This window comes from Oncorhynchus clarkii, chromosome 2 (genome assembly GCF_045791955.1).
Source record: "Oncorhynchus clarkii lewisi isolate Uvic-CL-2024 chromosome 2, UVic_Ocla_1.0, whole genome shotgun sequence".
Classification (NCBI taxonomy): Eukaryota; Metazoa; Chordata; class Actinopteri; order Salmoniformes; family Salmonidae; genus Oncorhynchus; species Oncorhynchus clarkii.
In genome coordinates this window covers 22,946,195-23,079,055 of record NC_092148.1, presented here as the reverse complement: position 1 = coordinate 23,079,055, position 132,861 = coordinate 22,946,195, and the positions used below count along the sequence as shown (strand labels likewise).

Sequence of the window (132,861 nt, the reverse complement as noted above, 5' to 3'; positions counted from 1 at the left end):
GGGAGACTCTGGCGGCTCAGGACAGACGGGAGACTCTGGCGGCACTGGACAGGCGGGAGACTCTGGCGGCTCAGGACAGATGGGAGACTCTGGCGGCTCAGGACAGACGGGAGACTCTGGCGGCACTGGACAGGCGGGAGACTCTGGCGGCGCAGGACAGGCGGGAGCACCTGTAGGGAGAAAACGGAGAGACAGCCTGGTGCTCCTGGCTGCCACCGGAGGGCTGGTGCGTGGAGGTGGCACTGGGTAGACCGGACCGTGCAGGCGCACTGGAGCTCTTGAGCACCGAGCCTGCCCAACCTTACCTGGTTGAATGCTCCCCGTAGCCAGGCCAGTGCGGCGAGGTGGAATAGCCCGCACTGGGCTGTGCTGGCGAACCGGGGACCCCATGCGTAATGCTGGTGCCATGTACGCCGGCCCGAGGAGACGCACTGGAGACCAGATGCGTAGAGCCAGCTTCATGGCACCTGGCTCGATGCCCACTCTAGCCCGGCCGATACGAGGAGCTGGAATGTACCGCACCGGGCTATGCACACGCACTGGGGAAACTGTGCGCTCCACCGCATAACACGGTGCCTGCCCGGTCCCTCTCTCTCTCCGGTAAGCACGGGAAGTTCTCCTACCTGGCTTGTGCCCCCCCACACTCCCCGTGTGCCCCCCGTGTGCCCGCCTCTCGGGCTTCCAGCCGCACTGCCGTGCTGCCTCCTCATACCAGCGCCTCTCTTCCTTCGCTGCCTCCAGCTCTGCTTTGGGGCGGCAATATTCCCCTGGCTGTGCCCAGGGTCCTTTGCCGTCCAGAATCTCCTCCCATGTCCAGGAGTCCTGTGTTCCTTGCCGCTGCTGCTGCCCTTTACCACGCTGCTTGGTCCTTTGTTGGTGGGTGTTTCTGTAACGGCATTCCTCCTCCTCTTCTGGATCGGAGGACCAATGCACAGCGTGGTAAGTGTCCATAAAGTTTTATTTTAAGATATAAACTGAACACTATGAAAATACAAAACAATAAACGTGAACATGAACTAAACCAAAACAGTACCGTGTGGCAACAAACACACACACGGAAAACAAACACCCACAACTCAAAAGTGAAACCCATGCTACCTAAGTATGATTCTCAAACAGAGACAACTTAACGACACCTGCTTCTGATTGAGAACCATACTAGGCTGAACTCAAAACCACAACATAGAAAAACACACATAGACTGCCCACCCCATCTCACACCCTGACCATACTAAATAAAGACAAAACAAAGGAATTAAACGTCAGAACGTGACAGGTCTAGAGTTTTTTTCCCCCTTTGGTTGCACATGTAACATGCTGTTAGATATGAGGTAAAACTGATTTAAGTTTCCCTGCATTAAAGTCCCCGGCCACTAGGAGTGCCGCCTCTGGATGAGCATCTTTCTGTTTGCTTATGGCCATATACAGCTTATTGACTACAATCTTAGTGCCAGCATCGGTTTGTGGTGGTAAATAGTGTGGTCTACAGCTTATCATGAGATCCTCTATCTCAGGCAAGAAAAACCTTGAGACTTCCTTAGATTTTGTGCACCAGCTGTTGTTTACAAACATACATAGACCGCCACCCCTTGTCTTACCAGAGGTGGCTGCTCTATCCTGCCGAAAAATAGTAAAACTCGCAAGGTGTATGTTATTCATGTCGTCTTTCAGCCATGACATGATATTACAGTTTTTAATGTCCCGTTGGTAGGATATACGTGCTCATAGTTCGTATATTGTATTATCCAATGATTGTCCATTGGCTAATGGTAAAGGCACTCGCAGTCGGATCCTTACAAGGCACCCAGACCTACGTCCCAATATCTCTGTCTCTTTCTTCTGCGAATAACGGGGATGAGGGCCTTGTCGTGTGTCTGGAGTAAATCCTTAGTGTCCTACTTGTTAAAGAGAAAGTCTTCTTCCAGTACGGGGTGAGTAATCGCTGTCCTGATATCTAGAAGCTCTTTTCCATCATAAGAGACAGTGACAGAAACATTATGTACAAAATAAGTTACAAATAACATGAAAAAACAAATACAATAGCACAATTGGTTAGGGGACTGTAAAACGGCAGCCATCTCCTCTGGCACTATTATCAAACACCTCACTTGTCTATTGAGGTATTCTTTCAATCCTTAGTGGTGATGGTGAATGTGCCGTGTTAAGAACGTGTTGCCCATATGAGACAGACGCTAGAGCCCCAGTTTCATGGCACGAACTGTGTGTTATATAACTCATGACTAGTACATTTGGGACTTAAATATGGCATATAGATTGAGTGTCTCAGTTTCACTGCTTGGGGTCATGATCCTGCCCCAAAAAGTAGTTCAGTAATTACAACACAACATTGGTACAGAATGATAGTGACAAATAAAGTATTCCGCTCATAACTTTTGAATGATATGTATGGTTATTGAATCTCCTCAGCATGCAGTTCTTGCTTGCTTGAATAGAGTGAGATTATCCTTGTCAAGAAATAAAACAAAGTAACAAGTAACAACATTGTAAATGTGTAGACTGAGCACATCTTGCATTTTGTCTATCCTGACCTTGCAGGTCTGCCATTTCTTCTGGTCTTAGCACTCACAATTCAGTGTTTATTCCAGACTTCAAGGCTTCTCTGATGTCCTCAGTGTGTGCATGTTTTGTGTGTGTCATTCCTGATATCCTGTTTTGACTAAGATTGTATTATTCAAAATCAGTTAGTTTCTTGAAATGTGTTGTAATTTCAGGGGGGGGGGGGGTTGGTTATAAACTTTGTCTCATAAAATGTTCTAAAATGAGTATACAGCAGAGAGGGTCACTGCCATCTGTCACTGTCAAATGTGTACAGCATGCAGCAGTGTGAAGAGTAGCCAGGATGTAGAGAATGTAGGGAATAAACCCTCACCCAAACAAAAATAAACACACACATCCCAATGACTGTACTAACAAACACTATGGCACATCCAATGGCATTAGAGGTCAACTTGTGAAGAATCTTGACTGTGAGTGGTTGTAATATTCCTGAAAACATGAGATGAGTGCATGTTCAGTTCATGGGTGAAAATGAAAAGTGGGCCAACTTGAAGACAGGAGGGGGGAGGGGGGGTATCCCCAGTTGAGTAACTTTGTATCATTTATCATTATTGCTGCATTGTAGTTATTGTTTTACTGAACTCAGTATTATGACATGTTTCAGTGCTGTTCACAAATATCACCTAGGTCATTCTGAGGAACCACCAATCATCATACACAGTTCCCACCTCTTTGACCTCTCTGAATGGGCCCCTTGTCCACCTTGCTCTTTGATTTCTCCCTCTCCATTCCTGTCTATCATGCTCTATTTGAAAGAAATTGCATGTTTTCACACCCTTTTATATGGTGACCAACTGTGATTACCATTATGTGAAATCAATTAGCAATAACGAGTAGTCATTATGTATGGTGTATCATGTATCATACATATCATTTAGATGTTTATACATTACAAACACACATTTTATTTCTGTAGTTCTCAAAATCCATAAATAGTAGACAAACTAGTTTAAAGTCTATAGGTTTACCAAACGGTTAAGTGATTAGCTATTAAACACAGTTGGATTAAGTGATGGTCAAATGTATTTAAACAAATGAGAAGAGAATCATATGAGAAGTATTGTGAGCATTACATTGTGAAAGGCAATTACCTTATATGAAAGGTATTTTGGCATAGATGAAACACTGAATCCGGTTTGGTGAAAAAGTTACTGTGTGATTTTGTGTGTTGTACATAGTCAATTGATGTGCTTAAAGTTGAGAAAAAATCAGTCCTCTAGCACACGTCATCATCATCATCCCACACTGAATTAATTTAAATTAGACATCCATCAATCATAGACTACGTGTGACTGGAACTAATGGCCAATAGGGTAGTGAGGACGGCTCATGATCACAGAAAGGTGATATCACGGGTGAGGGGGAAATAGAGTGTGCTTGAAAAGAGTGGGGAGGAGCATTGTACGAAGGCAAAGGCCAGGTCAAAGCAAAAATCAACCCAGCTCTCTCAAAGGGACACTGAATAAAATGGTTGGCCTTTGAAGAGCTGTTGCTTTTTTCAAAGTTCATGTTAAACCTTTGGATGAAGTTGCAGAAGTTAGCCTATATTTAGTGGGTTTGTTGACCATCTCTTTCTCTTTGCTTTCAGGGTAGCTGAAATAGAAGTACGCTAGAGTGCATGCATACTGTCCTATATCTGTAACAAGCCAAAACCTTTAAATCCTATAGGGCAGATGTTAAGTGTGAGTGAGTAAATCAAACCCACTTAAAATGCTAAATGGATGGAAGGTTGATTTTCGGCCATATAGACTGCAACAGTACTGAATGACAATTGAGATTAAAAGCACACAAACTAAAGCGTTTCAAATAATTGTCTTTGTCAGAGCAACTGATTTTCATTGTGTTGCACAGTATGGCTATGATTGAGCAGTGGTTCAAGTGGGCAACATGGACGAGCCAGGAGACCTGTCAGTGCAATATTATTAGACCCCAACTAAGTTTGATCTTCTGTGCTTGTGCTATATCGAGAGGTGTCAGCTTATAATTCTATCACAGTGGGATGTACTCGTTGATATGAGAAGTGTGCCATTATGCTGCAACTCATACTAACAGTTCAAGGGAAATTGAATTACATTTTTTAGTACGTATGTGTGTCTCTCTGTGTGTAATATAATTGTTTTGATGCATTCAGGTTTCCAAAAATAATGTAGTTCCATATTTAGTCAAAAGGCGGCTGGTGCCAAATCATGCGTTGAGATTCAAACACAAACACTCAAACTGGACAGTTTTATCTCAATCTCTTCATTAAAAGACTCAATCATGGTCACTCTTACTGACAGTTGTGGCTGCTTTGTATGATGTATTGTTGTCTTTACCTTCTTTGTGCTGTTGACTTTGCCCAATTATGTTTGTACCATGTTTTTGTGCTGCTACCATGTTGTGTTGCTACCATGTTGTTGTCATGTTGTGTTGCTACCATGCTGTTTTGTCATGATTTGCTGCCTTGTGTCGTCGTCGTCTTAGGTCTCTCTTTATGTAGTGTTGTGTCTCTCTTGTTGTGATGTGTGTTTTGTCCTATATTTATATTGTTTTTTAAATTTTTTATCCCAGGCCCCCGTCCCCGCAGGAGGCCTTTTGGTAGGCCGTCATTGTAAATAAGAATTTGTTCTTAACTGACTTACCTAGTTAAATAAAGGGTAAATAAAAAATAATAACAAAAAAAACCTAGTTGGGTAGGGTTTAGGTTGGCATCAGCCATGCTCTAGAGGTAGATGGGGGTTGTGACAACGACCTACTTGGCAAGATCCTTTGGGATAGCATTGAGTTGGTGGGCCCTCAACAGATAGCAGGGCAGCTAGGAAATATAGAGAGAGCGAGAGAGAGAGAGTGAGACAGATGCTTTTTTGAGAGGGGTTGCTCTTTTCGAGCAGCTGTAGAAGTAAGTAAACAACAGCATAGGGTTTCTGGTGGCTTGCTGCCAGCTACCCAATTTGGTGTGGTTGTCATTAACCACCACCCCAGCCCCCTGCTCTGCAGGCTAACGCATGCATAGAGAGTGCTACATGAATGCCACTTTACAATCCTGTATGTAATGGGAGCCGCAGTAGCCCCGATGGGAGGAGGGAGTGAGCCGGGCAACCTAATGCTGATATTCCCTTGAGAAAGGAACCCCCTAAACTGCTCATTAAGAACTGCACTGCGGCTGTCCTCTCCTCCAGCCTATCCAACCTAATGTGTGTGTGTGTGTGTATCGGGGGTTGGATAAAAGCAGAAGTCAAATGTCCATCTCATGTGAACTAATAAACTATATGTTATCTTATGTTAGGACTACTGAGTGTTGTTTCCAGATGACCCATAAGTATCCATATGTTTTCCCTGCTTATCATAACCCTGGTTTATAGTGTACAGAGCCTGTCACATTTGTCCTGTCCAGTTAGAGTGTGTTACATCACCTCAATGCCATCCACAACCTAGCTAATACCTAAGAGCAACACTGGATCTTCTGTGCCACATAGGGTTGGTCCCAAATTGTTTCCAGCTAATCAGAAACTGTGTGTGTGTGTGTGTGTGTGTGTGTGTGTGTGTGTGTGTGTGTGTGTGTGTGTGTGTGTGTGACAGTAAGAGTGAGAGAGACAGATTGATGCACTGGGTTATTTTGGTCAGCCTATCTGTTCATTTCCGTAACTCTCCTTTATATACAGTATCTGCTGATCAACCTTTCCCCTAATTCTTCTTGAGATCTTTATTTTCAAACACTATACATACAAAAGTATTTCAGCCACACCCGTTGCTGACAGGTGTATAACATCGAGCACACAGCCATGCAATCTCCATAGACAAACATTGGCAGTAGAATGGTCTTACTGAAGAGCTCAGTGACTTTCAATGTGGCACAGTCATAGGATGCCACCTTTCCAACAAGTCAGTTCGTCAAATTTCTGCCCTGCTAGAGCTGCCCTGGTCAACTGTAAGTGCTGTTATTGTGAAGTGGAAACGTCTAGGAGCAAAAACAGCTCAGCCGCGAAGTGGTAGGCCACACAAGCTCACAGAACAGGACCATCAAGTGCTAAAGCGCACAGCGTGTAAACATTGTCTGTCCTCAGTTGCAACACTGATCCAAGTTCCAAAATGGTCTGGGGCTGTTTTTCATGGTTTGGGCCAGTGAAGGGAAATCTTAATGCTACAGCATACAATGACATTCTAGACGATTCTGTGCTTCCAACTTTGTGGTAACAGTTTGGGGAAGGCCAGTTCCTGTTTCAGCATGACAATGCCCCTGTGCACAAGGCGACGTCCATACATAAATGGTTTGTCGAGATCGGTGTGGAAGAACTTGACTGAATTTATGACATTTCATTGTATCAATGTATGTAATTTGGTCAGGAGTTACAGTTCATGGTCAGTGAACTACAATAATAACATCTCGTCAACATTTCATTCTGCTGATGAGCTGTGGTTCAGTCTTTAACAGCAGGTATGTTTGTATCATCAGATTCCCTGCTGTCAGCTCAATAATTATATAATTTTCCATGAGTTACTGTTTAGTAAGGATGAATAAGTGACTTAATTACTAAAGTGTTGCTCTCTGCTTCCCATTGTCGATAATCCAGAGTAGCGGGGCAAAGGTACAGGACGACAGGCAGACTCAGGGCGGGATGAAAAGGACAAAACAGGAATAATAAAGAGACAGGAACAGAGGGGGGAAATGCTGGTAGGCTTGATGAAACAAAACAAATTGGCAACAGACAAACAGAGAACACAGGTATAAATACACAGGGGATAACGGGAAAGATGAGTGACACCTGGAGGGGGGAGGGTGGAGACAAGCACAAAGACAGGTGAAACAGATCATGGTGTGACAGTAAACCCCCCCCCCCCCCCCCCCCCCTCTCTCTCTAGGGATGCCACCTGGGCGCATACCTGGTTGAGCGGGGTGCTGGCGTTGGAACTCTGAGATAAGGCCTGGTTCCAGGATGTCCCTAGCGGAGACCCAGCACCTCTCCTCCGAGCCATAACCTTCCCAGTCAACCAGGTACCGGAATCCCCTGCCCGAGGTCGAACCTTCAGGAGACTTCTCACCCTGTACGCCGGTTGACCATCGAAGAGACGGGGGAGAGGGGTGGGCCATGGTATTAATTCTAGACACAGGAAAGGTGGGAAGTGTATGGAGAGTATGGGGCAACAGAGGACAAACAGCAGAGGGGCTAATGTTCTTGGAGGCAGGAGGGAAAGGTCTCAGCTTTCGGGGGTGTAGCCGCGGGGCTATAGCCGCGTGCCAGCGCATCTGGCAAGACCTTCTTGAATACCGGTTGGTGTTGTGGAAATGAAGTGGCCCGGACCTTACTGAATCCCTCCCGGAGGTCCTGGGACTCTGCAGGGCTGGTGGAGAGGTCTGGGGCAATTTCCAAGCCCCCAGGAAGACGTCCCGGGGCAGGCAGAGCTGACTTCAGGCAATGAGTGTGGCAGGGCGGGTCCCAGCCCACGATGGCACCAGTAGCCCTGTCAATAGAGGGATTGTGTTGCTGGAGCCAAGAGAATCCCAATACCGCGGGAACCTGCAGAGAATTGGATCATCTCGCTGTGGTTCACTGACACTCGTAATTTGATCTGGATAGTATGGTGGGTGACCCGGCCTATAGAGCGCCTGTCCTGCGCTCTAACATCCATGGAAATGGAGAGGGGTTGAGTGGGGATGCCCAGCTCGGACGCCAGGGTAACGTCCATAAGACTCACATCGGCCCCTAAGTCGATGAGTACCTGAAGAGACTTGGACTGGTCACCCCACAGCAGGATGGCATGGAGAGGGGGGGGGGTGAGTAGGTGGAGAAGAAAAATTATATTTTCTCACCTCCGCCACAAATCCCCCCAGACTGAAGCATACGGCCAACTGTTGTTCCCAAATGGCCGTATCCCAGGCGAGGGCCCTCATGGACAGGATGAGGTACGCTATCCTAGAGCGGTCCGATGGGAAGGAGGAAGGCTGCAGCTCAATGACGAGGGAACACTGAGCGAGAAACACCGACAGGTGTCCAAGTCTCAATCGAAGCGCTCCGGGGGAGGTAAGCGAGGTTCCCGGGAAACCGGGGTGATGGCGCTGCCATCAGCCGGGTTACTGAGGGGCTGGGAGGTTACCATCGTGGTAGGCTGCCTAGTAGACAACCCACGGAATTGCTCCCGCAGTGTGTCAAATGCTAGGTTGTGCCGTTTGGCCACGGCCAGGAACTCTTCCATCAGACCACGAAGCAACTCCTCGTGCCTACCAATAGTGGCTCCTTGGGAGGAGATGGCGTTGCAGAGGGGATCCAAGTCTGTTGGGTCAGTCATGGCCAGTTTGTACTATCACATTTTAGGTAAGAGCCAAATGCAGACTGTATCGAAGTAACAATATTTATTAAAGCAACAGGGGCAGGCCAGCGACAGGTCAAGGCAGACAGGGGTCGATAATCCAGAGTAGTGGGGCAAAGGTACAGGACAGAAGAAAGGCAGGCAGGCTCAGGGTCATGGTGGGCAGAAAAGGTCAAAACCGGGAAAAACAAAGCGACAGGAACAGAGGGAAAACCACTGGTAGCCTTGATGAAACAAAACTAACTGGCAACAGACAAACAGAGAAGACAGGTATAGAAATACAGTGGATAACGGGGGAGATGGGTGACACCTGGAGGGGGGTGGAGACAAGCACAAAGACAGGTGAAACAGATCAGGGCGTGACAATGACAGTGTCAAATCAAATCAAATCAAATTTATTTGTCACATACACATGGTTAGCAGATGTTAATGCGAGTGTAGCGAAATGCTTGTGCTTCTAGTTCCGACAATGCAGTAATAACCAACGAGTAATCTAGCTAACAATTCCAAAACTACTACCTTATACACACAAGTGTAAAGGGATAAAGAATATGTACATAAAGATATATGAATGAGTGATGGTACAGAGCGGCATAGGCAAGATGCAGTAGATGGTATCGAGTACAGTATATACATATGAGATGAGTATGTAAACAAAGTGGCATAGTTTAAAGTGGCTAGTGATACATGTATTACATAAAGATGCAGTAGATGATATAGAGTACAGTATATACGTATACATATGAGATAAATAATGTAGGGTATGTAAACATTATATTAAGTAGCATTGTGCATAAGTGGCGAGTGATATATTTTACATCAATTCCCATCAATTCCCATTATTAAAGTGGCTGGAGTTGAGTCAGTGTGTTGGCAGCAGCCACTCAATGTTAGTGGTGGCTGTTTAACAGTCTGATGGCCTTGAGATAGAAGCTGCTTTTCAGTCTCTCTGTCCCAGCTTTGATGCACCTGTACTGACCTCGCCTTCTGGATGATAGCGGGGTGAACAGGCAGTGGCTCGGGTGGTTGTTGTCCTTGATGATCTTTATGGCCTTCCTGTGACATCGGGTGGTGTAGGTGTCCTGGAGGGCAGGTAGTTTGCCCCCGGTGATGCGTTGTGCAGACCTCACTACCCTCTGGAGAGCCTTACGGTTGTGGGCGGAGCAGTTGCCGTACCAGGCGGTGATACAGCCCGACAGGATGCTCTCGATTGTGCATCTGTAGAAGTTTGTGAGTGATTTTGGTGACAAGCCGAATTTCTTCAGCCTCCTGAGGTTGAAGAGGCGCTGCTGCGTCTTCTTCACGATGCTGTCTGTGTGGGTGGACCATTTCAGTTTGTCTGTGATGTGTACGCCGAGGAACTTAAAACTTGCTACCCTCTCCACTACTGTTCCATCGATGTGGATAGGGGGGTGTTCCCTCTGCTGTTTCCTGAAGTCCACAATCATCTCCTTAGTTTTGTTGATGTTGAGTGTGAGGTTATTTTCCTGACACCACACTCCGAGGGCCCTCACCTCCTCCCTGTAGGCCGTCTCGTCGTTGTTGGTAATCAAGCCTACCACTGTTGTGTCGTCCGCAAACTTGATGATTGAGTTGGAGGCGTGCGTGGCCACGCAGTCGTGGGTGAACAGGGAGTACAGGAGAGGGCTCAGAACGCACCCTTGTGGGGCCCCAGTGTTGAGGATCAGCGGGGTGGAGATTTTGTTACCTACCCTCACCACCTGGGGGCGGCCCGTCAGGAAGTCCAGTACCCAGTTGCACAGGGCGGGGTCGAGACTCAGAGTCTCGAGCTTGATGACGAGTTTGGAGGGTACTATGGTGTTAAATGCTGAGCTGTAGTCGATGAACAGCATTCTCACATAGGTATTCCTCTTGTCCAGATGGGTTAGGGCAGTGTGCAGTGTGGTTGAGATTGCATCGTCTGTGGACCTATTTGGGCGGTAAGCAAATTGGAGTGGATCTAGGGTGTCAGGTAGGGTGGAGGTGATATGGTCCTTGACTAGTCTCTCAAAGCACTTCATGATGACGGAAGTGAGTGCTACGGGGCGGTAGTTGTTTAGCTCAGTTACCTTAGCTTTCTTGGGAACAGGAACAATGGTGGCCCTCTTGAAGCATGTGGGAACAGCAGACTGGGATAGGGATCGATTGAATATGTCCGTAAACACACCAGCCAGCTGGTCTACGCATGCTCTAAAGGCACGGCTGGGGATGCCGTCTGGGCCTGCAGCCTTGCGAGGGTTAACACGTTTAAATGTTTTACTCACCTCGGCTGCAGTGAAGGAGAGTCCGCATGTTTTGGTTGCGGGCCGTGTCAGTGGCACTGTATTGTCCTCAAAGCGGGCAAAAAAAGTTATTTAGTCTGCCTGGGAGCAAGGCATCCTGGTCCGTGACTGGGCTGGTTTTCTTTTTGTAATCCGTGATTGACTGTAGACCCTGCCACATACCTCGTGTCTGAGCCGTTGAATTGCGATTCTACTTTGTCTCTATACTGACGCTTAGCTTGTTTGATTGCCTTGCGGAGGGAATAGCTACACTGTTTGTATTCGGTCATGTTTCCGGTCACCTTGCCCTGATTAAAAGCAGGGGTTCGCGCTTTCAGTTTCACACGAATGCTGCCATCAATCCACGGTTTCTGGTTTGGGAATGTTTTAATCGTTGCTATGGGAACGACATCATCAACGCACGTTTTAATGAACTCGCTCACCGAATCAGCGTATTTGTCAATGTTGTTGTCTGACGCAATACGAAACATATCCCAGTCCACGTGATGGAAGCAGTCTTGGAGCGTGGAATCAGATTGGTCGGACCAGCGTTGAACAGACCTCAGCGTGGGAGCTTCTTGTTTTAGCTTCTGTCTGTAGGCAGGGAGCAACAAAATGGAGTCGTGGTCAGCTTTTCCGAAAGGAGTGCGGGGGAGGGCCTTATATGCATTGCGGAAGTTAGAATAGCAATGATCCAAGGTTTTACCAGCCCTGGTTGCGCAATCGATATGCTGATACAATTTAGGGAGTCTTGTTTTCAGATTAGCCTTGTTAAAATCCCCAGCTACAATGAATGCAGCCTCAGGATATATGGATTCCAGTTTGCAAAGAGTCAAATAAAGTTTGTTCAGAGCCCTCGATGTGTCTGCTTGGGGGGGAATATATACGGCAGTGATTATAATCGAAGAGAATTCCCTTGGTAGATAATGCGGTCGACATTTGGTTGTGAGGAATTCTAAATCAGGTGAACAGAAGGACTTGAGTTCCTGTATGTTGTTGTGACCACACCACGTCTCATTAACCATAAAGCATACGCCCCCGCCCCTCTTCTTACCAGAAAGATGTTTGTTTCTGTCGGCGCGATGCGTGGAGAAACCAGTTGGCTGCACCGACTCCGATAGCTTCTCTCGAGTGAGCCATATTTCCGTGAAGCAAAGAACGTTACAGTCCCTGATGTCCCTCTGGAATGCTACCCTTGCTCGGATTTCATCAACCTTGTTGTCAAGAGACTGGACATTGGCGAGTAGTATGCTAGGGAGTGGCGCGCGATGTGCCCAATATGCAGCCCCTCTGTTGAGAGGAAATTTATGAAGGGCCATTGGTAAACTGCAGTGGCATTGTGTTTAGAGTGTCGACCCTGATATTGAAAGGTTGGGGGTTTGAGTCTTACCAAAGACACCAAAAATGGGACCTGATTCCTCCCTGCTTGGTACTCAGTGTGAAGGAGATGGATTTGGGGTATGTCCCTGTAACAGACGAGCGTCCTGTACGAGATGTACTTCTACATAGAGCTGCCTCATGCTACAGAAACAGGAGATAAGCGCCTGCTGTTCTGGCTTGGACAAGGCTTACGTTCTGGTCAAATGCATTTACAACCTTGCTGGTGTCACGTTCTGACCTTAGTTCCTTTGTTTTGTCTTTTGTTTTAGTATGGTCAGGGTGTGAGTTGGGTGGGTTGTCTATGTTAGTTTGTCTATGATTTTCTATTTCTGTGTTTGGCCTGGTATGGTTCTCAATCAGAGGCAGCTGTCAATCGTTGTCCCTGATTGAGAACCATATTTAGGTAGCCTGTTTTCCATGGTGTTTTGTGGGTGGTTATTTTCTGTTTAGTGTGGTGTTGCACCTTACAGGACTGTTCGTTGGTTGTTTATTGTTTTGTTTTCAGTGTTCATTAAAATATTTAAAATATGAACACTTACCACGCTGCACCTTGTTCCTCCTCTCCTTCCACCACAGACAAGCGTTACAACTGGAATAGACACATTCCACATTGCAATTTGTTCATTTACCTAAGGTCAAATCTAGTCTTTGGAGACAAATATTTTTCAGACCTTGAAAATGAGCAAATATAAGAAAGGCAGAGACAGGGAAACAATTCAGAATTTTATATTTTTTCTTTGCATAGAAAACCTACCCATAGGTTCTCCTCATATAAAATACTTCTCGCATTTTCACATACCCAAATTCAAAACATAATGTAGATCTCCCATTTAGTCATTCCCATTCGGCAAGCTTGGTCATTACCATGAAAAGTCACTCTCTTCTACCATAAACCAGTTAACATTATTTTAAAATGACCTAGTATAATCTGGAAGACTATTATGAATACAAAAATATGTCATTTTTAATTATCTAATTAAGAGCCAATGATATTAACATAAAGTGCAACAGAATATAAAATTGAAACTTTCTATCCCTTCACTACTTTTGCATGGTCACAGCATTGTATCTATCTGACCTAAAATGATAGCTGTGCACACTCAAGTGTATGGATGTGAATTCTAACATTGTTTCATTCCTCTGAGAGAATATGTCAACTGTCAAAATGCTCGAACACACTGAGGTACAGAACTACCGTGGAATGACTAGAGGGTTACAGACAGACATACAGTTGAAGTCGGAAGTTTACATACACCTCAGCCAAATACATTTAAACTCAGTTTTTCACAATTCCTGACATTTAATCCTAGTAAAAATTCTGTTTTACGTCAGTTAGGATCACCACTTTATTTTAAGAATGTGAAATGTCAGAATAAAAGTAGAGAATTATTTATTTAAGCTTTTATTTCTTTCATCACATTTCCAGTGGGTCAGAAGTTTAAATACACTCAATTAGTATTTGGTAGCATTGCCTTGAAATTGTTGAACTTGGGTCAAATGTTTCGGGTAGCCTTCCACAAGCTTCCCTCAATAAGTTGGGTGAATTTTGGCCCATTTCTCCTGACAGAGCTGGTGTAACTGAGCCAGGTGTGTAGGCCTCCTTGCTCACGCATGCTTTTTCAGTTCTGCCCACACATTTTCTATAGGATTGAGGTCTGGGCTTTGTGATGGTCATTGCAATACCCCGACTTTGTTGTCCTTAAGCCATTTTGCCACAATTTTGGAAGTATGCTTGGGGTCATTGTCCATTTGGAAGACCCATTTGTGACCAAGTTTTAACTTCCTGACTGATGTCTTGAAATGTTGCCTCATATATTTCCACATAATTTCCCCCCCTCATGATGCCATCTATTTTGTGAAGTGTACCAGTCCCTCCTGCAGCAAAGCACCTCCACAACATGATGCTGCCACCCCCGTGCTTCACGGTTGGGATGTTGTTCTTCGGCTTGCAAGCCTCCCCCTTTTCCCTCCAAACATATACGATGGTCATTATGGCCAAACATTTGTATTTTTGTCAGACCAGGGGACATTTCTCCAAAAAGTATGATCTTTGTCAACATGTGCAGTTGCAAACCTGGCTTTTATATGGCGGTTTTGGAACAGTGGCTTCTTCCTTGCTCAGAGGCCTTTCAGGTTATGTCGATATAGGACTCGTTTTACTGTGGATAGATACTTTTGTACCCATTTCCTCCAGCATCTTCACAAGGTCCTTTGCTGTTGTTCTGGAATTGATTTGCACTTTTCGCACCAAAGTATGTTCATCTCTAGGAGACAGAATGTGTCTCCTTCCTGAGCGGTATGGCGGCTGCGTGGTCCCATGGTGTTTATACTTGCGTATTATTGTTTGTAGAGATGAACATGGTACCTTCAGGCGTTTGGAAATTGCTCCCAAGGATGAACCAGACTTGTGGAGGTCTACAATTTGTTTTTCTCTGATCTTGGATTATTTCTTAAGATTTTCCCATGATGCCAAGCAAAGAGGCACTGAGTTTGAAGGTATGCTTGAAATACATCCACAGGTACACTTCTAATTCACTCACTTCTCACTTCTAATTGACTTGTCAATTAGCCTATCAGAAGCTTCTAAAGCCATGACATAATTTTCTGGAATTTTCCAAGTTGTTTAAAGGCACAGTCAACTTAATGTATGTAAACCTCTGGCCCACTGGAATTGTGATACAGTGAATGATAAGTGAAATAATCTGTCTCTAAAGAATTGTTGGAAAATGACATGTGTCATGCACAAAGTAGATGTCCTAACCGACTTGCCAAAACTATAGTTTGTTAATAATACATTTGTGTAGTGGTTGGAAAACTAGTTTTAAAAGCTCCAACCTAAGTGTATGTAAACTTCCGACTTCAACTGTAGAACGATCAGTTTCTGAAGACTGCAATGGTGATAGTGAATGTGGAGTGGACACCAACATCTACAATCCATACTCATTCAACCTGAATAGTTTCACTTCAACTTGACTCTCAAGTCCACATCTCAGTTCTGTTCCTTGAAAGAGTCTTCAGGGCTAGGGTCCCACTCTTTCTGCTTCACAGCTGTGCTGCTCTTTAACCAGTCACCAGTCCGTTCCCCGATCTCACTAAGGCTAACCACCAGTGCTTAGACTACAACGGGGATTAATTGCAACTCTTACTCGTGGTTCAGCAGACCCGATGAACATGGCCATTGCTGTTTGAGATCCTCGTCAACCTGAGAGAAAGTTGAAAAGAAAGAGAGAAACAGTTGGGAAAAAAACAATTAGACCACATTTGCAACAGTGCAAACTCAGTGCTATCTGCTTCACTTTTCACTAGTAACTGACTATATCGGTTAAATGTCTATCTTCTATTCTCCATCTCCTTACCTCGGTGTAGGCAGGGGGAGGAGGGTACCAAAGCTCGGGGGCGCGCATGAACAGTCCTTCATCCTCATCTGCGTCGTAGTTGACCAGCAGAGGTGTGAGGGCGGAGTCGATACGGCAGTCGCGGGAGATGTTGCTGTAGCTGGGGGGTTGTGACGGGAGGCACAGCGACCCAAAGCTACTGAAGGGGGTGTTCAGGGACTCTGCCTGGCTGCTCATGCTGTTGGTGCGGCTGCCAAAGCCATTGAAGGGGATGTTCCCGATGACCAGGGGCAACTCTAGGACCACCTTGTCACTGCCGGGAATGTGGACATAGATCTGATGTATAGATAGAAATGTCATTCCTAAGTCACAAGTCCTTTCAATCATTTTCAATGTGAGGTTTATGGTATGAGCCTATATCAAGCAACAAGTTGTCTCAAGTTTATGACTCACCCTGAGGGCATAGTCCACGTGAATGATGTCGCACCCCAGGAGTGAGGGCTTGAGCCTAGGCACTCGGATGGTCTTGCCCTGCCACATGTCACACATGCCCGAGATGATATGGTTGCCCCTCACGACTGAGAGCTTCTGCCCCAGGACCTTGGTCCTGCCATTGGCCTGGTAGGTGTGCTTGACCATGATGGCTGCCTTGGGCACCACGATACGTGAGCAGGTGTTTTCAAACTTTGCATTGATGCAGATGTCCTCGCCCTCGCAGAAGCCCTTGCGGTCGATCTTGGCACTGATGGACACATGTCCATCTGGGATGAACATGCAGGTGAGCTTCTTCTCCTTCGTACCTGCAGCTGGAGCCTGGACGAGAAACAATGAGAAACATTAACATGAGTTAAACATAAATCACCCAACATGTTGATTGCAAGTCAACCATCAAGCCTAACACCAACCACCCACACCTTATAATCTCTCATGTATAGCTAGTTATGGCAAAGTTATACAATTGTCATTAACATTATTAAGCCATGCATCATCATTACATGGCTCATTCAGGAGAACAAGGTGTATAATACAATCACTGTCAAGTAGCAATGTGTATAATGTAATAACTATCAAATGGCATTATTCCTTGTGGTGATAATTATGATGATGTGAATGAGCTGTTATGTACCAGGAGGTCAGGGGTGTTGACGTCCAAGGGCTCCTCCACCTCAAAGTGTTTCTCGCACTGCAAGGCAGGCTGGGAAGGCCTCTCCATCACAGCCCTGACATAATACTGGACACAGCCAAACTTGCCCTTGTAGGACGACACCAGTTGCCTGTGACAAAAGCAGGAGGAATTTTAGTTGTGGGATGCTGTCATTACCACATAATGCTATGCCTTTATAGGAAACAAACAACAAGGTTTTTACAGTCCTTGATGCTTACCCAGGATGTGGCAGCTCAAAGCCAAACATGTACTCATATCTGTTCCCTGGTCTGAGAGTAACCAAGCCATTGGAATCTGAGGACAAGATAAATACATTATGGTCCATTCATTAAACTATGAATTTAGCCAATCTCTCTTAGGTTAATATATTTTGGTCTATTTGTGCAATCCACTGTAGACCACAGGACACCCGTGGTCCACTTCTAGTGCTTATGGGCCAATAACAACCACCCCTGGCGCATTTGATAATCCCTAAACATCGACGTATGTAAATAAAACATATAGCTAGTCTATAAAGCATAATTTCTCATTCTCCATTTTTGCGCACTACACTGTACTCACAGACTGCAGTAGCCAGCTAGTGACAGTGCATAAAAGCTGGATGACACCGGATGTAGCCTGCCGACTGCTTTGAATGGCTATATTCACATTCGAGACAAAGACATTTACTTTTTGTATATTTTAGTTTGTAATATTACCTCTAGGCTGGTGGTCCAGATAAACGGTATCTTCGTATTTCAGATATTCAATGTCTTCACGGCATCTGTGCTTTCCTTTCGCGTATTCCACTTTTGCGCATCCAATTCCAAACACTCTCATAGCGGACACCTTGGTCACCTCGGACACCTCAACCACAATATTCCCGGCTACCTTGTCACCACTGGAGTAGAAAGCCTTTGTAGGATCATGGAAAACGACCTCAAAGGTCTTCAATTTCTTTGTAATGATGACCATTTTAATATTTGTTCAGTGTCCCGTGGTTTAGAAAATATAAGTGGAAAATAGCCGACCGCTATTATTAGCTAGTTAAGCCTATTGAATTCCACTGATGAACAAATGTCCAACAGTTTGATTGCATTCCAATCACTATACTGTCACAATGTTAGCTACTTATTGTCATCATCCGTACAATTCTGAGCTGACTGTAAACAGCAAGTCTCCGCATTGGTTTTATATGGATGGCGAGTAGACATCCAAACCCAGTCTCGCCAGCCGCATACTCACTATCCCGTTACCGGACTGTGCATGCTGTCGGTGAATGCACCTTCTGAACTGCTGCATGTACAGCCCTCTCATTGGTAAAACATATCTTGTTTGTGCACCTCCTTGCCAATCAGCACACAGAAAGACCGCGTGGACACCTCATGGTAAAGTAACGAAGAGGATATATCGCATGTATAGGCGTGGCACTGGGGTTAGATCCATCTAGATCCCCAAAATGAGTCAACCAATCATTCATTATACCCAACATACACGTGTTAACGTAATATGTTCTCTAAATCTCTAATAATAAATGTTGATTGAACGCAAGCATGAACAAGTTTGTTACTTCTAACCAACACCTTACATTTGGGTAGGTAGACAAATCTGTCTCTGATGGTAGGCTATGCTTGCTGACTGTCAACACTCAAAAAAGTGTAGGTAGCCTATAGGGTAGAGTCAGGTTCAAATCCCAAATCTGACGGGAAGATCTGGTGGGACATGACAGGATGTTACAACATGGTCTGAGAGCATTTCGTATTGTAGCGACCCGCACGGACAGCTGTGTATTGAGTTATGCTGTTCGTTTGTTGTGTTGTATTTATTAGTACCTGTGTTGTATTTATCAGTACCTGGTGTTCGCTGGGTCGGGCGTGCCAGTCAACCTGCTATCTGCCAACCACAGGAATGCCTGGAATGTACCGGTGCGGGCATCCTTGTGGTTGGTGGAACGGCCGGGGGGATTTGGCAGGGGGTGGAGCACCGTAAATATAAGAGCATGCTTAGCCATTGTTCTTTCGCTTACGTTTTGTCTTTATCAAGAGATGGTCACAGTTGTTTTATACTTTGATCCTTGATTTATTTGGCGCGGGCTACGGCCGAACAATAGCCTGTGTTGAGTTGGGTTAATAAACCGGGAATTCGTGAAGTCAATCCTGTCTGGACATTTGTTCGTTTATGATCTAGCCAGGTCAAATTTATCTGAGACACTCCATTTATATGATATGTTATGTTATGTTTCGTATGGTATGTATTATTTTCTGGTTGTCCATCATCCATTTCTTCTATGTTACAAATTACAATTCGTATGATATGCTACAAATTGCAATTTGTACAATATGTTACATATTTGCAAAATGTACAATATGTTAAGAATTTGCTAAACAAATTAGGAATTCCAATTTGTTCTGGCTAACGCTAAAGTTTGCTAGTTCTAGGGGTTAGGAGTTAGGTTAAGGCTAGTGTTTCGGTTAGCTAAAACGGTTATAGATTATCTAACATGCTAAGTAGTTGCAAAGTAGCTCAAATTGTCCGTGATGAGATTCGAACAAATAACCTTTAGGTTGCTAGACTTTCTTGTTATATGCCCACCCCGAACAACCACCCGTGTTGCTGATTTAAATATTTTAACGCATTCATAAAGCTCCTGTGGTTCCATTTGCAAGGCATGGTCATACATCCTGGTTGCTATCTGGAAGAGTGAAAGACTATTTTTCACTACACAGATCAGAGGTTAAACATAGGCATAACCATTTCACAGCGCTGAGGTAACAAGTAAAAACCTTCAAATGCACGGACACACCTGTGGCTGAGTGTATTTGGCAGAGAGTTGTCTACCTGGCTGGCACCTTTTGAACAGAGTGCAGGCTGTATTTTGCAAACCAAGAACAAACCCATTGTATATGTAGAAATAGGGTGAAAATATCGGCAGTCAGACACCTACCTAGATGTGTTTAAGGAGAAAACACATCGCACTGAATGACGGTCTGCCTTGCCTAAAATGTTGGTAAGCCTCTGACTACCGACATTTTCCCCTGAATCTCTTTACGAAAAAAGGTTGCAGTCGGATTGCAGTATAACTGCAGTATGCTGCAAATTCTGCGTCCAAAATAACAGTTTTTTAAACTGCAGTAATTTTGCAGTATAACTAGTTATTCTGCATTTACTAGGTCCAAAATACCACAGTCAAATGAAAAATCAAATGTTTTGTCAAATGCGCCGAATACAACAGATGTAGACTGAAATGCTTACTTATAAGCCCTTAACCAACAATGCTTTAAGAATTTAAGAGAACCGTGTTAAGTAAAAAAATAATTAAACATCAGTAAAATAACAATACAGTTGAAGTGGGAAGTTTACATACACCTTAGCCAAATACATTTAAATGCAGTTTTTCACAATTCCTGACATTTAATCCTAGTAAAAAAATCCCTGTTTTAGGTCAGTTGGGATCACCACTTTATTTTAAGAATGTGAAATGTCAGAATAATTAATAGATTCATTTCAGCTTTTATTTCTTTCATCACATTCTCATTGGGTCAGAAGTTTACATACACTCAATTAGTATTTGGTAGTGTAAGAGTTTAGCTTCTGTCCCTCTCCTTGCCCCTATCTGGGCTCGAACCAGGGACCCTCTACACAGCCATCCTCGACGCATCGTTACCCAACACTCCACAAAAACTGCGGCCCTTGCAGAGCAAGGTACACAACTACTTCAAGGTCTCAGAGCAAGTGACGTCACCGATTGAAATGCTATTAGCGCGCACCCCGCTAACTAGCTAGCCATTTCACATTGGTTATATTGCTTTTAAATTGTTTAACTTGGGTTAAACGTTTCAGGTAGCCTTCCACAAGCTTCCCACAATAAGTTGGGTGAATTTTGGCCCATTTCTCCTGACAGAGCTGCTGTAACTGAGTCAGGTTTGTAGGCCTCCTTGCTCGCACACACTTTTTCAGTTCTGCCTACAAATGTTCTATAGGATTGAGGTCAGGGCTTTGTGATGGCCACTCCAATACCTTGACTTTGTTGTCCTTAAGCCATTTTGCCACAACTTTGGAAGTATGCTTGGGGTCATTGTCTATTTGGAAGACCCATTTGCGACCAAGCTTTAACTTCCTGACTGATGTCTTGAGATATAGCCACAATTCACCCCCCCCCCCCCCCCCCCCCCTCATGATGCCATCTATTTTGTGAAGTGCACCTGTCCCTCCTGCAACAAAGCACCCCCACAACATGATGCTGCCACGCCCGTGCTTCACGGTTGGGGATGTTGTTCTTCAGCCTGCAAGCATACCCCTTTTTCGTCAAAACATAACGATGGTCATTATGGCCAAACAGTTCTATTTTTGTTCCATCAGACCAGAGGACATTTCTCCAAAAAGTACAATCTTTGTCCCATTGTGGAGTTGCAAACCGTAGTCTGGCTTTTTTATGTCGGTTTTGGAGCAGTGGCTTCTTCCTTGCTGAGCGGCCTTTCAGGATATGTCAATATAGGACTCATTTTACTGTGGATATAGATAATTTTGTACCCATTTCCTCAGCATCTTCACAAGGTCCTTTGCTGCTGTTCTGGGATTGATTTGCACTTTTCGCAGCAAAGCACGTTCATCTCTAGGAGATAGAACGTGTCTCCTTCCTGAGCAGACCCCAAGTAAATGCAATCAGTTTCACGTTGATTCAATGTCATCACATACATTTCTGGGGGTTGAAATGGAGTGGAAATGTTGATTTAACCACTTTGTGCCTAGTGGGATGGCACCTGTGCAAATTCCTGCCAATTCAATCAAAACCTGCCAGTGGCTGACTATGGTCCAGCCCTTTCTATGGATTTTTAGAGTAGACTACTGAAGAGTGGTGGTCTCTATGGATGTATAATGTTCTGAAACCACCCTTGTCTGCTGCATAGCATTAGTCAGACCAAGTAACGTTTGATGAGTGACTGCTGAGGTAGAGGAAATGGGCTTGTTATGGTATGGCGCCATCTAATGGTTAGATTCATTATGGTTTGGTGTTCAGAATTACAGTTCAGAGCTCGACTTGTCAGTTAAAGCAGCCACACAATTACCACAACTGTCTTGTCTGTGCACCTACTGCAGTTATTTTTTAAATCTAGTATTGTTCAGAATAAACTTTGGTTTAAATACTATTACTTTGGCTATCAGTCCTAAAAATAGACCCCCTAGGGCAAGGCATCCTCATCATGAACCTATAACACAGATTCATGTCCGCTAAATTCACCCCCCTTGTACCTCCTCCCCCACGCGAGACTGTCCCTCATTAGGTGCCAATGTAGCGGGCTGGATATAAACCCTGGTCTCCCATGGAAGAAACCAACATCTTGACCATTAGACCAAGAGGAGATTCCCTTTGGGCTGATGGTGACACTGATTTTGAAGTCGCAGGCAGGGCTACCTCATAACGAGACCATGAGCCTGACTCATGTCCACTACATAGACATTTTGTACACATACAGTGCCTTGCGAAAGTATTCGGCCCCCTTGAACTTTGCGACCTTTTGCCACAATTCAGGCTTCAAACATAGAGATATAAAACTGTATTTTTTTGTGAAGAATCAACAACAAGTGGGACACAATCATGAAGTGGAACGACATTTATTGGATATTTCAAACTTTTTTAACAAATCAAAAACTGAAAAATAGGAGTGCAAAATTATTCAGCCCCTTTACTTTCAGTGCAGCAAACTCTCTCCAGAAGTTCAGTGAGGATCTCTGAACGATCCAATGTTGACCTAAATGACTAATGATGATAAATACAATCCACCTGTGTGTAATCAAGTCTCCGTATAAATGCACCTGCACTGTGATAGTCTCAGAGGTCTGTTAAAAGCGCAGAGAGCATCATGAAGAACAAGGAACACACCAGGCAGGTCCGAGATACTGTTGTGAAGAAGTTTAAAGCCGGATTTGGATACACTACCCAACTGCCCCTAATCAAAACGATACAAAACAGCCTAAACCCAGCCATCAGAAAACGTTACTTTTTTCAATGTGTCAATCACTCGTGTCATCTGGGACCCACGAGCTAAGGCCAAGGGACTGCTAGGGGGGCACTTGAACATTCGCAGTGTCATTCCAAAAAGTGATCATATTCAACATCTTTTCAGACTCCAACCTTGACTTCCTCTGCCTTTCAGAGACTTGGCTCCAGAAAAACTCTCCATCTGCTGCTTTGATTATGCTTGGCTACAATGTTTTCAGGAGAGACAGGATTGAAGGAAGAGTAGGGGGTCTGATGATTTACATTAAAGAACATATCCGATGTAAACAAATTGAGTGGTCATGTGATAATGAACTAGAATGTATTGACCTAAACATTACACCGTCTCCCAAAATGTATTTTACCCTTATTGGAATGTATAGACCACCTTCCACCAAAAGTGTGTTTTTTGATCCGTTTAATAACATACTTAGGGAATGTGATTTTGGGAAAGAGGTCATCTTAATGGGAGATTTTAACATTAATTATGAAGACAAGTCTTGTAGGAAAACCCTCAAACGGATCACTAATACCTTTGACCTTACACAGCTAGTTAAAGGGCCAACCAGGGTGACTTGTTGCTCTAAAACACAGATTGATCTGCTGTTCAGTAATAAACCAGAGAGAGTGACTAAATCATTCAATATGGTTACTGGGCTGATCATAATCTGACAGTTATAGCCAGAAAGCTTTCCAGGAACAGGTTAGGCTACTCTCTACTGTTAGAAAGCCTGATCCGCTCAGAATACCTAGGAGTGAATTCAATTATTTTGAAAACGCAATTATGGGAATTAACTGAAATGATTCCTTGTTCTATACAGATGTGGAAGCTGATAGAAAAACCTGACTATCCACAATCCAGACTACAATAAATGGCTTCCTAAAGAAAATCAAATCCAAACCTGGCCAAAAGAGCACTCTTCATTGGCTAAATGGAGAGATCTGGAAACTGATGAAATGGGATCATGCTCTAAAAACAACCCCAAAGTCCGAATTAGAGCATGACGGACGTAGGTTTACCAGGTTGAGAAATAAGGTGATGAAAGAAATCAGACAGGCCATGGCAAACTTTATCAACATAATTGGTGAAGCAAAGGGAAATTCTAAATTGATCTGGGATAATCTAAAAAAGTTAACAGGGAAATACGATAGTAACACTGGAAAAAGTCTAGAAATCATGGTGAATTACAATCTAACACAGGATGCAGTCGAAATAGCAATAGCGTTCAATTCATACTTTGTTTACTCTGTCAGGGTACTGACACAAAACCCCTCTACTGGTTTATTGGACTCATTGCTAGTGAATGACACTCAACCTGTCTTCATCATAAGGGAGGTTTCTGAGTCAGAGGTGAACAAGGTGATTAACTCACTAAAAAACTCTAAAGCCAAAGATGTGTTTGGGCTGGACTCTACCTTTCTTAATAACTACCAAGACTCACTCATTGGCCCCATTACTAAAGTTACCAACACATTTATTGGTCAGGGGGTGATTCCAAGGATCTGGAAGTCAGCCATAATAATGTCCATCTTTAAATCAGGTGACCCTGCTGACATGAGTAACTACAGGCCCATTAATATACTACCTGTGGTGTCGAAGGTTGCTGAAAAGTGTGTAGCAGCGCAACTGATAGCCCACAACAACAGCCCCTACACATTACACTCCATGCAGTTTGGCTTCAGAGCAAAATACTCTACAGAAACATCCAACCGCTTTCTTCTGGAAAATGTGAAGTCCAAGCTGGACAGAGGGGGCGTTGTTGGGGCTGTATTTCTAAACCTAAGGAAAGCTTTTGATTAGAGGTCGACCGATTATTGGAGGACCAAAAAAAGCCGATACCGATTAATATATATATATCTATTACACACACACACACAATTGAAATCGGAAGTTTACATATACCTTAGCCAAATACATTTAAACTCAGCTTTTCACAATTCCTTACATTTATTCCTAGTAAAAATTCCCTGTCTTAGGTCAGTTAGGATCACCACTTTATTTTAAGAATGTGAAACGTCAGAATAATATTTGAGAATGATTTCTTTCAGCTTTTATTTCTTTCATCACATTCCCAGTGGGTCAGAAGTTTATACACTCAATTAGTATTTGGTAGCATTGCCTTTAAATAGTTGAACTTAGGTCAAACAAGCTTCGCAGAATAAGTTGTGTGAATTTTGGCCCATTCCGCCTGACAGAGCTGGTATAACTGAGTCAGGTTTGTAGGCTCACACACGATTTTTCAGTTCTGCCCACAACATTTCTATAGGATTGAGGTCAGGGCTTTGTGATGGCCACTCCAATACCTTGACTTTGTTGTCCTTAAGCCATTTTGCCACAACTTTGGAAGTATGCTTGGGGTCATTGTCCGTTTGGAAGACCCATTTGCCACCAAGCTTTAACTTCCTGACTGATGTCTTGAGATGTTGCTTCAATATATCCACATCATTTTCTTTCCTCATGTCATCTATTTTGTGAAGTGCACATGTCCCTCCTTCAGCAAAGCACCCACACAACGTGATGCTGCCACGCCCGTGCTTCACGGTTGGGATGTTGTTCTTCGGCTTGCAAGCCTCCCCCTTTTTCCTCCAAACATCACAATGGTCATTATGGCCAAACAGTTCTATTTTTGTTTCATCAGACCAGAGGACATTTCTCCAAAAAGTACTATCTTTGTCCCCATGTGCATTTGAAAACCGTAGTCTGGCTTTTTTATGCAGTTTTGGAGTAGTGGCTTCTACCTTGCTGAGCGGCCTGGGATTGATTTTCACTTTTCGCACCAAAGTACGTTCATCTCAAGGAGACCGAACGCGTCTCCTTCCTGAGCAGTATAATCGCTGTGTGGTCCCATGGTGTTTATACTATTTTTTGTACAGATCAATGTGGTACCTTCAGGCATTTGGAAATTGCAGGTGCAGGAGAACAAACTTGATATAAACGGAGTCATTTAATAAGAAAGACAAACAAACTCCAAAACATACAAAAAATAATAAAATGGGTACAAAACCCGTTGCACACCAACACATAATAGCACTAACATACAAACAAATCTCCAACAAGGACATGAGGGGAAACAGAGGGTTAAATACACAACATGTAATTGATGAAACCAGGTGTGAAGGAAGACGAGACAAAACCAATGGAAAATGAAAAATGGATCGGTGATCGGTAGAAGATCGGTGACGTCGACCGCCGAACACCGCCCGAACAAGGAGAGGGACCGTCTTTGGCAGAAGTCGTGACAGTACCCCCCCCGACGCGTGTATCCAGCAGCACGTCGACACAGACCTCGGGGACGACCCGGAGGGCGAGGTGCAGGGCGATCCGGATGGAGACGGTGGAAGTCTCGCAGCATATAAGGATCCAATACGTCCTCCACCGGAACCCAGCATCTACTCCTCTGGACCATACCCCTCCCAGTCCATGAGGTACTGAAGGCCCGTTGTCTCGAATCCAGTGTGGAACGAACAGAGTACGCCGGGGCCCCCTCGATATCCAGAGGGGGTGGAGGAACCTCCCGCACCTCATACTCCTGGAGCGGGCCAGCCACCACCGGCCTGAGGAGAGACACATATGGAACGAGGGGTTAATGAGGTAATCGGGGGGAAGCTGTAACCTGTACAATACATTTTTCACTCTCCTCAGGACTTTAAATGGCCCCCACAAACCGCGGACCCAGCTTCCCGACAGGGCAGGCGGAAGGGCAGGTTTCGGGTCGAGAACCAGACCCTGTCCCCCGGTGCGAACACCAGGGCCTCACTGCGGTGACAGTCTGCACCCCTTTTCTGGCGCAGTATGGTGCGGCGTCCCATGTTTCCTCCGCGCGCCAGAACCAGTCGTCCACCGCAGGAGCCTCGGTCTGACTCTGATGCCAAGGAGCCAGAACCGGCTGATACCCCAAGACACACTGGAAGGGAGAAAGGTTAGTGAAGGAGTGGCAAAGCGAGTTCTGGGCCATCTCTGCCCAGGGCACGAACGCCGCCCACTCCCCTGGCCGGTCCTGGCAAAAAGACCTCAGAAACCTACCCACATCCTGGTTAACTCTCTCCACCTGCCCATTACTCTCGGGGTGAAAACCTGAGGTAAGGCTGACCGAGACCCCCAGACGTTCCATGAACACCCTCCAGACCCTTGACGTGAACTGGGGACCCCGATCAAACACTATATCCTCAGGCACCCCGTAGTGTCGGAAGACGTGTGTATACAGGGCCTCCACAGTTTGTAGGTCCGTAGGGAGACCGGGCAAAGGGAGGAGACGACAGGACTTAGAAAAACGATCCACAACGACCAGGATCGTGGTGTTACCCTGTGAAGGTGGAAGATCGGTTAGGAAATCCACCGACAGGTGCTACCACGGCCGTTGTGGAATGGGTAAGGGTTGTAGCTTACCTCTGGGCAGGTGTCTATGAGCCTTACACTGAGCGCACATCGAGCAGGAGGGTTCAGTCTCCTCTCCCCTCGCCTGGCGAGGGTTCAGTCTCCTCGCGGCCCGGATGTACTCCAGATTGCGGTGGTCAGTCCAGATGAGAAAAGGGTGTTTAGCCCCCTTTAGCCAATGTCTCCACGCCTTCAAGGCCTTGACGACAACCAACAACTCCCGGTCCCCCACGTCATAGTTTCGCTCCGCTTGGCTGAGCTTCTTTGAGAAGAAGGCACAAGGGCGGAGCTTAGGTGGCGTACCCGAGCGCTGAGAGAGCACAGCTCCTATCCCAGCCTCAGACGCGTCCACCTCCACTATGAATGCTAAAGAGGGATTCGGATGAGCTAGCACGGGAGCAGAGGTAAACAAATCCCTCAAGTGATTGAAAGCCCTGTCCGCCTCAGCCATCCACTGCAAGCGCACTGGGCTCCCCATCAGCAGTGAAGTAATGGGAGCTGCTACTTGTCCAAAACCCCAGATAAACCTACGGTAATAGTTGGCAAACCCTAAGAATCGCTGACCTCCTTTACCGTGGTGGGAGTCGGCCAATTACGCACGGCTGCAATGCGGTCACTCTCCATCTCCACCCCTGAAGTGGAAATGCGATACCCTAGCCTTGACGTACAGGTCATGCTCCAACAGGCGACCAAGCACTTTGCGCACCAGGGACACATGCTCGGCGCGTGTAGCGGAGTATATCAAAATAAAATGTAAAATACGTACAGTGCCTTGCGAAAGTATTCGGCCCCCTTGAACTTTCCGACCTTTTGCCACATTTCAGGCTTCAAACATAAAGATATAAAACTGTATTTTTTTGTGAAGAATCAACAACAAGTGGGACACAATGATGAAGTGGAACGACATTTATTGGATATTTCAAACTTTTTTAACAAATCAAAAACTGAAAAATTGGGCGTGCAAAATTATTCAGCCCCCTTAAGTTAATACTTTGTAGCGCCACCTTTTGCTGCGATTACAGCTGTAAGTCGCTTGGGGTATGTCTCTATCAGTTTTGCACATCGAGAGACCGACATTTTTTCCCATTCCTCCTTGCAAAACAGCTCGAGCTCAGTGAGGTTGGATGGAGAGCATTTGTGAACAGCAGTTTTCAGTTATTTCCACAGATTCTCGATTGGATTCAGGTCTGGACTTTGACTTGGCCATTCTAACACCTGGATATGTTTATTTTTGAACCATTCCATTGTAGATTTTGCTTTATGTTTTGGATCATTGTCTTGTTGGAAGACAAATCTCCGTCCCAGTCTCAGGTCTTTTGCAGACTCCATCAGGTTCTTCCAGAATGGTCCTGTATTTGGCTCCATCCATCTTCCCATCAATTTTAACCATCTTCCCTGTCCCTGCTGAAGAAAAGCAGGCCCAAACCATGATGCTGCCACCACCATGTTTGACAGTGTGTTGCTTTTACGCCAAACATAACATTTTGCATTGTTGCCAAAAAGTTCAATTTTGGTTTCATCTGACCAGAGCACCTTCTTCCACATGTTTGGTGTGTCTCCCAGGTGGCTTGTGGCAAACTTTAAACAACACTTTTTATGGATATCTTTAAGAAATGGCTTTCTTCTTGCCACTCTTCCATAAAGGCCAGATCTGTGCAATATACGACTGATTGTTGTCCTATGGACAGAGTCTCCCACCTCAGCTGTAGATCTCTGCAGTTCATCCAGAGTGATCATGGGCCTCTTGGCTGCATCTCTGATCAGTCTTCTCCTTGTATGAGCTGAAAGTTTAGAGGGACGGCCAGGTCTTGGTAGATTTGCAGTGGTCTGATACTCCTTCCATTTCAATATTATCGCTTGCACAGTGCTCCTTGGGATGTTTAAACTTGGGAAATCTTTTTGTATCCAAATCCGGCTTTAAACATCTTCACAACAGTATCTCGGACCTGCCTGGTGTGTTCCTTGTTCTTCATGATGCTCTCTGCGCTTTTAACGGACCTCTGAGACTATCACAGTGCAGGTGCATTTATACGGAGACTTGATTACACACAGGTGGATTGTATTTATCATCATTAGTCATTTAGGTCAACATTGGATCATTCAGAGATCCTCACTGAACTTCTGGAGAGAGTTTTCTGCACTGAAAGTAAAGGGGCTGAATAATTTTGCACGGCCAATTTTTCAGTTTTTGATTTGTTCAAAAAAGTTTAAAATATCCAATAAATGTCGTTCCACTTCATGATTGTGTCCCACTTGTTGTTGATTCTTCACAAAAAAATACAGTTTTATATCTTTATGTTTGAAGCCTGAAATGTGGCAAAAGGTCGCAAAGTTCAAGGGGGCCGAATACTTTCGCAAGGCACTGTATATATCCTATAGCACCATGTGTATATTTTCATTTACAATTGAATTCATCCATGAAATAAATAATACTAGCACATCAAATTACGTTATTATTGTACACTAGCCTACTCCCTTATCGACACAGTAAATATTGCCTACGCGCTTTCGACAATACGTTATCAACTTGTGTAGTTGTGGACCTGTATATTCTTTAGCGTTTTCTTAGCACTATGTGTTCTCTCCCAGGTGCTTGTAATGGCACAGATGACAGCCAGGTAGGATTCAAATCCAATTTTATTGGTCACATACACATATTTAGCAGATGTTATTGCGGGTGTAGCGAAATGCTTGTGTTCCTAGTGTAACGGATGTGAAACGGCTAGCTAGTTAGCGGTGTTCGCGCTAAATAGCGTTTCAATCGGTGACGTCACTTGCTCTGAGACCTTGAAGTAGTAGTTCCCCTTGCTCTGCAAGGGCCGCGGCTTTTGTGGAGCGATGGGTAACGACGCTTTGTGGGTGACTGTTGTTGATGTGTGCAGAGGGTCCCTGGTTTGCGCCCGGGTATGGGCGAGGGGACGGTCTAAAGTTATACTGTTACACTAGCTCCAACAGTGCAGTAGTATTTAACAATTCACAACAATACACACAATTCCAGTTGAGGTAGTTTAATGACGCTGATTCACAGAGCAGGAACAGCACAGCACATGGCTTGACAGTTGTGTTAACCAAGAGTGTGTGTGGTTCTGAAAAGGGGGAAATTAAATACAATAGTAAATGGCAGGTATAAACTTAATACTAGAGGTCAACCGATTATGATTTTTCAATGCCGATACTGATAATTGGAGGACCAAAAAAAGCTGATACCAATTAATCAGCCGATTTTTATATGCACACACACTTTTATTTTAACTTAATATAATACATCAATAAAATATATATAGTCTCAATAAATAATGAAACATTATCAATTTGGTTAAAATAATGCAAAAACAAAAGTGTTGGAGAAGAAAGTAAAAGTGCAATATGTGCCGTGTAAAAATGCTAACGTTTAAGTTCCTTGCTCAGAACAAGAGAACATATGAAAGCTGGTCGTTCCTTTTAACATGAGTCTTCAATATTCCCAGGTAAGAAGTTTTAGGTTGTGTTATATAAATATTCATACACATAGCTCATATAAACAAAGACATTCCGTCGTAAGAACACATACACCCAGCCAGAAGACTGACCCCCTCTTCCTTATATAAACACACATCTCATCTCCCTCTAACTGGCCGGTCCCAAGAGCAAAGAACTTTTGCTGTGCACCAATGGGGCCCGCTCTGGCTAGAGCAAGGCCCGCCTCCAACCCTCCGACCAGTCAAGAAGACCGAAACGACAAGACTCCACCTACTTTATTCTATGTATAAAAATGTGTGTAACCATTGTATAGGCCTCTTTTTCACCTGGCTCCTTGCCGAGTCATGTGAACTAGGTCCGTGCACGTAAAACTGCGGGACAAGATATCTCTGACTCATTAAAACTGTCTTTTGTTACAACTGAAATCCACTCTGTCCAGCGTCCGTGATTTGGTCTCAACTCTCCAGTATTTGAACACTAACAGAATTGGTAGCAGAGGATGGTTGTTCTTGAATTCGATCTATTATAAGTTAGTGTGAGAGGACGAGACTGATCACGGCTAAAAAATCAGACGGAAGAGTGACTTCCCCAGCCATTCATCTTGCCTCAGGAAATCTGATCGGAGCGCTCTATATAAAGGTGAGCAGAGCCCGTTATATCGAAATCTGCATATTGTATTATAGTCTAAACCAAATTTTGATCAGAAAGTACTGGGCGTGAGTATGAATCGGTGCCCAAATTTTTTACATAAGAACCTAAGACATTGATTAAAGATATCTTGTTTTGTAAAAAAAAAAAATATATATATATATATATTCTTATTAATGGGCCTATACTCAGTTATTTTAATAGGAATGTGTGAATTGTGATTGACCAATGTGTTAAATTCCTCCAGGGACCCTATTTGTTCTGAAATCTGCATAGAAAACTGTCCTAATTATATATGTATTGGGTTGTGTATAGAGGTGACGTTAAATAGTGGCTGTGTTTTAACACGTAATGGACACAATTATGGATGTTGGAAATTCAATGAGAATTTCATACGAATGAATGAATTATAGATTAACCGAATCTGCAAGTAAGGTCTTGTGGAGGTGTGGTTATAGATGAACCGAATCTGCAAGTAAGGTCTTGTGGAGGTGTGGTTATAGTTGAATGATAGATGAACCGGATCTGCAAGTAAAATCTCCTGTTGATACATATAACATCGAATAGGTCTTGTGGAGGTGTGGTTGGATTGAATGAATCTGCATGAAAAATGCCCTATTAAAAAAGCTGTGTATTATTTAATAGGTTTTGTAAGAGGTGTAGTCGAGTAGATACAGGATATGTAAGTTTGGCCTTCCACTAGACAGAGATCGGGAATGATGTGGCTATTGCACATCAAACAATAAACATAAGATGAACCAGAGTTGACATTCCATGATTTGGAGATGGGGGAAATTAAATTGAAAGAAACGTTTGTCGCGGAGTAGGTTGGGATACGTAACTGGGCTATTAGGCACACGTGCTGAAAGACAAAGCCACCTTAGTATCGAATGGCCGTGCAACTTTGACAGCAGCCGGGCTGGAATACTGATTTTCGTTTTTTTTCATTCCTGTTGATATTGCCTAAAGTTTAAAATTATTCTGACAATTGCTATAGAATCGCTGGAATTTACTGATATAAGTTCATAAAGGAACTTACTGAATTGTTTCTAGAAAGTATTTAAATAAGCCGCCGAGCTTAGTACAGACTTTGTTTTACAGACGCTAAAAGCTACACACTGATTTTGGGGTTTTTCTATTCTATCCATATTTCCTAAATATATAGAATTATTCTGACAATTGCTATAGAATCGCTCGAATTTACTGATATAAGTTCATAAAGGAATTTACTGAATTGTTTACAGAAAGTATTTAAATAATTCACTGAACAACTTTTAGTTGCACATCGAGAGACCGACATTTTTTCCCATTCCTCCTTGCAAAACAGCTCGAGCTCAGTGAGGTTGGATGGAGAGCATTTGTGAACAGCAGTTTTCAGTTATTTCCACAGATTCTCGATTGGATTCAGGTCTGGACTTTGACTTGGCCATTCTAACACCTGGATATGTTTATTTTTGAACCATTCCATTGTAGATTTTGCTTTATGTTTTGGATCATTGTCTTGTTGGAAGACAAATCTCCGTCCCAGTCTCAGGTCTTTTGCAGACTCCATCAGGTTCTTCCAGAATGGTCCTGTATTTGGCTCCATCCATCTTCCCATCAATTTTAACCATCTTCCCTGTCCCTGCTGAAGAAAAGCAGGCCCAAACCATGATGCTGCCACCACCAGTTGACATTCCATGATTTGGAGATGGGGGAAATTAAATTGAAAGAAACGTTTGTCGCGGAGTAGGTTGGGATACGTAACTGGGCTATTAGGCACACGTGCTGAAAGACAAAGCCACCTTAGTATCGAATGGCCGTGCAACTTTGACAGCAGCCGGGCTGGAATACTGATTTTCGTTTTTTTTCATTCCTGTTGATATTGCCTAAAGTTTAAAATTATTCTGACAATTGCTATAGAATCGCTGGAATTTACTGATATAAGTTCATAAAGGAACTTACTGAATTGTTTCTAGAAAGTATTTAAATAAGCCGCCGAGCTTAGTACAGACTTTGTTTTACAGACGCTAAAAGCTACACACTGATTTTGGGGTTTTTCTATTCTATCCATATTTCCTAAATATATAGAATTATTCTGACAATTGCTATAGAATCGCTCGAATTTACTGATATAAGTTCATAAAGGAATTTACTGAATTGTTTACAGAAAGTATTTAAATAATTCACTGAACAACTTTTAGTTGTCTAGAAATTCTATCTATATTTCCTAAAGAGCTAGAATTACTCTGAAAATTGTTATAGAACCGCATATATTCACTGATATATTGTTCCAAAAGGAAATCGCAGAATCATTTATAGAAAATACCTAAACGAATCGCTGAACAAATTCAAATAAAATACCGGTGAAATACACACGTGGCGGGCGTCACATACTGATAACCCCCTTTGTCTCGACCAGGGACAGGCTAAGCATACAACGATAGAAATAAACACCACATAGTAAGAATTGAATATACCTAAATAACGCATTATACACATTATCAGACGAACTAGATAAAATGTCTGCAGCTACCACGCCCAAACTAAAATTCAATGATTATTTAGATCAGAGTATGATTGATAGAGCGGGAGGTAAAAAACAGTATGGGAAAGTGGAGAAAGTGTGGAAAGGATTACGGATAAGATGGACACAAGCAGGTTATTTTAGCGGAGGACCACCTACAGGGGGGAAACTCCAAGATATGCAGACAGAATTAGAGGACGCAGTAGAGCATGCAAAAGCGAGTGAGGCGGAGAGAAACAACATACACAGGTTCAAAAAAGTAGGTACAAGAGAGAGAGAGAGAGCAGAGGGGGAGCTCAAGATAGGTACATGGGCCATACAGGAGAGTAGGAGGGTGCTGCCCAAAAACACACCAGACATGATGGGCGTGGCTATTGTGGCGTCGGGGGATGTTAAAGCTCCGCCTGAGAACTTGCCCACGGCTCCCCCTGTGGCCGTTTCTCCCTCACTATATCCACAATTGACAATGGAGGCAGTTCAGCCCCAGCCATACTCAAAGGGACAAAATCACCGGAGCCCGTCACACAACCCATTCCTACCCAGGGCACCTCCCACAATACAGGCTCCAGTTCTGAGAATAGACCAAGGGGAGCGACACCAGGTGATGCACACACTGTGGAGTACCAGCCCTGGAAAATGACTGATTTAACAACACTGATGGGATTTCTCTCAATACCATTTTGAGGAGGTCACCTGCCGTTTCCAGGCAGTCTTCGACCGGAGGGTGAGCGCCTAAGAAAACCATACAGGCTTGTTGGGCATACAGGGTGGCAGGTAGCCTATCGGTTAGAGGTGTGAAACCCTTATTTTTTGGAGGGGTTGGGTTTCAAGCGGAAGTCAAATTTAAATAGCATAATTTACCGATAAAGTTATGTTAATCTTGCGTTACTTTATGCAACTGCGATGAGTGTTGGCGGAGTGTCCCATCGAGTCATTCAATCAGTCGATACTTTAAAAATGTCCATTCGTTAATGCTTACCTTGTACGTATGTTTGTCCAGTGTAACTGCGTTTTTATTTTATTTTGGTGCTGCAATCTGTGGTTTAGTTAAACACTTAATTTGTTCTGTGCTGCAATCCGTAGTGTTTGTTAAAAACTTCATTCTACATACGCACGGTTGTTTAGCTATCGGGAAACGGCGTCCAGAGTTTGGTCACACAGGCACTCAGTTTTTTTCTACACAGAGAGGAGATTCACTGGAGTTGGTGGGACCAGGGGGGAGCGAAAATGGGCGGGGTAAGCTCACCGGCGCCACCTTAATAAAAAAAAGCAGCCGCACAGACCTGTCAATCAACAAGCAACCCAGACAGACATCAGCCCCCAGTGGCTGGCTGTGAGCTGTAAGAGAGTAGCGTCATAGTTGGCCGAGAGCCCCACCGTCTGGAATGAAACGGGCGCAGCGATTGGCTCGACTTTTTTTTGCCCTAGACAACTCACTCTCTCTCCCCCTTTTGTTATTGCAAGCAAACTGGAGAAGAGCCGAGGGAGCAGCAGGATGAACGAAGGGAGCGAGAGAGGGCGATAGACTGATAACAGTCTAGACAGACAGCTCCACAGAGAGAGGGGTAAAAGGGGAAATACATTTGGAATACTGCTTCAGATCTCCCTCTACTTATTTGTCCAGTTCTCCTGTTGATTTGTAAGTAAACTACATTTTGGTATTGACTATTCCCATAGGGATTTTTTAGCTGACCAAACCAGTCTGAGTCACATGGATTGTTGACAGACCTATAGCCTACAGTTAGGTCAACGTAGTGAGACAGACAGCCAGACAGAGCCCCCCCCCCCCCCCCAACTACTCTCAAGTCTCAAGTCTTATCTATCCTCTGTCAAAGTACTGTGTACACTGTAGCCTACACATAATGTTGCTTTTCTTGTAGAGGTATTTATATTTTTCTCCCAGTAGGCCTACATGCTTTTGTAAACATGTAAACAAATTACTTTTGACCTCCTAAATGCTCTTAGAATTTCTTTGGTGGAGCATGTATGTTTTTTTTAAATAGTTTATTACAGTTGTATTATTGTTATCAAAGTGGATTGTAATATAACCTACTTTAGGAAATCACACATTTTCTGCATTATTGTTTTTTTCTGACTAGTTGTGCAAAGCAAAACAAGCTCAACTTCATCACTAGCATGACACAGATGGAAGGATGTTTGTAAACAACATTGGTCACCCTTAGTCACCGACATTTACATAATTTAGCAGACGCTCACTTACAAGAGCAATTAGGGTTAAGTGCCATGCTCAAGGGCACATCGACAGATTTTTCACCTGGTCGGCTTGTGGATTAGCCCAATGCTCTTAATTAACTGCAAGGCTACCTGCCGCCCTACACTTCACATGCATCATAAGAATGTCAATTCTCTTTAGGGTAATGTATTTTCAGATAAGTAGTATATACCTATTTAAGGATAAAGTAATTTTGGCCTACTTAATTCTGTGTTTACATGGCCTGCTTTGTATCTTCTGCTCTGTAAAAGCCCCATACATTGTGTGTTGTTAATACTGGTAAAGTTGTTATTGGATTGTTATAGGGACCTTGGTTGCTGATAGCCTATGACTTGAACCTTGACCTAAAGTACCATATCAGGTCCAGACTTCAGTGTTGTGTCAGTGATCAAACAACAATCAAATCAATGAATAAATCAATTGCATTTGGTTGCTTCACCATAGTGGTCTCTCACCTCCTTCTCTCCAACCCCCCTCAACCCAGGGAGATGTCAGTGAACCCCCCCAACAGCAACGATGCCTGCCTGAGCATCGTGCACAGCCTCATGTGCCACCGACAGGGCGGTGAGAACGAGGGCTTTGCCAAGCGTGCCATAGAGAGCCTGGTAAAGAAGCTGAAGGAGAAGAAGGATGAGCTGGACTCGCTCATCACCGCCATCACCACCAACGGAGTTCACCCCAGCAAGTGTGTCACCATCCAGAGGACGCTTGATGGACGCCTGCAGGTAGGCTACTGTTATTTTGGGTTGAATGAGGCCTAGGCCGGTATGTTATCACTGATTATAGAGGGACTATAGAGAGACTGTTTATGAAATCAGTGGATCTCATTAATAAATTATTCACTGATGAATTGTTATTGGTGACATGGCACAAAGACTCTGTCAACTCAGTGACCAATAGCTGGTTGCTTTTGATGACTGACTAATACACCTTTCAGGTACTGCCAGCAACAAAGCCTATACTTTTATTTCAGCCAGTCATGATTGTGGTAATACACTCACTACATGATCAAAAGTAGGTGTACATCTGCTTGTCGAACATCTCATTCCAAATCATGGACATTAAAATGGAGTTGGTTCCCCCTTTGCTGCTATAACAGCCTCTACTCTTCTGGGAAGGCTTTCCCACTGGAGCATTGCTACGGGGACTTGCTTCCATTCAGCCACAAGAGCAATAGTGAGGTCAGCCACTGATGTTGGGTGATTAGGCCTGGCTCGCAGTCAGCGTTCCAATTCATCCCAAAGGTGTTCGACAGGGTTTATGGTCTGGGCTCTGTGAAGGCCAGTGAAGTTCTTCTACACCGATCTCGGCAAATCATTTCTGTATGGACCTTGCTTTGTGCACAGTTGTCATGCTGAAACAGGAAAGGGCCTTCCCCAAACTATTGCCACAACGTTGGAAGCACAGAACTGTCTAGAATGTCATTGTATGCTGTAGCATTAAGATGATCCTTCACTGGAACTAAGGGGCCTAGCCCGAATCATGAAAAACAGCGCCAGACCATTATTCCTCCTCCACCAAACTTTACAGTTGGCACTATGCAATGTCTGAGTCCTGTTGCTCCTAGACGTTTCCACTTCAAAATAATAGCACTTACAGTTGACTCGGGCAGCTCTAGCTGGGAAGACATTTGACGAACTGACCATGTTGAAAGTCACTGAGCCCTTCAGTAAGGCCATTCTACTGCCAATGTTTGTCTATGGCTGTGGGATTTTATACACCTGTAAGCAACGGTGTGGCTGAAATAGCCAAACACTAATTTGAAGGGGTATTCACATACTTTTGTATACATAGTGTATGTTTTAAAGTCCCGCCAACCCCTCAGTAAACGTCCCTAATCATTTTACCGGTTTTGGAAGACATAAAATCATGAACATTCTATTGTTGTTCTCAGACATCAAACTTGTCCTTGTCATAAAGAAAAAGTATAAACAAAACGTCAGTCTGCATGGAGCAACGTTACCTGCTCTTATTTTTTGCTCCAAAAAAGCTATTCGTTAAAAAATGTATTTAGAATATGTAAATCTAGCAAGCCTGGCAACTAAAAGCAACTTTCTGACAATGTTTTGCTTTGTTGCTTGTTTCTTGTAACAACTTTTGAGGATTTTACATTTTGGGGTTGTCATCTTCAAAGTTGTTTCTGCTGGTCGCAAAAAGCCAAGTTATCATGACACAAGATTAATTAAATGTAAAAGGCTTTGAAAATAAAAAGCTTGTTATAACCTCAGTGTTCCGTTGACATTTCACAGAGACACGCTTGTTTGTGCAAAAATCCAGTGTTTCTATGTCAAACGGTTTTGTCATATTTCAGTCTTCTATGATGTGTATAAAGTGTAATATTGTGACGCAAAATCAAAACTGAATACATTTCAACTCTCTTTTTTTTAAGCCCATACCATGTGTGTGCAACCTGGTGTCAGAGCATTTCATATTATTCTGTACGTAAATTCCGAGACACTCCATTTAGTATAATATGTTACGTTTCGTATGGTATGTGTTAATTTGTGGATGTTTATCACCCATTCCGTATGATATGTTACGAATTACAATTCTTATATGTTACGAATTTGCAAAACGTACAAAATGTTATGAATTTGCTTAACATATATGTTTAGAATTCTAGCTACGTGGCTAACGTTAGCTAGCTGGCCTAACGTTAGCTTGGCTAGGGGTTAGGGTTAATGTTAGGGTTAAGTTTATGGGAAGAGTTAGCTAAAAGGTTTAGGTTTAGGCGAATGGTTAGTTAATATGCTAAGTAGTTGCAAAGTAGCAAAAAAGTAGTAAGTAGTTGAAAAGTTGCTAATTAGCTAAGTTGTCTGTGATGAGATTCGAACTCAACAAGTGAATCATTCAACACATGGGTTACTTACACACTTCAGGGAGGTGAAACAGGAGAAAAAAGTAAAGGGGTTTAAGTCTTCCTATAGGCTAACTTCTAGAGAATGAACATAGTATCGAATACTTAGAAGTGTAACCCACGAGTTGCTTACAGAGAGAGAGCAAGGGAATGAGAGAGAAGGAAACAGAGGGAGTTCCCCTCCCCCAGCTCTCGTGAGGGAGAGAGAGAGGGAGGGAGTACTGGAGGGGTAGCGCTGGTTGTTTTGTCTGAGACACAGGAAAGGGGCAGGGTTAAGTTAAGCCTGTCTGTCTCTGGTGTGTGTGTGCGTATGTGCGTGTGTTTGTGTCTGGAGTTTTTCCAGTGTTAAAGTTTGTGGAAGTATATTTGTAATCTCAGACATACCACAGTATTTTCTGTGTGTGTGTGTGTGTGTGTGTGTGTGTGTGTGTGTGTGTGTGTGTGTGTGTGTGTGTGTGTGTGTGTGTGTGTGTGTGTGTGTGTGTGTGTGTGTGTGTGTGTGTGTGTGTGTGTGTGTGTGAGAGAGGTGTTTATTATTGAATGCAGGTTTTGACTTACATCAACAGTTTCTACATTTGAGATTGCCTGTGGATATACGGATGTTAGTGACACGTATTAATGTGATGTGTGAGAACTATATATGAGAATGTACTGCATTATTCTCTGTTCAGGACTGTAGGCTGTGTGTGTGTTTGTCAGTAATGTTGGCTGTAATTGGGCTGGCACTCTGCCAGCTCTGACTCTTTGTCTGAGGAAGGTCACTTTGGTTTTCAGGAAGAAAGAATAATCAAAAAGAAAATGTAAAAGTTTAGAGTCCATTCTGGCTTTCTCTTGCTGTTAGTGCAGAAAGGGTATGTTGATCCCAAAATACAGATATTTTTCTCTGACACACACACACACACACACACACACACACACACACACACACACACACACACTTGTTGAGTTAACCCTACACCAGCTCTCTCTTTTGTCACACTCACACTCTTCCTTAATAGCAAGTACACAGACCAACTCTGACACACTTGAGTACATGCAGCACAATACAAGGACAGTGTAACATTGGTTCCTCAAGAACATGGGAATAAGCCTGAGACACCATTGATGACTCAGTCACTATTTGTGCTATTCAGCTCTGTCTGATATGTTTTAATGGCTCCAAGGCTATTCCCCACCCAGAGTGTGTGCCTGGAGAGAGTGTGTTTAGCATTGATGTACATTTCCATTCATGACCCGTTTCCTCGACCACTCCCTGTCTACCAGCTCCCTCTTGCTCTCCTCCTTCTCATTCTCAGTTCCACTCCCTCCATGCTCAATTTCCAACCCTATCATGGCCTCCATACTGTCGCCCATTCCCTTCCTGAGACTCACCGTCCTACTGTAAATAATCACCCTAAAAGCCTCGGCTGGATGTTGGAAAGGAATACCTCCATGCCTTCTCCATTCTCTCTCCTCTGTCCCTCCAGGTAGCTGGGAGGAAAGGGTTCCCCCATGTGATCTACGCTAGGCTCTGGCGTTGGCCAGACCTCCACAAGAATGAACTGAAGCACGTCAAGTTCTGCCAGTTCGCCTTTGACCTCAAGTATGACAATGTGTGTGTCAACCCCTACCACTACGAGCGAGTGGTATCGCCAGGCATTGGTGCGTCTGTTCACAATTTCACTTCCACTAATGAAACAGAAGCACAAATGGGGAATGAGAATATGAAGTTGTTAACAGGCTCTTTGGGTCACAGGCTTTTTCAGAACTTCCATGCTGTTTCTAACTTTGTTTCCCTTTCTGTCTGTCTCCTCAAGTTGGTCTCAGCATTCAAAATGCAGGTGAGGAGGAAAACACTATTTTCAGCATCATCAAACATCATCAAAATGGTAATGAGCAATAGCGAGTCATTCTAACCAATCTGTTTTTATCGCATTTCCCAAAGTGCACAGGCAATACTACTGTTTTGATACAGATATACTGTAGATGTGCTCTTGGCAATCTGACGAAAAATATGGAATGCAGAGCTTCCAAACCAGCCAGATTCATACCTGTCTGAGCTAGTCTACACTACAAGAAGGACACCTCAATCAAAGTGCAAGAAGGTGTCACAGGCTGCATGACAGGGCAAAAATCACTCCCACTTGGAGGCAACAATAAATGCCATCCATCAATTTGATCTAAATTACAGTAAATTCCGGAATTTATTCAAAATGTATCCATTCATGAATCGAAAATATAGTAATATGACATGACTCACGCCTGATTTCTGCCCGCCCGCCTGCCTGTCTCTCTCCCTTTCTCTCTCTTTCTGTCTCTCTCCCTCCCACTGTCTGTCTCTCTCTCTCCCCCCTCCCTTCATTACAAGGTCCTCCAGGTCGGCTGATCAAAGAGGAGTACATCCATGACTGTTTTGAGATGGACCTCCCCTCCAGGATGCCCCCCCAGCCCGAGCGCTACAACCAGCCCCTTCCCCCTCTGCAGATGCCCCCCGAGCCGCCCCGCGCCCCATCCTCTGTCAACCTCTACCCCAGCATGCCCCTCTCTCCGCCAGGTGAGATAGACTAAAACTGAACCTGGTAATAAGAAGTACTACCGTACAAGCAATTCAGCTGAGAAGAACCAGACTCTCTTGCTTTTATGTCTAACTCTATCCCATACAATTTCCATCTTTTATTCCACTTCCCCCATCTTTTTCCTCCAGTGAGCAGTTCCATGATGGGGCCCATGTCTGGGGGCCACGGCGAGGGCCTGCTTCAGATCGCCTCTCCCCAGAGCCAGGGCATGCCCCAGACGCCGCCACCCACCACCCCCACACACGGACCACCCCCCCAGCCCACCACCCCTCACAGCCAGAGTGACTACAACAGCAGCTCCAAACACACACAGACACAGAGCTCTTATCACAGTGAGTTACTAACGAACCAGGTTGGCAGTGTCACAGAGAAGGTGTCAATTCCATGGTGTCAGTTTCAACTCTGTTTGTTCTCTTTCTTCACAATCTTCCAGCGACCTGGACAGGCACCAGCACGGCCTCCTATACCCCTGTAGGAGCCCAGCAGAATGGGCGTGGCCACCAGCAACCACCACTGCACCACCCCAACCACTTCTGTATGTCAATCACCTGTCAATCAATCTTTCTGTCAGAAATGCAGGACTGTTACTATATGTATATGGCAGCGTTGTCATATTTGCTAATTAATTTCTCTTAAAAGGGTCTCAGCAACATCACAGTGCACCTGCCTTTCCTCAGCCAGTCTCCAACCATCCAGGTACAGACACAGCGTACACCCACTCACACACACTCACTCACCCACACACATGATGTTAGGCATCTCACCCCATCCACCACCAATGTACAGTACCCACATGAGGGACACATGGCAGCCATTTTGCAGTATTTCATATTATATTTCATGTTGTGTGTTGCCAGGTCCAGAGTTCTGGTGCTCCATCTCCTACTTTGAGATGGACATCCAGGTTGGGGAGATGTTCAAGGTCCTGGCTAACTGCCCCGTGGTGACAGTGGACGGATATGTGGACCCCTCGGGGGGCGACCGCTTCTGTCTGGGCCAGCTCAGCAACGTGCACCGCACCGACGCTAGCGAGAGAGCCAGGTCTATCAGCGTGCCCCTAATATACCCACCTTGCCTAACCGCTAGCTATTTGAGAACCTTGTTGGGTTGCAGAATACACAGGGCAAATATGTTTTTATCGCCTATATAGAAGTAAATGCAATCCCCAGTGTCTGTGATTTTCTCTTCACCAGTGTGAACTCCTATCTCCATTTCCCAGGTTGCACATTGGGAAGGGGGTGCAGTTAGAGTGTCGTGGTGAGGGGGATGTGTGGATGCGTTGCCTTAGCGACCATGCAGTGTTCGTACAGAGCTACTACCTGGACCGGGAGGCGGGGCGAGCCCCGGGAGACGCAGTTCACAAGATCTACCCTGGGGCCTACATGAAGGTGTTTGACCTGCGTCAGTGCCACAGGCAGATGCAGCAGCAGGCAGCCACGGCCCAGGCTGCAGCAGCAGCACAGGCTGCAGCAGTGGCAGGCAACATCCCAGGGCCTGGCAGTGTGGGGGGAATCGCCCCGGCAGTCAGTGAGTGCTTCTGTCCATCTCTCTCGCTCTCTCTTTCTTTCTTTCTCTCTCTCTCTCGCTCTGTTAATCACTCAGTAAATCTAAATTCTCCCAGGTCTGTCGGCGGCAGCCGGGATAGGTGTGGATGACCTGCGGCGGTTGTGTATCCTGCGGCTCAGCTTTGTGAAGGGCTGGGGGCCCGACTACCCCCGGCAGAGCATCAAGCACACCCCCTGCTGGGTGGAGGTCCACCTGCACCGCGCCCTGCAGCTGCTGGATGAGGTGCTGCACACCATGCCTCTGGCTGACCTAGGAGGACACGGACATGTCAACTAAGCAGTGTGTGGGTGTGTGTGAGAGAGAGGTGGCGGTGTCTCAGTTGCTTGGTTTGGATGATAACTGCCCTTCATGAACACTACAGTACGTTTTGGATTGGATACCATTTTCCCCACCACCTGAAACAAAGACTGTAGGCTTTAATAGAAACTTCTATCGAACTTCTATCGAAAAGGTATTTTCATGCTTTTATATATTTTCCTTGAATCGCCTAATTTTCCTGAAGCAGTTTAGACTGCAAAATGTACTTGCTCAACAGACAATCTTTTCACAGAGACTGGAACTTGCACTAAAGGCATCAATGTTTTCTAGTAGTGGTAGAGACTGTAAGGGATGGACTGTGTCACAACAATGGAAACTGGCCTCGTACCTCCAATGACCTGGTAACCTGCCTGGATAAAACACTTTGGGAATTGTTCAGAAAGTCAGAATGATAGCACATGTGCTGCAGTGGATTCTCACTTAAGCAGTGTTGGAATGATGCCTTGATTACAGGGCAGCAGACTCAGACAGGTATATTGCATTTGGAGAATGCTGCTGTCCTTTAACTGCCTTCAGTAGGGTCTGTTTGTTCTTCAGGGAGAAATTGAAATAATAGTCACCACAATCTCCATCAACCTTTTCTCTTATCAGTCTTTTTCATCAACCTGTATCATGTGACTCAGTTATATTTATACTGGACAAAAATATAAATGCAACATGTAAAGTGTTGGTCTCGTGTTTCATGAGCTGAATTAAAAGATCCCAGAAATGTTCCATAAGCACAAAAAGTTTATTTTTCTCAAATGTTGTGCACACATTTGTTTACATTCTTGTTAATGGGCATTTTAGCCTTTGTCAAGATAATCCAACCACCTAAGGTGTGGCATATCAAGAAGCTGATTGAACAGCATAATCATTACACAGGTGCACCTTGTGCTGGGGACAATGAAAGGACACTCTAAAAAGTGCAGTTTTGCCACACAACTCAATGCCACAGATGTCTCAAGTTTTGAGGGAGCATACAAATGTCATGATAACTGCAGGAATGTCCACCAAAGCTGTTGCCAGATAATTCAATGTTAATTTCTCTACCATAAACTTGAATTTGGCAGTACATCCAACCAGCCTCACAACCGCAGACCACATGTAACCACGCCAGCCCAGGACCTCCAGTCTGGCTTCTTCACCGGTGGGATATTCTGGGGGGGGGGGGGGTATAAACTCATTCTGATTGTCTGGGTCTGGCTCCCAAGTGGGTGGGCCAATGTCCTCCCAGGCCCACCCATGGCTGCGCCTCTGCCCAGTCATGTGAAATCCATAGATTAGGGTCTAATGATTTTATTTCAATTGACTGATTTCCTTATATAAACTGTAGCTCAGCAAAACCTTTTAAATTGTTGCATGTTGCATTTATATTTGTGTTCAGTATAGTTACCAAAAACAAGAAATGGAATATCAAGAATATCATTGATTATATTTATTGATGGAAGTTTCTACACAGGATTTGTAACGTTTTGTTTATTCAGATAAACAGACCAAAGTTGTCAGAACGATTTTTCACTGCTATTTTATGGCCAAAAAACCTTTGCTGAATGTGCTTTATCTTCGTTTTGTGTCCTGCCTTTGTTCAACCAAAGCATGTATTTGTGTTGATGTATGCCAAAATATGCCTTTAACTAAAGTACCGCTAGGCCTAATTAAAGACAAGGTCATGAATTAATTAATTTGGTGCCTTCATTTTGAACTACTGACAAAAAATTACAAACCCCACAGAAAAAACGGCCTTCATTTGTTGGTTTTCTCAGTACATTCCTGCTTCAATGCGCCTCTCGTCAGCCAAAGTGATGTATTTACTACAACTAAAGATTGTGTTTTTTTGTCGTACAGTATGACTTCATTGGCTGTATTACATTTGTCCAGTAGGACACCTAGTGAACGTTCTGGGTACTACGTGCATTTGCAGTCCTTCCATGTTGATGTAGGGCCTGTGACTGGTTTACCTCACCAAATGATATATCCAGAATATACTAGTTTGTAAAACAAATGTATTGTTTTAAATGTTTATTTATGTCTAATTTGAGACACGTATAAAACGCACATGAGGGTCTCTGCTTCTCTTTAAGCTCCTAATGATAGCCATGTGAGGGTCAACGGTGAGAACATAGCTATAATATTAAATGATTTGTAATGTATTTTTCTTGTAAATCATAATATTAGCAGCAGTCGTTGTTTTTTACAGTATTCTTTCAGCTGTCTGTAGTCAGCTTGATTCTGTCTCTTTGGTAGATATAAATAGGATTTATTATTGAGTTAGAATTGACCAAAATCTACTATTTTTGCATTCGTCTTGAACATAGCTTTATAATGTTTGTTTTAGTGTTTTTTTAATGTAAAATGATGATGTATGTAGGTTATAACTATTGTAAAGTTTAGTAAGAATTAAACTGTTTTTATAAAATCGGTATGGTCCTTAGTCCTATTGTGTAATGTTGCCAAGCAACTATTTGAATGAAAGTGTGCTACCCATTCACCAGTAATTGGTCATTTACATACATACATACACAGTTTCACACATGAAAAAATGACATTCTGACGCCACACGGGGGCGGGTCTAAAGCCTCCTGCGAGTCCGTGAGTACCAGTCTCGAGCCCCACGCAGCCTCCGCATCCGATAAATAATAGCATCGTTGAGTTTGGCGTATAGAGAGCGAATATACCATTAGAAAAGAGCAAGACAATCATTATTTATTAACCTGTGAGCTCATTTTCTGGAATATTTGGTTGAAGTATCGTTACTCATTCTCTATGGATATAAAATAGGGACAAATCAGCTTTATATTCGTTCATTTACCCTTTTTATCTGGGCGGCCAGTAAAGCATCCTGCGTTAATTCTCAAAATGGCTGAGATTACAGATTTACGACCTGCATATGGTAAGTAGCAGGCCTTTTTTGGATTTATTTGGCATTTTGTTTATTGTGTCGTCAGATGTTAACGTTATATAATGTCTTATATTTACATTGCGTGAAATATTAAAATAATGCCCAGTCGTTTTAGAAATAAGGCCATATGAGATTGAACACACCCAAATAGCATGATTAAGTTTATTGCATTCATCAAAGATTGCCAAATGTAAATTTGACATCTACTCATTACCATGGCCTATGTTAATGTAAATAGCGTCGAATGTAATTTGGAAATTGAACGAAACTGATTGCACAGGCCTATTCAACAGAGATAGTAGCATCACTAGGCACAGACGTCAATCAATTCAACGTCTATTCCAAGTTGGTTCAACTTCATTTAATTGAAATGACGTGGAAAAAAGGTTGATTCAACCAGTGTGTGCTCAATGGGAGGGAGCCTATTACAGTATTTGCTATTATGAAAGTATTTGTTCTCAATTAGTGAATCATGTTGTCAACAACATAATAATTGTAGTCCTATTCTATCAAAATATATTGAGTACTGCGGCCCATTCGCAACATTGTCACTTCTCCTGTGGTCTTCAATGTGCGCGTACGATGGTGTGGGTAGGATGACGTGATGTCTATTCCAGCATAAGCATCGCCAGCCCCGGTTCCTTTGTTTTTGTGAAAGCACGCATCCCGGAACTAGGAGCTTGGCCAAATGGACATATTTTCATTTGATCAGACCTCGAGCTTTAAATTAAGATCCCTGAACAGTAGTTTAATGCCACATTGCCACAATAAGAAGTGTAGTGCTCTGAAGGCAGGGGGTGTTGGTGACCCAAAAAGTGCCAGACCCTCTCAGCAAGTGACATGAATAGGTGATGGGGAATGGGGAGGGTTATGGATATTATATAGGAATAGGAATAGAAGAATAGTACAACCCAAGTGCAGAAACAAAACGGATTGTTCTAAACCCTAAAAACAAAGGAAATATAAACCAAACGCATATTAACACTGTCTCAGGAATGGGGCCTGTAACCTATTGGAGATTATTAATTTCCATGCAGAAGAGGAGGCTTTTTAAAATAAATGCACTCACATTTCTTGGTTGATTTAAGATTAAACCTCAAGAGCATCTAGACATTGACCTGCTTGAAGAACCTCATTACAACAAGCAGTTGGCCTTTTGTCTCAAACAGGCTCAAGATTAACAGTTGTGCAATGAAGGCTTGAGTGTTGGCCCTGAGCCTGCTGGATGCAGCAGAACATTTCATGGCAGCAAAGAAACAAGAGAGTACTGGAGTTGGATATCTGCAATTCAGCCCAACAGACTCCAGAAACCCAGATTACAGCCAGTGATCTAATCTGGGTCACTCATCAGGATTAAGACACATCTGGTCCACATCACAATCTGAGTTCTGCAAAATCAACTGAATATTATGCTCACAGGCAGCATACAATAAGACATGTAGCCAAAGCAGACAGATTGTCTCTCAGTGCTCCATGGTCACTCAGCACTCTGTGGATGATGGGGTTTATGCTGTGCCAACCGGTGCCAGGCAGGAAGAAAGACAGGAAGTTTGTCAGAAGATGGAGAATTTTGCATTCTTCAAACACACGAAACAGCCTTTTCCTGCAATCTAGAGCCATAATCATTATGACTAATTCTATGTCAAAACTGTATTTTTTTTCTGAAAACATTATCTAAGCATATCTCTTTACCTGTGCAATTGTCATTTTCGTTAAGGATGCACATTGATTCTTTAAGAACCTTTTTGCCTTAGAAGTTTAGTACAACTGCCACACTGGTATATAGTATAATAACCCAATCATTAAAGCAATTTCAGTCAGTTATGTATCTATTTATTGTCATTTGAGTTTTGAAAAGAACAATCACAATGTATGTCAATCTTTGCACGCATAGCTCTGTCTATGAACAGTGGTTACATTTCCCCAGCCCCATTACTCAGTTTATCAAACAAAGTGGCAGGGTCAGGCACTGGAAATGGCTAAAATCAAATCAAACGCTGTGTGTGTCACTCTACACTCTCTCCTCCTCCACTCACGATACCTCACGCACTAGAGTATCTAGCGTCCTGCCGAGGCATCTCTTTGCTCAGTGCACCTTGGAAGGAACCACTTACTAGGGGAGAATAGGTAAGGAGGGGTACACTTTGCCTGGTCTAGTCAGTGTGCCCCCTGCGCAAAGTACCGCTGACAGATATTGTTATAAATAATTATGATAAAATTAATTTTAAAACATGACAAAACTTAGGGGGCCCTATAGGCATGATGCCACTGACAGTAGCTGTGCATATTTATACAAATTGTACTGTGCTCATATTAGTTCAAGGTTGTCTTGAACTTGGCATGTGTGTGTTGTTCATATTTGGAATGGCAAACTACCTATACAGTAGTGTGGTCTGATCTGTAATCTATGGTTAAATATAATTGCATAAGTCCTTGCAAATCAACCTGAACTCTTTTTCTTGATGAAGGATCTGAGATGGGTTATGCAGAAGGCATAGAGATGGGACCCACAGACAAAATGCTCTTTAAAGTTACCCACAGAAAAAAACTGAACTGAGGAGATTGGCATTGTGTATAGTTATGTTAATGAGTACACTCAATTTATGCTATTACTTTACACATTTTGTGGACAATGCTTGGACCCACTGAAGCGGTAGATTTGAGAGCTCACTACTGAAATCCCCCTGGGGTATGTTTCCAGGGCAACGGGCTCAGCTGGCATTAAGCTCCTTCCAAAATCTGACGTCATCCTCCTGGTATCCCTACCCAGAATGCCAATGAAAAACAACAGGAAGGAAGGGCAAGGTATTTTGTTGAAAGACAGACAGTTGAAGGAGGGAGAGGAGAGACAGACAAAGACAGATGAAAATGGAAACGGGAGAGAGATTAACATATGCTTAACATATGTTCATGCTCATGCACATGTAGTGTATAGACTGACAAGTTTACGTGGGGGGGGGGGCGAGAAAGGCCACAATGCGTCTCTTTTCAGGGGCTTGGCCAGACAAAGGGTCCTCTCCCGGCCCGCCCGCCCCACTGCAGCAGGCTCTGTCCACTGAGTCCCATTATAGCTGGGATCAGCACAGTCAGCCTTACCATGTGCGCACAGCACATAGTCACAGTCTCTCACTCACCACCAGCAACAAATGAGTGGGTGGGGGCTCGCACACATAGTCACACATAGATGCATGCGTACCTGCATGTGCACAGACACTTAGACCCCCACCCTTCGCACATACACACTCAGAGAGAGACACACACAGAGACAGGGTATGGGGCTATACCTCCCAGACACATTGAGACAGACAATACACGCCCTAGTCTGGTGTAATGACCAGCCATGGAACACTGTCTGTCTGCTAGATGAAGCACACCGCCACTGGGATCAATTAAGGGAGGGAAATTATTAATGACTTTAAGAAAGAGGTGGACAGTGTGTGTGTGTGTGTGTGTGTGTGTGTGTGTGTGTGTGTGTGTGTGTGTGTGTGTGTGTGTTTGTGTGGTGTGGGGGGGGTGACATTTAAGCAACCTGGTGACACCTGGTTGAATGACGTCCATATTGCTCATGTCTTTCCCACTCACACGCGCCTCGTGCTCTGTGAAGTCACTACTGCTGTATGGCACAGTCACAGTGTTGAGTCACAGTGGAGTGGAGTCACCCTGGGTGGTGTGGTCACACGACTTACATTATTTAGCCTACCTGACAATAATGAGCCACTGAAGGGCAGTTACATGATATCCTATTTGATGTTCAGTACTGCATCACTTGGTGCAGCTGAAAGAGTTGAATATCTTTAATCTGAGTCAGTTCTAGTTCCTGGCTGAACTAAATGCAACTGACAGTTTGACTATCTACTTTATTTAGAGACTCCAGTATGAATATATCCTACACCAGACATTGCAAACACATCCCAGTCTAGACTGTGCAAAGGTGTTAACTCATTCTATGTGTCTCTCTCTTTCAGACATGTCACCGGTGCTGGCCGGTTTTATCGGTGCGGCGGCTCTGGTGGTTGCCGTGGTGATCCTGGTTCTCCTGTGGTCCTTCTGCCAGCGTCGACACCTCCGGGTGACGGGCCGATACAAGCTCCATGGTGATCAGTACTGTGACTCGGCTGAAGACCCGCCCTACAAGTTCATCCACATGCTGAAGGGCATCAGTATCTACCCAGAGTCCCTCAGCAGCAGCAAGAGGATAGTACGGGTGGCAAGGCGTGCTGGGTGGCAGGGGGAGAGAGACAGAGAGAGGGGTGGCGGTCGCGGGATGGTCCTGGTGGATGCGGAGAACAACATCCTGGACGCGCCTACCCATCTCCAGATGAGCCACCTGGTTCCCCCTGCTGGCCAGCCCAGGATGGAGCGGGCACTGCCCGTCAGGGCCGACTACTGCTGCCTGGATAGCTCAGCTACCAGTAGCGAGAACAGCAGCAAGACTGTTTCGCCTTTCACCCCCGCGTCCTCCGACCCAGAATCAGAGCCTGAAACCAGCTTGGGCTCCCTCAGCCTGGCTTTAGACTACAACTTCCCTAAGAAGGCCTTGGTGGTGACCATCGTTGGAGCCCATGGCCTGCCTGCAGTAGACGAACAGGGGAACAGCTCCGACCCCTACGTGAAGATGACCATCCTCCCTGAGAAGAAGCACCGGGTGAAGACCAGGGTCCTGAGGAAGACACTGGAGCCGGTGTTTGACGAGACGTTTACGTTCTATGGCGTGGCCTACAGCTCGCTGCCCGAGCTCACGCTGCACTTCCTGGTGCTCAGCTTTGACCGCTTTGCCCGCGATGATGTCATAGGGGAGGTGGTGGTCCCACTAACAGAGTTGGAACCCAGCACGGGGCGGGTGCACATCACCCAGCAAATCAGCAAGAGGAACATGCAGGTGAGGGGGGGGGGGGGGGGCAACCTATACACGTTTCAAAGCATGAACAAACTATTCTGACATTACAATCATTCTTGGAGGTAGGGGCTGGCTCACACATACAGTACACACACACATGGGATTGAGCGCAGTGCAGTACACAGAGGAGATTGTCTGACAGGAAGGTCAATGTGTCTCGTGATTCGGTCCCCATTCAAGTCTTAACTGCAGCCAGACTGAGGAGACAGAAACAACGCCTCCATGTAATCTCTCAATGCAGCCAGCCATCCATCAGGCTCCCTTTATCATCACAGCCACACATGTGCATGTGAGTGTGTACCCAACTTGGACTCGCCAAGGACTTGTTTCGTTTTTTGTTCCCACATGTACCTGTGGCACTAGTCCTCACTGTGTGGCCATTGTGTATAACCCATCTGCTGTTCAATATAAGAAGGGCTGGATATGTTTTGTATGGATGCAATGCAGGAGTTATTACTTCCTCATTGAAAGAAGACGTCTGATCGTAAAAACGGGTAGTGTTCCTCAGTACTCAGTGTGGAGGGCAAGGTATTGCAGTAGCATGGGGGAAGTCGATACACCATGCATGGGAATCAACCTCATACCTGACTAGGATACCAAGTTGCAGGTGTATTAAAACTACACTAGAATGAGAAGAGATCTTTGGCTCACTGTAGTGGTGTCAGGGTAAATTTGTGTGGCTAAGCTTTCGGTCAAACAACCTTCATCAAAGCAATGTCAATGTCTTCAAAACAATAATCCATTATAAGCATACAAATCACCAGGACACTCACCTAGGGATTTTTCTCAGCAAATCCTCATTTTATAATCATTAGATTAGAAAATGCCCTTTTGGGCCTCCCGGGTGGCGCAGTGGTTAAGGGCGCTGTACTGCAGCGCCAGCTGTGCCATCAGAGTCCTGGGTTCGCGCCCAGGCTCTGTCGTAACCGTCCGCGACCGGGAGGTCCGTGGGGCGACGCACAATTGGCCTAGCGTCGCCCGGGTTAGGGAGGGCTTGGTCGGTAGGGGTGTCCTTGTCTCATCGCGCACCAGCGACTCCTGTGGCGGGCTGGGCGCAGTGTACGCTAGCCAAGGTGGCCAGGTGCACGGTGTTTCCTCCGGCGCATTGGTGCAGCTGGCTTCCGGGTTGGATGTGCGCTGTGTTAAAGAAGCAGCGGCTTGGTTGGTTGTGTATCGGAGGACGCATGACTTTCAACCTTCGTCTCTCCCGAGCCCGTACGGGAGTTGTAGCGATGAGACAAGATAGTAGCTACTACAACAATTGGATACTACGAAATTGGGGAGAAAAAAGGGGTAAAATTCAAAAAAATAAAAAATAAATAAAAAAAGAAAATGCCCTTTTAGTGATGGGTTGGAATAATATGAAATCAATTGCAAGTCAGTGAATATGAGAAAGTGAATGTGTGTGCTGGTCTGTAGCATCATACATCATGTCTACCTACTGTCATCTGTATTAATGTATACAGTACCAATATCTGATTTACATTTATATGGATATACAGTGTAAAGGCCAGATATGACATATTTTTTCCCACAGTTTATCTGATTCATTGTTTAATTTCCTTGCTCTTACTATGCAGAACACCTAGATTATACAAACCGCTATACTATATACACTGTGATGTTTCTCACAGAAACACTAAAATAATCACACTAGTCTGTTTCCACACACAGATATGTATGGTATATGTAAGCAATAAGGCCAGAGTGGGTGTGGTATATGGCCAATATACCACGGCTAAGGGCTGTTCTTAGTAAGACGCAATGTGGAGTGCCTGGATACAGCCCTTAGCTGTGCTATATTGGTCATATACCACAAGCCCCAGATGTGCCTTGTTGCTATTATAAACTGGTTAACAATGCAATTAGAGCAGTAAAAATAAATGTTTTGTCATACAGCCAATCAGCATTCAGGGCTTGAACCACCCAGTTTATAATTGTGCATGTAGAACAAGGTTGACAAATAGATCATTCCAAAGACTGCTGAGTTGTATTGTCTTGGCAATTGGTGCCCCATTACTCTTTCAATATATGATCTATGATTATGGCTGTTTGATTGTAGCATTGTATCTTAAAGGCTGAGTAGGTGAGTTTGATGATTGTTCCTTTTGAATGAGTCAATAGTTAAATCCTCTATGTGTCTGTCTCTTCCTGCAGTGCGAGAGCCGTGGGGAACTGTTGGTGTCTCTGTCCTACCAGCCTGTCTCCCACCGCCTCAGTGTGGTGGTGCTGAAGGCCAAACACCTGCCCAAGATGGACATCTCTGGCCTGTCTGGAAGTGAGTTCAACCACTGAGTTTGTCTGTGTGTGCCTGTGGACAATTCAAAAAGGCAGAGCTTGTGTAGATGTTCCCTTTACATATGATAATATTCCAAAATCTCCTTCTCTCCCTTAGACCCATATGTGAAAGTCAATGTGTTCTACGGACGCAAGCGCATCGCCAAGAAAAAGACGCACGTGAAGAGGTGCACGCTCAACCCCGTCTTCAACGAGTCCTTCATCTACGATGTGCCCCCCGAGCTGCTCCCTGAGATCTCTGTGGAGTTTGTGGTGGTCGACTTTGACCGTACCACTAAGAACGAGGTGGTGGGGTGTCTGCCCCTCGGCCTGCACAGCCCCTGTCCCTCTGGCGCCACCCACTGGCGGGAGGTCTGTGAAAACCCCCGTCGGCAGATCTCAAAGTGGCACAACCTCAGTGAATATTAGCTCCTCCCACCGCCTAATGCATTATAGTTCTACTTGTGTGTATAGGGGGAGGTGGAGGAGGGGAAGAGAGAGACTTCTTGCTGAGAGAGTGGCTTTTCCTCATGCCATACTTTCTCTTGTGAATAATACCAACAAAAAATGAACAACATTCCTGGTGGGACTTGTACAGTGGACTTTACAGTGGTTAAGGTTCAACTACAGGATCGAATCAAAGTAACAAACATGCATACAGATAAACATACACATATATAACCCACACCACTACAGAATTATAGAGACACTCAGTCTCAGCATTAGGTTAAGAGTAATGAAAATTAAAAAGTTGTTTGTTAACCAGAATATGACCATGATCACACATTCAAGGCTGTTATGAATTATTGTCTGACCATGTTGTATGAAGTTTAGGCGACGGGAGGATACATGCAAACGCAAAAAAAATGTTTTTGTCAGACTTCAAAATCCTCCCCTTGCCAATATTGTACTTCAATTCATTGCATGTCTGAATTAAACAGAAATATCATCAAATCAAATGTACCAAGGAAACAGAAGTATTGCTTGTATTGATAGTGAGATTTTAATTCTCTCTCTCTTAAAATGAGAAAGCCTCATGCAACCGACTCTCTGTTGCAGTTTCTCTACAGGTAGGACCAAATAGGACAGCTAGAATTTTCTTCCCAATAAATATTTGTTGAAAAAATTCTTGAATGTTTTGGGGCCTAACTATTGTCGTTTAGGGGCATTACCATATTTGATGACGAGCTCTGTATCTAAAATTAAAACCATCAAGGTTTCAAACCAATTAATGTTGTAAAGACAAATGTGATTTCACTGCAAAAATATTTATTTTGAGTCCATTTTTAGAACTAATTCGGACTGAAAATATGAATGTAATAAACAACCACAACATTATTACATGGATACATGTCATCACAAGAAATATGACAACTTCTCATACTGTGGCATTGAAAAAGCATTCACCACAGTATAAGCGAATTACTGAAACATCACTGCAGCAGGTTAGTCTTAGTACTGTAATAACCAGGTAATAACACATGCTAGTTAGCAGCTTGTAGTGCCAGAAGATGTTCTTTGAAAGTCACTGATATTATTGTGAAAAATGGTTTTGACACGAAGAGTTGTAAAGGGTCATGTTTTGCTGTATGGTTTCCAAAAGGTTCCACTATTTTGGCCAATGCCGACATGCTCATCTTTTACGGCTCGATTCAATCCGAATCACCAGTTCTGCACTCTAGAACGCTTGAAATGGTAACGTAATTGTCTATTGAGCTGACACATGCAGCGTTTACCGTGAATTCAGTCTTCTCGAACTTGGAACATTGCCTTCACATTTGAATAGCGATGATCTTGAGCGATACGGATTGAATCGAGCCCTTCTGTATTTTTCTCTTTCGTTTGGCTAATTTCGAGAATATATTGTATAAAAGAACGGTACTTTATATCTTGAAGGCAACAATTTTCTATAGTGAATAGACTCACAGGTTGAAGCTCCTGTATGTTGTTGGTGATACTCTGTGTGTGTGTGTGTGTGTGGAGACTGCAGAGCCCAGGTGCACTGTTTGGAACAATGTAAGTGGTGATGTGGTTCAGAGCAGGACATGGCAGTGGGGTGGCTACTGCTAGCTTCTGGCTACCCCTCGTCCTTCTGGCTTTGACCAGAAGGAAGAGACACAGGTGGGCAAAACCCCACTCCTCCACTGTCACTAACTAAGCTCCATCCTCTCTTCCTCCTCTTTTTCTCTCGCTCTCTCACTCTCTTTCACCCTCCTTTGCTTCTTTCTTTCTAGCTCTCTCTTTACAGTCCCTTATTTCCCCAATCTCCTTCGTTCTCCCCTGTCTCCTCTTTCTAACTCTTTCTTTACAGTCCCTTATTTCCTCAATCTCCTTTGTTCTCTCCTGTCTCCTCTTTCTAGCTCTCTCTTTACATTCCCTTATTTCCTCAATCTCCTTCGTTCTCTCCTGTCTCCTCTTTCTAGCTCTCTCTTTACATTCCCTTATTTCCTCAATCTCCTTCGGTCTCCCCTGTCTCCTCTTTCTAACTCTTTCTTTGCACCTTTTTTCTTTGTCATTTTATTTGGATCACTAATATCTCAAATTCCTTTTAATGCTTCATTCCTCATAATGAGAGATGTCACAGTATTTGACAGATTAGTGAACCCATCATAACACCTATCACACCCTGTGAGGATTTGGCTGTATGACTGTTATGCTCTGTCATCATTGTACCCTGTAGGCAAGGGGTGTCAAACTCATTCCATGGAGGGCCTAGTGTCTGCAGGTTTTTGTTTTTCCCTAGACAACAAGTTGTGGGGAGTTCCTTACTAATTAGTGACTATAATTCATAGTCATAATTCAATGAAGTACAAGGGAGGAGCGAAAACCCGCAGACACTCAGCCCTCCGTGGAATGAGTTTGACACCTGTGCTGTAGGCCTACTCAGTGGAGACATGGGGAGCTGTAAGCAGCAATGGCTTTACATCACACTGTGTAACATTTACTGCAGTGCAGTCTGTAACATTGACTGTGGGAAACTCTGGGAGGACAGTAATCACAGTGAAACCAAGGTGAAAATACTTAAGTAAGACTGCAGCTCTGTGTCGACAAGGCAAGGGGAAGGCAGAAAGTTGTGTTGCAATACACATGAGCTGCCTTGTTTTTCTTTTGGCAGCAAACTCCTGCAATTAGAACCCCCACCATTTTGTCTGTCTATATCCCCATTTATACTTGGTGCTAACGTGGGTCCTTTGTCCTGATCTAGTCTACATTTTGATTGTGCCCACATTTCCAGAAGTGTGTCTACACATGGTATTAAAATGAGTCTGTTATCTGCCCACTGTGTCTGCATTGTGACCAGAGTTCCTGGTCCCTTCCTTTATGCAAATAATGTCACAGCTATAATATTTATATATATATTTACTGTAAGACACGTATTGATGTAATCAGCCACCTGTCACTGATTTTAGAGGCCGGAATAATGATGATTTAAATGGTTTCTCTGTTCAGATCTGTCTACACTTGTAAGATGTCCAGACACAATAAGATCACGATCAGATCACAATGTGTCTTTTGATTGTCAACACCTGTCTAAAAATGTGGGCAAAATCAGACTGTGGACAAGATCAGGACAAAGGACGCGAGTTAGAACAAGGTATAAAAGGGGCTTACTTCACCTCGTCTCCCCACCTTCGACCTTCAGTGTAGCTATTTCCTTTGTTGAAATATCCTTATTAACTCATTTGGAATAAAATATGAAACGTAATGTAAACAAACTGTAGTAATGACTGATCGTGGACTGGTACAAATGATTATTTCAAGGTATCCTCTGTCCATAAACATGGAGTTAAACTACAGTATGTAAAGAAATACTTGCCAGTAATGCGAACGGTGTCTAAAACTTTCATTTTCCAATATATGCTGAGTATATTACGCAGATGCTAACTTGTGTGTTGGTTTCATTAACAGTCATTCAACGTGCAAATAAAATGTTATACTCCAATGTTTGCAGCTAATTTTTAAAAACAGCTTTACATCACCAGAATCTTGACATACATGCATGGAGGCATGCTTCCACACAGGCTTGTAAGCATGTACACACACTCACACACTCCTCATAACTGAGCTACATTAATAAATCTTAGGGATAGCTCCCTTTTTTTCAATTTTCGCCTAAAATGACATACCCAAATCTAACTGCCTGTAGCTCAGGCCCTGAAGAAAGGATATGCATATTCTTGGTACCATTTGAAAGGAAACACTTTGAATTTTGTGGAAATGTGAATTGAATGTAGGAGAATATAACCCAGTAGATCGGTTAGAAAAAAATACACCAACTTTGAAATGCAACAGAAAGGTCCCAGTTCCAGCCATCACTCTGCTTGTAATTCCGATGGTGTCCACAAGATGGTAGCAGTGTATATGCAAAGTGTCAGACAGATAACTTGAAGTATGAGCGAACTACATGACATTTAGTGTGTCACCCAGGTACATTTGGGCAAATCGTGAAGGAGACATTTGCATTCATATTGCATTTTTCTACAAGAATATCGTCAAATCTGTATACTTGGACTTTGATTGAGCTTTTCCAGTATTAATAGCCATATTATAAGTTCAACATTTGTAAAACAACCAGTTTTCATAACTTCATAACTCTGAATATTCGTATAATTTTTGTCCAAAAGGTAAAGGCATGCTGTCGCACAAGGTTAGCAGGTACATTTTGCGGCAGGTACATTTTGCGACAGATACAGGGTTTCCGGATGCTCCCGTAAAGCTCAGCTCATTGGCTATCTAGCTAGCGTTGTTTGCCCACGATTAGTGAATATTTGACAAAGTTAGAGTCGATCAAGTGAAGACCGCCCGCGTCATCGGCGTGCCATGAAGGCATCGCTCTCTGATCAAATTTGGTGTCCTATAGGATATACTACACACCTAATGATATAGTGAAGTCTGGTTACGTTCTAGGATCTCTGAGGAATACATACGAACGTGATTTGACTGGTTGAAACAACGTTTAGGGTTAGATTTTCACATTTTTTTTTGTGTTTTAAAAGTGATCAAAATGTGACAAGTTGCAATTGTGGTGGGAATCATGGAGCCATGTCTTTGGAATGTGAAGGGGTTAAACCAAGGCCTTATACCTTTTAAAGGGTTAATTGTTTTATGATAAACTGTCTCCTCTTCAGGAGACCTCTGTGTGTTAACCCCTGTTTTGAGTGTTGTACCCTTCAGACACTATCAGAAGGTGGAAACCGCCTACGTTTGTTGTCAAACCCTGATCAGTTTCACCTGTCCTTGTCATTGTCTCCACCCGCTCCAGGTTTTGCTTGTTATCCCTGGTGTTTTTATCCCTGTGTTCCCTGTCTCTGTGCCAGTTTGTCTTGTATGTTCCAAGTCAACCAGAGTGTTTTTCCTGTGGTCCTGCCTTTTCTATTCTCTTTTACTAGTCCTCCCGGTTTTGACCCTTGCCTGTTTTCTGGACTTTACCCACCTGCCTGACCATTCTGCCTGCCCTGACCTTGAGCCTGCCTGCCACACTGTACCTCCTGGACTCTGAACTGGTTTTGACTTTTTGCCTCTCCACGACCATTCTCTTGCCTACCCCTTTTGGTTATAATAAATTTCAAAGACTCAAACCATCTGCATCTGGGTCTCACCTTGTGCCCTTATAGTTCATACTCCTCTTGTCTGGGCCCCACCTGGCTATCTGAGGTTCTGAGAATACGACTGGTTTTCTGAGAACACAAGGCTGCCGCAGGCCTGTTGAAAACGGCCACCTGTCAGAAGATGCTTAGACTCATTCACCATGTTATGACCCAAAACTTGTGATGAAAGGTCAAGTTTCGGTCAAACCCACTTCTGAGCTTTTAATTGCTGACAAGACGGTTGCTGCTGTCAGGGGGAGGTTAGATTTATTAAAATGTTGTTGCCAGGGAAAGTCACACAAGGAAGACTGGGGAGGCTATATGAGTTACAGGATGTCTTAGCTCTCTCCAGGTTCTGCAAAATGTATATTATATACAGGACTCTGTACCAACTTCTGCCTACAATTGTATTACTAAATTGACCAACAATTGCCTGACAAGTGTGAAAGAGAATGAGGTGGCCAAAGTCAGGGCTGTCCAGAGTATTTCATTTGCAACGGCTGTTAAAAGGATTGAGGGTTCGAATGGTGCTCCTGAAGAGTCCATGGTGGTGCATAGGGCTTCAATGCAGACTGCAGGGGTTGCCTTTCACGAGCAGAACCCAGATATTTTAAAGGTTAAGAAGGTGGACTTTATACTATATATACAAAAGTATGTGGACATTCCTGGATTTGGCTATTTCAGCCACACCCGTTGCTGACAGGTGTATAAAATCGAGCACACCGCCATGCAATCTCCATAGACAAACGTTGGCAGTTGAATGGCCTTACTGAAGAGCTCAGAGACTTTCAACGTGGCACCGTCATAGGAGGCCACCTTTCCAACAAGTCAGTTTGTCAAATTTCTGCCCTGCTAGAGCTGCCCCGGTCAATTGTAAACGCTGTTATTGTGAAGTGGAAACATCTAGGAGCAACAACGCCTCAGCTGCGAAGTGGTAGGCCACACAAGCTGTCAGAATGGGACCACCAAGTGCAAAAGTGTGTAGCGCGAAAAAAATCAGTTGCAACGCTTACTACCAAGTTCCAAACTGAATCTTGAAGCAACAGCACAAGAACTGTCATTGAGAGCTTTATGAAATGGGTTACCATGGCTGAGCAGCCATACATACACAAACCTGATATCACCATTCGTAATGCCAAGTGTCGGCTGGAGTGGTGTAAAGCTTGTCGCCACTGGACTCTGGAACAGTGGAAATGCGTTCTCTGGAGTGATGAATCACGCTGCACCATCTGGAGTGAGGAATCACGCTGCACCATCTGGAGTGATGAATCACATTGCACCATCTGGAGTGATGAATCACGCTGCACCATCTGGAGTGATGAATCACGTTGCACCATCTGGAGTGATGAATCACGCTGCACCATCTGGAGTGATGAATCACGCTGCACCATCTGAAGTGATGAATCACGCTGCACCATCTGGAGTGATGAATCACACTGCACCATCTGGAGTGATGAATCACGCTGCACCATCTGACAGTCTGACGGAAGAGTCTGGGTTTGACGGATGCCAAGAGAATACTACCTGTCCCTATGCATAGTGCCAACTGTAAAAGTTTGGTGGAGGAGGAAAAATGGTCTGGGTCTGTTTTTCATGGTTCGGGCCAGGCCCCTTAGTTCCAGTGTAGAGAAATCTTAACGCTACAGCATTCAATGAAATTCTAGACAATTCCCCGTCGACAACACGCTAGCAAAACGTAAACCTACTTAACAGCGCTCACTGTTGACCCTAGTGGCAGGTTTCCACATCATCTCCTAATTCCCTCAGACATGGATGGATGTCGAATACTGACTTGTATCATGGATGACCTGGCTGGAAATATAGCATGTATTTCAATAACTCTTCCATGTATGTATGTATGTATGGGTGTGAGTGTAGATGTGTGTGTGTGTGTGTGTGTGTGTGTGTGTGTGTGTGTGTGTGTGTGTGTGTGTGTGTGTGTGTGTGTGTGTGTGTGTGTGTGTGTGTGTGTGTGTGTGTGTGTGTGTGTGTGTGTGTGTGTGTGTGTGAGGGATGGTAAATATGAATATGTGTAGGAGGGTGGTAGAGAATGGGTGTGTGGATGCATAGAGTATATGTTGTGTGGGAATGTATGATAATGGATTAGTTAGTAGATGGATAGATGGTGTGTCTGAGAGGGTGGGAAAGATGGGAGGTTGGGACAAGCTTGGCTTGGTTGGGTAAGGATGGGAGGTAGGGACAAGCTTAGCTTGGGTGGGCAAGAGTGGGAAAAGATGGGAGGTTGGGACAAGCTTGGTTTGGGTGGGATAAAGGTGGAGGAAAACTGGGAGGGAGAGGGGCAGAGGGATACATTTGGGTTGGGAGAGAGGGAAGGAAGGATTTATCTATACTGCAATGTATTTGTATTTATTTTTGTGACTTTAAAACCTGCTGTAAAATGAATAAAAGTTCTGGACAGATTAGGAGACGATGTCAAGTCATAAAAAAAAAAACATGTTTTTATTTAAACTTTATTTAACTAGGCACGTCAAACACGGACGATGCTGGGCCATTTATTATTAGTCCTTGTTTGCCTTGATAGCTTAGATTCAATGGTGGTTATTGGTTATTGAGTGGAGATTGGGACGGGGTGGCTAGTAGGGCATCAGACACTTCTTTGAAGTATGTGTGTTGCCGCCCTTCACTCATCTCACTTCGGTCACAAAGTCCTTCTCTATACCATCTACTACATCTTGCCATTTTGATGTAATGTATCACTAGCCACTTTAAACAATGCCACTTTTATATGTTTACATACCCTACATTACTCATCTCATATGTATATACTGTACTCTATACCATCTACTGCATCTTGATGTAATGTATCACTAGCCACTTTAACGATGCCAATTTATATGTTTACATACCCTACATTACTCATCTCATATGTATATACTGTACTCTATACCATCTACTGCATCTTGCCTATGCCGTTCTATACCATCACTCATTCATATATTTTTATGTACATATTCTTATTCATTCCTTTACACTTGTGTGTATAAGGGAATTGTTGTGAAATTGTTAGGTTAGATTACTCGTTGGATATTACTGCATTGTCGGAACTAGAAGCAGAAGCATTTCGCTACACCCGCATTAACATCTGCTAACCATGTGTATGTGACAAATACAATTTGATTTGATTTGATTTGGTCTCTTGGTGGACCCACTCTCCTCAAGTAGAGCCCACCAGCCACTATACTTTAATTGAATTCACAAGGTATTACAAACTGATCAAAGGATTTAAGTGGCAGTCATTCTCCAATGTATTTGCAATGACATAATTCACAGATTTTTGATACATTAGGAGAGGAGTTGGAGCTTAAATGCCCTAAAAAGGCACAGCAGCTCAAAGTACAAAGAAGTACTTTATTTCATGTTTTTTTGTTTTTGTTTTGTGTGTTCTCTGTTTAATGTCTGGCCAGTATACATGTTCACATGTTCTATATTGGTAAAGTATACAATAACTATTCATTAATACTATGTCCACCGCCCTTATATGACATGTCTGCTAAAATGTGTTATCTGATTCTTCAATGATAAATGGAACAGACAAGGTTCATTTTGATTCTATACAAGTAAAGACCAACAAAAGTCAACTTATTACATGGAATGCGCACAGGCTCCATGATGGCAAAAAAAGCACAAAGTTCTTGAATATTTAAAGAGATTGTCAGCAGATGTGGTTTTGCTGCAAGAGTTACATTTAAAAATAAGGAGAAATTTAAGATTTAAAGAGGAGCTGTGTTGTTGAGGCCTATGCTGCTTCCTACCATTAGGAAATAAGAATACACCTTTTCCCCTTACATCCCAGCACACGGACCAAGAAGGCTGTTTTCTAATGTTGAATTGTACCTTACATAGTGAATAATACACATTGATTTAATTGTACATCCCCCGGGGCAAATCTGGTGTTGTTAGATGGAATTCAAGCTATATTCGATCGAATCCAGACAGAAGCTATTGTTTTATATGGAAACCTAAATCACTCATGTGGCCACTTAAACCAACATAGCAATAAAAAAAGGCAAATTCAAGGAGCCTCCAACGAGGCTAAAATATGTCATAGCTTCAAATAATTTACAGGACACCTGGAGATTGTTATTCCCAACTACAAAACTACTCCTCTTATCTGATAGTAAGAAAAGCTATTCAAGAATTGAGTTCATTTTTTCCCCCCAAAAAATCCACTCAACAATTTACTGGGTTCAAAAAGCCATGGCATATGAGATCATTCTCCTGTATCATGCATAATTACACACAAAAACAAACAGATTATGGGGAATGAACAGAGCGCATCATCAAGACCCGAAATGTATTATATACATAAATGTAAAAAGTAGAGGACAGAGAAAAGGCCACCCAAATATCCTGAAGCAAAAATATACATGTACACAAATAGAACATTATCGGACGAAATTGCTTTAGAAAGGGGCACAAGACAGGGATGTCCTCTCTCCCCCTTTCTGTTATCGCTGGCAATTGAACTGCTTGCAGAAAGAATTAGACAGGACTCATAAAATAACAACTCATGCAATCCTTTGTGGACCACAAAAAAACATCAAATACTTAAGATGCTTAATAAATGACAACAAACAACAAATATATAAAGATAACTCTATCCCATTACTCAACCATATCAAAGCAGATGCATTTAATGTGGGCAAATAAAATCTCTCTAAGTCTGACTTGCAATTGTATCACCTTGCCACCCAAGGCTTTTACTTGAGACATATTGATAAATGCACTAAAGAAGAACAATGAGTAAAAAAGGGTTAAGGGAAAGGGAAAGGGGGATACCTAGTCAGTTGTACAACTGAATGCATTCAACTGAAATGTGTCTTCCACATTTAACCCAACCCCTCTGAATCAGATATTGAAGATTTGCATACCCCCAGAATCTTTTCACGTGTCTATTTTCAAATGATAAAGATAAGAACATGAATAACTTCAAAGTTAAGAACACTATAACAATATAGAAGAACATGTAACGAACTATACAATAATAAATATCACTCCAATATCACTATCAATCACAACCCTATGGAACAATCATTGGATAGCTTTTCATAATCCACCAATAAAATGGTCCACATGGAAAACTAAAGGCATAGAAACCGTAAATGACGGTAATTGCAAATACATTTATTTCCATGACAGAATTAAGTAGTGTCACGACTTCCGCCTCATTCGGGTCCTCTCCTTGTTCGGGTGGCACTCGGCGGTTGCGTCGCCGGTATTCTAGCCATCATCGATCCACTTTTCATTTTCCATGTGTTTTGTCTTTTTTTTCTCACACATGGTTTCAATTCCCGCAATAATTTGTTGTGTATTTAACCCTCTGTTCCCCCCCATGTCTTTGTGTGGGATTGTTTATTGTAAGTGCTTGTGCGCGCGTTGCTTGATGCACGACGGGTTTTTTGTCGTGAGAAGGTGTCCGCCCTCGTCTCATGCCTCTCTGGGAAAGCATTGGAGTGGGACAATGCCGTGTGGGGAGAAGGAGATGCAGCGCTGGACCATTTAGAGGATTTCAACATCTCTTCCATCTGAGGCAGGGGACGAAGAGCGCCCAGGAGTTCGCCATGGATTTTCGGACCCTGGCCGCCGGCACGGGATGGAACGATAGGGCCCTGATCAACCACTATCGCTGCAGTAGTTTGTGCGAGGACGCCTGTCGGGAGTTGGCCTGCAGGGACAACACTCTCACTTTCGACCAGCTGGTGTATCTGTCCATTTGGCTGGATAACCTTCTGGCTACCTGCGGACGCAGCAGGCAGGGCACTCTGGCGTCATCCCGGGTGAGCCGGCACCCTTCTCACCCAGAACCCTCTGTTGCACACATGTTTTTGTATGTTTCTTTCCCTGAGTTTTTCTTGCATTCCCAGCATAAGGTGCTCGTTGATTCAGGCGCGGCTGGGAATTTTATAGACAGATCGTTCGCCCGTAGTTTAGGGATCCCTATTGTTACCGTGGCTGTGGCTTCATCGTTAAGACAATGTAAAAATCATATGCGTCATTATCTGAATATTGAAAGAACGTAGGCGATGGAGAGGAACAAAATGGTGTTATTCAAGGATATGTGGCAGAGAGTAGTGCAGGCACTGGCGATAGGTGGGAACAGGTGGGTCTGGGCAGGAGTGATGTAGTTGATGTTTGTGTGCTTCTGCATGTTGTCTTTTGTAGCCTCTGTGTATGTTTTGTTTTGTATTGTTTGAAGAAAATAAAATTAAGATAAGACACCTGCCAATATGAATCTTTAGTGTACAGTTCCTCTTTTCATTTGAGCTCATAAAGACCATTGGTCTTATGACTCTATTTATCCCATAAAAGCACAAAAATCTATCATTTCTGTGTTAATGCATTTACACCACTTTTTAGGGTCATGTCACATGGACTTTATTTGATCTTCATTACTTTTAAGGAAGAAGCTATTATGTGGCCTGTGGATATGTTACCCATGTGCTGCAACAAGGACATCTTCCATGCTTTTGGGGGGGATAAAATCACATTTTATTTGCCACATGCGCTGAATACAACAGGTGGACTTCTAGGCAGAGTTGCAAAGAAAAAGTCATATCTCAGACTGGCCAATAAAAAGAAAAGATTAAAATGGACAAAAGAACCCAGACACTGAACCGAGGAACTCTGCCTAGAATGCCAGCATCCCAGAGTCGCATCTTCACTGTTGAAGTTGAGACTGGTGTTATGCGGGTACTATTTATCTATTTATCTATTCTCAAACTAGACACTCTAATGTACTTTTGCTCAGTTGTGCACTGGGGCCTCTCACTCCTCTTTCTATTCTGGTTAGGGCCAGTTTGCACTGTTCTGTGAAGAGAGTAGTACACAGCATTGTACAAGATCTTAAGTTTCTTGGTCATTTCTCGCATGGAACAGCCTTCATTCAGAACAAGAATAGACTGACAAGTTTCAGAAGAAAGTTATTTGTTTCTGACCATTTTGAGCCTGTAATCGAACCCACAAATGCTGATGCTCCAGATACTTAACTAGACCAAAGATGGCCAGTTTTATTGCTTCTTTAATCAGAACAACAGTTTTCAGCTGTGCTAACATGATTGCAAAATGGTTTTCTAATGATCAATTAGACTTTTAAAATGATAAACTTGAATTAGCTAACACAACGTGTCATTGGAACACAGGAGTGATGGTTGCTGATAACGGGCCTCTGTATGCCTATGTAGATATTCTATAAAACATTTCTAAGTGACCCCAAACTTTTGAACAGTACTGTAGGTAGAGTTATTAAAGTGACATAGATAATATACAATAGATAATAACAGAGTTGTAGCAGTGTAAAATAGGATCTGGGTAGCCCTTTGATTAGCGTTCAGGAGTCTTATGGCTTGGGGTAGAAGCTATTTAGAAGCATCTTGGATCTCGACTTGGTGCTCCGGTACTGCTTGCCGTGTGGTAGCGAAGTGAACAGTCTATGACTAGGGTGGCTGGACTCCTTAACAATGTTTAGGGCCTTCCTATAGAGGTCCTGGATGGCAGGAAGTTTGGCCCCAGTCGATGAGAATGGGGTTGTGCTCGGTCCTCCTTTTCCTGTAGTCCACAATCATCTCCTTTGTCTGATCACATTGAGGTTGTTGTCCTTGCACCACACTGTCAGGTCTCTGACCTCCTCCCTATTGGCTGTCTCGTTTTTGTCGGTGATCAGGCCACTACCACTGTTGTGTCATCAGCAAACTTAATGATGCCGTTGGAGTCGTGCCTGGCCGTGCAGTCATGAGTGAACAGGGAGTACAGGAGAGGACTGAGCACGCACCCCTGGGGAGCCCCCGTGTTGAGGATCAGCGTGGCGGATGTGTTGTTACCTACCCTTACAACTTGGGGGCGGCCCCTTCAGCAAGTACAGGATCCAGTTGCAGAGGGAGGTGTCCTTAGCTTAGTGATGAGCTTTGAGGGCACTACTGGTGTTTAAAGGTGAGCTGTAGTCAATGACTAGCATTCTCACATAGGTGTTCCTTTTTTTTATTTTTTTTTACCCATTTTTCTCCCCAATTTCGTAGTATCCAATTGTTGTAGTAGCTACTATCTTGTCTCATCGCTACAACTCCCGTACAGGCTCGGGAGAGACGAAGGTTGAAAGTCATGCGTCCTCCGATACACAACCAACCAAGCCGCTGCTTCTTTAACACAGCGCACATCCAACCCGGAAGCCAGCCGCACCAATGCGCCGGAGGAAACACTGTGCACCTGGCCACCTTGGCTAGCGTACACTGCGCCCAGCCCGCCACAGGAGTCGCTGGTGCGCGATGAGACAAGGACACCCCTACCGACCAAACCCTCCCTAACCCGGGCGATGCTAGGCCAATTGTGCGTCGCCCCACGGACCTCCCGGTCGCGGCCGGTTACGACAGAGCCTGGGCGCGAACCCAGGACTCTGATGGCACAGCTGGCGCTGCAGTACAGCGCCCTTAACCACTGCGCCACCCGGGAGGCCCCATAGGTGTTCCTTTTGTCCATGTGTGAAAGGGCAGTGTGGAGTGCAATAGAGATTGCATCATCTGTGGATCTGTTGGGGCAGTATGCAAAAAATGGCTACAGACGCGAGTGCTACTGGTCGGTAGTCATTTAGGCAGGTTACCTTAGTGTTCTTGGGCACAGGGACTATGGTGGTCTGAGCATAGACCCGAGCATAGAAGTAATTTAGCTCATCTGGTAGGCTCGTGTCACTGGCCAGCTCTTAGCTGTGCTTCCCTTTGTAGTCTGTAATAGTTTGCAAGCCCTGCCACGTCCGACGAGCGTCAGAGCTGGTGTAGTACGATTCCTTTCTAGTCCTGTATTGACGCTTTGCCTGTTTGATGGTTCATCAGAGGGCATAGCGGGATTTCGTATAAGCTTCCAGTTTAGTGTCCTGCTCCTTGAAAGCGACAGCTCTACCCTTTAGCTCAGTGATGTTGCCTGTAATCCATGGCTTCTGGTTGGGGTATGTACGTACAGTCACTGTGGGGACAACGCCATCAATGCACTTATTGATGAAGCCAGTGACTGATGTGGTGTACTCCTCAATTCCATCAGAAGAATCCCAGAACATATTCCAGTCTGTGTTAGCAAAACAGTCCTGTAGCTTAGCATCTGCTTCATCTGATCACTTTTTTATAGACCGAGTCACTGGTGCTTCCTGCTTTCCTGCTTGTAAGCAGGAGTCAGGAGGATAGAATTATGGTCAGATTTGACATGGAGTCATCTGTGAAATTCAGCATGGCTTCTGGGAACTTCCACTATACAGAAGTCCATTCATGTCAAGTGCATTCCACTCCTTGGAAACTGAAATTATATAAATTTCTGATTTGGCTTGAAATAAGAGAAAGTATATTATGTGAATAACCTTTACCTTAAGCTAGTATCTTTCCCTCTAAACTAAGAATCAGCCTTCAACTGTGATAGAAGGATTGTTTTATTAGAAAGAAAACATGAAAATGTTCTTGAATGTGGGAATGAAGTTGAATAAAGATGTCTCCTTTGCTCTATAATGGTTTAGATCTGGGAAAATGGAAGTAATAGTGTAGAAAATAAAAAACGTTTTACCACAGTCGGCCTTCTTTGTTCAGGTCAAGTAGTTAGGCCTCATCAAATCCAATTTTATTTGTCACATCCCCCGAATTCTACCTTACCCCTGAAATGCTTACTTACGAGTCCTTAATAACCAACAATGCAGAGTATTTAAAAGTAAAACTTGTTAAATAAACTAAAGGAAAATTTGTAACACAATAAAATAACAATAACAAGGCTATGTACAAGAGGTACCGGTACCGAGTCAATGTGCAGGGTTACGGTGTAGTCAAGGTAATTAAGGTAATATGTACATGTAGGTAGGGGTAAAATGACTATGCATAGATAATAAACAGAGAGTAGCAGCAGTGTGAGTGAAGAGTGTGAAGGAATGTGAATGTATATATATATATAGTCCAGGTACCCTTTTGATGAACTGTTCAGCAGTCTTATGGCTAGGAGCTGTTAATGTCAGTGAAACTCTGCTTAACGATATCTGTGGCATTTCATTGAAATTAGCTTCGGGCAACTAAGAACATAGATACACAATGCATCTTCTGTTAAATTTTGGAAATGCCCAGATGAGTTAACTTGAAAGTTTCTTGGGTTGTTTTTCCCATATCATCACACGTCACTTCTAAACTGGTTCACATAATTGAGTCATTAGAGCTGACGAACTTGAATAGCCTCCTCAAGTGGGGCTCCGTGTACAGTGATGGTGCTGTTTTTTATTTAACTAGGCAAGTCAGTTAAGAACAAATTTGTATTTACAATAGCAACCTACACCGGCCAAACCCAGACAACGCTGGGCCAATTGTGCACTGCCCTATGCAACTCCCAATCACAGCCAGTTGGAATCGAACCAGGGTTTCTGTAGTGACGCCTCAAGCACTGAGATGGAGCGCCTTAGACCACTACACCACTCAGGAGCCCATGTTATGTTAGCCTACCAACCAGGACCCCTAAGTCATGGAGTTAAGTGGCATAGCTATAGTTGGCCATGTTTATCTAGACACTAATTAATGTATTAGTCTACCTAGACGACTAATAGGGTTGTAGTAAGCTTTCAGGTACTTTAAAAATATTTTCAAAAGTAACATCATCTACTATGTCAGAGTCAATCCCTCTTAAGACCGTGAGCAACTTCATCTCTGAATAATTTCAGTAGTCACAGAAAGTTGACTCAATCTTGTGCCTGTAGGCCTATTCATGTTTTCTGATTGAATCGGTGTATGGTGTTTCCAATGATGCTTTGGAAATCAAATCACTTATGCATGTTTCATTTATTTATTCAGTGACTGTTGCAAGGGATAGGACATTAAAAGCCCCTACTTCAACATTAAGGTTCTAGTACAGTTTTGAAGGGCTAAGTAGTAGACCTAGGCTTTAATTTAGACTGAGCGCTCAGGCTTCCGAATCCTGTTCAGCCGTCTTGGAATACCTGATGTTCAAATGCTGACCCTTCTACCTCCGGAGGGTGTTTTCAGCTGTTATCGTGACTGTTGTAGACATTCCACCACAGAACAAGAAAAATAACAAGTTTGCACTTTACAAACTGTACAAGGCTATAAACAAGCAACAACAACAAAAATACATAGAGAGGCTGCTTTTAATAATATGCATGAAATATCAATGCAGAAGCAAGGTAACCGTCAATTTGCTATGCTCCTCTAATTGCTGAGTGCAAAACTGTGATTCGCAGTTCGATCACATGCGTGTCCTTTCCAAATTGCAAAGATGTCATAACCCGCGCACTTCAGCAGCTATACTTATTTAGTGCTGAACGGCTCTGGAAGCTCAGGAGTTGATAGGCTGAATTGAAAGTTGTGCAAGCCAAACCTGCATAAAGACTTGGAGAAGAGTTTGTTAAATTTCATAATATATTTCAAATCTTTAAAACTCCAATTATCTGAGGTAAGAATGTTATTCCATTGTCTTTATCAGCTTTCAAGAAATGTTTCCTTATTTTCCTAGGCAAGGCTACCTAGTTGGTCAATCTTAAGGCAGATGGAGTCATTAGCCTGGGCTACAACAAGGTGTTAGTGGTAGCCTATGTTGGCATATAGTTTTTATATATATCATTGACAGTAATTCTATCCAAAGCTCTGCTTACTTGATCTTATTCGAAGCATATATTTGTCTTGTCTTTCAGTATTTTCATTTAAATTTGATAGTGTGAGCAGAATTGCTTTCTGTGTTTATGTTTCTGGTCAATACCACTAGGCTGTGGCCTAATATTTGATCATACTAAAACCTGGATGTAAAGGATGGATGACCTCTGGTTTATGGTTCCTTACTGTTGCTTAAATTAATTACAGAATTGTTTGAAATGGTTTCTTCATTGCAGCACTGCTGAACAGTTCATTCCCTTTCATGACTCCCATTGTTCACTGTCATCCTCCTTGGGTATGGTCAGCGCCCATTGAAGGGATAACTAGATTTCCATGCTAGGAGCATAGAACAACTGATATCATTGTGGCATCCTAGCAGCTGACATGACCATGTAAACAGGGTGTTAGAATCAAGATAAGGAAGTAATTATGAAACAGATGTGGGAAAGACTGCTTGGGGCATTCTGCTTTGCCCCCCGTGTCCCTATGAGGTGTTTGCCTGACAGTCACTAAGGTAATTCACTCTTTCTACATATTCTGTTTTACAGGATTGGTGAAAAGGACATGTCGTACACAAATAATCATTACATTGAGGTGAGCTGGAAAATATATAAAAACAATAACCAGGGGTTAAACGTTTGATTCCAAGGGAGTAAATTGTCCTTCTATCCCCAGGCCAACGCCGTGAAACGTGTGGCTAGTCTGCCGCTCTTCGACTCCGCCCTGAAAACTGTTGTTTCAGTTTACATGGGCGTAAAGGGCCGTTACCCGCTCCTGGGTGTGGTGGGGGGCGTGACTGAGATTGGGGTGCGTAATGCGTCCCAGGCTGCCATTCTCCGTGCCACCCCCCTCCTACTTAGTCTGGAGCCCCAGAGTGAGTCCACTGAATACTGAAAACTCTACTGATTGATTATACCCTATTGCCTTATAACTCTCATCTGCCATCAAATATAAAATGTCAAATGTGAATAACTTTAACATGGATGCCACTGCTACCACTAAATAACTCTAACTTTTGGTTTCCATCCCTCACATTGCAGTTGAGGTCGTCAATAACTATGCTTGTATGGGCTTGGACCAGCTGGAAAAGAACTTTCCCGTCCTGCACCAGTCTACAGAGGAGGTGGGTGTCTTCTCTCTCTGTTTCTGTTCTGCCTGGCCCACTGAGTGATGATGCAGTGTGTGAGGCTGACTGACTGGTCTGTTATCGGAGACACATTCTGATTGTTCCAGCATTAACTGACCTTTCACACCACTTTATAGTCTATTAGATGCATTACCAGAGTTTCAATAGTTGACATTGACATTAAGTTTAATGGCGTTAGACTATGTGGAAGGTTACTGCTATTGATCATTAGTCATGTTGGATGGATTCCATTTATACCATCCTACTATTGCTCTGACGGATTATTTTTTCCCTTTTTCTAAATTCCAAACTGCCTCTCTCCCTTTCTTTCTACCTTATCATCTACAACTATTCTACCACTCCCACCTCCCCCTTTTACTTCACTCGCCATCTTTCACTTCTTTCATTATCTCAACACCCTGCTACTTCTTTATCACCCTATTCCCTACAACCCTCCTCTCCTCCACCCCCCATCCTCCCCACAGGTATTGGGTCACCTGAAGGATGCCTTCTTTCTGACCCTGGATGACGTGCAACTGCGTGTGAATGATGAGCTGGATGGGATACAGGGGCGCTGGGACAAGCTGACCGATGCCACCTGGTACTACCTCCTGGCTCTGCAGGAGTCACAGCTAGGTCAGATAGCCACCTCGGGCCTGGATGACATCCTCACACGCTCAGAGGAGGCCATGGCCAAGTACATGCCCCTGACGGCTCCCCTGCGTGAGTTTTGGTGGAGGGTGGTGGAGGGGCTAGTGCACTTTACACAGTCTTTGCCGAATGGTGGATTGTTTTTTTAGATGATGGTGTGTAATTGTAGAGTGCATAGACTGTGTTGATCAGACAGTGTGTCACACTGATGACGCTCTGTGTGTGGGGGAAGAGGTGTTTGGAAGGGGTGAAAGGAGTTGTGATGCCTGTGTGGAAGAAATGACACATAGCCTACCGTGCAAATACAACCAACTACTAGTAACCCACTGGGCACAGACGTCAATTCAACATCTACTCCACATTGGTTCAACGTCATTTCATTGAAATGACGTGGAAACAACGTTGATTCAACCATTGTGTGCCCAGTGGGAAGTATATGTCCCTAACACCTCGCTCTGTCAATATGGCTGTGTCCAGTCTTCTTCGAATATTGGACGCTACAGTCCGAGGGCAGGTTTTGGCAACAAAGACACATCTACATCTTTCTGTTGAGTTGACCACACTATATTTGTATTTTGATTTGCCTCTGTGTGTTCCCCAGGCCTAGAGTGGGAGAGGAGGACACAGCAGTATGAGGATGAAGATGGGGAGGATGAGCCTGGGTTGTGGACGCGGTTCCGAGGCCTCCTGCTCTGTCTGAGCCTGCAGCTGTACCACCGCCTGCTGAAGCTCAGAAACATGATGCTACAGGATGCTACCGAAAGGGTGAGAATCACCTAGAACCCTCTCAATGGCTGTGCCTGTAGCCTCAACTACAGGCCTCTTGCTTTACACGTATCACGTCCTAGCCCAGGTCAGTCTGCTCTCTCCTCTTCGTCCTTTCTCACACTATGACTCTCATTCATCTGAACCACCCATGCTTTGCCACCCTCCGTGTCTCACTCCCCTGTTTTTTACACCTTTCTCTTCCTTCTCGTTTTCCTCCACACACCAATCTGTTCCTCATTGCTGTCAGACCTCGCATCCATCATGATAAACTATACCGCCTCCTCTTTACTCAATCAGGGTACAGCACAAAATCGAACAAGGTATTAAAGACATTTAGATGTACAGTTAAAATAGTCTAACACTCAGACAATATAATAATTTACACTAAAAGTAAAACATAATGATAATAACAATGTAATGATAAAATAACAAAACAACAGAATAACTTTAAATGGATGAATAAAACATAGCATTTTCAGGCAGCACCTCAGCTGCTCTTTGTTGACCTCCTCTGTAATCACTTGATGCTAGGTCCCTCAGGAGGTTCTCTAACCAACACAACATCCTCGCCTGTCTCTCTGCCTTTATTGGGTTTGGGTTAAATAGAAGCAGACTACGCGCCCAGAGACATGGTCAGTGCTCTCTGTGAAGGCTCTAGGGCACTCTCTCCATTTCCTGTCTACATGAGCAGAGGGCTGGGGCTCAGTATTACCCTTACCTGGGAACAGAGTTCTGACCACGGAGAACCATCATTAAGATGTAGCAGACTCAAATCTCCTGGGGCAATAGCAGACTCTATGGCCTAGGACAGAAGGAGGGGAGGGAGGGGAGGGAAAGCTTATGAGACAAGCGAGACGACAACATTTGAATAGAGTGCTAGATAGTTCACATAACGTTTTTGTTATCCTTGTTATCTTTTGAGGAATTTATTTTGAGCATGCACAGGGAAAGGGATAGAAAGGGACATGAAATCTGCAACAAAAATGTCCACAAGAGATACATAGTACGTCAACATGAAAAGCATCATGACAATGGCACCACTGCCATCCAAATTAACAACTTGAAAGGGACAAAGATTACAAATATATATATTTAACCTTTATTTAACTAGGCAAGTCAGTTAAGAAGAAATTCTTATTTAGAATGACAGACTACCGGGGAACAGTGGGTTAACTGCCTTGTTCATGGGCAGAAAGACAGATTTGACCTTGTCAGCTCAGAGAGTCGATCCAGCAACCTTTCAGGTACTGGCCCAGCGCTCTAACCACTAAGCTACCTCCCGTCCTGAGAATGGTCCCTGTGGGATTTGGCCTATGTGAGCTTTAGAGCCTACCACTGCCCCTGCAGCACACACTCAGAAAGACAAATACACAGAGTGATGAGGAGATATGAGGGCTGGGGGGCAAGACTTTAATGGACCAATAAGACACAGACAGTAAACATACACAGCTCTCTGAATGCAAGAGTTGTGGAAACTAACAAAAAACACTATGGTGGCATGTTTAGAAATTAATTCATTTTGAGGCTTACTGTTGATGTGAAGCTCAAGCTGGGTTTAGGTCAGTTGAAATTGGGGGATATTTTCAATAACAGGGTCACTATATGGGTCACCTCAAGGAGGCTTTTAGGAAAGAGGATGAACATTGAGAAGAATAACTACTAGAATTTCAATGGATTGTTTTATAATATATGAATTTTTAGGTTTACGGTTCAATGAACTAAAATTGGGTGTATAGCGAAGCTGTCAAAGTAGTTACTGAATAAAAAAATATAAAAATGAACAGTAACACTAGGAAATTTGGTAGAGATATTATATATTTTCCCTTACAACTATAGGGTTTCCAGCAGCCTCTTTGCTTGAACCTCTTGTAATGTGCTGTGATGGAACGACCTGAGTCCCCATTTTTCCCAGGGGTAATTGGTGATAAAGGACTGTAACTGCTGCTGCAGGCTGCTGGCTTGAGAGAGAGGAGAATAGGCTGGTGCTGAAAGCCCACCAATGAGGGTCGGCCTCATCAGACAAACACCCTCATTAATGCTCCTGCACACTCTCCCATAGAGACTGAGGCACTGGGAAAGAAACGTGTGTGTGTGAGACAGCGATTGCGTGTGTGTGTGTGTGGTGTCCTCAGATGTCCTACATTGATGAAATTTGGCAGCAGGTACCATGCTGCATTGTTACGTTTGCCCTGAGTCTGTCCCCAGGCTACTTTGGGCCAGTGTCCTGTCTCCTCACCAGAATCCTTGGTTTGGTTTCACACAGCAGGAACACAAGGGAATAGTCTGTCCCTTAGCTGACCCAAATACCTCTCCCACCTCTTTTTGTCTTCCCCACCAAAACTGTGGTACTTTTGGCCTAGTTCTAGAGACTTGGTAAAATGTGTTTGCCTATCTGGAGCTGTTGATCCGCACTGCAAGCTCACATGTAAAAGCCTGGAGGATGGTGTGATTTGATCTGCTTCTAGTTCCACGTTACTGCTGCGGTAAACAAGATACGCTGCCAGGCATCACAAGTGATGTGATATGTCAGATCTTATAATGCAGAAGAGAACAAATGTAAAAAGAATGACGCATTTCATCAATGGTCATATTGAAGTGTCCTCCAGGTCAGATGACATCCTCTTGGCAGTGGACGGACATTGGTTGCTTTTTATGGCTAAATGACTAGTTTTACAGTGACTGTCAGTTTGTCATGTTTGTTTTTTCAACTTCACAAATAGTGGCGAGAAATCGCTTTAAAGGGTCCTTCAACAATTTCCCCAAAGACTGATGAAATTCATATACAGTTGGAAGTCAGAAATGTACATACACTTGGTTGGAGTCATTAAAACTTGTTTTTCAACCACTCCACAAATTTCTTGTTAACAAACTACAGTTTTGGCAAGTCGATTTTGACATCTACTTTGTGCATGACACAAGTAATTTTTCCAACAATTTTTTACAGGAAGATTATTTCACTTATAACTCACAGTATCACAATTCCAGTGGGTCAGAAGTTTACATACACTCAGTTGACTGTGCCTTTAAACAGAAAATGATGTCATGGCTTTAGAATCTTCTGATAGGCTAATTGACATAATTTGAGTCAATTGGAGGTGTACCTGTGGATGCATTTCAAGGCCTACCTTCAAACTCAGTGCCTCTTTGCTTGACATCATGGGAAAATCAAAAGATATCAGCCAAGACCTCAGAAAAAAAATTGTAGACCTCTACAAGTCTGGTTCATCCTTGGAAGCAATTTCCAAACGCCTGAAGGTACCACGTTCATCTGTACAAACAATAGTACGCAAGTATCAACACTGTGGGACTACGCAGCCATCATACCGCTCAGGAAGGAGATGCGTTCTGTCTCCTAGAGATGAACATACTTTGGTGTGAAGTGCAAATCAATCCCAGAACAACAGCAAAGGACCTTGTGAAGATGCTGGAAGAAACAGGTACAAAAGTATCTATATTCACAGTAAAACAAGTCCTATATCGATATAACCTGAAAGGCCGCTCAGCATGGAAAAAGCCACTGCTCCAGAATAGCCATAAAAAAGCCAGTGTCAAGTCCTGACCTTAGTTCCTTTTTTTATGTCTCTGTTTTAGTTTGGTCAGGGCGGGAGTTGGGGTGGGCATTCTATGTTTTGGAGCCTAGGTTTTGTATTTCTATGTGTTTGGCCTGGTATGGTTCCCAATCACAGGCAGCTGGCAATCGTTGTCTCTGATTGAGAACCATACTTAGGTAGCCTGTTCCCACCTGTGTTTGTGAGTAGTTGTTTTCTGTCTTTTTTTTGTGTCTGCACCAGACAGAACTTTTGTTTGTTCCGCTTTGTTGTTTTTTTGTTCTAGTGTTCAGTTTCTTTATTAAATCTACCATGAACACGTACCCTGCTGCACCTAGGGCCTCTCCTTCCAACAGCCGTTACAGCCAGACTACGGTTTGCAACTGCACATGGGGACAAAGATTGTACTTTTAGGAGAAATGTCCTCTGGTCTGATGAAACAAAAATACAACTGTTTGGCCATAATGACCATCGTTATGTTTGGAGGAAAAAGGGGGAGGCTTGCAAGCCGAAGAACATCATCCCAACCATGAAGCACGGGGTGGCAGCATCATGTTGTGGGGGTCTTTGCTGCAGGAGGGACTGGTGCACTTCACAAAATAGATGACATCATGAGAAAATAAAATTGTGTGGATATATTGAAGCAACATCTCAAGACATCAGTCAGGAAGTTAAAGCTTGGTTGCAAATGGGTCTTCCAAATTGACTATGACCCCAAGCATACTTCCAAAGTTGTGGCAAAATGGCTGAAGGACAACAAAGTCAAGGTATTGGAGTGGCCATCATAAAGCCCTGACCTCAACCCCATAGACCATTTGCAGGCAGAACTGAAAAAGTGTGTGCAAGCAAGGAGGCCTACAAACCTGACTCAGTTACACCTGCTCTGTCAGGAGGAATGGGCCAAAATCACCCATCCAACTTATTGTGGGAAGGTTGTGGAAGGCTACCTGAAACGTTTGACCCAAGTTAAACAATTTAAAGGCAATGCTACCAAACTTCTGATCCACAGGGAATGTGATGAATGAAATAAATAATTTTCTCTACTATTATTCTGACATTTCACATTCTTAAAAAAAAGTGGTGTTCCTAACTGACCTAAAACAGGGAATATTTACTAGGATGTCAGGAATTGTGAAAAACTGAGTTTAAGTGTATTTGGCTGAGGTGTATGTAAACTTCTGACTTCAACTGTAACTGCCATTATAAGTCTGTCAGTCTTCAGCTAAGTGCCTTATCATTGTATCATCAGATCGGCCTGAGCAGGTTGCTGGAGGTGGTAGGCTCTGTGCTCCAGAGACTACAGCTGCTCTACGTGTACCAGGTGTTGCGTCTAGACGTCGTGAGGAGGCTGGCCCTGGACCAGCTGAAGGCCCAGGTACGGGTCCTGGCTGAACTGGGGCCCGTCAAGCAGTTGTTGGGACTGCCTGCTCAGGTGCAGCTTGTGGTGGCTGACCTGCAGGAGCTGGGCAAGATCCTACTGCAGCTGCTGGTCAACAGCACCCCTCTCTACAACATGGTGAGCATTCTAGATTATAGTTGCACCCTTCCTTACTAGGTTACTTAACCTTCCTCTTTGTATCATCTCCCCTCGTCTAATCTCTCCTTTATTTGCCCTTATATGTCGCTCTGTATGTATATTCCCCACAGTCTTAATCCCCTGTGTACCCCCACCTTTTATCTCGGTCGCTTTCTCTCTCTGTCTCTCTCTCTGTCTCTCTTTCTCTCTCTATCTCTGTCTCTGTCTCAGCTCCAGCAGCCAAGTGATCAGGATGTGGAGGACTTCCTCAACCACCAGGAATCCATGTCCTCTGACACCACTCGCCGCAGTTCTGCCAATAGCCTCTTTCTCAAGGCCATGGACGGCCGCCCACACAAACGCACAAGCTCGTATGCCCGCTCTCAAAGGGGCTCAACCAGTGCCCCCAGTCCAGCCCCAACCAAATCGCCCAACAGCAGCCATGGCAGCCAGAAGCCAGACGACCAGCCTCTCTCTTGCCTGGGCAGCCAGAAGCCAGACGACCAGCCTCTCTCTTGCCTGGGCAGCCAGAAGCCAGACGACCAGCCTCTCTCTCGCCTGGGCAGCCAGAAGCCAGACGACCAGCCTCTCTCTCGCCTGGGCAGCCAGAAGCTAGATGACCAGCCTCTCTCTCGCCGGGGCAGCCAGATGCCAGAGGATCAGCCTCTCTCTATGGAGTTAGATCCCCTGGAGCTCCCTTCTACAAGCACCGTGCTTCGCCCCTCCTCGGCTGCCGAAGTCCTCCTTGGCTCCATCCTCCAGTACCTGAGCTCTGAGCCACCCTCGGATGAGACCATTATACCCAAGGTGGAGACCACTGAGGACCTGAGCCCCGAGAAAGTTTCAGATGAGGCCATGGAGAGCACTGAGTACTACTCCGATGCAAGAGACGTGAGCCCATCCAGACGCAACAGCCTGTCTGCCCACTCCCACAGAAGCTCATCAAGTGCTGGTAACCCGGATGACCAGCCTCTCTCTCGCCGGGGCAGCCAGAAGCCAGATGACCAACCTCTCTCTCGCCGGGGCAGCCAGAAGCCAGACGGCCAGCCTCTTTTTCTGGAGCTGGACCCCCTAGAGCTTCATTCTACCAGCACTGTGAGTCACCCCTCCTTGGCTGCCGAGGTCCTTCTAGGTTCCATCCTCCAGTACATTAGCTCTGAGCCACCCTCAGACGAGCCTGTTGTACCCGAGGTGGAGACCACCAAGAACCACACAGAAGCCAGAGACGAGAGCCCACCCAGATGCAAAAGCCTGTCTGTTCGCTCCCGCAGAAGCTCATCAAGTGCTGGCAACCCATCAAACGTCCGCCAGGGCAGCCAGATGCGGAATGAAGAGCCTCTCTCTGTGGAGTTCAACATCCTGAAGGTCTCTTCTACCAGTGCTTTGCGCCGCCGATCCTTGGCTGCCGAGGTACTCCTTGGCCCCATCCTCCAGTACCTGAGCTCTGAACCATCCTCAGACGAGACCGTTATACCCGAGGTGGAGACCGCAGAGAAGAATTCACACACAAAGGATGAGAGCCCACACAGACACCAGAGCATGTCTCCCCGCTCCCGCAGGAGCTCGTCCAGTGCTGTTGTGCCTGAGGTGGAGACTACTGAGTACTACTTTGACGAAGGAAACGGCAGCCCACTCAGACGCAAGAGCCTGTCAATCCGCTCCTGCAGGAGCTCATCCAGTGGAGGCAACGCCCCAGCCCCTGGGCTAACCCCAGACAACCCACACAATGACCGCCAGGGCAGCCAGATGCAGGACAGCCTGGAGAATGAAGAGCCTCTCTCTGTGGAGTTCAACACCCTGGCCTTCCCTTCTACCAGCACCATGCGTCGCCGCTCCTGGGCTGTCGAGGTCCTCCTAGACCCCATCCTGCAGTACCTGAACCCTGGGCATTCAGATAAGGCTGATATAGAAGAGGTCAAAATACCCGTGGTGGAGGCCACAGAGCACTAAGAAGTCACCAGTGTCCTAGAAATGGCCTTCCTTTGCAGGCCCAGGTGTAAGACTTATTAGTTGATTTTAGTTTGTGGGTACACATAGGGGGGGCCATAGTTCAGCAGACATAATCTGTGATCGGTCCATTGGAATCCAAAATGTGTCAATGTATGTCACTGAAAGATTCAGGCGTTCTTCTTCATGTACAGACGCCAACCCACATTTGTTTTGGTTTCCTAGCTGAGCATCATGTGACATTATACACCTTGCACCCCATTATATATTAGAACTAACTATTCTTCAATGATGTGCTAACCTGATGTTGCATTCTGTTTTCTGTTACACTAAGTAGCTGTGAGAAACATAGCTTGTCATGATTAAAGGTAGAATATGGATTGGCCTAAATATGGATGATGGAAGGATGTTGAATGTGTTGATTGAGGAATGAGCATCAAATAGACAGTAGAAAATGTGTATGTCTTTATTACAATGTCATAACATGTTATATTTCATAACATATAATACATGACACGTTTAGATTGTCCTACAGTATGCATCAACATAATATTGGTTGTATTCAAGAAATAAATAACATTTGTATTGCTGCGGAGAAATGTATTGAGGTTATGAAGAGTGAAATAAAGTGCCATTTCCCCATCTACAGTACAGTACTCAGCTCATACATGTACTTTCCCAGAATAACACATTCATGTTTCATGCATTGTATAAAGGTGAACATTACAACATATAACTTTTCCCAAATATTTATTTCACAGAAATTAAATCGTTTTATACACATTAGAGAGAAAATAGTAGACAGAATTCTCTCTCATATTAATATATTCATTTATTTACAATTCTCAAACAAACGTGTGCACAGCACAAATAAGTATCAAGTCTGCTAGACCTTGTAACATTACTCATTTTAAAGTTGTTCGTTTTCAGATAAAGTATAATACTGAAATGTAATTGTTTGCTGTTTTGCATTGCTGATTATTCACACATCAAGCCTTCAACATTTTACAAACTGAATGTACATTGTCACTGAACAGAAACTCCCTAACAATTGGCAATGGGTAGGACTTCCATCAGATCAACAGTATTGTCAGATGTCAGCTACTCCAGATTCCTGTTCATGCTTCACATTGAATACATATTGAGTGAAGGATGGAAGTGCACATGATTTGTCATACAGTTTATCAACAGTACTGTAAGCCTACTTTTCAACTTCAAAAAGTAGAATAAATTATTGAATGACTGCTTCCATCTGCAATTCAATCTTTAGTGTAACTCTACAAGATAACCAATTTCTCCTTTCTGAAAACCTCCCAATGAAGTTCCCTCTTGGCATCTGTTGTTGCACTACAACCTGCCATAGACATTTATTCTCAATTGCCAACGGCGTTGCTACCTACATGTTCTGACTATTGCGCATAATGTAGCTAGACTACTCTGCACGTTTCTTCCCGAATACAGCTGACATGCTTCTCACTATACTTTTAATACCCGCAGCACCTTTCCGCAGAGCTCTCGACTCTCAGATAAGATCTATCAGTCCATGGAACACCAACAAAACACCGTGGTATGTTTCAGCTGCGGATATCTCGAAAAATACGCAGTCTTCCGAGATAGCAAGGAGTCGGCCCTCCCCACTTGAGACTGTCCTTCGGTGCTGCAAATCGCGTTTGTTCCCAACAATGATGATGGGAGCTGTTGCAGACATCTTCCTACTGGGGTGGCGGATGCGCTGCACTTGTTGGCGCACTACCTCAAAGCTGGAGCGGTCGCAGATGCTGTATACCAGTATCACGCCGTCTGCCCATTGAAGCTGTTTCTCACTTATCGACTCGGTTATTGCACTGTCCTAAAAACACATACAAACTCGACGTATGAGTTGTCACTATGGTTCGATGACAAATTGGCAAATGCGTAATGATGAATGGCGACATTTGGGTAGTCCAAGAGTGTTTACCTGTGGGTAGAGCGAGTCCAATATGTTGAAGGATATTTCCTTCCCGTCAACTGTGTCAATATGACTGTAAATTGATTCTGACGGAGAAACATATGAATTAAATCAAAAACATCATAATGTATTAAATGGTCAGCATTACGCACAACATGAATGTACTCATTTGGCAGGCTTACCTATTTCACCGTACTCGCCTATAAATCTTCTGGTAATAAATCGGACGGTGAGCGCTGGAAAAGACAAACAGTTGTGTACAGTTTAATCTACATGTATTTTAATGGCACGTACAAACTTTGAGTGTACATCGTCACTGAAAATAAATTCCCTAACAATATGCAATTGTAAATAGCCCACCCAATCTACCTACCTCATCCCCATACTGTTTTTATTTACTTTTCTGCTCTTTTGCACACCAGTATCTCTACTTGCACATCATCATCTGCTCATTTATCACTCCAATGTTAATCTGCTAAATTGTAATTATTCGCTACTATGGCCTATTTATTGCCTTACCTCCTCATGCCTTTTGTATATGGACTTTCTTTTTTCTACTGTGTCATTGACTTGTTTATTGTGTTGTTGGCTTGTTTATTGTTTATTCCATGTGTAACTCTGTGTTGTTGTCTGTGTTACACTGCTTTGCTTTATCTTGGCCAGGTCGCAGTTGTAAGTGAGAACTTGTTCTCAACTTGCCTACCTGGTTAAATAAAATATTAAATAAAAAAAATTGGTAGACCTTCCGTCAGATAAACAGTATTGTCAGATGTCAGATACTTGAATGCCCTTTGAGTGAAGGACTTCAGAGCATATAACTAGTCAACAGTTAACAACACCTCTCTCTGGGAACATTGCAAGGTGCATATTAAACACAAAGACAAGAACACATTCCTTCCTACCTGATTTCCCGAAATTTTCAGCCCCATGTAATAAGATATTAGCTTCCACTATTTGCTGAGTTCCCTCAATTATCTTGCTGCAGTGGTGTGAGCTGGGTTTGACTTGGACAACCATTTGGACTGGATTATGCTTCAAAATGCTCTGTTCATTACCCTGTTTTATATAAGGTACTGTACAGTGACTAGAAATATATAGTTTGCAAGAGCTGGAGGATAGGTGGAGCCATTTATGAACCAATGAGAAGATAGCCTGTTTAATTAAGTGGGCTGGGTCACAACTCTGATTCATTGATAAGGCTGACTGTATTGCCTACTTGTGAGTTGATAATAGAGCTAGCTCATAGTTATGTGATCATGATGGCTAGTCTTCTTGTAATAATTTAATGAACTGTTTCAGGTTGGTTAAAATCTTACATTCAACATTTTTCATAACTTTGATCAATTGGTAAATCCCCTCTACACAAAACTACTGAAAATATGAACATATCAGAGAAATGTGAATCACTAACCAAATCATTTTATAAACATTTTGATTTAAACTGCCTTAACTCTGGGAAGGCAAATGTGTGCATTGCACACACCATTGACAGTTAATATCACTGATTCCCCAGGGTGTGTACTAATTTATCAGCTAGGAGAAAATCAAAAACAGCCAGGAATGCAGTCCTAGAGGACAGTCAGAAGTTGTTCACCCCTGATTAGTGTGCTTTTACTCAGGCGCCATCTGGTGGCGTTGTATCAGCATCGCCAAGAACATTGGTTGAATCTTTGGCAGCCTTATGCTCATGCAGTGCACCTTTCATCTAGGCCAACTTTAGCACGTTTGAAACACAGGCATACATAGAATATTTGATATACAACGCACAGTACAAAAGGCTATTGCATAGTTGGTACAAATGTGCAAAAACAAAGTCACACACACAATCCCTTTTGTTTTTAATTTAATGAAGCAAAGTACAATGTCAGTTGTATATAATTGACTAACATAGCATTTCTGAGACTCCACTTCAATGGCCATTATTCAGTCTGCATCTTTTTTATTTTTTTTCACATTAGTTTCATTTTCATCTGTTTCAACTCTGACCTGGGAGTGATGTTTCTTAGCTTTTGGCACTTTGGTCATATTCAGCAACTCCCTCATCCTCTTCAGAGACTCTGCAGCCGTTGGTTCCTCAGGTTCCCCAGTCTCAGTCCAGCTGCTGTTAGGGTGGCTGAGGAGGGAGGGGTGGAGAGCTGTCCCAAACACTTCACCTAACTTCCTCTGAAAGCTGCCCCGTAGCGTGACAACCAACTCCTGGTCCTTTGAGATAATAAAAAATGCACATTCAATGTAATTTGTCTGGTATTTTTGTCTGTAAATTCTCAGTTAAGTTTAGAAAATGCTTTCGGTAATGACATTTTTACTATATAAATTACATTTTAAAAGATGTGACAACCTTTGAGTTCATCAACATGGTGTCGAAAAGGACCCAGACATCAGAGACAAATTCGGAGGAGGTACGGTAAGGGGGTGATCGATGTTGTAGCAGCCTTCCATGTATGGAGTCAAGACATATTGAATCTGAGGGGGGCTGAAGAGATAAAAGTATGAGAGCTCTCATTTTAAATGTGCTAAATAATAGCAAAATATAAGGTTATTTACAAATATCACTAATACCATTGAGTTACAATATGCCATTTTGGTCAGGACAGACTAATCATAAAAATAAAACAACTTGTTTTTAATATATTTTCATACACACCTCAGCCATGCTGCAAAGGATGTTTCTGTCATTCTCACACCTTAGAAAGAGTAGGAGATGCTCACATTTCTGTTAGCAAAGAAAATAAGATCTGGTTAATGCCAGCATTGAATCTAAGAAGTTACAGGTCCAAAAGTTAAATTTAGAAATGTTATCCAACTCAGCAGGAGGTTCCAAATTAAAATCCACAACGGGTGAATCGTACCCTCTGGTCTGCTAGGCTGAGGCACATAGTCCTGTGCCTGTCATCACTGTAGGGGTCTGTGGTGTCAGCCAGGTCCTGACAAAGTGAACACTTCCACTCCTCCCTACCAGAGAGGGAAACAGACAGCACATAGCTTTAACACAAGGAACTCAGACTAGCATATTCCCTCCATATCAACTCCACCAAACTGGAACTTTACACAGAAACTAGTACTGTAATTCTTTATGGAGATTACCAGAAGGAAGGACCAATGGGTGGGATATGACAATCTTGGTGGTAGCCCCTCCCACACTCCACACAGAATAGCGAACCGCCAACAGTGTGGCAGGCCGCACAGGTCACATACTGGAGCAGTGGGGGACTCTCTGGGGAAGACAGGGCCTTAGTCCAGAGGAGGTTGTCTGACTCTGGTGGTGTGATGTCATCGCCATGGGACTGCAACAACAGCGGAGGGGATAAATCATCATCACTATCTTACTAAGCTAAAAAGGACAATGTAAAGTGCTTTATCACTAACCTTAACCGACACTTTAAAGAAACAAAACATGTAGTGCAGCAACGTGCTTACCTGGTGGTCTTCTGCAATCTCTTGCAGAATAATCTCATCTTTGCTGGCCCCTTGGACGAGCAGGAACTGAGGAAGAGCGCCTCCAGGAGTGGGGGTGGAGATGGGTAGCCGAAACATCAAGACCCTTGGTTGCCAGTACCTGGAGTTGTTAACATTGTTGCCATTGGTCAAGCTCGGTGGCTCTGTGTTATTGGGTTGCCTGGTTGGCATTTCAGTGGCCACCACCAAACCTGTCCCGGTGGGGTTTGGAGAGGGGCCCTCCACCGAACCTGTCCTGGTGGGGTTTAGAGAGGGGCCCTCCACCAAACCTGTCCTTTTGGGGCTTGGAGAGGGGCCCTCCAGTAGCACTCTAATGCGTGTTGGCAGCTCAGTTCTCCAGTTATTCACATGCCGATGAAGTGACCTGATAGCCTTAGCGTCCTCATGTTGTTGGTCATAAACCATATTTTTATTGTTGTGGGGGGCAGTACGGGTCCTACCCACAGAATAGGGTTTACTGTTAGGGTCCATGTCAGTTTCTTCTTTGGGGTGGTGGGTGTGGGTTAAGACACTGTGAGAGAGATGATTAGAGGTCCTCTCAGTAGACAAAGTCCCTGTGAAAGGCAGATCTGAAGAAGTACTGTCCAAGCAGGCAGCTGCTTTTCTATCACTCCAGGCTAATGGGACCTCCAACTCGATAGCACTGTCTGCCTCTGTGTCAGTCTCCAATTCAGTGACAGTAGAAGTAGGCTCGTTCTCCCTGGCCTGAGAGTTTAGGTCAGGGTCTGCCAGACCAGTAGGAGGCAGGCTTCTATCACAGGGGGAGTCTGCTAGTGCTTTAACCGGGAGGACAGGGATGGGGTTTACAGAGGGAGGCTGATGGAGGATCCACAGTAGCTGCGATTCTGGAAAGTTCCTATTCTGATGCTGAGCTACGGCTGCAGGAGAGGAGGAGCCAGAAGGTGGGAGGCAGATCTCTACAGGTGAGTATGAGTGGAACGTCCAGGACTTTCCATCCTTACCTCTCCGAGATCGTCCAGGTCCAGGTGGAGGAGTTGCCTTGAACATACCATAAAGTCTCGGTGTGGCTTCGATCAGTGGTTGGAGAGATGGGGAAGTTGGAGGCTGAACAGGGGATCGCTGGGCATGGTTTGTGGGGACCAACGCTGATTGGACATGAAGTTCAGGGACAAGTGATGGCTGGGCAGGGTTCGATGGAAGACAGAATGGTGAATTATGTATATTCAGGGAGGGGTGAGATGGTGCTAGTGTAGATGGGCAGGGCTGGGGTGTCACAGGATGGCTCAATGGAAGGTTTGAAGGGGTGTGGACAGGCAAGGAGCGATAAGGAGGAGGCGCACGGGAGGTGGAGGGCTGGGAAGTTGAGGGCTGACTGAGGGGGTTGGATGGGGCAGTGTAAGAGGGGCATGGGGGCTGGAAGACAGGGTTATGTGGAGGGGGAACAGAATGGATGGACATGTTAGGAGAACTGGAAGAGGTCTGGCCAGAGGGAGCATTGGGTCTTTCTTGGTTTTCCAGGGGGTTGTCTTGACTAACATGTGATTGGGCAAAGGGAACAATATCGCCCAAAAGTTTACCTGGAAAAAAGGAAGAAAAATAATACTATTGTAGGAGCGATGATATAAATGCGATGGTCACGACCAAACAGTCTCAAGCTTGTGTCCTGGGGTCCCATTCCCATTGAAAAAATTCCTTGGGTCGATTTTGGCATGTTATTTTAACAACACTAAAATGGGCAATACTGGACTACCACATCGTTATGTGGTAATCAATGCTAAAACATTTTTTTCCTGATTTAATCTAAGGATTTTGTTAAGATCCAAGCCAGCAAAGCCTACATGAATATGAGATTGAGTATCTTGATTTACCAAAGGAAGCTATTTGTTTCTTGAAGTCATCAGTAATCACCAGCTGCAACTTAAGCATGGTCCCCGGGGGCTCAGTACTCTGAGTCAAGAGATGCTGTAACTGGGACCCAATCTGTGGAGTGAGAGGAGCATGTGTCCATAGGGTTATACATGTGTGTTGATGTGGTAATGTTTGTGTGCAAAATTGGGGTCAATTTGGAATTTCTCAATTTAATTCAATTTCGAACAATACAATTGAATTTGCCACACCACACAGAAAGCAACATTTGAATGAATTTTAATTGAAGGAAGTAACATTTAATTCAAACCAATTGAACTAAGACATAAAACATGAAAGTATCATTCATTTGACAAATATTTTATCAAGAAGGATATGCCACTTATTGATACAAATAATACACACATACCATTTCAAATATTTGTCATGAGATGTTAGATTATTCCCTTCCATACTGCAGTGTTTGACCTAATGCATTCTGGGAAATGTATTCTGATATTTAAAAACATTAAGGGAATGATGAATTATTATAGAAAACCCACAACATGATTTTAGAATATTTCCAGACCACAGTAATAATTTTAAATGGTTTTAGGAGGAGTTTTAAAAATGAAAATGTTCAACCTTATGCAACGTGATATTGGTAACCATACATTATGTCAAAATAAACATTTCTATGGTGATTGGTTGGAAAAATAAGCCATTTGAATTTCACTGAATTTTATAGAATTCAATTCTACTTCCTTTCATTCAAATTCAATTCAAATTCTGCTTCATATGGGGTGTGGCCAATCCAAGTTCAATTCAAAGAGAAATTGGCAACTCAATTCAGAATGAAGTGTCTTTGGGGGAGAAGGCACTCTCATATAAGCCAAAAGAAAAACAAAGAAATGTGTGAGCAGCTTTGTACAGGCAGAACAAGTGGGTTCCTACCTGCCCTTTGCAGGAGAGCAGGGCAAAGAAGTCCTCCACATTCAGGGCTTTCTCAGCAAAGTCAGCAACATACTCCTGCCTCTGCCCCAGTCTGTTTAGCGCACTCCGTCTCGTCTCGATCCCTGCCACCTCGGCATTACACATTGTCTAGGTAGACATGAGCAAGCATTTTATCGACTCAAACTGAGTAAAATCACATACACGTATGCACACACACACCTTCTTTAGCTTTCATGCATTGTGTTAGTCTTGTGTAGCTGAAATACCTCTATGTTGCTGTAGAGCGACATGGCTCTCGATTTCAAGAGTTGAACAGTGGCAAGAAGCATTCTCTTCAGGCTCTCCCTCAGCTTTGACTTGAGTTGTGTTATGTCTAGCAATCTGCGAGTGGGAGAGAACATGTGGGTCTTTCCATGAAATAAATGGCTTTTGCATCCCTTTGATATATGCAGTACCAGTCAAAAGTTTGGACACACCTACTCATTCAAAGGTTTCTTTATTTGTACTATTTTATACATTGTAGAATAATAGTGAAGACATCAAAACTATGAAATAACACATATGGAATCACGTAGTAACCAAAGAAAGTGTTAAACAAATCAAAATATATTTGATATTTGAGATTCTTCGGGCAAAACAGAGATGCTTGTTCTAGGTCCCAAGAAACAAAGAGATCTTATGTTGAATCTGACAATTAATCTTAATGGTTGTACAGTTGTCTCAAATAAAACTGTGAAGGACCTCGGCGTTACTCTGGACCCTGATCTCTCTTTTGAAGAACATATCAAGACCATTTCAAGGACAGCTTTTTTCCATCTACGTAACATTGCAAAAATCAGAAACTTTCTGTCCAAAAATGATGCAGAAAAATGAATCCATGCTTTTGTCACTTCTAGGTTAGACTGCAATGCTCTACTTTCCGGCTACCCGGATAAAGCACTAAATAAACTTCAGTTAGTGCTAAATACGGCTGCTAGAATCCTGACTAGAACCAAAAAAAATTGATCATATTACTCCAGTGCTAGCCTCTCTACACTGGCTTCCTGTCAAAGCAAGGGCTGATTTCAAGGTTTTACTGCTAACCTACAAAGCATTACATGGGCTTGCTCCTACCCATCTCTCTGATTTGGTCCTGCCGTACATACCTACACGTACGCTACGGTCACAAGACGCAGGCCTCCTAATTGTCCCTAGAATTTCTAAGCAAACAGCTGGAGGCAGGGCTTTCTCCTATAGAGCTCCATTTTTATGGAACGGTCTGCCTACCCATGTCAGAGACGCAAACTCGGTCTCAACCTTTAAGTCTCTACTGAAGACTCATCTCTTCAGTGGGTCATATGATTGAGTGTAGTCTGGCCCAGGAGTGGGAGGGTGAACGGAAAGGCTCTGGAGCAACTTGCTGTCTCTGCCTGGCCGGTTCCCCTCTTTCCACTGGGATTCTCTGCCTCTAACCCTATTACAGGGGCTGAGTCACTGGCTTACTGGGGCTCTCTCATGCCGTCCCTGGAGGGGGTGCGTCACCTGAGTGGGTTGATTCACTGATGTGGTCATCTTGTCTGGGTAATCTCCACCCGGCACAGCCAGAAGAGGACTGGCCACCCCACATAGCGTGGTTCCTCTCTAGGTTTCTTCCTAGGTTTTGGCCTTTCTAGGGAGTTTTTCCTAGCCACCGTGCTTCTACACCTGCATTGCTTGCTGTTTGGGGTTTTAGGCTGGGTTTCTGTACAGCACTTTGAGATATCAGCTGATGTACGAAGGGCTATATAAATAAATTTGATTTGATTTGATTCAAAGTAGCCACCCTTTGCCTTGAGAACAGTGTCATGACGTGGCACTTTCTGGGTGTAGAACGTGCCCCCCACCCTCACTCTCTCTCCTAAACCCAGGATTTGTTATCTCAGGTCATAAATTCCTGGCCGAGACGCTCTCCCCCTGGTCATGCAGAAAGAGAGGGAGAGCACAGAGAGAGAACAAAGGACTTCACTTAGCCAAACTCCTAAATCCCCAAAATGGGAGAATTAAACAATATCTCTACTTTTGAGAATGTGGGAAGGGTCCGTGGACACTTAAGGGACAGTTATGTCAAGTGTGTTTCATTTGGTGATCTCATGAAGGACAGCAACTATCTCTCTTAAAGTGTACATTTCCTAGCTGTCAGGTTTACATCTAAATATTGTGAAACGTATGTGATTAAACATGAAACTATTTGTGTAAAGATGAAATGTAATGTTAACCTTCTAAATGAGAGTATGGATTTTCATATAGAGATTAACTAGTCAGTGGCCACGCCCACGTGAGCATAGACATTACGTCAGGGTCATGGACCGCCCTTTTCTACTGAAACGCATAAAACCCACTCCTGATGAAATTCACACCAGACCACGCAAACCCTGGTGTAAGCCAAGGTTGCAAATGGTTGAATTTCTAAGACCAAAACATGCCGGGTGACGCTGGGGTGTGAAGTGGTTTAAACTACAACTCTATCAAAGGAGAAGACTATACCACGTGGAGCATTGGCTACATGGCTGGAAATGATTAAACTCTGAGACTATCAATCCCTACAGAATAAGAGCAAATCTTAGACACAAATTACTAGTATGCAGCTAGAAATTACGTAAACCTAGGACGAGAATACACACACCGCCTGAAGCATCTATTCTATAAGAACATTTCTGAATGGTACTCTGAAGTATCCATTCTAACCACCTACAACCACGAAAGACTGTGACCTCAATGAAAGTTAACCCAGAGACTCTGATGAACCTTACAGGACGATCGAGGATTCCAACAGAGAAGACAACAACGACATACGGGCGTAAATATGAATTGCAATTTATTTTGGAATGAGCGGTCGTTCATGTAAAGTATTAGCAATTTCTATGAGTGTAGTAATCCTCTATGAGTTTCCCGCTCTTGAACTGCACACCCCTTTCTTTTGTCGACCAAGCCGTCATATCGGCTTTGCCCTCTAGGGCCCTTTTCTTTGTATCGTTGTTAACAACCCAATGTATAATATCTACTGTTTGTTTTCATGTATTTCTGTGACTTGATTAGTTAGTAAATAAATAATTAAGCCAATTTGTATATCACTTATTCATAATTTAAGCTAGGGTTCGTGCAGATAACCAAGAATTTTACGACGTTCAGATGAGACTGATAGAAGGTAACAATTAATAGTCATTAATAATTGACTGCTATTGATATAAAAGATCTTCAAACTTTAAGAGAGTGGATTTGGGAGATAACCGCTCTATATAAATGAATGCTTCTGTGGTGCCCCAGGTTATTCATCTTTTAATTGTTGCATGGTTTAATTCAATCATGTAATCAATTAAACATTAGGTAATCGATTTGATAAAATAGCATGTCATATAATATAATCATATTAAAGACACGACAACAGCTTTGCACACTCTTAAAATTCTCTGAATCAGCTTCAAGAGGTAGTCACCTGGAATGCATTTCAATTAAAAGGTGTGCCTTATTAATAAAGAATTTCTTTCCTTATAAATGCATTTGAGCCAATCAGTTATGTTGTGACACGGTAGGGGCGGTATACAGAAGATCTTTTACCAAATAGGGCGATCAAGTCCAAATTATGTCAAGAACAGCTCAAATAAGCAAATAATTCAAGGCACACTTGAATTCATGAAATCAAGGCACAGTTAACCAGCATGGCTACCAATATTGTAATTTAATTCCTGTGTAATTGACTAGTTATTACCTGCCATCCATGTCCAGGAGGCTCTGCTTCACTGCAAATCTCTGCTGCCTCACTCTCTGCACCAGGGACTGAAGCTGCTCTTTCTGGCTAACCATTGCCTCATGAAGGAACTGGAAACTGCATGGGAATGGAAGGGGAGACTCAGGAGAAGAGACTTCAGCCCTGTTGAAATGCTTTAAGAATCCATCTTGTCCTCCTCTCGAAGTAATCACGTGACTTATTTTTTACCTATTGAATTGTGTTTTAGCGATTACTTCAAGGTCGGTAAGGATGCTTCTTCTACAGCATTTGAACTAGGCCCAACCTCACATTCCATGATACTGTGACTGTATTTACAATATGCCAGGAAACTTACCTGTGGTTCCTGTGATCCATTAGTTGGCAGTCTCGACAGGTCAGCTGATCGCAGGTCAAACAGAAGAGCTTGATTGGCTCATGTTTGTGTGTGGGACAAAACACTGTGGGGGCAGAGACTCCTGCAGGGGAATACAAAAATATGATACATTCTAGTATATGAACATGCTATTTCAGTGCCCTGGTATTATCAACAAGTGTTTGATGACTGTGTCTGGCTCAGTCGGACCTCTAAGTCAATGTTTGGGAGGCCCAGGTCTTTTGTGTGCGTGTAGTGACCAGATAATAAAATATAACTTGAACATTACAAAGTGTTTGCATAAGATGCTTGTAAAAATCTTTGAGCAGATAAGATATGTCTGTGGATCATTTAATCAAATTCTACATGAGTAGAAGTCTCTGAAAAAAATAGCCATAATGCTCAATAGCATGGTATTGAGGGTATATAATTCTGGATGATGATTTTCTAGGGCAGACCTGTTGGGGGTTGGAGCCGGATAGTGTGGTCCTTCGTCACCTTCACTCTCCTGTGTGCAGATACACACTCCGAACACAGCGCCTCTCCACACTCCACACACCAGCCACTCGCCACGAACCCCTCACAACAGGTACACTGCAGTCACAGACGTGATGATGGAATACACAGAATTTGTAAAGGCATTCACAGGCAATGGGAACAGCACTATCATTGACTGAGTTAATATTATTGAGTTATTCATATTAACCCCCAAAGTGTCTCACCTGGACATTACCAGTCCAGAGTTTGTTGGAAGAGTTCTTAATAAAGAGATTATCTTTGACTTCCAGAATATTAAATGGCAGGTCACAGGACGGACATGCTGGAGAGATAGAGAGATCTGGAGAGAGAGAGAGAAATAGACTATTGTTGTAATGTTGTAACATTTCCATTCTCAGTGTTTCCTGTCTAAAACACTGTGTGATTGTCTTGTGGGTTTCTCTGAATAGTCTTTGGCCTCTCCCCCAGATAATGATACTGTGACCATGGAATTATAAGGTTCTATCTGCCAAAAGTCTAGTATGAGATATTGAGCATTCTCATATGTTGGATGTGGGTTGAGTAAAACGGTTCTATCTGGCACTGAATTATAAGATTAATTTAATTTCAAAAGAAAAGCCATGTAATTGTTAAATAAAGAGTATCCCCTCCATCCTTCAAACCACATAAATACATTTATTCATGTTCACCATATATTTGTTAAAGCAATAGTTCACTAAAATGTCAAATACACCATGGATAACTAGCAACATGGCTAAAGCTTAGCTCTGGATGAGTAAACTGGTATATTGTTCTGGTCTTTGATGCCCAGTGCAAGCAAACGACTTACTAGTTATCCATGCAATCTGGTAAGTTTGTATTTTCAGTGAAATATTCTTTCAATATCTATATAGAACCAGATAAAAACAGGGATGCCTCGCCAATGGGGATTTAAGGGATCATCCGAAGTACCCGTATTTACTTATTACTGCCATAAAGAGCAGAAGTTGTGGCCAGTCATTATTCTACAAAAGTGGTGAAACAAATCAAAATAATTGCAAAAGAGCGTCAGAACCCATGATATGAATAATCAAGAACATGGAACTATTGGTTTTATCAAAATGTATAGTTTTAAATATGGAGTCCCAGATCTCAGAACTGTTTTGTTATGTCTTCCTCTTTCACGACATCACTTTACATCATTTTTTATTGGAAACCCAGCATTGTGTGATTGAATTGCAAATATAACCTTATAAAACCAAGTTCAAAGCAAAGCTGTTTGTGCAAATAAAACTTCCTATATATTTATTTTTTTCCGTCGTAAATTGACTTTTTCCAATAACCTGAGGTCTCACATGTGAAGACCATCTAAAGAGCTATGAAGGACACCAACTAAAGTCAAGAACAACTCTAACTAGCTATGTGAATAACTAATTTTTGACCAAAATGTCAGAACAGTCCTTATTCCAAGGGCTCGACACAGTAAATTCACCAAACCGATGTGTTCAACAAAAGTGCTTCATACCTTTCTGCAACCCTGGATTGTCTGGGGGCAGGCATGCTTGACATATAGAGTGCAAACAGGGAAGAAGTTGGGGATATCGCTCGTGGTTTAAAGTTAACCCACAGAGGACACAATTTCCATAGGTTCCCGATTCTTTCACTACGTTCGGCCCAAACGGAAAGTCACCGCCGCTTTGCCCGCCATGGTTCATCTGTGTGGAAGAGTCATTCGGGATAAAATAGCTTTTAATGAGAGAAAAACGAGACATGCATTACTATTCATAATCATAATGTATGTATATTTAAGGCGAGACTTACCTCTATTGATGATTGTTCGCACGCAAATGAGAATAAAAACCGTTAAACTGTTTTTGTATTTACCTTGCGCAGGTTCTAAACCAGGGCAGGTTACTCCGGATATTCTTTCAGACTAAAAAAAACATTGTAACGGAAGAAGTTTGGTCAAAGATAGTCCAGCTAGGCATAAACTGCTTCTCCCGATCACGACGGTTGCATTAGGCGAGGTCCATGGCGACGTTGGCTAGCTAAACTCATGCGCAGAATCACGTAAACGTTGGTCTTGCGCCGAACTGCGCATGTGCAGGCCGTCAAAGGCACTGCTTCCACATAAATTCGTTTTTGACGAAAATGTGACAGTTTGTCCCCTTCACGAGGTTGGAGTTAGAAATTGTTCAACAACTTAAGACATTGGCTCCAATTTAGGTGTGCCTTTAGAGGAAATGAACAACTAAGGAAGAATGTTTTACTTCTCATTGGACTTGTTCAAAGTTGCAGCAGACTGCAGGCGACCGCCGACTGACTGATCTACAAATCACCTTCCATCATAAATAACTACTCTTTATTATTTTTAGATCAGTCCATTTAGCCACGATACATTACAGTTTTGACAGTTTTGATCCTATCGAGCACGGCCCATTGACTTCTCAAACCCAAAGAGCAGGCCTGGTCTGTTTAGCAAGCCTTCCCGGAAGTCTCGCAATGTTGCACCTCTGGGTTTAGAAACTCTCTGGTTCGGTTACTTTGAGCGAGACGTTGCCGCATAACCACTGATCAGATTACTCTACCTCTAATTCTGACATTAGCTCTAGGAATGACATATTATCAGATCCAGAGTCAGTAGGTGGAGTCAGACCTACATAAAGGAGTAGACTGTATAGTGTTGCGTATTCTAGAGTTGGTAGCTTTCATGATATTGGCCTAGCCTATACTTATGATAGAAAAAAAGCATGAATAACACAAAACAGGTAACAAAATGTAAAGTTTTATTCAACAAGTTATACAATTATCATGAACATAACACACATACTATGTTTCATTTCTAGTCATTTGACATGTTGGTTTTAATATGCGTGACAACAATGTAAATAATGAAAACATAAATAGCATGCTATTATCCATAAGAACTGACATAACAATGAAGTTGAAATAATAATGTTGGGTAATTGCAGATGAAATAGAAGACTATAATGTAAACCTTTCATTTAACCATCCAATAGGCCTACAACTTTATTAACCCTCTCTGTGGCAGACACATAACAACCAGGTGTGAACAGCCAGGGAGGAGGAGTTAGGGAGTTAGAATACTAGGATGGGGTGGGTGGAGGGGCCCAGGTTAAAGTGTGATTTTCTGGGTGGAGTAAACTGTTCCCTTAAGTGGTAGGTTTCCCAAGATAATGTTTGACCAGCTCCTCACTGTAGAACGCAATTACACTTGATTGTCTTCTCCTGGCTCCTCTGTCCGTATTGAATGGTGGCCAGTGTCTGGACTAAGTTCCAAAAGTTCTCAAAGGAGACCCCCCTTCCATCCTTCACTCCAATCTGCTGCAGCAGCTGGCTCAAGCCTTGTTCATCTCCTGAGGTCTATTAGAAAGGGTATAAAGTTATAAAGTCCAAAAGTTATGGGCGGGGTTACAAAGTTGTCTGTCAGAAGTATTACAATGTAAATGTACTTTTAATCTGTCTGGCAGCATATTTCAAGACTTGGCATATGAGGGTGCAGTGGGATAGCCGATGGGTTGGACGATACTTTTCTCGTCAAACATCTTGAAAAAACATACACTTAAAAACTGGAAATCAACCAATCCTTCATCGTTAACACAATGTTGAAAGTGTGTGGGCGACAGAGAAATAAAACGGTAAAGTTTGAGGCCATGTGGCAGAGAGTGTGGGCGCTGGAGATGGCGGCATGAGCATGTGGGTCTGGGCAGGTGTGATGTAGTTGATGTTTGTGTGATGTTGTCATTTGTATGTTTTGTTTAAAAAACATATATATTGAAAAAAAAAGGGTTGAAAAATATAACATAATTTACGGTCCATATTTAAATAGAGCCATCCTAACACCCCATCAATCCACCCTCCATGAATCAGTAATGGCTGGATAGATGTAAGCATGTAATTACGCAATGTATCCAGTTGAACTAGGTGGAGCCACAACCTAATTCCAATCCTCTCAGATCCACAAGGGGGAGGCAACACACAGCCTGATGGTAGAGATTAGAATGCTAAGGGATCATTTTGGGATTGCACTTCTATTTGTTCAGGGGTTGCCATAGAAGGGAAGAATTTATCAATCAAAATGAGGGACCTCTCCCTGGCCCAATAGTTCAAATGCATTCTTCCTTCATCCTTTCCTTGGGATAAAAATGAATATAACATGGCTGGATAGGTTTAAACCGGGGTTAAACTACACAGATTTCCTGAATTCAGTTATGTCAGATCAGTGATTACCGCAAGGAAGGAACATATTGGAAATATTGGAACAGAGTCGTACTTTACTGTGTGGGTTCATATTACCTTGTCAAGGGTGGGTAGCTGTGTGGAGACCAGGGTCTGGAACTCCTCTGTGGTTAGTGTGGGGGCATTGTTGGCTGCAGCACCATGGAACTGACTTACCAGGGTGTTCAATGCCAACTCCAGATCTGAGTACTTGTGGTGTGTGAGAGAGAATAACACAAAGATTAAGAGCAGATTTGAAGGGAAGTATACACTTTAATAGTGTATGACAGAAATTGTACTATGCATAACACAACATAATCATGAGTGTAAGTTACTCATTTGCAATCACATTATGATCAGTATCCTGCACAGTGCACACCTGGTAGTAAAACATATACGTGTCACACACACTACTGTTAGGATAATGTTTACCCAAGAACAATATCAAGATGTGTTAAGCCTCAGGGCTAGTCATGAACATTGTTTAGGGCGTGTCGCTTGACACACCCTTATGATAAAATGACCTGTACTCTTGAAGCATTTGAATGGAGTTCCCCAGTTGTAATTAGTTAAACCGCTATTACTGACATTTCCTAATTTATTTGATATTTCAGCAAATGTTGATTTATCTGCCACAATATCTGCATCATCATGGGAAAAACATTAATGGCAGAATCTCAGATTCAGAAAGAATTGGTACAATTCCAAAATTCAAGTGAGGGTGGATTGTATAGGATTCTGAAGTGTTTCATTTGTTTACATATACACTGAGTGTACAAAACATTAGGAACTCTTTCCATGAGACTGACCAGGTGAAAGCTATGGTCCCTTATTGATGTCACCTGTTAAAACCTCTTAAGGATCAGACTCTTTTTTTCAATTTTCGCCTAAAATGACATACCCAAATCTAACTGCCTGTAGCTCAGGACCTGAAGCAAAGATATGCATATTCTTGATACCATTTGAAAGGAAACACTTTTACGTTTTTGGAAATGTGAAATTAACGTAGGAGAATATAACACATTAGATCTGGTCAAAGATAATACAAAGAAAAAAACATGCAGTTTTTTTCCCCATCATCTTTGAAATGCAAGAGAAAAGCCACAATGTATTATTCCAGTTTAGAAGTAATTTAGATTTTGACCACTAGATGGCAGCAGTGTATATACAACGTTTTAGACTGATCCAATGAACCATTGCATTTCTGTTAAAAATGTTGCATCAAGTCTGCCGAAATGTGCCTAATTGGTTTATTAATACAGTGCCTTGCGAAAGTATTCGGCCCCCTTGAACTTTGCGACCTTTTGCCACATTTCAGGCTTCAAACATAAAGATATAAAACTGTATTTTTTTGTGAAGAATCAACAACAAGTGGGATACAATCATGAAGTGGAACGACATTTATTGGATATTTCAAACTTTTTTAACAAATCAAAAGCTGAAAAATTGGGCGTGCAAAATTATTCAGCCCCCTTAAGTTAATACTTTGTAGCGCCACCTTTTGCTGCGATTACAGCTGTAAGTCGCTTGGGGTATGTCTCTATCAGTTTTGCACATCGAGAGACTGACATTTTTTCCCATTCCTCCTTGCAAAACAGCTCGAGCTCAGTGAGGTTGGATGGAGAGCATTTGTGAACAGCAGTTTTCAGTTCTTTCCACAGATTCTCGATTGGATTCAGGTCTGGACTTTGACTTGGCCATTCTAACACCTGGATATGTTTATTTTTGAACCATTCCATTGTAGATTTTGCTTTATGTTTTGGATCATTGTCTTGTTGGAAGACAAATCTCCGTCCCAGTCTCAGGTCTTTTGCAGACTCCATCAGGTTTTCTTCCAGAATGGTCCTGTATTTGGCTCCATCCATCTTCCCATCAATTTTAACCATCTTCCCTGTCCCCGCTGAAGAAAACCAGGCCCAAACCATAATGCTTGCACCACCATGTTTGACAGTGGGCATGGTGTGTTCGTTCAGCTGTGTTGCTTTTACGCCAAACATAACGTTTTGCATTGTTGCCAAAAAGTTCAATTTTGGTTTCATCTGACCAGAGCACCTTCTTCCACATGTTTGGTGTGTCTCCCAGGTGGCTTGTGGCAAACTTTAAACGACACTTTTTATGGATATCTTTAAGAAATGGCTTTCTTCTTGCCACTCTTCCATAAAGGCCAGATTTGTGCAATATACGACTGATTGTTGTCCTATGGACAGAGTCTCCCACCTCAGCTGTAGATCTCTGCAGTTCATCCAGAGTGATCATGGGCCTCTTGGCTGCTTCTCTGATCAGTCTTCTCCTTGTATGAGCTGAAAGTTTAGAGGGACGGCCAGGTCTTGGTAGATTTGCAGTGGTCTGATACTCCTTCCATTTCAATATTATCGCTTGCACAGTGCTCCTTGGGATGTTTAAAGCTTGGGAAATCTTTTTGTATCCAAATCCGGCTTTAAACTTCTTCACAACAGTATCTCGGACCTGCCTGGTGTGTTCCTTGTTCTTCATGATGCTCTCTGCGCTTTTAACAGACCTCTGAGACTATCACAGTGCAGGTGCATTTATACGGAGACTTGATTACACACAGGTGGATTGTATTTATCATCATTAGTCATTTAGGTCAACATTGGATCATTCAGAGATCCTCACTGAACTTCTGGAGAGAGTTTGCTGCACTGAAAGTAAAGGGGCTGAATAATTTTGCACGCCCAATTTTTCCGTTTTTGATTTGTTAAAAAAGTTTGAAATATCCAATAAATGTCGTTCCACTTCATGATTGTGTCCCACTTGTTGTTGATTCTTCACAAAAAAATACAGTTTTATATCTTTATGTTTGAAGCCTGAAATGTGGCAAAAGGTCGCAAAGTTCAAGGGGGCCGAATACTTTCCCAAGGCACTGTACATTCAAGTTCACAACTGTGCACTCTCCTCAAACAATAGCATGGTATTCTTTCACTGTAATAGCTACTGTAAATTGGACAGTGCAGTTAAATTAACAAGAATTTAAGCTTTCTGCCCATATCAGATATGTCTTTGCCCTGGGAAATTTTCTTGTTACTTACTTACTTGTTACTTATGCTAATCACATTAGAGCACATTAGCTCAACTGTCCCGCGGAGGTTAAATCTACTTTAATTAGTGTATATGAAGGGGAGGAGACAGGTTAAGAAGGATTTTAAAGCCTTGGGACAATTGAGACATGGATTGTGTATGTGTGCCATTTAAAGGGTGAATGTGCAATTCAAAATATTTAAGTGTATGTAGTAGGTGCCAGGCATACCGGTTTGAGTGTGTCAAGAACTACAATGCTGCTGGGTTTTTCACACGCAACAGTTCCCGTCTGCATCAAGAATGGTCCACCACCCAAAAGGACATCCAGCCAATTTGACACAACTCTGTGAAGAATTGGAGTCAATATTGGCCAGTATCAATGTGGAACGCTTTCGACACTGTGATGCCCAGATTAATTGAGGCTGTTCTGAGGGCAAAAGGGGGTTCTCCTAATGTGTTATGCCCTTAGTGTATATTTCAGCAGAATTTTATTAAACTAATGGTTGACTGACTGATTCATTCATTTAACAATCCCACTCAAAGAGTTGTAGCACACCCTGTCAGTCTGCACTGGCAGCTCTCACAGATGTACCTTCTGGGTGTTGGCCAAAGCTGTAGAACGTTATTCCTATTCATCTCGGGTAGCCTTTTGTAATACATTGCATATCCATAGCTGAACTTTGGGCTCATTAAATCCCACTGTACTGCACCTATTATATGCGTGAGGCGTCAACTTTTACTATCAATGGTGGCTAGAAACCAATTTTCAATGCAATAAATGCAGATATCATTCAAATAGCCACGCAAAATTAGACGTTCCTCCCTAACAAAAAAGCGTATCGAAACTGTGCATGCAATGGACCCCATTCCAGCGTTTCCCTAGAAAGGGGTGCGTGAACCTGATTGATTCCCTGTGCTTTCTATTACTCTGCGCCGAATGTCGAGGCACAGGGCACTCAACTGCTTCAAAATAACTGCCACCCAGATTGCGAATTCCGTGTCAAAATGAAATCCACAAGACCAGTGAGCATAATGTAGGCTAATGATATACTCTGGTAAAATAGCTCAATTGGATTCGATTTGTTACGCTCTAACATGTTAGCGCTTTATCGTACATTATGCGCTGATGTCAGTTTGCACGAAAGTCCTATAGGTGAGAGCCGGCGCCCTAGCTAATAAACTTGATTACAGTCTCCTGTCCGTTTGAATCACAAATTCTAAATATCAAAATAATAAACAGATAATTATTGACTTAAAGATGATTAATGGTAAGAAAACCACTCTTACAAGGTGATATATCATACCTTGGTCGCCATTGAGTCCGTTTTGGTCTGTCCAGTCAAGAGGAAACTTTTCTTGTCAGCGTTCCATTGTCATCCTGGCTGGAATCTCGTATCCTCCCACACACACGCAAAAAAAAAAAAAAAAAAACTGGATTCCACCCCGGCATCAGACAAGGAATGGGGAGGAGAAACATCGACATTTAACACTGGGCCTGTATAATGAACTGAGGGTGGAAACATGAGACGTGTGCGTTGTTATTCAGTTTACATATTTATTGTACTTTTTAATTCAAACTTTGTGGGCGTTTACCACCCCATTTACAAAGTCATAGTGTCCTTATCTGTTTCCAACTTTCCACAGAGATATACAAATATGAATATCACAAAACAGTCTGACTAACATTATAAAATGTAAATCTTAAATAATGTATTTATTCTCTTAAAATGGTCCTAAAATGGTCAATCCACAATCCATGACATCAGCTTGTACTATTCATCTTTCAAATAACTCTAAGGTCATTGGCCCTATAGCATCTAAGGTTATCATCAGTTTGATTATAAATGAACCTCTGGAGTGCAGGTGATTCATGCAGTGCATTCCAATGTTACTAAATCATAAATAGGGGGAATTTAACCAAAACCAAAGCTCATTTACATTCTAGATTTGGAGAACACTTCAAATGCATCTAAAAGTTCACTATGAAGTTCCCCTATTTTATTTGCTCATCCCTATTAGCATCTGTAGCCTCTTTATCACAGACTGCAGTGTTCTGAGCTGAGCACAATTAGTTCCTTCTGAATGTAAGTGGAGCTGGTTGGTTTTAAGGTGGTCATCCCTGAGAAAGTTGCGGTTGTGAGTTGTGGTCAAGGCTGTGGACTGTGACCGTCTGGCCAGAGGTGATAGAGTGAAACAAGGCGTCACTGTATGAAGTGTCACTCTCGCACCCTTGGTTCTCCAGCCCTCCCGCTCACACAGACGGCCGAGAGGGACAATGTTGGGTTGGGGTTGTGGTTATACTCATGGTCACTAGGCTCAGAGTGGTCCTGTTCTGAGTAGTCTTGGTAATGAATGCTCAAATAAATGTCAGATCATGTTCATTCTGATGGTAATGATAGTAGTGATCATAATCATAAATATGAAGAGTCACATCTCCATTACCTGTGTTCAGAGTCAATGGGGGGGACTGATATGACCACTACTGTCTAGAGGTCGACAATTATGATTTTTCAACGCCGATACCGATTATTGGAGGACCCAAAAAAGGCGATACTGATTAATCGGCTGATTTTTTAAATGTATTTGTAATAATGACAATTACAACAATAATGAATGAACACTTATTTTAACTTAATATAATACATCAATAAAATCAATTTAGCCTCAAATAAATAATGAAACATGTTCAATTTGGTTTAAATAATGCAAAAACAAAGTGTTGGAGAAGAAAGTAAAAGTGCAATATGTGCCAGGTAAGAAAGCTAACGTTTAAGTTCCTTGCTCAGAACATGAGAACATATGAAAGCTGGTGGTTCCTTTTAACATGAGTCTTCAATATTCCCAGGTAAGAAGTTTTAGGTTGTAGTTATTATAGGAATATTTCTCTCTATACGAATTGTATTTTTTATTTTTTTAGTATTGCCAGTGTATGTTGATGGAATTTATAGGTTTAAATTAATGATTAGAATACTCCACCCTGAAACCATATAATTGTATGAAATTGATTAGAATCATAAAGTTATAATTAATGAGGTGTATGGTTTTAGTCAGTAGAATTATATATCCGTGAGTGTAGTTTTTAGTCAGAATTAGGGTAAAACAATATATCTGTACAATGTCTGATATAGTATCTTAAAAACAGACTGTCTGAGCAAGATTCGGTGCCGACCTTGGCTGGGGGCCACTGAGAGTACTTCCCAGGGTCCTCCCTTTCTTGAGTGATTCGGACTCCCCTAATCTTTGTCGGCTGGGTAGCAGGACAGTGTGTGCGTAGGATACCTAAAGTTTGTGTGTGAAAGTATGTGCGTAAGAAGCCAGTATAAAATGAATGGTTTTGTACAACAGACCAGCGCTCTCGTGAATAAACCTTTTTGACTATTTTAGCTGGGCCTCCATCTGTTTCATTCGACCAGTATCTTACAAATTCTAGGTCACAGACTGAGTAGTATAATTGAATTGGGTTAGGAACCTTGAGAACATAATTCTCATGACAGTGTAACAGTATAGCTTCCATCCCTCTCTGCTACCTGGGCAGCGTTACCCATCACTCCACAAGGAGAACAACCACTCCAAGTCTCAGAGCGAGTGATGTTTGAAACACTATTAGCGCGCACTAGCTAACTAGCTAGCCATTTCACATCAGTTACACCAGACTAATCTCGGGAGTTGAGAGGCTTGAAGTCATAAACAGCGCAATGCTTGAAGCATTGCGAAGAGCTGCTGGCAAAACATACGAAAGTGCTGTTTGAATGAATGCTTAAAAGCCTGCTGGTGCCTACCATCGCTCAGTCAGACTGCTCTATCAAATCATAACATAATGACATAATAATAATAACATAATAACACACATAAATATGAGCCTTAGGTCATTAATATGGTCGAATCCATAAACTATCATTTAGAAAACAAAACGTTTATTCTTTCAGTGAAATTCAGCATCCCTAAGTCTAAATATTGCTGTTACATTGCAAATCCTTTAACGTTATGTCATAATTACGTAACATTCTGGCAAATTAGTTCGAAATGAGCCAGGCGACCCAAACTGTTGCATATACCCTGACTCTGGTGCAATGAACGCAAGAGAAGTGACACAATTTCACTTGGTTAATATTGCCTGCTAACCTTTCTTTTAGCTAAATATGCAGGTTTAAAAATATATACTGTGTATCGATTTTAAGAAAGGCATTGATGTTTATGGTTAGGTACACGTTGGAGCAACGACAGCCCTTTTTCGCGAATGCGCACCGCATCGATTATATGCAACACAGGACACGCTAGATAAACTAGTAATATCGTCAACCATGTGTAGTTATAACTGGTGATTATAACTGATTGATTGTTTTTTATAAGATAAGTTTAATGCTAGCTAGCAACTTACCTTGGCTTCTTACTGCATTCGCGTAACAGGCAGGCTCCTCGTGAGGCAGGTGGTTAGAGCGTTGGACTAGTGACTGAAACAAGGTAATAATCTGTGGTTCTGCCCCTGAAAAAGGCAGTTAACCCACCGTTCCTAGGCCGTGATTGAAAATAAGAATGTGTTCTTAACTGACTTGCCTCGTTAAATAAAGTTATTTAAAAAATATATATATGTCCCCATTGTCTACTTCCACCAGCCCTATACTGCTGAAGGCCCCACGCTGCACCCTGCTCTCTGAGGGCCTTCGCCACGTTGCCATGGCGATCCCCCTCTTCATCAGTCTCCTGGTGCCCCTGTGGGGGATTTGGGGGCAAGTTAGCGCGGCGGTCCACAGGCCCAGCTGCTCATCATCACTGGAGTCTCTGGAACATACAGGAACATACAACACACAACTGCTCTTCTGTATGACTAAGAGACACATTCTAGTTCATTAATTCATTATTATTCCACATTAGTTATATGTTTAGTTACTACGTTACAAATTGTTTCTAGTGACAAAATGCAATTGGGGCAAGTGAGTAACTTACTGTATTTTAAGTGTAACCAAACAAAGTGTAACACGATAGTTAAGTGGGCAGCTAGAGTCTAACAGGTTTAACAGTCTAACGCGTGGTCATCATGAGTAATGTGTCCCTGTGGATGCCTCCCAGCTCTTTCTCACAGTCCTCCTGAAAGGTCAGGGGTCCCATGCAAACTGCACACACCTGGCCCATACTCTGGAAGCACTGCTTACAGTATACCCCTGTGTAACGTTAAAACAGCACACGGATTAGAGTGCAACAAACCACAGTGGAGCAGTTGAATGGAACAGAAAAGTCAGATTGCCAAGAGGAACATAAAACTCATCAAGACCAGGGGCTATTTCACAAAATAGTATCAAAGATATGGACTGCAAACATGGGTTAACATTCTGAAACAACAAGTAACAAGTAATAAGTGATTGCAAAGAGTTGCAAATCTGGCTTTGAGAAACACCCCTCGTTGTGCTTCACCAAAGGTGTTAGCTGAATTCTTATCCTTATAGTCAACAGTTTAACAGAGTCAACTCCCTCACTGTACACACTGTAAGGTCAAACTCCATTTGATTTTACAAGGAAAAAAGGTACGATTTTATGACACAAAAAAAAGCGGTACATGAAAGGCAGGTAACTTTTATGAGCTTGTAGAGGAAACAGATCTATCTACTTTTCAAGGGGGTCCTATAAACAAAAACAAAAATCCCCAAACAAAGACAACCTTAAAGGCCTGAGTTCGGCTGCTGTACCTTTACACTGAGGGGTGATGCATGTGACCATGCTGGGGTCATCCTGTCCCTCTCCTCCCCTTCCACAGGCCATGCAAGAGACAGAGGACACCCCCATAATTTCAGCCAGGTAGGACCCACCTGGGAGGCTAGATTAAAGAACACATCATTAGCTGTAATAACATTAGTGATGTGTCAAAGCTATCTGTACACACATCCACTATAAATATGTGTAATGTGTTACAGTCCTGTACTATTCTGGATTTGCATGGGCAAAAAAAATGCACTAGTTAAAATACTAACATGGTGAAAAGATGAGAAATGGCTTCAAGAATGGGAGATTTAGGTGAAATTGACATTCATTTTACCAGGTTGTGAGTGTCTGGAGGAATCTGGGTCCCTCTCCTTCTGCCCTATTCCTGGCTACAGACCTCAGCAGGGCTTAGAGACTGAATCCTCATGTGGAAGAGCTGCACCCGCTCCGGCCCCACAGAGGAATGAGAAACACCATTACCTGCTCTATGTTATGTTAAAAGTGTCTGGAAGTGTCTGGATCTGGAAAAGGTGCTGGACAAATAGAATGCATCTGCAGCATGGCCCAGTAGATAATCTATAGAATTTCCTGATCATGCTTTGTCAATCTCAGAGACAAAATTAGATTGTCACCAGGGCAAGACAATAATTACCTATCGGCAGACAATAGACATATACAGGTAATTGCCAAAACAAAGGAAACACTTGAGTAAATTAGTGATACAAAGTACACTGCTCAAAAAAATAAAGGGAACACTTAAACAACACAATGTAACTCCAAGTCAATCACACTTCTGTGAAATCAAACTGTCCACTTAGGAAGCAACACTGATTGACAATAAATTTCACATGCTGTTGTGCAAATGGAATAGACAACAGGTGGAAATTATAGGCAATTAGCAAGACACCCCCAATAAAGGAGTGGTTCTGCAGGTGGTGACCACAGACCACTTCTCAGTTCCTATGCTTCCTGGCTGATGTTTTGGTCACTTTTGAATGCTGGCGGTGCTTTCACTCTAGTGGTAGCATGAGACGGAGTCTACAACCCACACAAGTGGCTCAGGTAGTGCAGTTCATCCAGGATGGCACATCAATGTGAGCTGTGGCAAGAAGGTTTGCTGTGTCTGTCAGCGTAGTGTCCAGAGCATGGAGGCGCTACCAGGAGACAGGCCAGTACATCAGGAGACGTGGAGGAGGCCGTAGGAGGGCAACAACCCAGCAGCAGGACCGCTACCTCCGCCTTTGTGCAAGGAGGAGCAGGAGGAGCACTGCAAGAGCCCTGCAAAATGACCTCCAGCAGGCCACAAATGTGCATGTGTCTGCTCAAACGGTCAGAAACAGACTCCATGGAGGGTGGTATGAGGGCCCGACGTCCACAGGTGGGGGTTGTGCTTACAGCCCAACACCGTGCAGGATGTTTGGTATTTGCCAGAGAACACCAAGATTGGCAAATTCGCCACTGGCGCCCTGTGCTCTTCACAGATGAAAGCAGATTCACACTGAGCACATGTGACAGACGTGACAGAGTCTGGAGATGCCGTGGAGAACGTTCTGCTGCCTGCAACATCCTCCAGCATGACCGGTTTGGCGGTGGGTCAGTCATGGTGTGGGGTGGCATTTCTTTGGGGGGCCGCACAGCCCTCCATGTGCTCGCCAGAGGTAGCCTGACTGCCATTAGGTACCAAGATGAGATCCTCAGACCCCTTGTGAGACCATATACTGGTGCGGTTGGCCCTGGGATCCTCCTAAAGCAAGACAATGCTAGACCTCATGTGGCTGGAGTGTGTCAGCAGTTCCTGCAAGAGGAAGGCATTGATGCTATGGACTGGCCCACCCGTTCCCCAGACCTGACTCCAATTGAGCACATCTGGGACATCATGTCTCGCTCCATCCACCAACGCCACGTTGCACCACAGACTGTCCAGGAGTTGGCGGATGCTTTAGTCCAGGTCTGGGAGGAGATCCTTCAGGAGACCATCCGCCACCTCATCAGGAGCATGCCCAGGCGTTGTAGGGAGGTCATACAGGCACGTGGAGGCCACACACACTACTGAGCCTCATTTTGACTTGTTTTAAGGACATTACATCAAAGTTGGATCAGCCTGTAGTGTGGTTTTCCACTTTAATTTTGAGTGTGACTCCAAATCCAGACCTCCATGGGTTGATAAATTTGATTTCCATTGATCATTTTTGTGTGATGTTGTTGTCAGCACATTCAACTATGTAAAGAAAAAAGTATTTAATAAGAATATTTCATTCATTCAGATCTAGGATGTGCTATTTTAGTGTTCCCTTTTTTTGAGCAGTGTATATTGAAAGCAGATGCTTCCACACAGGTGTGGTTCCTGAGTTAATTAAACAATTAACATCCCATCATGCTTAGGGTCATGTATAAAAATGCCCAGTTGCCCATTATTTTGGCTACCACGGCTAGAAGAAGAGTTCTCAGTGACTATGAAAGAGGGGTCTCAAAGCAGTATAGGGGGTTTAAAGGGTGTTCGTGTGTCTCAGTCACCAGATCTCAATTCTCAACCCAACTGAACACTTATGGGAGATTCTGTAGTGGCGCATGTTTACGGGAGGCAACAGTCATATAATATAATCATTTAACATTGCTATTAAATTGTATTCACTTATAGGAAGTTGCTAGCTATCCCATAAAGCCATTAGCGAAAACCACATTATCTCTGTGGTCTGGCAACTTCCTGTTCTTGGCTGGACTAAAGATGACGCAAAGTTTGAAAAATGTTCAAGTTTGCAGCGTCCGTCCTGCAACGGAGCCTTCAACTGCAAGGGGGCATTGCGTTTGCACTCCATTATGGACTTCCCCATTGAAAAGCATGACATCTGGAGCAACGCAACGGAGTGCTTATGGGTGATGTGAACGAGGCTTGAGACAGCGTTTTCCACCACCATTAACAAAAACCCAAATTATGGAATTTCTCATGGAAGAATGGTGTCGCATCCCTCCAATAGAATCTATGCCAAGGTGCATTGAAGCTGTTCTGGTGGCTTGTGGTGGCCCAACGCCCTATTAAGACACTATGTTTACTTTATTTTGGCAGTTACCTGTACATAGAGTTATGTGTGCACATAGACAAAGTTACGGTACACAGACCCGGTGCTGATGCTCAACATTCTGTACATGGTTTGAATTCCATCTGATCCAACAGTCTAGTATAAAATGTAGTGACACTAAACCTGAAGCTGCTGACAACGTGTATGAACACTGCCATTAGAATGATGCAACACCTTCCCTGTCACACCAGTTTGTAATAGATAATGGCTGATGCTAACCGTGCCACTACTAGTATACAAACAATGACAAAGACCGCCACTACATAAGACCAGAATCGACAACAAAATTATAGTTTTTTTCCCTGGTTTAATAGTTTATCTACCTTTGGCACGACAAGAAGAGAACGTGATCAAGCTGTATTAACTTTTTAAGCATAACATTTCTGTCTGTTCTTTTGTCCTGAAATCAAGATAAGTACATCTGTATTGCTGTGCAGTGCTGACCTTGTTTCAATTCTATGCATGGTTCACATTCCTCTTTCTCCTAGACTCTCAGACCAGCAGACTGCTGCAGAACAAGTTATATTCTGCCTGCACAAAACCACAACCTGTAGTGGCTATTGTGAACAAATCTATCTGTGGATCTTTTTATTTCAGTGTAGTTGTTATGTAACTGACAGCCCCTAACTCATTAGTGTTTGCAGATCTAAATTAAATGGATAGGTGTAAGCGACAGCTAAGTCCACTGGGAAGGTATCCATTTATTACTACACCTACCTGGTTCCCTGAGATCAGCAAACACAGAAGTGGTAAGGGCTAGAGGAGGGGGTTTGGGACTGGACAGATAAAGAGAGAGTTGTGACTGGGTCATAACGTACCCGTTCTCGTTTCGGGTGGTACCTGGCACACACGAGCCTCCTTAACTCCTTTTAAGAGAGAGGAAGCAAAGCAAACAGCTTATTTTGGCCACTGGGTGTCAGTGTTAAACAGCAAAAAATACAGAGACCCTGTAGAATTTACTCCATATCCCTAGGCCAAGGCATAGATACAGATAACAGCCAAAATAAAGGAAACACATAAAGCATCTTAATAGGGAGTCGGGCAACCACGAGTCAGAACAGCTTCAATGCACCCAGGCATTGACTGTTGTGTCTGGAGCTCTACCAGAGGGACGAGACATCATTCTTCCATGAGAAATTCCATAATTTGGTGTTTTGTTGATGATAGAAAACATGGTCTCAGGCACCGCTCCAGAATCTCCCATAGGTGCTCAATTAGGTTGAGATCTGGTGACTGAGAAGTCCATGGCATATGGTTAACATCGTTTTCATGATCATCAAAACATTCAGTGACCACTATTGCCCTGTGGATAGGAGCATTGTCATCCTATGGGAGCATAGCCATGGTAGCAATAATAATGGCCCAAATAATTTTATACATGACCCTAAGCATGATGGGATGTTAATTGCTTAATTAACTCAGGAACCACACCTGTGTGGAAGCATCTGCTTTCAATATACTTTGTATCCCCCCATTTACTCAAGTGTTTCCATTATTTTGGCAGTTACCTGTATGTTAATCTTAGGGGCAAGTTCTACCAGATATTTTAATGTTAAAAGTCCACAAAAAAATATATTTACTGAACAAAAATATATGTAAAGTGTAATATGTAAAGTGTTTGTGCCATGTTTAATGTGCTGAAACAAAATATCGCAGAAATTTTCCACACACACAAAAAGCTTATTTCTCTCACATTTTATACAGAAATGTGTTTACATCCCAGCTAGTGAGCATTTCTCCTCTGCCAAGATAATCCATCCACCTGACAGATGTGGCATATCAAGAAGCTGATTAAACAGCATGATCATTACACAGGTAAGGTGCATCTTGTGCTGGGCACTCTAAAATGTGCAGTTGTCACACAACACAATGCCACATGTCTCAAGTTTTGAGGGAGCATACAATTGAAATGCTGACTGCAGGAATGTCCCCCAGAGCTGTTGCCAGATAATTATTATTATTATTTCTTAAATTTTACCCCCCTTTTTCTCCCCAATTTTGTGGTATCCAATAGTAGTTACTATCTTGTCTCATCACTACAACTCCTGTACGGGCTCAGGAGAGACGGGAGAGACGAAGGTCAAAAGTCATGCGTCCTCCAACCAAGCCGCACTGCTTCTTAACACAGCATGCATCCAACCCGAAAGCCAGCCGCACCAATATGTCGGAGGAAACACCTGGCGACCTTGGTTAGCGTGCACTCCGTCCGGCCCGCCATAGGAGTCGCTGGTGTGCGATGAGACAAGGATATCCCTACCGGCCAAACCCTCCCTAAACCGGATGACGCTAGGCCAATTGTGCGTCGCCCCATGGACCTCACGGTCGCGGCCGGCTGCGACAGAGCCTGGGCGCGAACCCAGAGTCTCTGGTGGCACAGCTAGAGATGCAGTGCCCTAGACCACTGCGCCCATTGCCAGAGAATTTAATGTTAATTTCTCTACCATAAGCCACCTCTAACATCGTTTTAGTACATCCAACCGGCCTCACAACCGCAGACCATGTGTAACCACGCCAGTCCAAGACTTCCACATCCGGCTTCTTCACCTGCGGAATTTTCTGAGATCAGTCACCCGGACACCCGGACAGAGATCAGTCACCTGATATGAAAATGGGGTTGCGGGAGAATTTCCAAAATTCCCCCAAAATCTAAATACATACCTTTATATGTATAAATTAATAAACCAGAGAGCTCTCTTAGATCATGGGAAAAGGCCGCACTTGACCGTTGCACTTGAATCATTCCCACGGTGAATGGCTAGGCCCACTAACCTATGAAACCATACACTATTGCAGAGACTTTGATATTACCGGCTGCAATTGATATGGTGAAAACAATGTGTTGGGAGGCAGAGGCACAGAAATACCTTTGTCAGATAACACTGTTAAACAAATCATTTATGATATTGCTCACAATCAAGAGGAAACTCTGAATGAATGACTCAAAAACTTCCAAGCTTATGCTATTCAAATGGACGACAGCTGTTAGGGCCGAGATGCCTATGCATTGACTTTTGTTTGCTATACATGTCGGGGGATGCTATTCATAAGGACATATTGTTCTGTTTCACGATTTCCAAGTATGAAACGGCATATGGAATGTTGAGTGTGCTGCGTTGCTATATTGACGACAAACAGATTCCATATGGGATCGAATGGTGGACATTTGCACAGATATGGCTCTATCTATCAGGGGATGGGGGGCAGGCCTCTGCACTCTAGTTATGGATGCAATATGGATGCATTGTATGATACACCGAGAGCAACTGGTGGCAAAAGAGCTGAGCACAGAATTTGGAGATATACTGCAGCAGGTAACTTCGATTGTTAACTACATCAAACCACATCCACTGCGCACACACCTGTTCGCAAAACTATGTGGAGATATGTAATCAGAGCATGGCAATGTTTCACATTGAAGCTTGGTGGTTATCAAGGGGGAGTGTTGGAGAAAAAATGCATGCATTGAGAGAGGAATTGTTGTCATTCACAATGGGATGTTAAAAGAAAAAAAATACTTCTGTGTAATGAAAAGAAAATAACAGAAGTGTCCCACACAACTGCTCACCTCCAACGCTTGGATGAGTACTTTGGGACGGACCTACTTCCCAATCCGTTCTACTGTGATCCTGGCTCAGTTGACATGCAGGTAAGTGAATTTGAACAGCTGATCTAGCTGTCATGTGACTGAATACTGCAGACAATGCATTCACGGGTCACTACGGAGGAGTTTTGTTCTTAACTCAAAGGCCCTGCTGTTTCCCTCTGAGCATTAATGGGGAGTTCAAAACAACTGGGAACTTGGAACTGGGACCTCGGAAATCTCCGACTTCCATGCGCTCACTGCAACTGGAAACTCGGAAAGAAATTAGCTACAACTGGGAAAAATACACTGCTCAAAAAAATAAAGGGAACATTTAAAACAACACAATGTAACTCCAAGTCAATCACACTTCTGTGAAATCAAACTGTCCACTTAGGAAGTAACACTGATTGACAATACATTTCACATGCTGTTGTGCAAATGGAATAGACAACAGGTGGAAATTATAGGTAATTAGCAAGACACCCCCAATAAAGGAGTAGTTTTGCAGGTGGGGACCACAGACCACTTCTCAGTTCCTATGCTTCCTGGCTGATGTTTTGGTTGCTTTCACTCTAGTGGTAGCATGAGACGGAGTCTACAACCCACACAAGTGGCTCAGGTAGTGCAGCTCATCCAGGATGGCACATCAATGCGAGCTGTGGCAAGAAGGTTTGCTGTGTCTGTCAGCGTAGTGTCCAGAGCATGGAGGCGCTACCAGGAGACAGGCCAGTACACGAGGAGACGTGGAGGAGGCCGTAGGAGGGCAACAACCCAGCAGCAGGACCGCTACCTCTGCCTTTGTGCAAGGAGGAGCAGGAGGAGCACTGCAAGAGCCCTGCAAAATGACCTCCAGCAGGCCACAAATGTGCATGTGTCTGCTCAAACGGTCAGAAACAGACTCCATGAGGCTGGTATGAGGGCCCAACGTCCACAGGTGGGGGTTGTGCTTACAGCCCAACACCGTGCAGGATGTTTTTCATTTGCCAGAGAACACCAAGATTGGCAAATTCGCCACTGGCGCCCTGCACTCTTCACAGATGAAAGCAGGTTCACACTGAGCACATTTGACAGAAGTGACAGTCTGGAGACGCCATGGAGAACGTTCTGCTGCCTGCAACATCCTCCAGCATGACCGGTTTGGCGGTGGGTCAGTCATGGTGTGGGGTGGCATTTCTTTGGGGGGCCGCACAGCTCTCCATGTGCTTGCCAGAGGTAGCCTGACTGCCATTAGGTACCGAGATGAGATCCTCAGACCCCTTGTGAGACCATATGCTGGTGCGGTTGGCCCTGGGTTCCTCCTAATGCAAGACAATGCTAGACCTCATGTGGCTGGAGTGTGCCAGCAGTTCCTGCAAGAGGAAGGCATTGATGCTATGGACTGGCCCGCCCATTCCCCAGACCTGTATCCAATTGAGCACATCTGGGACATCATGTCTCGCTCCATCCACCAACGCCACGTTGCACCACAGACTGTCCAGGAGTTGGCGGATGCTTTAGTCCAGGTCTGGGAGGAGATCCCTCAGGAGACCATCCGCCACCTCATCAGGAGCATGCCCAGGCATTGTAGGGAGGTCATACAGGCATGTGGAGGCCACACACACTACTGAGCCATTTTGACTTGTTTTAAGGACATTACATCAAAGTTGGATCAGCCTGTAGTGTGGTTTTCCACTTTAATTTTGAGTGTGACTCCAAATCCAGACCTCCATGGGTTGATAAATTTGATTTCCATTGATCATTTTTGTGTGATTTTGTTGTCAGCACATTCAACTATGTAAAGAAAAAAGTATTTAATAAGAATATTTCATTCATTCAGATCTAGGATGTGTTATTTTAGTGTTCCCTTTATTTTTTTTTGAGCAGTGTAGTTTTGAACGGTCATCCAACACGGAATTCCAACTCAGGAACTCGGGCCTCTTTCTAGAGCTCTGACTTTGCATCCTAAAGATCACTGTCGTCATGATTTGAACTTCAGAGTTCCCAGTTGTCTTGAAAGCACCATAAAAATGATGGTAGGCTGCCCTTCGCCAGTTTATATCTGTGTGAAGCTGGATTCAGATCTCTCTTCTGAATTAAAACTAAATATCGATCCAGGTCGATCACGCCCCCTGACTTTGAGAAGCTCCGATGCGACATGATTCAAGCACACCCATCTCATTAGTGGTGGTGAGATAAGAGACAATATGTCAGACTAATTTGCAATTGACTGTCCCACATTAAAAGTATGTGATGGTGAGTTGAGAAGACAATCAGAAATATTGTTAGAATGGTTTTAATTTGACAGCCATACTGTTGGCTATATTTCATTTTTACATGTTTTGTTTGAGCTTCTTTTAAAAGCAAGTCGAATTGAGCACGGTATTGTTGAATTTGATTTTCATAACAGCAAACTAGGACTGATGATTTGGTTAGATAAACTAGCAAGTCTGTTTGTTTGGTTACCATTGACACTATGTAGTAAACTTGCTAGCTACTTTAATGGATGTTGAACACATTTCTAGAAACAAATGAACATATTTCTAGTGCCAAATGTGTTAAATTATATCCATGGTATGAAAGGGATAATCAATTTGTGGCTCTATGCACTCTCTAGAAAACAATGTACCTCCATGGACGGCCAATTCCACTCCACTAACGCTTGGTGGAACACACCTTTCACATCGTTCATTATTTTCCATAGAATGCATAGCCCCTCGTTGATTATCCCTTAATGTAGTATTGTAAATATTATACATTTGTAATAAGAGTAATAATGTATGGTATTATTGTATTTAGAATGTAGGCTGTTGTTTTGTTTTCATGTAATTGTTTTATTCCTGTTTGGACCCCAGGTAGAGTAGCTGCTGCCTTGGCCTTGGGGATCCTAGTAAATACTAAATACTACTAGTCTAGGTGTTACCTATGAGCATGTATCCTGAGTGGTCTGGCTCTGACAATTCTTGCTGAGAACAGTGATGCTGCCCTTCTGCAGAATGGCAAAGGCAGCTGCTATGTCCTTGAAGATGTCCAGGGCATTGCCTGTGCCATTTACTTCCACTGCCAATACGATGGGTGCTAGAGAGAGCACAAAGAGAGAACACAATGTCTTGGATGATGTTGTTGGTTCCAAATATGGTTTGATATACAATTTCATTAGAATAATCTGTTCTATAGTATTTCATTGGAAACTGATGTCCAGTTTAATTCCTTTATTGGACTGAATAGAATGGAGTAAACTGATAGACTTCAGGTTTCAGGCAAGGTTATTCATCACACCGAACAACCACTTTCTCTCATAAAATAAACTGTTATGTCTAAAATAACTAAGTCCAAAATAACAGCCCAAACAAAATGTGTACAAACAAAATATCTGTACAAACATGTTTTGAGACTCGGCTTGTTAGCAGTGTTTCTGGTTTCATTCAGGTAAATATACTTTTTGGAAGCAATAACGAATGCAGATATTATACCTCTCATCTATTCCTGTTTTTAACCATGAACCTGTGAGTACACTGATGGGTGGGGTGGCTAGTAAGATTTCAATGTTTTTAGTACAGTAAATAACCTTGAACTGAACATCATCTATTTCCCTGTAGCCAGACTGTCTCGCCTCTGGCCACGATGTCCCCCTGGGCTTGGTAGTGCACCAGGTCAAACATCCAGAAGACCACCAGGTCCAGCGCCACCCCAGGCATCCTATGGCTATGTGCCTGAGAATGGACACTGCGCTGAGGGCAGCCGTCCACCGCTCCCTGGCCGTCAGGTACACTGAGACTAAAGGACAGAGATGGGTGTGTGGGAGGGGAGGTTAGGTGGGTGTTTTCACTGCCATGACATCAATGTTACACTGACTTTCTCTTTTCACCTTTCTAGATGTTTTTGTTGTTGTTCTCATTTTCTAACTGCTCTATATCCTTTCGCTCCCTACCTTTTCTATCAACACCCACAATGCTTCCTCCCTACAATCCATTTATCTTCTCCTCTTTCCTGTGCATTCTTCCTGCTCCACACACATGCTCTGATGTAGGTGCGGGCCTCTCTCTGGCTGAGCGGTTAGACAGGGGGTTTTCCCTCTCTAGCCAATCTCTCGTTGAGCTCCTCAAACTGATCTGTGATGTAAGTGTTGTCAAAGTCATTCTGGTGCAGGTACTTATGTTTGTACAGGACAGCCCTAAAAAACACACACACACACACACACACACACACACACACACACACACACACACACACACACACACACACACACACACACACACACACACACACACACACACACACACACACACACACACACACACACACACAAACACACACACTAGAGCAGGGCAAACTCAAGGGAAACGCTCCTTGTCAAACCTTGTTTGCATGACCCATGTGAATGAATATAGATAGACTCACCGTAGGTACATTAGCAGCAGAAGGAAGAGGCCTATGTAGGCTATTAGCCCCATCACTTCCTAGAAACGTCCCAGCTCCACCGACACTTCCTCCATCATATCCTGTGACACCTGTTGCACCGTCTGACTGCTGTTCACATTCATGTCAAAGTGCATAGGGGCCGATATGTTGAACTCAAACTCCTTCTTCATCTTCTCGAAAACTGCTATGGTTGCTAGAAGAGAGCAAAGAGGCACTTCAAGAATGTGCCACTGTGCATTTGTGACTGTTTAGATTGGCCATCAAAAAGGAGTTACAGTAGAATTATGGAATTGAAGAATGTTCTACCTTGGAATAGAGAAGTAGTAGAAACTATTATATAGGGCAAGGTTTTTGTCCCTCTGGACTTTACTTACGGGCAGCAATCTATGTCTTCATGTGGACGACAATGTAAGAAGGGATGATGCAAAACAGCTGACCAACTGACATGAGAGGAATGCATTGATAATTACTGTTCTCATACCTACAAATGACATAACCTCTAGCTAATTTACATGACAAATGCATCTCTGCATCACAGGCTCTAGTCATTGTCTCATAAAACCATTGTGAACGGTCATTAAAAGTAAACCCAAGTGTCATGTCAGGTTTATAAGACAGCATTATATAGGATTTATGACCCATAGTTTAGAAAGTGAAATGCCACCATTCACTTTATGCTGAGAGCAGCATTCTAGATCTCCCAAGGGCCAGGAAGCGTGTTTCATCTCTGGCCCTCGGGTCATGTTTGGATTAAAAAGTCACCAGTGCCCGGCTGGCTCCTGGCTGGCTCCTGGCTGGCTCCTGGCTGGCTCCTGGCTGGCTCCTGGCTGGCTCCTGGCTGGCCCGAGAGCAGCGGTGGATATGAAACAATAATTCATTTGAAAAGAAAACAGGGGAGGCAGAGGGATGGAGGGTGACTCACGCCTGCGCTCCTCCTGGGAAATGTGAGAGGAAACATGAGGGCAGTGTGGGGCTGGAGGGTTTTAACTAGGCCTTGGCTCCTAAGTTACCCTGCCCTCCTAGGCTAAAGAATAACACAGAGCACCGCAGAGCTTCCAGAGAGCTAGAGAGGAGGGCTGTGCTGTACCTCCACACTGATGTCAACCTCACAACAATGGGTGATCTATTTTTCCATAAGCTAACATATTTGTAGTCAGCAATTGTTCACCAAAATCGGAAAAAACAGGCTCGGGTGCAAAAAAAGGGGACATTTTAACTGAGTTTCAGAAGATTTTAAACTACTGACCACCCAGCTAGCACATAATGTTCTGAGAACCATATGTTGTTTAAAGCTTGGCGAGAGCGTGGTTATCCTATGGTTATTTTGCATGCAATCTTCCCATAACTTTTCCTATAGGTTTCTTCATGGTTCTATTTAAAGTAATCTTCTCAAATTGTTCAGACAACGTTAAGAAACAATGTTCTTCTGTGGGAATTCCAATGTTTTCTACAGGTTTCCTAATGGTTCTAGTTAAAGTCATGTTCTCCGAATGTTCAGAGAACATTAAGAAACAACGTTCTTCTATGTGAATTCAAGAACTTCAGCATAATGTTTTCTGCAAGTTCCCTCATGGTTCCATTTAATGAATTTTCTCAGAATGTTCAGCGAATGTTAGGAAATTAAGTTCTACTATTGGAATTCCAGTACTTCAGCATAACATTTTTTGCAGGTTTCCTCATGGTTCTATTTAAAGTACTGTTCTCAGAACAGTAAGAAAACTTTCCATAAAAACCACAAGAAAACATTAACGTTTAAAAAACAAAACCCTTCCTCTACTACTGACAGCAGATGGAAGTAAGGGTGAGTGAGGATAGTGATTCTACTGTATGATGGAAAAACATGTCAACCAACCTCGAGCGAGACCACAGAGGGGACGGAACCCATCCACAATGTGACAAAGGAAGTTGAACACAGACAGGATCTCCATGCAGTCATCACGGGCATCATCAAATAGCTTGTTACACTTCTTACAGGGGGTACCCAGTTTGTCATTACACACCTCGCCAATGCCGACCAGGAAGTGTAACACGTTTCTCAGGGAACGAGCTGTAACAGGGGGCAGAGGGCACAGAAATCAATGGAAGGCTTCATTTGGATAGTTAAATTGTTAGATACAGTAACTGTACTAACAGTGTCTTCAAATAATGACAGTGCTAGAATAAGCATGGCCCACAGACGTACCTGCTGGGTCTGGCTTGTGGCAAGTTCAGCCCCACACACCACGCTATCCGCTGCACGGTCAAAGTTTTCCAGGGTGTTGGTCATGGGGCCCTGGACCAACATGGAGAAGATGAGGAACAGGAGGAAGTCCTTGCCCTTCAATGTGAGGGAAAAAAAAAGTGCATTAGTGGTACCCAGAACAAGTTGGTGTACTGAGTATTGCATTGTAGGTCATTCCGTCCACTCGGGCGTTTCTCCAATTTATTTTTATTTTTTCCTGGGGTGGCCAAGGGGTGGGGGCAAGAACCAATCATGATGGCTCGCCGTGGGAAATCAACAAACAGGATCACAAATAGCTTTGAAAATTGGCTTAACTACGAGGCATTGCATTGAATAACTGTTTCAACTGTTAATTTGTATCTGCCCTAATTTATTAAAATAAATGAATTTGAAATGATCCATATGAATCCCTATTCAAGTTAATGAGGATCTACACTGATCTCAAAAAATGACCTTTAACCCCTGAATGACCTTTAACCCCTGAATGAACGCCTGGTCGGGTTCTTTGGCTAAGCAAAAACGACTCCAGCCATTATCACCTTGGCTGCTTTAGCTTTATTCACCCATCGATAAGGGACATACATAAATAACATTCTAGAACAATCACATGCCATAGCCTACAGCAATTAGCTAGCACTAATTAACACACTTGCTCAGCACCAAGATTAAAAACTTGAGTTTATTTTCCTGTCAAGTCAAACAGCAGTTACCTACACATCTTCCACCTCTGCACTGCTTTTGTCAACTCAGGGGCGGAATGTGACCTGAAATCGGTCCTGGCATTTCTAACACATTAGCCCATTCCCCCCCCCTCGAGGCCCCCACAATGTCCCATTTTTCCCCCCTTGAGGCTCTCATTATAAGCCAGATCATGATAATTTTGCACAAAAAAAGTTAGACAGGCCTGCTAGAAAGAATATGGACCAGCCCTTCTGACATCTCCAAACTGACTTTCCTAAAGAGATTGAGCCAGTGGGTGAGCTACTTGTAAACGTGGAGGCGTCGCTACTTGCTCACGACTCCTATATGAAAGATAGCATTCTTAGTGTATTTTTAGTAAATGTTTCTTTTCAAAGCAGGGGAAAATGTTAACAGGTTGGAGGTGCCTGTGGGGTATTCTGGCGTACTACAACCAAACAAAGGTTAATTCCCGGTGTGGTAATACTGATGATTTGTTGCCACAGATGGTATGTTTACATGGCAGGCTAAGATAACTAATGTGGCAGGTTAGGTGAATTAATGTAACAGGTTAGGAGAATGAGGTTAAGGTTAGGAAAAGGATTAGGGTTAGGCTTAGCTACAATGCTAGTTGTCAACAATTGTTGACCCTACCACTAGATTGAGCTGTAGGCCTCTTCCATCTAGCCACAATGGAATAAATGTAAACAAACAATCTGTGGAAGACAAATCATCAGTATCATAACAGCATGGTAACCATGTGATTTTGGAACTGTGAGCTTATTGGTCTGTTTGAATTAATTGTTTGTGTGCTCTAATTGATTTCAGGTAGGCTATGACATGGACACACCTCCACCTCCACTTTCCCTTCTACTGTATGTGCCTTCACCAGCCTGGGAAACAATATATCCAGTTTGCATCAATCCCGTTTGTCTCTCTCTGTTTGAAAGGCTGCGTTTAGACAGGCAGCCCAATTCTGATATTTTTTCACACTAATTGGGATTTTGACAAATCACATTAGATATTTTCTCATTTTTATTTTGGTAAAAAGACAAAATAGTGGGTTTAAAGAGATCAGAATTGGACTATCTGTCTAAATGTTGACAAAGTGTTGATTTGACTGTTGGGCTGGGTGCATTTCAACGCACAGCACATATTCTATTTTTTTTGTGGTATGGTTAAAACAATCTTCATATGTAGGCTATTCACTTGAACACAGCATTGGCATCATGAGTACAACATTCGCACGCACGCGGATGGAGAGGCCCGTGCCAAATGCTGAGAGGAAAGCTATGGTGATCATGGTACACACGCAATACCACAGCCCTTGGTTCTGTATGAACAGTGCAGTCATTCCGTACACAGGGGCGAGGAATAGGCCAAACAAAAACCCACCCAAACTCTGCACGAGCCCACTGAGACGAGGATCACAGAAAGGTTTGGTCTTGCTTTGTGGGCAACGCCTTGGGCATCTGGGAACCCTGTCAAAAAGGTTAAATATTTAGGCTAAACTCACCCACCAATGACAACATTATGTAGTAAGCCTATGCATCTCAATAATGTCATTGTATTTCCTTACCGCTTGAGGACCCCCCTCAAACGCTCCATCGCGGCTTGGCCACTTTGCACAAACCTTTGTCGAAGACCATGTATGCCTCTCTCATCTTTTTAAGTGGGAGAACATGCACAATTGGTGGCTGACTAAATACTTTTTTGCCCCACTGTATATAAGTTGTTGTTTTTCGTTTGGGTTTGGTGGGTAGTTGTTTTCTGTTTAGTGTCTGCACCTGACAGAACTGTTTTTTGCGGTGTTCAGTTTTATTAAAAAAATCATGAACGCCTACCACGCTGCACCTTGGTCTCCTTCTTCATCAGACGACAGACATTACGGCCCAGGATATCCTGCGCCGGCTCTGCGCACCATGTCTCCGTTGCATCTGCACTGTCCAGTGCATCCTGTGCTAGCGCCCCGCATTTGCCGGGTGAAAGTAACCATCCAGCCAGGACGGGTTGTGCCAGCTCTACGCTTGAGACCTCCAGTGCGCCTCCACGGCCCAGTGTATCCGGTGCCTGCTCCATGCACCAGGCTTCCAGTGCCTCTTCCCGGTCCGGTGAGACCTGTTCCGGTTCCACGTACCAGGCCTCCAGTATTCTCCCCAGCCTGGTAAGCCCTGTGGCAGCTCCACACACCAGGCTTCCAGTACATCTCCTCAGTCCGGTGAGACCTGTTCCGGTTCCACGTAACAGGACCAGTGATGATCCATGGCACGAAGCCTCCAGTGATGATTCATGGCACGAAGCATCCAGTGATGATCCATTGTCCGGAGCCTGTAGTGATGATCCATGGCAAGGAGCCTGCGGCGACGGTCCCCGGTCCGGAGCCTGCTGCGATGATCTGCGGCCTGGTTCCTCCAGTGAAGGTCCATGCACTAGGGCCGCCACCAAAGCGGAGGGATCTGCGGGTGGAGGGGGGTCTACGTCCCGCACCGGAGCCGCTGCCTTGAAGAGATGCCCACTCGGACCCTCCCCTTTAGAGTCAGGTTTTGCGACCGGAGTCTGCACCTTTGGGGGAGGCTTTTATTCTCTTTCTTGGTTAGGCCAGGGTGTGACAAGGGTGTGCATTCTAGTTTCTTTATTTCTATGTTGGTGTGGTTCCCAATCAGAGGCAGCTGTCTATCGTTGTCTCTGATTGGGGATAAGCTGTCCTTTTTCGTTTGGGTTTTGTGGGTAGTTTTCTGTTTAGTGTCTGCACCTGATAGAACTGTTTCGTTTTGTTCAACTTTGTTATTTTGTTGTGGTATTCAGTATTATTAAAAAATCATGAACGTCTATCACTCTGCACCTTGGTCTCCTTCTTCATCAGAAGACAGATGTTACACCAACTCATTGTGAATTCTCCCCTCCAGGTTTATTTCTGGGTCTCTTCCACAATGTCACAATGACCACTGTAAACAGGCTCTTAGCAGAATATGCTTTTGTTGGTGAGTAGATTGTGGTACTGCAATTGAACACTGTTTGGAGTCAATCAGTAAAGTAAACTAATTGGAAACATATTAGTCATGCTCTGTGTGTATTTTTCAGCTGTATGTGTTCTGGGTGTGGCATTTTCCTCCTACTTTCGCTGCTCGGTCCCTCTGCTCTTTCCCAGCATGCTCAGCTACCGTGGCAGGGCGTACCTCATGCTGTTTGTCCTCTACGGCCTGTATAGGGGTAACTGAAAATAGCTCTGGAAAAAATGTATTGCCTTGATACTTGCCAAATAGCTTGCTAGCAGTATGGCATCGCTGTGGTGCAAACTGGCAATCCTCTGCTCACCCTGTTCTCTCATCCTGTCAGGCCCTTCCACTGTATTGTCCAGGATGTGGCCTTCTCTATGGGGTGCAACATCGAACTCCAGATCAAACACAGCAAGGTCATGTGGAGGGATGTGACGGAGCCCTTCATGGAGGTGGTGCAGGGTATTGTGGTAAGTTGCACATTATGTTCAGTGGATCACTATTGCCAGAATAGCATTAGTGGAAACCAAGACTGTCCTCAGGGCAGGCCTGGTTCAAGCTAGATATATTTGTGTTGTGAATTTTGGCTAACCCTTTTCCTAAACCTAATTATCCTAACCTGCTGCTTAAGTTTTCCAAACCTGCTATGAAAAGTCACTAATGCTAGTCATAACTGGCAGATCTGCCCTGAGAGCAGTCTGAGTATCCACTAGTGTGATACAGTTCACTATTGTATTAGTTCAGTAGGTTTGTTTCACATTATCGACTGATATTTCAAGGACATGCCCCAACATTTCCTTCATGTCATTACTGGGTCAGGAGGATAATGGGGAGTTCCAGGAGGAGGCTAAGAGTGTGAGCAGGCAGTTACAGAGCATCAGATATGAGGTCATGGGGAGGTATGGCTATGACTTCATGGAACAGGGCCCTGTTGCTGCCGGCAACAGCACCCATAATTTGTATGCAGCAGAGACGATGCGATGTAACTGAGTATTGGTTTGCATTTAAAAACCTATTCAGCAGATTGAAGTTGGTTGTTTTTGGTCGATAGTTAGTTGAGAATGTACTGACATTACTCACTGTCTGTTTTTCTGCGTTGTGGGACAGATGTGGTGGAGCAGGGGATGGAGTGCTGTCGGGAGTGGTTTGAGGTCAAGTGGCAGGACTGCATGGATGCCATCAAAGCCCCAGTCATCAACCACATGTGTGTGTACATGAGATTCCACTTCCTCTGTGACATCATGAGAGGTAGGGGTTCAACTTCATTGGTAGCCCAGGTGTTTTAGTCAAGTGGGATGATATACTGTACTTTTCTGATTACAATGATGTTTGCTTGGTTGCATTTCAAGTCAGTCATGAAGTCCTGGTGCAGAGAGGAGATCCCAGTGGAAGGGAACTGTGGTGGTTCATTTCTTTATTATAAAATGAGGGGAGACAAACTTATCACACAAGTCAGAGTTACACTTAATAGTGAGAGCGTTGCAATAGCAATGGCTGGTCGACGAATCACAGTCTCTGATGATTTGTTGAAAAGCAGCGAGACAAAGGTATTTTATAGCCAAGATCCACCCCCTAGTTGACATAACAATCCACAGATGTTTTGAATGGGTCACAAGGTGAGACTTTTTAAATGAGAAAGGAGTATCCCGTAGCCAAATAGCATTTGCTATAAATTATTGTTCAGTTTGGTCCCTAAGATGAGGTTCCAATCTCGTTCCTGGTACTTCATAGCACAAAAACACCAACTCATCCAATGGCATAAATCAGTTGTCAACTCCAAATACTCCCATCTCAAGTAAAACCCCTTCATGACCCCACTCCTGGACAAGCTCACAGAGGGTAGTGAGCCTCTAGGTCCCCGGTCCGGAGCCTGCTAACCCAGAATAAGTGCAACATCAGAGATGACATACAATGGTTGCAGACACTACCACACACATCCCCCAATGCCAAAGGAGGGAGTGACTGGCGCACAGACATTGTGGAGACAAGTAATTGGTTCCCCATTAATCACGCCATCCCTTCACATGGTTTAAGAATAGGTAGACACATTTACATATGAAGACAATGTTCTCTCCTGTCCTCTTCTCTTTCTGATATTCTGCATAGAACCAGGGACATGTGAAAGACAAGCCTGACCTCTCCCTTCTCGGTGTCCCAGTTGACTGAGCCCCAGCTGAGGGAAGAAGTGCAACTGCCAACACCAGAGTCAGAAGAGATGCATTCTAATAACAAGTGTCTCACAGAAGCATATTATGCAGATAAGACATCTTAATTATCTATGTTACACAACTAATTCTGATTCTTCCGCTACAGAACTTTGGGCAAACATTCGACAAGCTCAACTTCTCCATTGACGCACTGTCCAGATAATTCAGTACTAACGTGTGGTGCTGCAGTTACAAGCCCAACTCCTGTCTGCTCTCACTAAAACCAAGGCAGTTAAAAAATGAAAGAAATAAAAGACTGTAGTTTACACATAATTGGGTCATTTGGAGGTTTTCTCTACTCGAAATACATGTATGATGCCTTACTCTTTTGAAGGTACACCTTGCACAATACTTTAATTGGATGTTATTTACAGTTCCTGAGCTTCCACGTTTGGCCAGAGTCCATACATCCAGTTTCCAGGTCTGAATCAGTCAAGGTTGAAATCCAGGCTCTATACTCCAGCATTTGGAGTATAGGTAAATAATGTATTGTCATTTTTTGAGTCACTTTGAAGTATAGAAAATGTTTCTTAACAATTTTACATTAATGTGAATGCTACCACGATTACTGGTAATCATGAATGAATTGTGAGTTGTACAAAGATCATGCCCCCCAAAACATGCTAACCTCTTACCATTCCCGATAACGGTGAGGCTAGCGTTTGCGGAGGGGTGTGATATATGTGTGTCTAACATTCTCAATCATGTTCTGAAAGAACTGCAAAATCTGAATCCCTACAAATCAGCCGGGCTAGACAATCTGGACCCTCTCTTTTTAAAATCATCTGCCAAAATTGTTGTAACCCCTATTACTATCCTATTCAACCTCTCTTTCGTATCGTCTGAGATCCCCAAAGATTGGAAAGCTGCCTCGGTCATCTCCAACTTCAAAGCGGGAGACACTCTAGATCCAAACTGCTATAGACCTATATCCATCCTGCCATGCCTTTCTAAAATCTTCGAAAGCCAAGTTAATAAGCAGATCACCGACCATTTCAAATCCCACCGTACCTTCTCCACTTTTGACTCTGTCAATCACCTCATTCTTATCGGCAGACTCAATAGCCTTGGCTATTCAGTGTGTCAAATCGGAGGGTCTGTTGTCCGGACCTCTGGCAGTCTCTATGGGGGTGCCACAGGGTTCAATTTTCGGGCTGACTCTTTTCTCTGTATATATCAATGATGTCGCTCTTGCTGCTGGTGATTCTCTGATCCACCTCTACGCAGACGACACCATTCTGTATACATCTGGCCCTTTTGACACTGTGCTAACAAACCTCCAAACAAGCTTCAATGCCATACGACACCTTCCGTGGCCTCCAACTGCTTTTAAATGCTAGTAAAACTAAGTGCATGCTCTTCAAATGATTGCGGCCCGCACCCTCTCGTCCGACTAGCATCACTACTCTGGACGGTTCTGACCTAGAATTTGTGGACCGCTACAAATACCTAGGTGTCTGGTTAGACTGTAAATTCCTTCCAGATTCCCATTAAGCATCTCCAATCCAAAATTAAATCTAGAATCTGCTTCCTATTTCACAACAAAGCCTCCTTCACTCATGCTGCCAAACATACCCTCGTAAAACTGCCTATCCTACCGATCATTGGCTTCGGTGATGTAATTTACAAAATAGTCCCCAACACCCTACTCGGACCACATCTAGTTTGCTATCACAGTGTCATCCGTTTTATCACCAAAGCCCCATATACTACCCACCACTGCAACCTGTATGCTCTCGTTGGCTGGCCCTCGCTACATATCCTTCCCCAAACCCACAGGCTCCAGGTCATCTATAAGTCTTTACTAGGTAAAGCCCCGCCTTATTTTAGCTCACTGGTCACCATAGCAACACCCACCCTTAGCATGCGCTCCAGCAGGTATATTGCACTGGTCATCCCAAAAGCCAACACTTCCTTTGGCCACCTTTCCTTCCAGTTCTCTGCTGCCAATGACTGGAACAAATTACAAAAATCGAATAATTGTTTTAGCTTCATTGTCCAAATAAGTACATAGCGGAGTGTATAATGTTTGGAAGCTGATATGTACGTTTTGACATTTCAGGACAAACGTTATGTTACCTTTGAAGAAAGCTGAGCGATGCCTTTTCATCAACCCTCGCAGCCTGTTCATACATCCCAGTGTGCTTAAACTAGTGGTGTGTTGCTAATCTCCTGGGTGGATTTCATTCCAATAATTTTCTCCAATGACTTGTTTATTACTAACATTCCACTCCTTGCTGACTTTAGGGTTGTATAGACTGAAGGACAATCTTGTGATTGATGAAAATACCTGTCCAAGTCTTTTTACAATCACAAAAGGGAGTCAAGTCTAATCCCAGATCTATGTAATTGGGCCACAGATGGCAGGCCTACTGCAGGTAGTCTCTCTGGCTGTGTTTGTCTGTGTGCTACTGGCTGTCGACATGGTCCTCTACCACATCTTTGACATCATCCGCAGACACTTTCACAGAGTTCTCCCTCACCAGTGACTCTCACACACACACACTTTCTCCTGTACCATATCATTGTCACAGTGTGATTGTGTTAACTCATGCCACAGGGAGCCACTACATAGACATCAACATGGGAGGACAGTCCATGATGGCCAAGCTGCTGAGGAAGACCATCGGGGCCTTCAACACCACCTCTAACCTGGATATGCAGTCTAGTAACCAGTGTAGGTGGCCTCTCTGATGTTCTCTCACTGCTCAATGTGCCAAAGACTGATGTGTGTGTTGTGGCTAGTTGGTGTTGACCTGTCCCTGTCTTACTGGCTACAACACTAATCTGCTCAGGTCTAGTAGTGTACAGCCTTGTTTGGCTAGATAGTTTAGACAGTGTTGTCAAGAGGCATTGAACACACACATACTGTAGCATCACATGTTTGTCCATGTGCATGATGGCAACTAGGAGTTATCCATGCACAATAAAATGGGCATTCGCATAGTATGTGCTAATAATCAGGATTAAGTGAGACCACAGATGAGTCAAATCATGGCAACAGTTACAAGATCAACAACAATCCCCCTCTCTCTTTTTCGTGCCCCTCTTGATGATGGCGCTGAGGTGCTGCCTGCAGGTGTACAGCAACCGCCCACGCAGGGTCATCGCTGCCTTCTACTTCCCCAAGGTGAGGCGCCACACACACATCCTCTCAACCACACCTACCATCCTCTTGGTTGAACAAAACCTCTGCATACTGTAACTCAGATATATGACACCATGTGTAATGTATTGACAGCACGTCAGGCTTGCCTACATGTAATCTGTAGTATTTGTGTGTTAATTATAGTTCTCACATTAACACCTTGTTCCAGCCATACAATTAGATCTTAAATCCTCTAAAGGTGATCTCCGCTCTTAAATATTCTAAAGATATTCTCAGCTCTTAAATCTGATAATTGAACGTTCTCTTGTTAAGAGCCTAATCTAAACCTGATTGATATACCCACTTGGATGGATTCTCTGAAGTTTCAACTGTTTTTCAATAGGTCGGAAGGAAAGTTGTATGTATATCTCTCACACACACACACACACACACAGAGTTGAAGTCGGAAGTTTACATACACCTTAGCCAAATACATTTAAACTCAGTTTTTCACAATTCCTGACGTTTAATCCTAGTAAAAATTCCCTATCTTAGGTCAGTTAGGATCACCTATTTATTTTAAGAATGTGAAATGTCAGAATGATTTTATTTCAGCTTTATTTCTTTCATCACATTCCCAGTGGGTCAGAAGTTTACATACACACTCAATTAGTATTTGGTAGCATTGCCTTGAAATTGTTGAACTTGGGTCAAATGTTTCAGGTAGCCTTCCATAGGACTCATTTTACTGTGGATATAGATACTTTTGTACCTGTGAAGATGCTGGAGGAAAACAAGGCCCTTTGCTGTTCTGGGATTGATTTGCACTTTTTGCACCAAAGTACGTTAATCTCTAGGAGACAGAACGTGCCTCCTTCCTGAGCGGTATGACGGCTGCATGGTCCCATGGTGTTTATACTTGCATACTATTGTTTGTACAGTTGAATGTGGTGTGTTTGGAAATTGCTCCCAAGGATGAACCAGACTTACGGAGGTCTACAATTTTGTTTGAGGCCTTGGCTGATTTCTTTTGATTTTCCCATGATGTCAAGCAAAGATGCACTGAGTTTGAAGGTAGGCCTTGAAATACATCCACACGTACGCCTCCAATTGACTCAAATGATGTCAAATAGCATATAAGATGCTCCTAAAGCCATGATGGAATTTTCCCTAGCTCTCACCCTCTGATCCAACAGGTCCCAGATTGAGATCCGGGCTCTTCTTTGGCCATGGCAGAACACTGACATTCCTGTCTTGCAGGAAATATCGCACAGAATGAGCAGTGTGGCATTGTCATGCTGGAGGGTCATGTCAGGAAGAGCCTGCTGGAAGGGTACCACATGAGGGAGGAGGATGTCTTCCCTGTAACGCATAGTGTTGAGATTGCTTTCAATGACGAGCTCAGTCCAATGATGCTGTGACTCACCGCCCCAGACCATGATGAACCCTCCACCTCCAAATCGATCCCGCTCCAGAGTACAGTGGTTACGGGCGCTGTACTGCAGCGCCAGCTGTGCCATCAGAGTCCCTGGGTTCGCGCCCAGGCTCTGTTGTAACCGGCCGCGACCGGGAGGTCCGTGGGGCGACGCACAATTGGCCTAGCGTCGTCCGGGTTAGGGAGGGATTGGTCGGTAGGGATCTCCTTGTCTCATCACGCACCAGCGACTCCTGTGGCGGGCCGGTGCGCGCTAGCCAAGGTTGCTAGGTGCATGGTGTAGCCTCTGACACATTGGTGCGGCTGGCTTCCGGGTTGGATGCGCGCTGTGTTAAGAAGCAGTACGGCTGGTTGGGTTGTGTATCGGAGGACACATGACATTCAACCTTCGTCTCTCCCGAGCCCGTACGGGAGTTGTAGCAATGAGACAAGATGGTAGCTACCACAACAATTGGATACCATGAAATTGGGGAGAAAAAGGGGGTAAAATAAAAAAAAATAAAAAAATACTTGTCAGCACCACCTCAGACGATCCTGCAGGTGAAGAAGCTGGATGTGGAGGTCCTGGGCTGGCGTGGTTACATGTGGTCTGCGGTTGTGAGGCCAGTTGGATGTACTGCCAAATTCTCTAAAATGACGTTGGAGCTGGCTTATGGTAGAGAAATAAACATTCAATTTTCTAGCAACAGCTCTGGGGGACATTTCTGCAGTCACCATTTCAATTGTACGTCCCCTCAACCTGAGACATCTGAGGCATTGTTTTGTGACAAAACTGCATATTTTAAAGTGGCCTTTTATTGTTCCCAGCACATGTGTAATGAATATGCTGTTCAATCAGCTTGTTAATATACCAGACCTGTCAGGTGGATGGATTATCTTGGCAAAGGAGAAATCCTCACTAACAGGGATGTAAACAAATTTGAGAGAAATCACCTTTTTGTGTGTATGGAACATTTCTGGGATCTTATTTTGTAGCTCATGAAACATGGGACCAACACTTTACATGTTGCATTTATATTTTTGTTTGGTATAGTAATAGAAAAATATATATTTTTAAGGTCATGGTATCAAGACATTTGATCACAGTGACGACACCCACTGTGATCAAAACTTCAGTAGTAGCTACATTAAAACTCTGGGCGCCTCTACACAACATGCACGTTGGCATTGGGCCCAGCCTATGTAACGTTTTAAATAGGCAGACTAACATTTATTATTCCACTCTTTTTTTTATCCCTTGTGGAATTGACACAGGGAAGGTTTGAACAAACAGTAGGGCCCTGTCGGGTGACCTGCAAATAAACAAAGAATACAATGTCCCACAAAGTAGAAACGCTCCTTATACTGTTAGTATTTGCAGTCGATCTGGATATCACAAATTTCCCCAGAGTTCTTAGCTGTGTTACGGATATCTCCCCGGAAATTGGAGCAGCTACTGGGTCGACTGCTGAGTATAAATAGAAATAAAACAAATCATTGTTCAGGAGAAAGTGTCATGACGTTCACCGACGGTGGTTCCTCTCCCTGTTTGGGCGGTGGTTGGCGTTGCCGGTCTACTAGCCATCCCCGATCCTTTTGTTAGTTTTGTCTTTGGTTCTGTCACACGTGGTTTCATTTGCTTTAATTTTTGTGTGTATAATTACCTCTGTTGCCTGCTTAGGTTTGTGTGGGATTATTCGTGTTATGTTGAGGTTGTGCCTTATTTCTTTTCACGTATTCTACCGAGTGCATAAGTTCAAGGAGCGTTGTTTTCCTCCTTCCGTGAGTAACTGGTTACTCTTTTGTCGAGGGCGTTTATTTTGGTATTGTACCTGACCTATATGTTTGTGGACTTGCCTATTAAAAATGCTACTCGGACATCTCTGCTCTCCTGCGCTTGACTCCTGCCCATACCTCTAAACACAATATCCTAACCGAAAGCTTGGCCTTCATTTACATCATACACTATTTGTGTGAAATTCAACAGCTAAACTGAGCTACCTCATTAAGGCCAGTTGTGCACATTCTTGTTTCTGTTCTAATATCCCTTAATTGTTCCAGATGAACACCAAAATTAAGTCCAGGAATCTGTAGGCTTATAAAATGCACGTTCTCCATAAACATGCATTTAGGAACGTGACCAAAAGAAGAAACCTAGCCTAATCCAGGCGTAATGGATATATCTGTTCATGCAAACTTGTGCACCATTGCTGGTGGAGGTATATTTAAGCAATAACACACGAGAGGGTGTGGCATATGGCTAATATACCACGGCCAAGGGCTGTTCTTAGGCACAACCTTTAGCCATGGTATTTTGGCAATATGTAACAAACCCCTAAGGTGCCTTATTGCTATTATAAACTAGTTACCAACGTAATTGGAGCAGTAGCAATAAATGTTTTGTCATACCCGTGGTATATAGGTTTGTCAGCCAATCAGCATTCAGGGCTCGAACCACCCAGTTTATAATTCAATGTATTCAATAGGCTTTAGCACAATGTGTACACAGAGTGAATGTAGCCCTTTTCCCCCAATCCTGTAAGAAATGCACTGGCTAGTGTGTGTCGAGTAAAGCAGTGCTTACCTGAGAGCAGCTTATTGTAATAGCATTAGACACTAGTATTCTGCTCATACTGAAGCCCTACCTACATTACTGCACAGCGAGGGGCGAAGAAGTGTATACTGCATGCAGAGAAACTAAGAATTTGAGGGGGTAAGAGATTAACAGAGGGAAAGCGGGATAGAAACACTTTTCATGCTGGCATTTCCACAACAGGGAGAGTGTTTTTCAAAGGCATTGCATGTGTGAAATCTGTCCCTTGAGGTTCGATACACTTCTGATTTTCATTCTTCTCTAATCAGGGACTGGTTTAGACCTGGGACACCAGATGAGGTGAGTGCAATGATAGATCAAGTAGGAACAAAAACCAGAAGTGTTTCGACATTCCAGGATCATAATTGAAATGCTGCCTGTGTTCAAAATGCCAGTCTGAAAGCACATATAGAGAAACTACAGTGAGGGGAGAGACTGGCAATAGTAGATAGAGGGCAATCCTTCACTCTGTGTTTTCACTTAGCACTAAATCAGCTGAAGTGTCATTACTGTTATTAGTCCTCCCCTTATGCTCTCTGAAGGGGGTTAGTTTCACAAATCAAGCAAAATGAA

At 43.6% G+C, this 132,861-nt stretch overlaps 7 protein-coding genes and 2 pseudogenes across 11 annotated transcripts; 4 read left to right on the top strand and 5 right to left on the bottom strand.

The window, feature by feature from the left end:
• Positions 1-13,213: 13,213 nt before the first annotated feature.
• LOC139424648 (thioredoxin-interacting protein-like) lies at positions 13,214-18,345 on the bottom strand. Its single transcript, XM_071176684.1, has 6 exons — positions 17,702-18,345; positions 17,222-17,297; positions 16,965-17,112; positions 16,292-16,651; positions 15,860-16,174; positions 13,214-15,705 (listed from the first exon to the last, which is right to left on the bottom strand). The coding sequence occupies exons 1-6, from the start codon at positions 17,955-17,957 to the stop codon at positions 15,646-15,648; spliced, it is 1,215 nt and encodes a 404-aa protein (XP_071032785.1). The 5' UTR covers positions 17,958-18,345; the 3' UTR covers positions 13,214-15,645.
• A 16,911-nt stretch (positions 18,346-35,256) lies between these two features.
• On the top strand, positions 35,257-45,897 carry LOC139424632 (mothers against decapentaplegic homolog 4-like). Of its 3 annotated transcripts, none has more exons than XM_071176672.1 (11): positions 35,257-35,607; positions 36,686-36,926; positions 40,525-40,699; positions 40,855-40,878; positions 41,415-41,591; positions 41,742-41,945; positions 42,047-42,148; positions 42,253-42,309; positions 42,471-42,654; positions 42,833-43,140; positions 43,235-45,897. In XM_071176672.1, the coding sequence occupies exons 2-11, from the start codon at positions 36,690-36,692 to the stop codon at positions 43,453-43,455; spliced, it is 1,689 nt and encodes a 562-aa protein (XP_071032773.1). In that variant the 5' UTR covers positions 35,257-35,607; positions 36,686-36,689; the 3' UTR covers positions 43,456-45,897. The 3 variants fall into 3 exon arrangements, with proteins under 3 accessions (XP_071032773.1, XP_071032764.1, XP_071032756.1); XM_071176663.1 differs by having other exon boundaries at positions 40,855-40,926; XM_071176655.1 differs by having other exon boundaries at positions 40,855-40,926; positions 41,406-41,591.
• Positions 45,898-46,062: 165 nt separating this feature from the next.
• LOC139380360 (synaptotagmin-11-like) lies at positions 46,063-54,678 on the top strand. Its single transcript, XM_071122980.1, has 4 exons — positions 46,063-46,369; positions 50,344-51,257; positions 53,433-53,553; positions 53,671-54,678. The coding sequence occupies exons 1-4, from the start codon at positions 46,336-46,338 to the stop codon at positions 53,979-53,981; spliced, it is 1,380 nt and encodes a 459-aa protein (XP_070979081.1). The 5' UTR covers positions 46,063-46,335; the 3' UTR covers positions 53,982-54,678.
• Positions 54,679-71,322: 16,644 nt separating this feature from the next.
• LOC139376930 (perilipin 6) lies at positions 71,323-81,064 on the top strand. The gene is made up of 7 exons (XM_071119945.1): positions 71,323-71,364; positions 71,446-71,644; positions 71,811-71,893; positions 72,382-72,619; positions 73,149-73,312; positions 78,113-78,379; positions 78,611-81,064. The coding sequence occupies exons 1-7, from the start codon at positions 71,335-71,337 to the stop codon at positions 80,327-80,329; spliced, it is 2,700 nt and encodes an 899-aa protein (XP_070976046.1). The 5' UTR covers positions 71,323-71,334; the 3' UTR covers positions 80,330-81,064.
• A 784-nt stretch (positions 81,065-81,848) lies between these two features.
• Positions 81,849-83,291, bottom strand: LOC139380351 (ras-like protein family member 12). Its single transcript, XM_071122969.1, has 4 exons — positions 83,177-83,291; positions 82,457-82,510; positions 82,284-82,360; positions 81,849-82,175 (listed from the first exon to the last, which is right to left on the bottom strand). The coding sequence occupies exons 1-4, from the start codon at positions 83,289-83,291 to the stop codon at positions 81,849-81,851; spliced, it is 573 nt and encodes a 190-aa protein (XP_070979070.1).
• An 813-nt stretch (positions 83,292-84,104) lies between these two features.
• On the bottom strand, positions 84,105-95,110 carry LOC139424687 (transcription intermediary factor 1-alpha-like). Of its 3 annotated transcripts, XM_071176778.1 has the most exons (16): positions 94,886-95,110; positions 94,590-94,779; positions 93,310-93,425; positions 93,046-93,181; positions 92,570-92,690; positions 92,215-92,331; positions 88,757-88,871; positions 88,491-88,637; positions 87,560-87,671; positions 86,000-87,268; positions 85,692-85,960; positions 85,359-85,558; positions 85,124-85,226; positions 84,919-84,987; positions 84,613-84,747; positions 84,105-84,476 (listed from the first exon to the last, which is right to left on the bottom strand). In XM_071176778.1, exons 2-16 carry the CDS (start codon positions 94,777-94,779, stop codon positions 84,198-84,200), a joined length of 3,378 nt encoding a protein of 1,125 aa, XP_071032879.1. In that variant the 5' UTR covers positions 94,886-95,110; the 3' UTR covers positions 84,105-84,197. The 3 variants fall into 3 exon arrangements, with proteins under 3 accessions (XP_071032879.1, XP_071032862.1, XP_071032870.1); XM_071176761.1 differs by having other exon boundaries at positions 85,692-87,268; XM_071176769.1 differs by having other exon boundaries at positions 85,692-87,268; positions 94,949-95,110.
• Positions 95,111-95,920: 810 nt separating this feature from the next.
• Positions 95,921-101,732, bottom strand: LOC139380340 (protein S100-A14-like). The gene is made up of 3 exons (XM_071122957.1): positions 101,644-101,732; positions 97,382-97,513; positions 95,921-96,448 (listed from the first exon to the last, which is right to left on the bottom strand). Exons 1-3 carry the CDS (start codon positions 101,653-101,655, stop codon positions 96,278-96,280), a joined length of 315 nt encoding a protein of 104 aa, XP_070979058.1. The 5' UTR covers positions 101,656-101,732; the 3' UTR covers positions 95,921-96,277.
• Positions 101,733-105,358: 3,626 nt separating this feature from the next.
• On the bottom strand, positions 105,359-121,598 carry LOC139376923 (DC-STAMP domain-containing protein 2-like; annotated as a pseudogene).
• A 1,330-nt stretch (positions 121,599-122,928) lies between these two features.
• Positions 122,929-129,702, top strand: LOC139376920 (E3 ubiquitin-protein ligase DCST1-like; annotated as a pseudogene).
• The last annotated feature ends 3,159 nt before the right edge of the window (positions 129,703-132,861 follow it).

Bases quoted from the DNA above. Each gene is read 5' to 3' on its own strand.
- LOC139380360 (XM_071122980.1), top strand. From the start codon at position 46,336: ATGGCTGAGATTACAGATTTACGACCTGCATATG. The intron at 51,258-53,432 runs GTGAGGGGGGGG...CTCTTCCTGCAG, and splicing joins TCAGCAAGAGGAACATGCAG to TGCGAGAGCCGTGGGGAACT. The intron at 53,554-53,670 runs GTGAGTTCAACC...TCTCTCCCTTAG, and splicing joins CATCTCTGGCCTGTCTGGAA to ACCCATATGTGAAAGTCAAT.
- LOC139424632 (XM_071176655.1), top strand. From the start codon at position 36,690: ATGTCAGTGAACCCCCCCAACAGCAACGATGCCTGCCTGAGCATCGTG. The intron at 41,592-41,741 runs GTGAGATAGACT...TTTTTCCTCCAG, and splicing joins CATGCCCCTCTCTCCGCCAG to TGAGCAGTTCCATGATGGGG. The intron at 42,149-42,252 runs GTATGTCAATCA...TTCTCTTAAAAG, and splicing joins GCACCACCCCAACCACTTCT to GGTCTCAGCAACATCACAGT.
- LOC139380351 (XM_071122969.1), bottom strand. From the start codon at position 83,291: ATGGTTGTCCAAGTCAAACCCAGCTCACACCACTGCAGCAAGATAATT. The intron at 82,361-82,456 runs GTAAGCCTGCCA...TTTCTCCGTCAG, and splicing joins AGGCGAGTACGGTGAAATAG to AATCAATTTACAGTCATATT. The intron at 82,176-82,283 runs GTAAACACTCTT...ATGTGTTTTTAG, and splicing joins TGGACTCGCTCTACCCACAG to GACAGTGCAATAACCGAGTC.
- LOC139424687 (XM_071176761.1), bottom strand. From the start codon at position 94,779: ATGAACCATGGCGGGCAAAGCGGCGGTGACTTTCCGTTTGGGCCGAAC. The intron at 88,872-92,214 runs GTAATAACTAGT...TCCCACTCGCAG, and splicing joins CTCCTGGACATGGATGGCAG to ATTGCTAGACATAACACAAC. The intron at 87,672-88,490 runs GTAGGAACCCAC...CTCACTCCACAG, and splicing joins TGCTCTCCTGCAAAGGGCAG to ATTGGGTCCCAGTTACAGCA.
- LOC139380340 (XM_071122957.1), bottom strand. The intron at 96,449-97,381 runs GTAATATGAACC...CCTTTCTAATAG, and splicing joins AGCTACCCACCCTTGACAAG to ACCTCAGGAGATGAACAAGG.
- LOC139424648 (XM_071176684.1), bottom strand. From the start codon at position 17,957: ATGGTCATCATTACAAAGAAATTGAAGACCTTTGAGGTCGTTTTCCAT. The intron at 17,298-17,701 runs GTAATATTACAA...TCTTGTCCTCAG, and splicing joins TCTGGACCACCAGCCTAGAG to ATTCCAATGGCTTGGTTACT. The intron at 15,706-15,859 runs GTAAGGAGATGG...ACTTTCTCTCAG, and splicing joins CTCCCCCTGCCTACACCGAG to GTTGACGAGGATCTCAAACA.
- LOC139376930 (XM_071119945.1), top strand. From the start codon at position 71,335: ATGTCGTACACAAATAATCATTACATTGAG. The intron at 72,620-73,148 runs GTGAGTTTTGGT...TGTGTTCCCCAG, and splicing joins GCCCCTGACGGCTCCCCTGC to GCCTAGAGTGGGAGAGGAGG. The intron at 78,380-78,610 runs GTGAGCATTCTA...TCTCTGTCTCAG, and splicing joins GCACCCCTCTCTACAACATG to CTCCAGCAGCCAAGTGATCA.